This window comes from Ipomoea nil, unplaced genomic scaffold, assembly GCF_001879475.1.
Source record: "Ipomoea nil cultivar Tokyo-kokei standard unplaced genomic scaffold, Asagao_1.1 scaffold1576, whole genome shotgun sequence".
In the NCBI taxonomy this organism is placed as follows: domain Eukaryota; kingdom Viridiplantae; phylum Streptophyta; class Magnoliopsida; order Solanales; family Convolvulaceae; genus Ipomoea; species Ipomoea nil.
In genome coordinates, this window is record NW_017618004.1 from 3,156,016 (window position 1) to 3,298,636 (window position 142,621).

Sequence of the window (142,621 nt, forward strand, 5' to 3'; positions counted from 1 at the left end):
AGCAATATAAAGAAACTGACTTTTGGCTTTACGATCTCCAACCTTTGGTTATCCGATTGTTTACCATTATTTATTTTTTACTTATTCACACCGATTACAGAGGTATCTCTTTGATATCCGAAAAATTAGCATTTACTACCATATCGGTTCAATGGCTCCAAAGCCAGGTATAAAAACACTTCAATCTATATCAATTCAAATACAATACAAACACTGAATATTACAGAGATTGTTTACAATACAAATTTATTCGGCTAACATGCATCATGGCACCTCTCTACATTATTCTAGCCAATGAGATATCCCCTTTAAAAACCAGCAGTGCTATCAAAATAAGATGTGTGTGTACTATAAAATCTGAGATAGAAAGGAAAACAATAAAATGTAAAAAGTATGTGTTCCATGATCAAGATGTATGCAATATGCATATATGATGAAGTTCAAATTTCAAGTTCTTTTGTATCTCGTTTCAATCCATGATTTATAATACTATTGGGAACTTGGCCCATGATATAAATTGCCCTAACACATGGACCACGGCAAATTATTGTATGGACCATGGTCCACACAATGTTATGTGGACCTTGTGTGGACCATAACAAAAAATACATTTTTAATATATTAAATGTACATTATTTTTGTACTGAATGTACATTATATAATATAATGTACACTCAGAAAAAAAAATAATGTACATTCCCTGAATATAATGTACATCATTTTTGTACCGAATGTACATTATTTTTGTATTGAATATACATTATTTTACAGTAGACAAAATATGGTCCAGACAATTTGTGTGGACCACGATGGCATGGACCACGGTTTGGAGAAATAAATTTAGAAATAAGGATGCTTACTCCCAACAAAAAGAAAGCCCAATATCTGTAGGATAAGACGGCCTGTGTCTTCAACAACACTATTAATTTTTATGGCTCTAAAATTTTTAGAGAGGCCCAATAGTCTAGTAAGATGGCTCACTATCCTATTTTTAAATATATATTTTTCACTATCCTTAAAATGTTTACCGTGAATTTTGATTTAATAAAGTGGAAGTTGATGCCTCTCTACCACCTGGTGGCACAGATGGTTTCTATGACATAATAGTTCGAGATAGCAATGGTGGTTTCATTGCAGCGAGAAATGGACCAATTCGTTGTCTTAAAGACCCTCATCTTGCAGAGACTTTGGTTATTAAGGAAGCTCTTTCCTGGACTCTTGAACAAGGCTGGCATAACATTCTTCTAAAATCAGACTGTCAATTGGTATGCAAGTTTCTGAATAATGGCTTACCAGATCATTCTTATGCATGTTGCGTTCTCAAGTATTGCCGTCTCTTAAACGACACTTTGAATCAGTGTCCATTCAATATATCAATCGATCAGTGAATATGCTCACGTGTTGGCTAGAGCTGCTAGTTCTCATACTGGTCATCTTAATTGGTTTTTTAATATCCCTTCTTGTATTGAACATTTAATTACTTGATTTTATTGAAATATTTTCCTTTCAAAAAAAAAAAAATGTTATATACTCTTCATATTTTTTTTCTTCCAATTTATCTCTCATAGCTGGCAAATTATTGTATGGACCATGGTGCACATAATGTTGGATGAACCATTACAAAAAGTACATTCTTAATATACTAAATGTACATTATTTTTGTACTGAATGTACATTATATAATATAATGTACACTCAGTATACAAATAATGTACATCCCCTGAATATAATGTACATTATTTTTATATTGAATGTACATTATTTTTGTACTGAATGTACATTATTTTATAGTATACAAAATATGGTCCATACAACTTGTGTGGACCATTGGTCCACACAATAATGATTGCTCATTGTTTCCTGCTAAACAATTATGTTGAAACTTCTTCTTCTTCTTCTTCTTCTTCTTATTATTATTATTATTATTATTATTATTATTATTATTATTATTATTATTATTATTGTTATTATTATTGTTATTATTATTATTATTATTATTATTATTATTATTATTATTATTATTATTATTATTATTAGCAATATGGCTTCAATTTCAAATTGAACAAGAGCCGCCAACTAATGCTCAAGAAGCATTTAAGGGGAGACGCTCGTTTTTAATAAAACGACGTCGTTTTTGCATCCGTATGCACCATGCATGGTGCATACGGATGCACGATATAATTTGTAAATGATGTAAAAATATATGACAATATATATATATATATATATATATATATATATATATATATATATATATATATATATATATATATATATATATATATATATATATATATATATATATATATAGGGACGCACTCAGGTGCGAATACGTGCCCAGGAAGGAAATGCGAATGAATCAGCGCGTGACACGTGTCCAGATCTAATAACTTAAAAAAAACGCGGTGGCATTTTCGTAAATAATTGAACATCTAAGTGCAAGTAAAATCTCTTATAAGTGCACCTATTTTCACCTATAAGTGCATGTAATTTTGCCTTGTTAGCATTCACTTTCCGCAACCATTCATGCACCTGGGTGTGCTTATAACTATATGTGCAATTATTTATAACTATGTGTGCAACTACTTATAACTATATGTGCACCTACTTTCACCTATAAGTGCATGTAATTTTGTCTTGTTAACATTCATTGATCTGAGTTCAGCGGGTAGTAATACTCCTGAAAACCACTCGCAAACATTCATACACCTAGATGCAACTACTTATACCTATGTGTGCAACTACTTAGAATTATAGGTGCAACTACTTAGAACTATAAGTGCAACTAAGTATTGATGCTCAGTGTAAATTTTTACTTGCACCTATAATACATTTTACATGCACTTGTAATACATTTTACTTGCAATTCGATGTTCAATTATTTACGAAAATGCCACCGCATTTTTTTAAAAAATCAGTGTTTCTCATCCATTAGATCGGGACACGTGGACGAACAGAATCCATTCCTATTTCGCGCCTGGGCGAGCCGTTCGCACCCGAGTGCAACTCTATATATATATATATATATATATATATATATATATATATAGGCGTGTTCATGCGCGAACTGCTCGCCCAGGAAAGAAATGAGAACGCATGTCATCCGTCCACGTATCCAGATCTAACAGATGAAAAAAAATTATTATTAAAAAAATCCTGTGACATTTTCGTAAACAATTGAACATCGAAATGCAAATAAAATGTATTACAAGTGCAAGTAGCAGTTTAATATAGTGTACTTCAGTGCAAGTAAAATGTATTACAAGTGCATGTCAAATGTAATACAGGTACAAGTAAATTGACACTGAGCATCAATACTAAGTGCACCTAACATTATAACTAGGTGCACCTAACGTTATAATTAGTTGCACCTAAGGTTCACGAATGTTAACAAGGTAAATTACTTGCACTTTTTACTTACAAAGGCGCATCAGCTACCGCAAATTATGCAGTGCAACCGAATGCACCTTGCAAGGTGCATACGGTTGCAAAACGACGCCGTTTTGGTTAAAAAAACGCGCGTCCCACTTAAAGAAGAAATCAGGTTCGATTCCCGGCAATAACATTTTTATATATCCAGAAATTCGTAACTATATATCCAGAAATTCATAACTATATATCCACAGTGAATGAATGAAGTAAAAATCCACAATGAATGAATGAATGAAGTAAAAATCCATAATGAATGAATGAATGAAGTAAAAATCCACAATGAATGAACTAAATATCCACAATGAATGAACTAAATATCCGCAATGATTGAACTAAATATCCATAAATTCATAACTATATATCCAGAAATTCATAACTATATATCCACAGTGAATGAATGAAGTAAATATCTACAATGAATGAACTAAATATCCACAATGAATGAACTAAATATCCATAAATTCATAACTATATATCCACAAATTTATAACTATATATCCAGAAATTCATAACTATATATCTACAATAATGCTATTGTCGAGAATCGAACCTGAATTTTTTTTTAAGTGGGACGCGCGTTTTTAGTCAAAACGGCGTCGTTTTGCGTCGTATGCACCATGCGCATGGTACATTCGGTTGCACGGCATAACTATTGATCAGCTACCTGCACTTATAACACATTTACTTGTACCACAGTTTGAGTTATTTACAAAATTGTCACCGCGTTGTTTTTTTAAAATTACATCTGATTCGTTGACATGGACACGTGGACGGATGCGAGTGGTTCTTATTTCTCTCTTGGGCGACCGTTCGATTAGAGTGTGCCCATATATGTGTGTTTGTGTTATTCTTTAAGATTATATTTGTTATACAGATGAATTTTTTTGTATTTTTAAAAATCATAAAGGGAGTGTTTGGTATATAGCTATTAGCTGATTAGGTTGGTGAGTTTTATTAGTTGATAGCATTAGCTGATTGTAGAAAGATATTTGGTAAATTAGCGGTTAGCTGATAGCTAATTGCATGCAAAATAATTTTTCTAAAAAATGCTGATTGAAAAAGTTGTTTTGAACATCTTTTTGAATTTTAACATTTTAGAGTAATAAACTTTTACAAAAAGTTAATTATCAAATATTTATATTGAATATTTAATTAAGACAAATCGCAAATTATGATCAAATAAATCGAAATCGAAATTAAATGATAAAGTAACTATATTACTAAACAAGGTCAAAATATTTTTTTTTTAAAAGAAGCTTTTTTGGCGGCCTTGGGAACTGGGTAGGTGGTCCCTGCGTGCCGCACGCGCACTGCGAGTGGTTTCCAGTCGTTGACTTTGTCATTATCTCAAAATTTAATTCCAAATTTCAAACCCAAAGAAAAGGGTCAAAAATCAAAATATCAAGCAAAGGATAACATAAGGATTCCACCAACCCTTTCCTCCACTCTCCCACCGACTCTTTCACCTTTTTACATACATATATAATTATATACATACATTTTCTTTGTTAATTAATTCCATTTAAAAAAATAATAATAATTTGTTGGTGGGAACTGAATTGACTGATTGAAATTAATTGTTTTCTGAATGCTCCTCCAGTTCCGTATAAAAATGGTTTTTCTTGTATTGTCAGTATTAGGAGACTTATTTCACTTGATTAGGACTTCCCCTTCCAAAAACAAATCATTTTTCTTTTTTAGGTAGAGGATTAATTAAATCATGCCACCATTATTTTTGGTCGGTTTTATATTTAAAGGATATCCCTCACTAAAGGTATTTATAGCTCATGCATACACTTCATTTACTCAAAAGAATGACTTGAATTGATGAATAAAAAATTGTTAGATATTAATGACTTATTGGATATGACGTATTACGTGGGTGTTTGCTTCATCCCACTCATTCCACTTTGATTAGTGGTCAGTAATATCGAAGGTCTTTTTTTAAATTTATAAAGTAGTCGGTAAGTTAGTCGAAACTTTATTTTCGACTAGATAAAAATAATAGTTTTTTTGTGTAGGTCTAGACAAAGGTCTTCAATTCATCCTTTCTTCGTCTAGTGCTTCTATGGGGTTCTCTAGTGATAGTAGCTTCATTCATTCCCATACCTTTTTCTCATTTATCTTCCATTGGCGCTTTCTTCAGGGTCTTTTTTTTTTTGGATTTTACACAAAATTTGTCAACTATGTCTAATAAAATCATTAAACATAAAATATGTGCAATTAAAACATCAAACGTTTAAAAGTTAATATTTTTCCAATTAATTACTGGCTAAACCAGTAACATTACTTAGGTGTCATATTATTTGACATATTTTATAATATTCGGCACCTACATGGAGAGTACAGGCACCTCATTATGACTTGAATATTGTATTAATATTAATTAGACTAATTAAATAAAACCCTAAATCCCAACCTTTTTTTCTTTCACGGCAATGGTAACTAATGAAGCTGTTGGAAGGCATGAAGGCTTTTCTTTTTCTTCTCAAAGTTTTCTTTTTTGAAGTTGAAAGGTTTATTCTTCTTCTTAAAGTTTCCTTCTCAATATGCTATATCAATTGGATAAGATTATTGTTATGCTGCGGTAGAAAATTTACTGTGATTCTTGAATACCATAAGTATTGCACTTTATGTATACTTAGAGAACCGCTACAATTACCAGGACTATGTGGTCTAATGGTACCCGGGTTGGACTTCCATTTGGAAGATTATGAGTTCGAGCCTCAGCGGAGGCGTTATTGGTTCTTTGTGTTTCAGTAGGTTGAGAAAGTATATGAACAGATACTACAATGTAATAGAACCAGTAACTTTTCAAAAAAAAAAAAAAAAAAAAGAGAACCGCTACAATTATTAAAAATACAAAATATAATAATAAAAAAAACCTTACACATATATACACGTACAAATCATAACCCTTTGCAAAAATTAATTACTGACCAGTTGAAAATAAGGTAGAAATGGATAGGAGATTAAATCATTTGACGAACCATTGTAAAACATTCTTAATTACTTTACAGGCACACTTACTTTATACTCCGTAGTATGCATTCACCAATGACCTTGGCAATTCTAACAAAACTTTTAAAACTTTAGCAAAACTAAGCAAGCAAATTAAAACACTTGTGCTTTAATTTTTCAAATATTAAAATGATTTAAATATCTAACTTGTTTGGGGCTAACAAATAGTTGAGTACCAAAGCTAATCAAATTTGAAGTAGTGAATCAAAAGTACGTACTTTAAAAAAAAAAAAAAAAAACGTCCTACTCATCATGGAGGAAGAAATGGAATTTATTTTATATGATAACTAATTAACTATATTGGATTCCAATTAATTCTAAATCAAGCCATCTTTATGTCCTATTTAGGTGAGTTTTTAAAAATTTGTAGTTTTTTTTTTTTTGAAGAGAAAATTTAATTCATTAAATCAGTAGAAAGACAATCAACAAGAAAAAGAGGATTGTCAAACCACTCCCCGTAACCTGACATAGAAATGACTTCCTTAGCAATAATAATACGTGTGGGCAACACAATTCGTATATCGCTTAATAAAACAGAAGTGTACATCATTTATCGGGGAGATTTATTTACAACATTGTACTCAAATTAAGATAAATTTTATTCTAAAAGAAATAAGTAAAGTTTTTGAATAATATTGTATTAGATCAGAGTTATACAACCGACTACTTTTTACTTCATTTTTAATGCTCTAGTAACGTGAAATGTTATTGATTTAGAGAGAAAAAAAAAAAAGGAGGGGGGGGGGGGGGGTTAATTATAATTTTTATTATTTAATTTGTTCCTATTCCAATAAAATTGAGACCATTACGAAATATTTGGAAGCACACTTGTCATTTTACATAGGTTATGATCTCATCTAAGGATTGTTAGATGAAAAGTTCAGTGTAAGTATAGCAAGTTGAGTCGATCGCACTAAAAGAAATGCCTAATCATAACGCAATGCCGATGTTTGACTTCACTTATTGTGTGAGCTAAAAATACAAATTGACAATTACCAGGAATTGAGTCTTACCATTCTCTCAAAATGATTGACTCTTCGTGCACAGTAAGTAAATATTTAGTCTCCATATTCAGCTGAGTTACCATAATTTATATCTTCTGAGATGCTCTGTCGAGTTGGGACGGGGTCTTTGGATTGGGGATTCGAACAACAAAAATACAAAGGAATAAGGGTCAAATAGGCCATCGAACTGCACCCGGTAAAACAATTAGGCCACTGAACTTAAAAAACCAACAATTAGGTCCCTAAACTAATCAATTTCAAACAATTTTTCCAATTTAAAGGTTTCAAACAGGTCAACAGGTCATCCTTCCAAATTAATTATTTTTTAAATTTTAAATTTTAAAAATTAATTAGTTTTAAATTAAACTAAAAAAAAAAAAAAAAAAAAAAAAAAAAAACTGGTTCCGGCTGGATTCCAGTTTTTTTTTTTAGTTTAATTTAAAACTAATTAATTTTTTAAAAAAATAATTAATTTGGGAGATGACCTGTTGACCTGTTGGAAACCTTCCAATTGGAAGAATTGTTTGAAATTGATTAGTTTAAGGACCTAATTGTTGGTTTTTTAGGTTCAGTGGCCTAATTGTTTTATCGTGTGCAGTTTGATGACTTATTTGACCCTTATTCCAAATACAAATTAAAACGATTTCCAAAATGACTTTTCATTGTGCTATGAAAACCCTAATGTGAAATGAAAAGTCAAATCAGGCCAATTCACGAATTTCTTCAACTTAGCGTTACTATAAATACTCTCATCCAGCGCTTTGATTTCATTTTACAAAGCCAAATCCCCAAGATTGATCGACAAGATAATAAGAATCCTTCACCCACACCACATAAAATAAAAAAGGAGAACAAAAAGTATAAAATACTATATATTATTATCAGCTTGGAATTGAAGAATTAAAGATTATCAGAGAAGAATCCATGGCAGAAGAATTTCAACTTGGGAGTGGAAATTGGTGGGAATCATCATCATCATCATCATCAAGATTAAATCACCGGTTTGAGAGCAGTAGTGGATCGTCTTCATCATCAACGGCAGCAATATCATCAACCCAGAATGATGTTAGCATGGAAAGCAGCGGCTTTATTGGGTGCTGGCCGACACACCTTATAGTGGACTCCAAACCTAAATCTTCCTTGGATTCCGTGTCGGCTGCCGGCGGCGGCGGCGACGCTGCTCTTTTGTCTCATCACGGTTTCCACAACATCATGGGTTTAGGTCTTTCTCCCCAACAAATACCCTGCTGGAATAATAATAATATTCCTTCTTTATTGTAAGCCAGGCCACTTATCTTATCTTCTACTCATCGATCATCATCGGATTTTTTTTTTTTTTTTTTTTTTTTTTGTTGATTTTGTTTTTTTTTGGGTTTTAGTAGCTCGAACGCGAACGCGAGTTTTCAGCAGGATTGTTCGTCCTCGTACGATTACGACAAGCAAATGAACCGGCTTTCGCTAGATCAACCTCAACCAACGCCGCCGCTGTCGTCTCTCGAGGGTTCAACCGCCAGCTCCGACTTGGATAGAACCGCTTCCGCGGTTCTGCAACCTGAATCGTCGCCAATGAATTTTTCTTATGATGTTTCACAAAATTATGGGATGAAACCAGGCGGCGGCGGCGGCGCCGTCATCGGCGACATCACGTCTCCCACGTGGTCCAAGTTTCCTCAGTTTCTCCGACCTAGGCAGCCGCAGTTCTCCAACAACACAACCTTCTGGAACGCCGCTATGAACGACGACGACGCACAGTTCAGCCTCTTCCCCGTCGATGAAAAACCAAAGGTTATTAGAACTTGCATGACACTATACAACATCTCATTTGATCTGTTTCCTCTATAATTGTTGGACAGTGACTCAGAGGGTCGAGTCTAGCATCTGCTAAAAAATAAAATAATGTATTAATTATTGACTTATTAAATGTTTGATTTGATAATTGGTATCAGAGCAGTTTATAATTACTGTAATTTCTGGGAACAGAATATATCAGCAGGCCAGCGAGATTCAAGTACGGCAACGAAGACGGCGGGCTGTACGGAAACGTCAAGCAAAAGGCCGCGCGATCAGAACGACACGGCGACACCCATGCCAGCTTTTAAGGTATGTAGGTTAATTGTCGGAGAGCTAGCTTTTAGACAGATAATCTATCAAGATTAATTGGGTGATTAAGTTGATGGAATAATTGAGTTTAATCGATGGCAATTAGGTACGGAAAGAGAAGATGGGGGACAGAATCACAGCACTCCAACAATTAATTTCTCCTTTTGGAAAGGTAAAACAATACACATCCATTTTTAAGTTTTAACTTTGTGAGTAATATGGCAATAAGGTGATCGAGAGGTGATTAACTTTATTAATTATGTTTTAGTGTCAGGCTAATTAAAGTTTTTTTTTTTTTTTTTTTTTTTTTATAAGACTGACACAGCTTCTGTGCTCTCCGAGGCCATTGAATACATCAAGTTCCTCCATGATCAAGTCAATGTAAATTTGACACTACTTATAATTATTATTTTGAAAATTTTCTGTTAGAGTTCATATATTAAAACAACCTATGAGTAATTGAATTCTCATGAATTTGGTGTTCCTGTGGAAAATTGCAGGTCTTGAGCACACCATACTTGAAGAGTGGAGCTTCCATGCGGCATCAACTGGTAAGGAAATGTTCTAGTTCCATTCTACTATACATCTTTTTGGGCGGAGGCCGGTGAAAGGCCACCCAAGTTCAATATCAGGTGGCCGGAAAGGGCGAAGGTCTAGCCTGAAAGGTCAAATTCAGCATCTTACCTCTAAAAAATGTGGCAGTATAAGAAAATAAAATTACACATGCGTTACTAATTATTACTTTAGGCGTAGTGATACACATTTGATCCTAACACATTTCAATCTACTCTAATTCACTTTTTTCATAACTCCATTTTAGTTACAAGCATAATTTAATTAGTCCATGGACTTTGCAAATTACTCTGTGAATCCGGGTCCAAATGTTTCACAATTTAGCTTTTAAAAATTCACAATTTGTATACTATGAACACATAATGTTAACATATATGTAATTGATCGATTACATTATTTTGTATTCATAAGTTCTTTTCAAATAATGCAGTCACACAATATTAACAGATTATGATTTGATGACCCTGTATTGTATTCACAGATTTCATTCTACAGTTGTTATGGGTTTTGACTTAGAAACACAATTTATATCGATGCAGAATTTCGAGAAATCCAAGAATCCAGAAACAGCAAGCGGGCAAGATCTTAGGAGTCGGGGATTGTGTTTGGTGCCGATATCCAGCACGATGACCTTCCCTCTCACACCAACGTTTGGTGGATGTTTTAGATAAGAGGGACGACAACAACACTACAATTCTTGTTATATTATATGAGTTCTCAATCTCACTAACTATGATTACTGATCGTTACATGATTATTACACTGTAAATGCAATGTATACTCTATATTATAACGATAATTAGATACTGATATGATATCTAAACATCATTATAATAAAGAGTATACAAGTGAGTACAAAACACAAAATTAATATGTGTTAATTCTAGCATGTGCTCTGACTCGTGTAATAAATTTTTTTTGGTTATAAGTGGAGGTAGGAATGATGAGGATGATAAGAAAGGAAAAAGGTGATCGGGCCGGGGCACCGTACAATCAGCAGTGCTGGTAGTACTAGTCCATACAGGTCCAGATGATGATGAGAAGGGGAAAGTAAAAAAGAAAGAAAGGGAAAGGGAAAGGAAATGTGGCTTTAGAGGACAGGTGATTGTAGTGCCAGCTACAGGCAAAATCATACAACTTTGGCAAATATTAGGGACCATATATATATATATATATATATATATATATATATATATATATCTCGTAGTTGCAAATGTAGCCATGTATGTAATACTTCAAGAATTATATGATTAAAGCTGCAGGTGTGTTAAGGATATAGAGCAATTAATTGATTTCATTATATCAGTTACATACATACTATGGATGATAAATCTTAGATAAGACTTGTTTTTAGCGATAGGATGAGAGTTTGATTGTTGTCACGAACCTTTTTATGAGTTTGAAAACAGATTCATAAGGTTTAGAATATAGTCCGGTGAAGTGAAAAAAACAAAAAAAAAAAAAAACAAAAAAGTAATGGAATTCAAGAACAAGGGTGTTGGGGGGAAATGATTTGATTATAAGAAATATGACTTTTTGATATGTTTATGTGTTTGGAATAAGTTAGTGGAAGTCGGAGGTGAGGTCGGGGTGGCCCATGCCACAGGCCACCATCTTTTTAGGGTGTATATATTATTGTATTAATTTTATTTTTTATAATTTCCTGTTTAATATTCTTTAAAATTATCATGAATAAGAAATGGAAGGGTGTAGGTGAAGGAGCTATCAACCATGCTTTTTGTGCTTTTTATCGAGTGGTCACGTTGAACTGCTTCCATTGGAAGGCATCTTTTTAATACTTTGTTGCATACATTTCCCAAATTAAACTAGCACAAATTTATTCCACATTTTTGCACCTTTCCATTGTTTTTATTTCCATATTATAATCATACAATTGCGTTCTTAAATCTTAACTCATTAACTAAGCATTATTTTATATTATCAAGTCACGAGATTTGAAAATATCTTAATATGAATACAAAGTTAAGTGTAGATATTAACTTATAAGTAGTAACACATTTACTTAGCTTCAATTTATTATCATATTTTGTTTGTGTAGTATATTTGTACATTTGAAAATCTTAACGTACTTAGACAGAAAATCTTTTTTTTTTTTTTTTTTTTACCTCTTCTCCATAGGTTTTCGCTCTAATACGTAATGGTATGAACAAAGACCTAACTATTCGATCTAGTTCATGTACTTAACTCGAATATTATATATTGTCTAAATTTTCATCAATAGTCTATGTGAGACACATCACTATTTATATTAAAAATGATCATTAGAAATGGTCTGCTCTGCACGAGTAACTCAATTGGTTCATAAGTAACAAATTGTAAGTAAAAACGTAAAATAGAATCCTGAGGATCGCAATGTGGGTGTTACACAGAATGTAGTGGGTTCTAGTCAGTAAGTCACTGTGATTACCAACTTCACAAATCTTATCGGGTCCCAAGACGACTGATCTCGTCTTTTGTGGGCAAGATAGGAAGGGTGTAAGTCCGATATGATGTATGCCAAATCTAATAGCATCTAAAGATGTGGGGTAATCATCGTTAGGATTGTGAAGAGCCTAATCTAATGTTGCAAATGCCTGATACCAAGTGTTTTCTTAGATATTGTTTGGTTATTCTGTTTGTGCATGCATGAAAGAGAATAATTCTTGAAATCAAATTTACTGTTCAATTACCATTAGAGAGTTGTCAAGAGCTTTCAAAGAAGACAAATCTTGGACACAAGATATATGCTTGTTGTCTTGGAAAAAAAATCATAAGCTCTTTTTTTCTTCCTCATTTTTATTTCATTGTTCAAAAGTAGGAGAAGAAAAGAGTAATGAGTTTTATAATTACTTAAAGATTTGAATCCTACTCTATGATAACAAAAATATGCAAACAAATACAATAATAGATTATTGATAGTATGGTCTTCAGAATGGTACAGTCTCACGCCATATGGTCTCCTTCTTCAGGATATTAATTAGCTAGTTTTTACTTGTCTTCTTTTGCAAATGTGTACTTTCATTTTGTTAAGCGCTCAACTAATGTTGTTGCTCACTTATTGGCTCGAGATGCTAGTTTGTCTTCAGGTAGTCGGGTTTGGTTAGATATCGCCCCCTCGTTTGTTTCTAATAATACGGTGTGTAATGACTTGATGCTTATATAATAATTTTGGTGTGTTTTGTTAAAAAAAAAAAAAAAAGTATCAAGTTTCATAATACGATATAAAAGTCTCCAATCAAACATAATCTAAATAATCTAAATATATATTGCACCCCAATTTCAAAAGCAGCTATTACTCTAAACAGTTGATAAATAAAATTAATCGCAGTTAAACATTGCTCCAATAGAAAATTAAAATATTTTTAGTGATGAAACAAATAAACAAAGAAAAAAAAAGTTTTCGTTGATGTGAAAACAAAATTAAAAAGAGATCCCAAAACACTCACACGCTTCATTCTTCATATGACATAATGTGTGTATAATGTGGATGTTTAGGTTTTTAAATTGAGCAAATTTCATTTTTAGTCCATTAACATTGTAGTATTATTAAATTTAATTATAATTTTTAAATTTTAACTTTTGATTTTCATTTGTTTGTCACAATTATTTTTTTATTTAAAATTTTGTCATTCCATTTTTCTCCTAACATATAATTTTCTCCTTTTTTCGTAAACTATATATTTTAATTAAATGATTGAGTGATAAAAATTTAAGTGCAAAACTAATTGTGGTAAATAAATAAAAATTAAGAATGTAATGAAACAAAATAAAAATAGTAAAATTAAAGGTGACAATACCATAATAGTTGATGACTAAAATTAAAATTTCCTCTTTTTAATTTGTCCTGAACTATTTATAAATTAATGTATAAAATAATAATAATAATAATAATAATAATAATAATAATAATAATATAATAATAATAATAATAATAATAAGATAAAAATTTATTTATATGAAAATTTTGCTTGCATTTAATTTTTAAATTAAATCGAACCATAATTTCATTGTTTTGTTATTGTTATTGTATATATACATAAAGGCTTTAATTTCTTGTGTCATCAAAATGGCCTCCCAATCTGTGAATTGAAGTTCTTCCTTCATATAATACTGGAAATGGCAACTTACTCCCTAACAATGTTCTAACATCTAGACTCTCTTTCTTTTCCAACAAATTACATAAAATGATTATTATGAATCTAAAGGTTTTTCTTTTAAAAAAAAATTTAAAAAACATATTTATTGCAAACATAAAGAATATAATAAAACAAAGATAGAAAGTGACAAAGACATGACCTTCCAAAAAAAAGGCATAAACATGTAACAAAACCAACTAAGAATAAGATTTTCTTTTGTATTTTTTCTTTTCTTAACTAAAGGAAAAGAAGAATTATAGTAATATTGGGAAGATAATCTCATCCGCTCTCCAACGTCATCATACACGTCTTCAAAAACTACATCAATTGTCCACTCCCAAGATGATCGAGGAATAATGTGAATTATCATTCAAATGACTTGAACTAATCTAAAAACATAATAAGTTCCAATCCAGGTTATACCCCTGATTTTTGTCCCTTTTTTCTGTTAAATTTTTTTTTGTACCTTATGCTATAAAAGTTGTACTACATAATTTTTTGGACAAAAATATCCCTGCCGTTATAACTTCTGTTATCTTTCCACACTATTATTACTATGTACATGCATACACAATAATTTTTTTCTTACATCCTTCAATGGTAAGTTTTAATTCATTTATGTTACCATAGTTATATATAGTAATTTATCATACAATTATATATACAATTCATACAATTATATATATATATATATATATATATATATATATATATATATATATATATATATACACACACACACACACACACTATTATTTAAAAAAAAAAAAGATATATAACTAAGATTTTAATATTTAATTTTAATATTGGGCATATATTTTTTACGCATCGCGCATATAAAATACTAGTAATATCAATATATTCCAACTAATCGCTACAAGCCTGGCCTTATCCCTAACTGTGACATTGTTCACTAGAAGCTAAGGTTAGGGAAAGAATTTAAAGTAAAAGTATTATCACCAACAAGGACGGATCAAGAAAATCATCTGAGTGAGCGAAGTTTAAATAACATTAAAAATGGTAATGACAGAATATCAAACAACCATAATATGGTTAAAATACAAAATACATTATAAATTACAATAGAATATTTTTGATAAATTACATGATAGTTAAGGTCGGAGCAAAAAATATACTTGAGTGGAGTGAAAATGTGAAAATGTGAAAATATTTATGACAAAATATGAAACATAATCAATTAAAAAAAATAATTTAAATAACACTATATTCAGATGACATGTAGTGACCTCTCCTATATGGGAGGTCATGAGATCGAGCCTCAGTGGATGCGTTGTTGACTTTTTGTGCTTCAATAGGTTGAGAAAGCATGTTTGAACAGATATTTGTTGTGCTTCAATAGGTTGAGAAAGTATGTTTGAACAGATACTACAATGTAACAGAGTCAGTAGCATTAAAAAAAAAATATTCATAAATACTTTTTAATTTTAATTCTTTTAGTTAGATCAACTTTAAGTTTTTCTAAATTAATTCGAATACAATGAAGTATAATATAATAGTATATACTACATTAGTTAACTGATTCATAAAAAGTATACTAAAAGACCATTATTTAATTTGTTAATTAAATGATTCATAAAAAGTAAACTAAAAAATATTTAATTTATCTTGTGAAGGAATGAAAGAGATAAAATAAACGAGAGAAGATAAGTACAAGTACGTAATATTGCAAATGAGATTTGGACGTGTGATGACATAAGCTTTTTAACATCAAGTTTGGAGTTCAACCAATTAATCTACTCAAACTATTAGTAATTTAAACATAAATATAGGTTTTATATAAAATTTAATGTTATATATGTTATATACATATATATATAAAGAGGTGGGGTGGGGTGGGACGACTGCCCACAGTGACTTCGTCTCTGATCACCAATATTCTAAACAATTTCACAACTATGTTGGTGTGTCATCATCTGCAGCTGCTTGGTGCCACCATTTTTCGAAACTAAGCTACCATTAGTTTTTTTGTTGAGCTTTACACGCTTCATACTCCTCTTAAATCTTGAATGAACACCTAATTTAACCTTACAACGACTTTGCCTACTAGGATGAGAACCTAAGAAAAAGATTTGTTTCTCAAATCCCCCTCCTCAAACTACATACTTCAATTCTATAGACTGCAACACACATTCAGAACTTAACTCTCTGAACTACACTCAACACCATTCAAGGTTTTCTAATCACCAATTATAAAGTCAACACACAATGCTCCACGTCTACCACTAAAAGTTGTTTCTAACAACTAGATTTCATTATTTTCATTGTTGTCTTATTCAAGAAAATCTATTAACCAAATCATACTCCTCACTCCCTACATATAATTGTGACAATATAATTCTCAAGTTTAGTCAATATAAGTAAATCAAACATCACATCTTTTATTTTCAACACATTTTTTCAATTGATGCGACTATTACTAAAGGTAGGTTTAATATCCGGAAACAATAATTTTCATTAAAAAAAAAAAAACATGTTTCTTATCCTTGTTTTCAATTTAGAATTGAAAATAATTTTTTTTTTTTTTTCATTTTTCTCAACTTGACAAAGAATTTGATTGGGAAATTAAACACGTTTTTTTTTTTTTTTTTGTTATTTTTCAAATGTAAAAATAATCGTAACTCCACTTATGATTGATTACCTCTTACATGAATTTTCTTTTTCCTCTACCAAGACTCGATCATGTGTCCTTGCACACAATTTACCACTCAAGAACAAACTGACTTACTTGTGTGAACAGGGGCGGATCTACAGTGGGGGCAGCTGCCCCCACTCACCCCACCCCCACCCCTACCCCTACCCCTATATAACTCTTGTATATATATATATATATATATATATATATATATATATATATATATATATATATAGTACAATATTTAGTATAAGTAAATAAAACAGGTAATATTAACAAATTGTTAGTTAGCTTAGATGGCAGAGCATGTTCCTTTACTTGGGGAAGGTCAAGGGTTCAAATCTTATATTGTATTTACACCACATTAGGCTTTCAAAATATATGTATATACTTTTATATTAATAATAAGATGTGTAATTTATAATGTGTTTTTCATTAATAATAAGATGTATAATTTATAATGTGTTTTCTATTAAAATTATTTTATCAAATTAATTATGTTTTATATTTTATTATAAATATATATTTTTTATTTTTCGCTCATATCTAACCATATTTATGACCAACTTCAGATGTGTAATTTATAATGTGTTTTTTATTAATAATAAAATATGTAATTTATAATGTGTTTTATATTAGAATTATTGTATCAAATTAATTACGTTTCATATTTTGTTTATTTTTCACTCATATCTAACAATATTAATGGCTAACTTTTTAATTGTTTTATTCTTTTTTAAGTTATACATTTTATTTTAATGTTTCGCCCCCACTGAACAAAATTTTTGTATCCGCCACTGCGTGCGAACTTCAATATAACTTACTTGTATTTAGGATTAGATGTTATTATTTGCACCCATCCCGAACTTGTTTGAATATATTTTAAAAGATTTAATACCCAAAATCGTCCTCGACTATAGTGGTTTTTTTCAATTTCGTCCTAAACGACTTTGGTGACCTAATATCGTCCTAGACTTTTGTGTTTCGCTCAATTTAGTCCTCCATTTGTTATTCAGTCAAATTGGTGTTAAATAAAGGGACAATTCAGTAATGTCAATATTGATATCTCTTTACTTTCAACTTGTGAAGTGCGAAATTCCTCTTTCTTGTACGAATTACACCCAGAATTACTCCCAGACCTGCAAATTAAATTTTATATTCGCAGTTTTAGGAGTAATTCTGGAAGTAATTCTTAAAAAAAAAAAAAAAGATTTCGCAGTTCACATGTCTATGAGTAAAGAGATGCCAATATTAAAATTACTGAATTGTCTATTTATTTAATACCAAATGGACAAAGTAACAAATGAGGGACTAAATTGAGCAAAAATACAAAAGTCTGGGACTAAATTGAGCGAAACACAAAAGTCTAGGACGATATTAGGTCACCAAAGTCGTTTAGGACGAAATTGAGAAAAATCACTATAGTCGAGGACGATTTTGGGTATTAACTCTATTTTAAAATATACACATAAGAATTTCCTACTACTCAAATACGTGAAAAGTATTATTTTTTCTACTTGAATTGAACCCATCTCACATCCGATTATCAATCACCCGAAACTGTCCGATTAGGATTCCCAAGGGCCAATTACTTGGTCTTACCTAACAAACTGTAATCCCTATATGTTATTCATATCATACAAATTAGACTTGAAAAGTATCACTCAAATATATATAAATATTCAGAATAAAGTTTAGATATCATAGATACCATATGACGCACACACATGGAAAATAAACACGTTTTCTGATTTTTCATCATTTCCCTGATAGAAAAAAAAAAAAAAATTTTAAAAACACTAAACAGGCTGCAATACATTCTTATAAAATTATATTATGCTAAAAATATACTTGAACCAATTGTTATACCAATTGATGCAGATGGAGATATAGTCCTCAATAGCATATAATACACAAAGTGTACACAAGAAAGATTTCACAATCACTGAATCAAAGATATAAGTTGTAGACGACCTTCGGGAGTTAAAAGATTATAATTAAAAAAGAATGCGACTAGGAATAATGTATGAGAGAAGTAATTAGGCAGCACTCTTGAGCTTCTTGGCGATGGCGGCAATGTATTTCCCCTGGTGTAAAGCCTGCTGTAGTTCGAGTTCAGATGGCTGTCTGGAGCCGTCCCCTGCGTAAGTTCCAGCACCGTAAGGACTTCCACCTTTGACACTCTCCATTTCGAACATGCCAGCACCAAATGTGTATCCAATGGGCACAAAGATCATCCCATGGTGAACGAGCTGAGTGATGGCAGTCAAGCTATATAGTATTTAATGAGGAAAAGAAAGATAGTTCAATGGTCCTGTTATACCCAGTATTTCAAATAGTGAAATATCATTGGTTACTTTAGAAATCTGCAAGCAATAACTTACGGTGTTGTCTCCTGCCCACCACCTTGGGATCCAGTGCTGTAGAATATGCCAGCAGGCTTGCCAGCCAGCTGTTGTGTTCTCCATAGACCTCCAGTTGCATCAAGAAATGCTTTAAACTGAGCAGCCATCATGCCGAACCTTGTAGGGAAGCCAAAAACAAAGCCATCAGCCTCAGCCAGGTCATTAGGTGTAATAATAGGTACATCACTCTTTGGAGGCGCACTCATTTTTGCTAGAACCTCATCTGACAGAGTTTCAGGCACCTGTCATGTGAAATGTTGTTCTTTTAGAATTAGAAGGCATAATAAGTTCATGCTAAACCAATTTTCTTAGTAAATCTAGAATGTCTCTGTAAAGGAACTCTATGTAGGAAAACAGAAAGAAAATGAGACAATCAAAATATTATCATCATTATTATTATTTCAGTTTTTTTTTTTTATTAAGTAGGTATCTGAATGATCTAGCAAGTTAATTCTTGTAATCCAGAGAACGAGATGAACTAACTAAGATGGCACCCCTAAAGTATCCAGGAATGGATGAATAGACCAGTAACAAATACTAATTATCCAGAGAGAGAAATACTTACTTTCATGACAGAATAGGTGGAAAAGTATCAGAACAGAGGTTATGTCATATCAATTAACTGAAATAGTAAGGATCAAGGTTCCCAATTCCAATGAAATATACAAATTCATTGTTGCAACTGCTGATGTCAAAGCTACTCTACTCAATGGAAGTATTATAATTCTAAATCTGTGACATAATTCACTATTTTTCTTTTTAATTTACTCTGTTACTCTAATTTAGGTTTACTAATTCTTCAATTTATATTATACAAGGCCATCAGTGGCTCATCTACTTTGTGATAACTTGAAGTTTTACCCAGAAGAGATGTGAGGAACACAGTTTAGTTTACAGGAAAGAAACAGTTTAAAGGAAATACTCATACAGCCATAAAGATATTAGATATCTATCTATAATCTTGTAGCCCAACAATTTTCATTGTCGAACAACATATGAAGGTCCTTACTCAAGCATATAATTTATATTACAATGCATTTAAAGAACGAAATGGCAAGGAAAGGAAAACCTACTTGCCACAGTTTGGCTTCAACACCTTCAACAGATGAAGCCCCTTTCTTTATCTCTTCTGCTAGTTTCTCCACATGTCCATACATAGAGTAATATCTATTGAACAAATAGAAATTTAATAGCCATATCTGATAAAAATACATGCAATTGAACACCAATCGCAGATCACACAATTAAAATCAATTTATTTTTAATCAAATATTGTATACTATAACGTATTGTCGTGACAAATTGTCATTCATATTCATTGGCTGCTACTCGTAAATAACCTGCCATAGATAAATCATAAATACCACATAATATAGAACAGAGATTTGCTAAAAAGAAATCAATAAAAGTCGCACTACCTAATACTAATCAATTACATTTTTTTTTTTTTAAATTTTGGCTCGAAGAGGTCCTGTACACAAGGCTCTTCGTCTCCTCTAAATTCTCTAATTGGTCAAGATCCTTCAATGACCAAGGTTTCTAGCGAGATTCCAACTGCGGTCAAACCAATTGAACTAGCCTGATCATAACTATTATATTTGTATTATTATTATTTCTAGTGAGATTCCAACTGCGGTCAAACCAATTTACAGCACAAAATTAACACAACTAGCCTGATCATAACTAAACGGAACCAGAAAATTATGCTGAAAAAAAAATCAATCACAAATCACAATCATTTCCAAATAGAAAATCAAAATAATTTCCAATTCACAAATCGCGATAATCGGCAACCACATATAGAAACCATGCAATCAGGACCTCATCAGGAAATTTAAAAAATCGGAGGAAAAAAAAAAAAAAAAAAGAGGAGCGTTAAAAATAGACAGATAAATCTAGAGATTGTGACGAAGAAGAATCGACTTACACGATGTAAACTTTGGCAGCCATTATCAATCTGATTAGAGCGGAGAGAATTTCGAGTTTCGGTGTGGCTAGAGAGCGTTGACGACTGAGCGCCAGATGGCTAAGCCTCCCTATTTATAGTAGCTCGCCTTTGAGTGATGAATGTTTTAAACAAAACTGCGGATAAGTAATTCAGTAGGCGATCCTGCAATAATTAACGGAGAGCTTCAGGGTGAAACGACGACGTTTATCTGCGGCCATTTTTGGTAATTTAATTTTTTTTTTTTATTTCCGAGAAATCTCGAATTTAATGATGAGATATGTTGGACGTAATCATCATTTTTACCGGCGCTCTACGCCTATTTTATTTTATATTTTTATCCCCTTTTCTTTTTGGTCTGTTTCTCTTGAAAGTCAAGCAAGGGAAATAATTTTATCTTTTTCTCTTATCAGCATAATAAAATAAAATATTTCTGAACCCAACAATTTATGATAGTTAATTATTAGGAGAAAAATATATTTAGTTTCTTAATTGTTTAAGATGTAGATTTAGTGTTATAATTGTAATTAAAGTGTCGATTTGGGGTCCTTATGAACTAAATTTATCACTTAACAAAATAAATGATTTAATTTTTTAGTGATTAAATTCATCACCTTAATAATTATTGAGATTAAATTCACATCGTGAATAATTAAGAGATTAGATTATATAGGTTGTAAAGGTATCGAGTGTGGAGCGTTGAAGTTTGGTAGAATAATGGAGTGGGGAATGGTGGGAGGTGAGTGGAATAGTTTGACTGGCATGATGAAAATGGGGAGATGATGCACGACCATATATGGAAAACCAAACAAACACATAAAGTCAAGAAAAATGATTGCTTTGTTGGATCAAATTATTTGAAATTGGAGTCCTACTTGATTATTGTTATTATTGACTATGAAACATTGTTTATGGGGTTATATATATATATATATATATATATATATATATATATATATATATATATAATAATGCTCATATGCGGCAGTGGCTTTAGGTGCGGCGGTGCGGCCATATCAGCATCGTCCATTCTGCTCAATCTAACGGTAGCGACTAATTTCTGAAGATTTAAAGATTTAAGCACGTCCTGGTAAGTGGGGGGGTGTTATGGTAATTGTAGTGGTCATTTATATCGGTCGCTTGTCAGTATACACCAACAGTGTTAACAAAAGAAACCAATAGTGTTAGGAAAAAGCACCACAATGAACTGCATAAATACACCAAAAAACACACAACACACACAAAAAGTACACCATATAACTCACCACCCCAATGGTGTATTTCTGAACACTGTGTGATGCTTTTATTCATACCTAGTGGTGCGTTCTGGTGATGCGTAACTAATTTGTGCATGTCTTTTTGGTGTGCATTTTCTAACATGGATGGTGTATATTTGTATAACTATTAGTGCGGTCGCACTGACCGCTCGGGAATGCACCAACACGAATTCTCAAATACACCACAGTAAGGTTAATAATGCACCAATAACGAACATAAAACACACAACACTATGATTTGATCTATTCTGGTGCCCAATGACGACTTTAACCTTACAGTTCGCGTAGTGTGAGAACGCGCGCGAAAATATCGGAAAAGCCTTGATGAATGTGATTCGTTGAATTTATCTAATCTAATGGCCTACAATTAACCGCACCGTCGCACCTAAGTGTACTGCCGCACTTGAACATTCCCCTCTCTCTCTCTCTCTCTCTCTCTCTCTATATATATATATATATATATATATATATATATATATATATATATATATATATTGTTTGGTATGGATGGCAAATTATTGTGTGGATGGTTCACATAGTGTTGTGTGGACCATAATAAAAAGTACATTTTAATATGTTAAAAGTACAGTATTCGTGTACTGAATGTACATTATACAAAATAATTTACTTTTAATACTTAAATAATGTACTTTTCCTGAATATAATATATATTTTTAATATACTGAAAGTATATTATTTGTATACCGAATGTACATTATTTGATAATATGGTCCACATAATAATGACTGGATATGGATGAACCAAGCTGCTAAAAGTTTTACAAGTTATGATGATGTGACTTTTACATATATATATATATATATATATATATATATATATATATATATATATATATATATATATATATATTTTTGTATATATGGATGGCATATCGAATATTTTTATTCTTGAATATTTTTCTTAAATATATATATATATATATATATATATATATATATATATATATATATATATATATATATATATATATTGAAAGGTTCCTGTGCGGTTGGGTGCTTCCCGTGTGGTTGTGCGGTTAATTAATGTGCGTGAGCTTTGTACTTAACGTGCGTGAGTTTTGTACTTAATGTGCATGAGTCTTGTGCTTAATGTGTCTGAACTTTGTACTTAATGTGCGTGAATTTTGTACGTAATGTGCCTTGAGTCTTGTGTTTAATGTGCCTGAGATTTGTATTTAATGTGTGTGAGTGTGTAATGTTAATGTGCTCATGTTGCTCCTGTACATATACGTCTTCGTCTTCTCTTCATCTCTTTTCCCTTAATCCTCTCCTCCTCTCTCTATGTTCTTCTTCATATACGTCTTCGTCTTCTCTTCCTATTCCCTTAATCCTCTCTTCCCCTCTCTCTGTTCTTCATCATATACGTTTTCATCTTCTCTTCCTATTCCCTTAATCCTCTCTTTCCCTCTCTCTGTTCTTCATCATATACGTCTCCGTCTTCGTCTGACTTTTGTGTTTAACGTGTGTGAGTTTGTGGTCTGAATGTATTTTGTTTATAGCTTCCTGTGCGATTGTGTTAAAAGTCACGCATATTAAGCACAAACCTCCCGCACATTAAGCACAATACTCAAGCACATTAAGTACAAAACTCACGCACATTAACATTACACACCCACGCACATTAAGTACAAATCTCAGGCACATTAAGCACAAGACTCACGCACATTAAGTATAAAACTCACGCACATTTATCTACCGCACAACCGCACGGGAAGCCACAAATGCACCCGATCCCTTCCCTATATATATATATATATATATATATATATATATATATATATATATATATATATATATATATATATATATATATATATAAGTGTAGAGATTTATAGAATCATATAAAACATTATAGAACTCATATGGTTATAGAGAATTTAAGGAAGATTTTAGAAATATAATCATAGTAATACAATCAAGTAGATCTCCACCGTCCATTGAAGAGGTAGAATAAGTATAAATAACCTCGAGCTCATTTTGTAACAATCAAGTGATCCCAATTATTCGAATGAAGATAGAGGGTCATTAGTAGCTTAAAATAAGCTATATACACCTAAATAAATTATGCCAAACAAATTCATTAGTAGCTTAAAATAAGCAAATACTCATTTACGCTCATGGGCACAACTTCATAGAGAATTCATGAATGAATTATTTCCTTTTACGAAGACAATAAAAGTCCGGAAATAAGTTCAATAGTTCAAACAATGATTAATTGGGGGAAGCGTAAGGAAGATTTAAGAGGTTGAAAAGGCAATTCACACACGGAAACATGTTCAAGAGTTCAAATAATGCTCAATTGGGGGAAGCATTGAGGGAAGGTGGGCTCTTATAGCATCAATATCAGTGGTGGGCTCTTATAGCATCAATATCAGTGGAGTTTTTTCAATCGTTATGCTATGGACCTGTGTCCAGCATGCATGTTGGACACGGTAACTGTAACACCCCTGATTTTTACCACATTTTTAGAACTTAAATGCACAGGCAAACATCTAATCATCAAGACATAAAGCAACAGAAACTATATAAAATCGGGACATGTTATGCCACACCTATCGCATGTACAGGAGAGAAAAACTATCAATTCAACAAAAACATAAAGTGTCAAGGCACACCGGCCACTAAACTAGGCTCACAGACCAACAAAGATAACATCTACACAGGACAGCTAATCTATCTAGCAATACACGTCTAGCGCTCTCAGGCATCTACTCAAAACCTATAGAACAAGGGAATAAACATGGAGATAACACCCGGTCAGCGAATATTGCTGGTAACCCATCAATACGCGTTAAATAACATATATAGATAAGTATAAGTCAAAATCATTTTGAAACGGAATACAGTATATATCATTTCAAAATCAAGGAGAGAAGTCAACTTCAAAGACTCATCAAACACCCTCAAAAGAAATAGGAATCACCCTCCTCACAACAACAACAAGATAACAAACATGAAAGACAACACAACTCAGGATGCATTCTACTGATCACAAAGTAGAATACATCAAGACATACTAATAAGCAAAGAATTCACATTCACACAGTGGCAACTACATGCCACTGACAACTATATGTCACAAGTATCATAGTTCCACGTTCCAACCTTATGCCCTGTTTCAACCTTATGGCTACCCCCGACCTTATAACAGTTCCAACCTTTACCTCCTAGTGTCATCCTGTACTTCTGAGTCCAACCTTGTACCGCCAGGGACCGTCGTCCCCCCTCTAACAACCTCCAACATCCCGCTGAACTCTCAGTACACGAGAGTACCATTAACTTCATTCACATAGCCTCCAACATGTGAGCCAAGCTCATATAACACACCACCAATTTCAATCATAGTCACACAATATCATCATCATTACCAAGAAGATTAAGGCTCAACAATAACCTTAATCAAGTATCAAAGGGTACAACGATTTACATACGTTCATATCATTGGAATCAATCAATAGATCACAACAAAGACATGAAATCATACTCAACAACGAAGGATCACGATCCAACACCAAACGATTGTCAACACAAGTTGCCAATCCCAACAAGAAAGAACAAACCGCACATACTAGCATTTCAACATCAAACTAGCATGTTTATCAAATGGGTAAACCAAAAGTAGTTCCATAGAACATTCAAGACTCACAATAGCCCAACGAATCACAAAGTCGGACCCTTAGCACGATTCAAGACACCAAATCCTACATGGATTCCTAGCATACCGTTCTAGACATACGAAACGTCAAGAAGACTCACAAATAGCCCAATAAAACAACATCGGATGGTCAAAACATCAATACCGAGGCAAAAGAATCACTGGGAACAAATCCCCGCCCATCACCAACAATGTACCCCGCGGGGTGGGGCCACGGGTACACACCCACGAGGTCACCTGTTCCCCGCGGGTGGGGCGGCGAGTAGGCCTCTGCCCGCCGTTCCGCCCGCGGGTACTCCCCTGTACACCAAAATTATCCCTTCGGCGATTTTCAACAATAAGGCCAAGTTCAAGTCCAAAACACCTAAAATCTCACACACAACAATAATATGACTTGAACCCAAGAAATAGCCAAACAACAGCATTCAAGAACCCTAAGAACAAGCTCTAAACATGCATCACCACTAGACAATGTATCAAATTAATTTCGTTTAATTAAATATCTTCTTCTTCTTCTTCTTCTTTTTTTTTTTTTTTTTTTTTTTTGAGAAAAATGAAGAGAATTAAATATCTTTAAATAGTGATTGTCGCTATTAACAAGTTTCTCCCTAGTCTCACCGTCATGTCCATTCATTCATGTTCTTTTAGTTGGTTTCTATTACTGTAGGCACAAAATAAATCTTACTTCGTGGTCCTAATCGACAAAAGATCACAAAAAAGGATAAATCAATCTATATTGTATATAATTGACACCTCAAATCAAGAAAGCTAATAGGACGTTGTTACTAAAAGTTGAACATGGAACCATGTGATTCAAGTATACAACATTTTCTTTAAAACTTAAATACCAAAACCAAAAAAATAAAATAAAAAATTCTGGGCCACATACAAATGAGCACATTTGCCATCTCCACAAGCAAAATCAATCTGGTAGTTCATGGAGAAACAGTGGACAAAAGAAATGACCTTTTTCTCATACAAGCAACTGAAAACTTCACAAACAATTCTTGTATCCTTATTTTGCTACTAATCTAGAAAGCTTGCTAAAATGGTCATTCTATAATGTTCTATATTTCAGTGGCATCAAGAAGAGAGACCAACCCCTACAAAGATCACCACCACATAGAACAAAATATGGCTTTTTGCTTCAAGAGTTCATCCCAAACCTCATCATAATCACATAGTTAGGCTAAGATTTTTGTTTGCTACGATCACAATGTCCACGTGAGCTATCGACCCATGCACTAACGGGCATCCAAGAGCGTGAAAGTGATTTCATTTACTGAACATGTTTCCCGCTGGCTGGATGAAGGATACACTTCGGTTGGCATCACGTCTATCAGAAAACCCGGCTGTTTTGGCTCCGGCAGTGTACTCTCCCCATTCAACATTAGAACCACAGATGACATATTCGGCCTGTTATCGGGGCTCTGCTGGATGCACAAGAGAGCTACATGCACGCATCGCAGCATTTCAGGGAGAGAGCAAGAGTCATCCAACGAGGAATCGATCAGTTCGAGTGGTCTGCCTTCCGTCCAAACTTGCCAAGCCTAAAAAACAAAATGAAATGTGTTATAAACTAAGATTGGGCTAGGGTCACTCAACTGGATTATAATGCACATGGGTCAAACCACACTAAAAGATCAAATCCAACCAATTAACTAATCTAACCCATGACCTTATAAACTCATGTTCTCTCTTATTTTATCAATGAATGTGGGACTTTAACACTCCCCTCAAGTGGACAACTGGGCCATTTTGAATCTAACCAATTGACCAATTAAAATTGGACTAGACCCTCCCCTGAAACGAAAGCTCTGGACGCCACCACAGTAAACCGAACAAGCGGACTTACGAAAGCTTGGACGCCACCAATACCCATAACCGGGTGAACCCAATGAAATATCACCTAACTGAGACAACAAGAACTTCATGACAAAGGATTTCAATGCTTACATATCCTATAAGATTATGGTGGAATTCTGAATGATTAAAGGAACCGTTTTTCTTTCCACTTATTATCTCCAATAATAGAATGCCAAAACTAAACACGTCGGATTTCACTGAGAATAGACCATAAAGTGCATACTCTGGAGCCATATACCCGCTGCAAAGAACAAAGTATCAGTAAAACAAATTACTTAAATGAAAAGAGACAAAAAGCGTAGAAAAGTCGCATGTTTAACCATACTATGTTCCGACAACTCTTCTAGTACTGTCTTCATTCTGATCTCCTCCAAAGGTTCTTGCCATTCCAAAGTCTGAAATCTTCGGATTCAATTCCTCATCAAGCAAAACATTGCTTGCTTTGAGATCTCTATGAATAATTCTCAACCTCGAGTCCTGATGAAGATAAAGAAGACCTCGAGCAATTCCACATATAATCTGGAAACGCTTAGACCAATTTAAATCTCTCTTCCTTCTATTATCTGTCAAGTTAATCCAGTCCCCAATGTAAATTCAGTAAATATATTAACTAGAAACAAATAATAACTTCAATGTGAGTATGACAGGGTAAAGCACCAAAAAGAAAGAAGTTCAAGCTTTTATTCGCCATGTATTCATAGATTAGCATCTTTTCTTCCCCGTCGATGCAGCTACCGATAAGCCTTACGAGATTTCTGTGCTGAAGCTTTGCAATCAGCCGCACTTCATTTTTGAACTCGTTCAATCCCTGTCCAGAACTTTTTGAAAGCCTCTTCACGGCAATATCCCGTCCATCTGTTAGAGTGCCCTGAAAGTTACCAGCTATTAGAAAGTCCATGGATTGTGCCAATGCAAGTGGCAGTCAATCCAGTTTTTACTTGGAAAATTTCAAGCTTTTTTAAAAATGGCAAAAGTCATTAACAACAACTACAAAGATGAATCAGAAAACAAACATGATGGCTGAATTCAATAACTCCAAACAAGTATAACTTTTGCAAGGATGAGAACCCTCCCACACACATCCGAAAAGACTTGTCGTTTTTCCTCGCTCTAAAATTAATCACATTCCAAACAACCACCCCCCCCCCCCCACCCCCCATATATATAAGGTCAGATTCCCGTGCAGACAGTGCTTCCCGTGTGGTCACTCACCATTAGGTACGTATAAATACACCACAAAGTGTTCGAAAATGCACCATTAGGCGTGGCGCGGTGTGGTGCATTAGTGCATTTCATTGTGGTGCATTTCCAAACACTGTGAGGTGCATTCTTGCATACCTAATGGTAAATCCGCACCGGCCGCACAGAAAACACTGTCCGCATTTGAACCAGTATATGTATGTATATATATATATATATATATATATATATATATATATTGCCTGAGCTTACCTTGTAAACAGGTCCAAAACCACCTTCACCAAGCTTATTGTTCAGTGAGAAGTCATCGGTGGCCTGTGATATTGTTGCCAAATCAAAGAATGGGATGTCTGGATCTTCTGTTGGGCGTAAATCCTGGCAATTATTTTGACTCTCTTCACCTGCTATCCAACCAGTAAAAGTTGGTAAAAATGGCATCTTTGTATTTATGGTAAGACCTGATTTAGTATTAACCAGGATATTGTTCGAGCATATCTACCTTTTCCTTTCTTTCTCCTGAATAAGCAGTAGCAGGCAAGACACATACCAGAAAATACAGCAACAGTGATTACCACAATAATAATTACTTTCACAGCAGGGAACCCTGATGGAAACAAAGCTCGAGTTAGAAAGATTCAGTCGACTACTCGACTTAACTGAACATAAAACTAATTAAATGCAATATAAGTACCTTCATTAGAAGCTTCGATTCGTATATAGAGGTCCTGGCCACTGTCTGGAAACTGCCTAATATCAATCAAGTTACCGAACCAGAGGGCACACCCGCTACCTTTTCCTCTAATATCTAAGTTTGTGTAAGCCATACAGGAGCAATTTTTTAAGCAAGTTGCCCTGCACTCTGCCAGGTTCATAGTAGCGTTCACCCAAGAACTGGTTGTATCTGGTAATTTCAGGCCAGTAAATTTGACAAACACTTTTCGATTCAAGCAGTTTAAAGGCTCAGTAAGAATGCATCCTTGAGACCAGTCCATTGAGTTCCAGCTTTCGGGTGATTTTGGTTTAAAACCTTCCAGGCACTGGCAAACAGGAGAGTCGCTGATAACACAGACTCCATTTGCACCACAAAGATCGTAAGTGTCACAATAATCTCTCGGGACTTCTCCATAAAGTCTCCAAGATTGATCAGCTTCCACCCATACATAACGCTGTCTTGTAGAGGTGGTATCATTAAAGACTAGCCTCGTGATCACGGATTTATTCTTGAGCTGGTACATATAGTACACCTCATCCTGATTAGAAACAAACTTGAAATCGAAAACTGGGTTGGGCTTTAGTTCAGGAGCACCACTGAACCGTATTCCATTCCACGGACCACCTCGAAAGTATTTCCGGGAATTCTTCCACATGGCTGATTCAGGATATCCATGAAGGTCTATTCCACCACTCAGTGCTCCTGGGGAAGGGTCATCGGAGTTCTTCCATGAAGTGAGGCGCCTATTAAGACCAGTCCGTAAATCCCATCCATACTTCATACCAGGTAACAGTGTGTCAGATGGATAATCAAAGCTTTGCCACAAGAAGACATCAGAATTTCCACCTTTCTCATCTACAAGAACAAGATTTCCAGAATCCAAAAGTTTCGCTACAGGACTTCTAGCTTCTCTAAATGAATTTGTCGACCAAATATCATTGCTTTTCCCACTCAACAGCACAAGACTTCCTGTGTTGTTAACCGTCAAGACACCTGACAAATCTTTAATCGGGATCTTTCGATTTGCAACCCACACTACAGTCCTGACAGCAATATTCCTATACCAAATACCCAAGTAACGATACTTGGAGCTGCCCGGACTAAAGAAACCAAGTTCAAAACTTCCCTCCTCTGAAACTAAGCTTTCACCATCACTTAAAGATTGAGACGGAGTAATCCTGTACTGTAGAGCATCAGCTTCCCTGAGTAAACAGCATAAAGAAAAAGAAGCATACCAAACTATAAGCCAAAGACTGTTCATTGGCGCATAAGATTTTACTCCAGAATATATTGAAAGGTGAAAAGAATTCTTCGAAGATATTATAACATGAGGCAAACTTCCAGAGCAGTTTCAAGATATAGAAGACATACTATTCCAAAACTTGTCATATCATATGATACTTCTCCGAAACAAATAAATTTCTATGCTTGAAAAGTCTGCCAAGTTTGGCTTCACATACTCTGACAATGAAGATGATCGTTTTGTCACCACTATGAGTATTTAAATTTCAAAGACCAAAGAAATCATCAGGGCTTTTTAAGCATCATTCATGAATGTAATTCTTAATACCTAAAGTTTCAACATATGTGTCCCTGACACTGCTTTCACCCTACCTCTCTGAGAGCTACAAGAAATAAAAAGAAATGATTAACAGTGGACCATTGTATTGATTTAGTAATTTCATTTGCAAAAGGAATTACCTTAGTCAATATTTCACAACAACAAGTCCAACAAAGAGACTCCTAGGTCACCAACATCACTATCATTTTGAGTAAATTTAGTACCAAGTAGTTTGATGTCTATGTCTATGTCTTTACACGTTACAACTGGCTAGCCTAGTTCACATTAGCGGCTCATAAATCAGGTGAAAACAACAGGATAAAGAAAGACAAAACAAAAAAACAAAAACTAAAACAAAAAAAATGAAAGGAAAACCTCTTGATTTAATGTCTGTATATTTCAGAATCAAACATTATTGGTAAATTACAGAAAAGAATGAAACTTGTATAGGTTAATTGTCATGGGAATTCAGTAAAACGGTAAGAAGTTAAAAAGAAAAGTTACAATCTCTGAAGAGATCATGAAGGGCCTGGTCTAACAAAAACTCGGACTGCTCCATCAAATCAGGGCTCAATCTAAACATTAGCACACAAAACTCCATCTGATTCAGGGCACCATCTCCATCGGAATCTCCTTCTCGGAGCATGCTCCGGAGATCATCGTCGGTGAAGTCTTGCAAGCCCAGCAAAGCAGAGTTATTCTTGAGGCTCTCGAAGGTGATGACCCCTCGGTCTTTATCCATGAGTAGCTGAAACCCATTGCAGAGCTCGCCTATTAAGGCGTCCCCGCCAAGCTTTTCGGCCATGAGAGGCAATAAATCTTGGAAATTTGACTGGGCTCTTGATTCCATTATGAACGAAAGGAAATGTGATGTTGTTTGCGTTTTTGGTTGGTGATTGCGATGGCATTGGGGCTTCAGGGGGAGTAAATATATACGGATTGTGGAGGAGATTGGATGGAGGTTTCGGAGAAGCCATGGGAATGGGCATTCAAGGATACAACTAAGGTACAGATGGTTAACGCGAAGTTCACTTTGCTTTCCCTCGTTCAGGAAGAAATTGCTTTCCGGTTTCGAGGGCGGTGGTCCGGGTCAACAGTATGGAATGGATTTCAGTTCAGCCCAATTAAGCCCATATCTCTAGAAGCCCAGCAATTATACTATGGACCACGGTCCAAAAACGGCGCGCCGTTACAATTAATAGTGCGCATATTTGGTGTATTAATTACCAACTGAAACTAGTGTATATTTAAACTGACATCGTCTCACGTATTATTTTTATATTATCAAATGAAACTGCAATTGAATTGAAATGAAACTGTAGTTGTGTTAAAATGAAACTGCAGTGTATATAAAATGAAACTGAATAACATTTCACATATTTGAGTGTATATTGTGGAATGAAACTTTAGTTATATCGAAATGATAATGTAGTTGTGTTTTAATGAAACTATATATAGTGCATATAAAATAAAATTAAATAACATTGTCAGATATTTGAGTGTATAAATATCAAATGAAACTGTAGTTATATCGAAATGAAATTGTAGTTGTGTTGACATGTATTTCTCTTTCAAGTGTTTTCTTTTATAATTACTAGTTAGATATCACAATTTACGCTAGACTAATTTTATACCTTCAGAACCTATATTCTATTGGGGCTATGTATTTCTCTTTCACTCCATTTAAGACATCTTCATTCTTTCTTGACATTGTTCTTTTCGTGAAAAACAACATAAGAATAACAAGAAACGAGTCATAGGTGCACTTGGGCTCCTTAGATTAGAGATTGGGCTCTCTAAATTGATAGAAGTATAGAGATACATTCTATGTGTGCGAATTAACCGAAAGATTTCTTAGGCGACTTGCAATTTAGTTCCTCTAGCGATTCTTTGGTAGGAAGTATAGGGACCTAGAATTAGTCTAGCGTATGCTGGAAAACTTAATATATATATATATATATATATATATATATATATATATAAAATCATAAGAAAATAACGAGTAATTATATTATTCGTCAAACGACCAATTTCTTAGAAGATGTCCTTACATCTTACTAATGCAAGTCAAATAAAAATTACATACTTATAAAGTGATAGGTAATAAGTTATTGTAATATGAGAATACCATTATATATTGTGATATGATGGACTTTACTACTATAACAGTATAACCTAATCATATCATACCCCCCCCCCCCCCCCCACCAAATTTAACAAAAAAAAAAAAAAAAAAATATTGATGTGTTGTAAACATATCATTACTATTATTTGATTTTCTCAATGAATAAATTGAGATTGCAATTTGTTTTATATGCACAAATCAATATTATTTGGTCTTACAAGTTACAAATAAATAATGAATTTAGTTATAAATTAACTAATCAAATGAAATTATGTAAATTTAAACATACAAATTTCTTTCGATTTAATATATATTAATGTAATTGAATTGGCACTGAGACTATTCTAGAATGTGATGTCGATAAATTCAAAGTAAGATTCAAATGCCTTACAGTCGAAGCAAGACCTAACGGGAAGGAAATTAAAATGGAAAATGATGTTTGTGAATACACGAACACGAGTATTAGTTGATGGGCACTTCCACGTTTACTATTAAATTGAATGGACCCAACATATATATACCTTAGCCTCCAAATAAGAAGAAATTTTTTTTTCCATCAAATTTATCAAGAGTGTTAACATATTAAGGTTGTTGGTCCTTGGTACTTGGTAGAATGCCTGTTGGTGGTGGCTTGGTGTTGGGGTAATCTCAACCGTCAAATGAAGAGTAACAAATCATAATGGCCATATTTGGTAACATAGTAAATTTATTCGTTAATTTTATTTTATTTGACCACTATTAGCACTTTGATTTTTTTTGAGTACTACTTAGCAGTTTGACTTAGTTAAACAATCAATACGAATGTTTGATTAATTACCTTTTTGTAACAATTTATTACTACAAAATGTTAAAATTCAAAAAGTTGTTCAAATCAACTTTTCCGATTAGCTTTTTGAGAAAATCATTTTGCATGTAATCAACTATCAGCTAACAACTAATTTACCAAACACTTTAATTTTCTACAATCAGCTAACGATATCAACTAGCCAAACCCACTAACCCAATTAGCTAACAACTATTTACCAAACACCCCCAATACAAGGAAAGCTCAAATTATATAGCAACCCAATTTATTGATATATAGACAAAATAAGTTTGATATAATATGATAATCATGTTTTAGTATGAGAAATTTAAGCAGTGTCAAATTGATCATATTCTTTTTATTTTATTTTCTTAAAATGTTGAATCCTTAACTCTGACACGACAAAGTATTTGAAAGAATGTAAACAACAATAATAACTTAGTGACTAATTAGTCTTTTTCTCTAAATATTGTCTACTGAACTAATGAGCTAAACTCGTACGGGACCGTACCCTTTTTATCCAATCATAAACCTATTTTGTATATATGTGAATACTTATTTGAATTATTGTTTTATTTATGAAGTACTAATAAGCTTAGTATTAACCTAACCTATACTATAACTTCAATTCCCATAACCTCAATGTCTAAAGGTGAATTAAATATCATCATTAATATTGCTTTTGGTGTGCAGTATAAGTCTAAAAAATTTTAAGACAAATTCCTATCATTTTCTTTCCTTACTGAATCATTTCATAGCAACTTGACTGCCGTATTTTTCCAAGACGTACAGGACAATTGACTTGGGATGGGAACGCCACATTGCAACAATAAATTAAAGAATTCAAACACATCTTTATAAGCTATCGTATTGGCAAGGGCAGGGACTAGTACATGAATTCCATGGTTGACACGGTGAATTGAAGGGCTGAAGCCTTCCAATTTCCAACTAAAATTTTAAACATTTTTTCTGTTAACTAGAATGAATATTTTTCTTTGATTTTATTTTCTTTAAATACCCAACACATAAAAATATGGAAAATAACTTCTAGATTTCCAATCAGATCCTAAGTCTATCTTTTCACTAAACCAAAAAATGAAACAGAATATCTATTATATTCCTTTCCAAAAGTAATAAAACTTTTTTTTTTGAAGAAAAGTAATAAAACTTTTATTAACTCAAAATTCATTTCATAAACCGTGTTGTATGTATTTAAACTAAAATAGAAACAAAAGCTATTAAAAAGAACTGAGAAACAAATATCTCCAGCCCTCCAGGAAATAACAAGTGGCTAGAGAGTAGAGATAAGTTGACAATGACGTGGCCTCTATTTTCAAAAGATGGCAACAAACTTGTAGACTTATTTAGTGTTTAAAGATTTTTTTAAACCAATGAATGCATCACTGTGTTGGTAAGTTTTGCTATCCGGGGATTCGGATGAAAAGTTGACCAACTATTTGTGGTAGAGACGATTTGTTTTCCCCAAATCTCACTTTATGTTATTTTGTTTGACATTTTAATTTGTTCCTATGTTTTAACTAATCCATCGTTCACATTAATCCTGCCCGATATACTAGTCATGGTATATTGGTATTTGTTCACCGACACTTGATATATAGCACGAGTTGAAAGCTCGACCTAACTTATTATCACCTCCAATAATAATGTAGTTATGCTTAGCGGATTTATTATTTGTAGCCATTTGAATATTCTAGATCTAGAATAGTAACTATAAATATTATTTTTTTTATGACGATGGAAATTCGAAGTCACTACTGGATGGTGTGCATTGGGTAAATCTCACTTCTGTGTAATAACCTACAAATCATACCAGAGAGGTCAATAAAACTATGAAAACCCTATGTGACGGATTTAACCGAGATGAACTATAAATATTCTTTTTTTTTTTTTTGTAACTTATTGCAATTGTAATTAGAAAAATTAAATAAAATTGCATACTTGAAAATGAATAGAATCCGTGAAAAATATTTTAAATTATTTTAACTATACTAAAGATAAATTAAGTATATTCCAAGTGGATGGTCAAAGGTTCGAACTCCGATGGTGGATGCTTAGATTCTTTGGGTTGAAAATGTATGAGAAAGTATAGAACAGGTACTACATTGTAAAGAATCAAGTATTTCAAAAAAAAAAAAGTATATTCCTTTCCCCGGTCTAGCTTTTGTTGGAAAAAATAGCTTAAAATGACATGTTAAGTGGCTATTTTGTGGTACAATTATCAGTGGGGTCCACTTCCGATTTGGGTCAGGTCAAAGTGGATCGGATTCTTCGTGGTGAGACGAAGAGATTAATATACTGTACGCTCAAAACGGATAATGGGTGAATGAGATATTGATTCTCAAAGTAGACCCATTGAGTTGGAAAAATGAAGGGAAAAAGTGAACTTTTGTCTCACATTAATTTGGAAAGAGGATTTGCCCCCCTTTTTATACAAGAGCTCTTTTGGAGCTTGTAGAATTATATAGTATAAAGACTCTTTCGTTAGGGGGGGTGCAAATCAAATTGGCCTGGCCTAGGCCACAAAGCTCCTAGCATTTTTGAGAGGTGGCAAATAAGGTTTTAAGGAAAAAGTGAGATAAGGTTGGCCATTGTATTTGAGCAAGTGTTAGGTATAATGAGAGTGGGAAGGAATTAATTAAAGAGCTAGATTAACAGAAAACTTTAATTTTAGGTAGAAGTGAGAAAGTAGAAAACATGTAGAACGTCAAAACACCAAATGAGATAAGATGTTTAACGAAGCTTGGAACATGGCTGCTAAAAGGTTGGGAATTGACTTATTTAAAAAAAAAAAAAAAAAAAAAAAAAAAAAAAAAAAAAAAAACCTCAAAATTGTAAAAATGGAAGCATCTGTAACATTTGGAGGACAAAAAAAAATGTCATGTCAGACATTACATGATACAATCATTAGGTGGTATGAAAATATTATTTTTTGAGTTAAGAGCTAAACTCAAAAATAAAAGAGAAAAAAGACATGAGTATATTTTGAGTAGCAGCTTAACTTCAGAAAAAGAGATAAAAGAGAAGAATGTAACCATACAAATTCAATATATATTCTCACGTCATTTCCCCAAATACACATATAATTATTTATACATGATCATAAAACTATTCATTACACAATTATGTGTTATAACTACCTATGAATCTCACTATCCATAGAACATGGGTGTATCATAACATTCCCACTTACGCAGTGGATGGGCACAATTGGATCTTGCTATATGCTTCTAAGGACAAGATTTGGTGAGTATTGGTAGCAAGGTTGTTCAACTTACTCTGTTAAACCAAGTATAAGAATTATGTTGATGAAGTTTCTTGTGGTTTTATATTAGCATACCATATAAGGATGTTATTTGGTAATTGTTTTTAACATGTTAGTTATATGATTATAATGCTAATTTTGTAAAATAGAATGGGCTAAATGGGCTAAATAATTTTATTATTATTATTATTATTATTATTATTATTATTATTTTACTTAGATAATGTAATTGCACTTTTACTGTGTAGATACTCTATTTGATTTTTATACCCATTTTTTAGTGTTTCAACTATGCCTAGTTCAACTACCCATGATGTTAAGTTCACGCCCAACTAAAATCTAATAATTAGAGGACTAGTTTGAGTTTAATTAAAAGTCACAGCATCAATTTGAGAAATGATTATAATTGAATGACTATTTTGAGAAAAAAATTTAACTTTTTTTTTTTGGAAATAAAAAAAAGTATAACTAAGAAACGATAAAATAGTTAATCCTATTATAATGATATATATATGCTCTATGTTTAATTTTAAAATAATATCCATTTAAATATAGGATTTACAAATCATAAAATGAATATCAATAAATATTGTTTGTACCAGCTCAGTTGATTCTCAAGTGGTAGATTGTGGGTAAAGAAAAAAGATCGAGACTTGACAATTATAGTGTGGAAGGTACACTTAATGTGGTGGGCTTTTTGTGGTCACCAGATATTGGTCCTCCCACCTAAGAGATCGTTGGGTCACCATGATTTATCATTCCACTATCCTGTCCGATCAGGGTGTGAATATCAATAAATATTGTTTGTACCAACTCAATTGATTCTCAAGTGATAGATTGTGGGTAAAGAAAAAAGACCGAGCCTTGACAATTGTACTGTGGGAGTACAGTTACATCTAATGTGGTGCCCGTGGTGGGCTCTTTTTGGCCACCAGACATTGGTCCTCCCACCTAAGAGATCGTGAGTCACCGTGATTTATCATTCCACTATCATGTCCGATCAGGGTGTGGCAGTCCTTGTAACAAGAGAATTTTGTTTTTTTTGTAGGCAAGATCAATAAATACTATTACAACTCGTTTGGTTTGTGCAAGAGAACGTTTGAGGAATGAAATCTTATCTTATCTTATCTTACTCTATATAATAGCAAAATGTTTTTTGCCAATCAATTTCCCGCCTAAATAAAATTGCATCATTTTAAGGTATTAAATACCAATTAAATGAAATTGCATCATTTTAAGGTATATAATGCAGCATACTTATCTATTTTCAATACATGTTAATCTACAATTATTGTTATTTAATGATAAGCAGGTAATACATTCCAGTATTTTTAAGTTAACATTTTATTATATAAATTAATTTATTGTTTACTGAAAAAAAATTAGAGTATCCGATTTTAAAAAATAAGATTAACCTGTTTTTTTATTCTTACAATTTTGTTGATCGACAACAATTTAATTGTTCATTCTAATATAGTTTTGAGAGGGTTTTTTTAAAAAAGTTACTAAATCAATTACTAAATTGAAAAAAAAAAGTTTTTTAAAATTTAAATCAGTTGCATGAACAATAATATTGGAGAGACGAATAAGTTTAAACAAATAATTATTGAACTGATATTAAGTAATTAGAAAATATGATGTATTTCTTAATTTCATTTTAAACAATAAGTTTTACCTGATGATACTGTATTTATTAGTTTGTTTTAGATCTGTTCCGGTCACCCGATTTTTCAGATCGGCATTTGGGAAAGAAAGCAATTCCACAACGGCCGAAAGCTACGGTCAGATTATTTGAAAAGTTTTTTAGCAGTGAATTATTTGGACGTGCGATGATTTAAAATCGAGTATGTCAAGACGTCGGAAACAGAGAAGGTTCGCGTAAGTCAGTGAACATTTTAGAGAGAATGAAGAACGCAACAGAGTAGACGGAAGCGCAATCGTCAAAAAATATGGATTAGCGTTTGGTAATCAGGTTTTACAATTGGGTTAATGGGCTCGGGTATTGGGCTGAAATGCAATGTAACTGGATTATATGGATAGATAATTAAATGTTTATTGGGCTTAGCATTGCAGGTTTTATTTTTTCTTTCATGTCATGAAATATTTCATATTTAGTTTAGATTTATATATGTTGTACGTATATAATTATTATTATTAAGCAATGTTTAAGAAAAGATTTTCGTAGTTAGTTTCAATGTATGATGATGATACTGTATTTTTTATTTATATATTGTCAAGTATATGTACTATAGGCTTTAATTGCAAATCATATTAATAAATGTTTTTATATATAAGAAAATTTAATTTCATAATTTTTTATTGTATATTGTTCGATTTCCTAATTAAAAAATATATATATAAAAATGTGTGTGTGTGTGTGTGTGTCTATATATATATATATATATATATATATATATATATATATATATATATATATATATATATATATATATATATATATATTTTAATGTACACTTTTTAAATCTCATGTGGTATGTTATAACACAATTCTTTATAATATATGCTAACAGTATGTGATGTTCGATATAACAACCAATTTAGTATTGTTAAAGAAAAATACATTTCAGAATAAGTTTTAATTTCATGATTAATATTTTATTTTATTGTTTTTAAAATATTGTCAATAATAAATTTACTTAAATTTTATGCCGTGCATCGCACAGGGCAAAAACTAGTTTAATTAAAATCTATGAAAATGAATTAATGCATATTTTATTCCATTGTTTGGTTGATGAGAATGAAATTATTGAGAATAATTAGTATAACAATTTAAATGTCCTACACAATTGATGATTTTATCATTTTTACTACACAATGTTATGTGGACCAGAATAAAAAGTACATTTTTAATATATTAAATGTACCTTTTTGTATTGTATGTACATTATACAATATAATGTACACTCAGTACAAAAATAATGTACATCTCCTGAATACAATGTACATTATTTTTGTTATGAATGTACATTATTTTACACTATACAAAATATGGTCCATATAACTTGTGTGGATCATGGTCCACACAATAATGATTGTGTCCAAAGTGGGAAGATCTCTTGTGCGCACCCGCATTTGACTATGTCTACTAAGTCATTGAGTTACCGTGATTTTTATCTTCTCAAATGCTTTATCAGGTCGGGGTGGTCAACCCTTGGGATTGAGTAAAAGAAAGTACAAATTTAAGGGTGTGTTTGGTTGGTGGGTTTTGCACATAGGAATGGGTATGAAAGTGATTGTTATTATTTGGTTGATAGATTTTTAGAACACTACTATGAGTTTCGAATACCCCATCAATTGAAAAACTCATACCCAAATAAAATAAGGGTTTCATTCCCTTATTCATTCTCAAACACTACTATTATTAATCATTCACATTCCACCCTACTACCAATAATTTTAAATACTTTCACCAAAACTCATTACCATTACCAAGTATTTGATACCCATTCCGATTCCGATTCCTATGTGCGAACCAAACACACGCCTAACTTATAATTTGTGTGTTATTTTTCTCTCTGACCTTTTCATTCTTCCCAAATCCCAATCTCTCTCACCTTTTCATGTCACAGTAAGTAGTTACTACTTACTAGTCTATTGTGTTTTGATAATAAAAACAAGTTGAGTTACAGCTTTCCAACTAACCTATAATTGGACATAGATTTGAGTAATGGCAAGAGCGACTAACGAGGACAGTACGTAAGAGTAAATTCTGTACCACAATTTCATTAATGTGAAACCTACTTTCCGACAAGGAAGTTGACTCAGTCCGTCTACACCTTTTGTCTGCTCCGGCGTCGGCGATACTTCTTTGAACTCTCCATTTTTTTTTTCTCTAATTTCCATTTTCTAGTCCCAAACATAAACCATGAAATCAGGCTAATGGAGAAAAAATCCATGGAGAATTCCCCCTTCTTCCTTCTCCTCTTCATCTCCTTGCTTTTCCTCAACATCTCCGGCCAAACAGACACCATAACATCCACCCAATCCATCAGAGACGGCGACACCATTGTCTCCTCGGACGGAACCTTCGAGCTAGGATTCTTCACTCCGGCCAACTCCCAGAACCGATACGTGGGAATCTGGTACAAAGTCACCGACGGAACTCCGGTGTGGGTTGCCAATAGAGAAGCGCCATTGAAGAACAAGTCAGGGGTATTGAAGATCACTCAACCCGCCGGAGTTCTTGCCCTCCTCGACGCTTCTAACCAAACCATATGGTCCACCAACTCCTCCGGCCCGGCCCCGAAAAACCCGGTCGCGCAATTGCTGGGAACAGGGAATCTTGTCGTCCGAGAAGCGGATGATGACAGCCCGGAGAATTTCATCTGGCAGAGCTTCGATTACCCGAGTAATACGTTGCTGGCCGGGATGAAGCTCGGGAAAAACTTGGTCACCGGCCTGGAAATGTTCCTTTCGTCGTGGAAAACCCCCGACGATCCTTCCCCGGGGGAGTATACATATCACTGTGACATCACAGGGTACCCGCAGGACCTCCTGAGAAAAGGGTCAAAAGTGGTTTACAGAGCCGGGCCGTGGAACGGCCTCCATTGGAGCGGCGCACCGAACATGGTAAACAACACCATGACAACGTTCGGGCTGGTTATGAACCCGGACGAGGTTTACTACAGATACGATCTGGTGAACAAATCGGTCATTTCAACTTTGGTCGTGAATTCCGACGGCGACACAGGTCGGAAAACATGGGTGGACAAGATTCACGCTTGGACTAATTACCACTCCACCAAAGCAGACGATTGCGATACCTACGGAATCTGCGGCCCTTATGGTACCTGCAATATTCTTGACGCTCCGGTTTGTCAGTGTTTCGGGAAATTTGTGCCGAAACATCAAGGCGATTGGGACAGCGCGGATTGGTCGGCGGGTTGTGTCCGAGAGGTGGGTCTGAATTGCAGCAGCGATGGGTTTATCAAGTACAGTGGTGTCAAACTGCCCGACACGAATGTTTCCTGGTACAATCGAACCATGTCGTTGGAGGAATGTAAGGATGTTTGCAAGAGAAACTGTTCGTGTATGGCTTACACGAGTTTGGACGTTAGGAATGGAGGAAGTGGGTGTTTGCTCTGGATTGGAGACCTGGTCGACACCAGACAACTTTCTGAAAATGGACAAGATATCTACGTTAGAATGGCCTATTCCGCCTTAGGTAAGTAACCTCAATTACGTCAAAAACTATAGCTCATAGCAGAATCAAACGTTTACTATTACGCCAGCTTCTGCCCAACAATCCCCTAGACATCTGATACTGGAATTGAACCTTCAAGCCTCTGCCCGGCAATCCCTAGGCACCTGGTGCTGGATTTGGTCCATCGGGCCTCGAGCCACTAGAGTACAAGTATTTGGTAGGAGATGAGTATTAATTTTGTTGGATGCAATTTTTTTGGCAGATTCTGAAGATGGGTCTTCTGGGAAAAGAAGAGAGATTCTTACAGTGGGTTTGCCATTAATAATCGCAGGAGTTTTTATAGTCCTGGGATTAGGCACAGTGCTTTATTTCAGGAAAAGGAAGGAGGAGGATCTCCCAGAGCACACAAATAATGGTATGTCAGAAGAAGCATGTTTTCATATCTGTATGTATCTAATGATATTATGAATGCTTATTCGAAATGGTGTCGATCATATTGCAGTTATTCCTGTCCACAACAACAAGAGGGATCCCAGTGGTCCGACGACAAACACTGATGATCTCGAGCTGCCTCAATTCGAGCTGTTTAGAATAACTCAAGCTACAGACAGTTTTTCATTGAACAACAAGATAGGAGAGGGCGGGTTTGGACCTGTTTATAAGGTAGGGATGGATAAAATGAAGGTTCTATTATATATCTTAAGGACATTGTTTGGTAAGCAAATTTTGGGTTGCGAAATCTTATAGGGGGTGCTCGAAGGGGGGCAAGAAATAGCAGTGAAGCGACTCTCGGAAACATCAAAACAAGGGCTCGGTGAGTTCAAGAATGAAGTGATCTGCATTGCGAAATTGCAACACCGAAATCTTGTGAAGTTGTTGGGATGCTGCATTCAAGGACAAGAAGCAATGCTGGTGTATGAATACATGCCTAATAAGAGCCTGGATTTATACATTTTTGGTAAGCATTTTCCACCAGTGTTCTTTCAATTGCACAGAAGATAGTACTAAAATGATGTAGCAGAGAACTAGCTTCAATTTCATTATAGATACTCCAGAAAACTTATATGAAAGGCTTTGACAGATGAAGAGCGGAGTGGATTGCTCGATTGGCCAAAACGCTTCAATATTATCAATGGGATTGCTCGGGGACTTATGTATCTTCATCAAGACTCCAGGTTGAGAATCATCCATAGAGACTTGAAAGCCAGCAACGTTTTGCTTGACATTGACATGAACCCAAAGATATCAGATTTTGGAATGGCTAGAAGTTTTGGAGGGGATGAGACTGGAGCCAACACTCGTCGGGTAGTTGGAACATAGTAAGAACAATTACACCCTCTCCCGACCTCATCCTATATATGTTACATTTACAACACTATCTAAACCTTTAATATAATGCAGCGGATATATGTCACCAGAGTATGCAGTTGACGGGATATTCTCAGTAAAGTCAGACGTGTTCAGTTTCGGTGTCTTGGTATTAGAGATCATAAGTGGAAAAAAGAACAGGAAATTCGTTCATCCCGACCATCACCTAAACCTCCTTGGACATGTAAGTAACATGCGTGCATTGCACTCACTATATATCCTATTCATTCATTAGATCTAACACGATCGACACCATATATTTCTATAGGCATGGATACTCCATAAAGAAAACAGGTCACTGGAACTGGTGGATCCAAAGCTCGTGGATTCATGCCATCTAGGAGAAGTGATTAGATCGATCCACGTAGGATTGTTGTGTGTGCAACAATCTCCAGAAGATAGACCGAACATGTCTTCTGTGGTGTGGATGTTGAGCAATGAAGGTGTTCTTCCAGAAGTGAAGCAGCCTGGATTTTTTACAGAGAGAAGTGTGGTTATTTCTGGTAATCAATCCAGTTGGAGCACACACACACCAAGTACTGTAAATGACATGACCATTACATTGTTAGATGCTAGATAGAACATATGTATGTGTTCTGTTCTGCATGTTATGAACCAGTATCTCGAGTTTTGTACGTATTCTTTCGGGTCTAGCGCCCCAGACAATAATATTACTACTTTTTTATCATTTTTTGTACTTCAATAGTTTAATACCTAATTTATGGTGGACCTGATTCCAACAAAATCATTAAAGCAATCAATAATCATTGAGAATATAAACTATGTACTCTCTACAAAAACCTATGCCTACTAAAATTTAATAAAATAGACTTTTGCTCGATCATCTATGGAATTGAAGAAGAATTGAAACAGGTTTAAACTATTACAAGTATTTTAATTGAAATACATATATTTTAACCATCTGTCCTGTATGACCTAGTATTAGGAGCCAGATCAAATGGACAATGAAATGATTATTATATAATCCGAGAAAAAAATGGCAGATCAGACCAACTTTATATGATGGCGACACGTGCAATATTTAAAGATTGCAGTTCAGATAATCAGATGTAGTTAGGTTTTCATTTTTCATTTTTCTTTTTGGCTGTAAATAGTTTTGCAGTCACCAACACGTCAGGCCACGTATGATCCTGTAAAGTGGTAACGCTTGGCAGAGGATTAAAAAATACCCGCACGGACTTAATTTAATGATTAAATACTGGAAGAAGAGATCAAGATTTAAATTTCGACAGCGATAGTGTGAGAATTATGTCTAAAATGAGCAGATCTCTTGTGCACATCGACATTTAACTCAGTGTCTTCTGAGTTAATGAGTTACCGTGATTTACATCTTCTCAAATATTTTGTCGGGTCAGTGTGTAGGGATCATTGGGGTCGGAGATTCAACCTTTTGGGGAGGAGAAGAGAGTAAAAGAACAATGAGATAACGTCTTAGTCATTTTCACATATATGTTTGAAACGATTTCTTTTGAGTTTAGAATGTGAAAACGAATTCTCTTTTCTGATTAATTGAAACCTAACGTTATCTGTTGATGGGAGCATATAGGCCAATTCAATTTATTTTCATTAATTATAACCTAACGTAGTACCAACTCAATATAGATTACACATTTCAACTTTGACTATATGCAACACCTTTTTAATTGTTTATGTTAATCATCAATAGAGTTAATTCCACACTATCGTTTTTGTTTCTTGTGACAATTCTAAATTTAGTTCCAAACTATCGTTTTTGTCATTTAACATCCCAGACTATTATTTTTTAGACACTTTTAGCCATTTTCATGACTTTTCCTATTTTTAGTAAGGACATTTTTATCCCTTCATATTTTTCTTTTGTTATTTTTTGGGTTTCAATCAGTTTAGGACTTTAGGTAACCTTTGATTTTTAATAACCATATTTTTAACCAGTTTTTAGTAAAGTCCTAAACCAATTAAACCGGTTAAAACTGAAAAAAATGTCCTTACTAACAAAAGAAAAATATGAAGGGACAAAAATGCCCTTACTAAAAATAGAAAAAGTCATAAGAATGACTAAAAGTGTCCAAAAAACAATAGTTTGGGATGTTAAATGACATAAATGATAGCCTGAGACTAAATTTGGAATTGCCACAAAAAACAAGGGACAACTGGTGGAATTAACTCTCATCAATATCATCAAAGACTCTTTGTCAGTGCCTAATCGAAATTAAAAAAAAAAAAAAAAAAAAAAAGAATAAGGGTCAAATAGGCCATCGAACTGCACACAATAATACAATTAGGTCACTGAACTTAAAAAATTACAATTAGATCCCTGAACTAACCAATTTTATGCAATTAGTCTTATTTGTAGGTTTTTCAAGTTGTTAGTAGGTCACCCATTTTCAAAATATTTTTTTAAAAAAAATTATTATTTAAAATAAAAAAAAAAAAAAAAAAAAAAAAAAACCAAATTCACTCCGAACTCTTCGTCTCCCGCCATGGAGACGGAGATAACTTCTTCGTCTCTGGCCGTAGACGAAGGAACCTTCTTCGTCTCCGGCCATAGACAAAGAAGTTATTTCCGTCTCCATGGCCGGAGACGGTATTTTTTTTTTAATTTTAAATAATTATTTTAAATAATAATTTTTAAAAATATTTTAAATTAGAGGTGACCTGCTAATTACCTGAAAAACCTATAAAATGAATTAATTGAATATAATTGGTTAGTTTAGAGACCCAATTGTAACTTTTTTAAGTTTGGTGGTCTAATTGCATTATTGGGTGCAGTTCAATGGCCTATTTGACCCTTATTCCAAAAAATAATGATGAACTCCAACAATTCAATAAAGTCCCAGCTCATCCCATCCTTGAAATTCAAACGTGTTTATTACGTTTTTTCAATGAACTCCTCATCTTATTGAGTGTTATTTTAAAAAAATATAATCGAGTTATTTGAAAATATGAATTAATTGTCTGAAAATTTTAAGATTGAAAAATAACCCCGAGAATTAATTTATCATCTCACTCTTTATGCTTTATTTGGTTTTTGAACATTGAGGGCAATGTATCTATTTAAGTGTGGGGTTGTGTAATTAATTTACTCTCTCTCTTTTATTTCATAATGTAACAAATAAAAATATATTATTTTTAAAAAATTTAGGAGTGAGTAGAAGTTGAGGTTAGAAAATGAGAGTATGCATAGTATTTTTTTTTCTTTTTTCTATTCATGGCCAACAAAAGACAAATTTCGCGCCTCAAGAGTCTTTATACTCCAACTTATTGTAAATAGATAACTCACAGTAATTCAGTGACTCATTCAATGGAAAGGCAAAGTGCCCGGTACTTTTGAAAGATTATACAACATCTACCATTTCTTTAATTTTTCAAATTCTAAAGGAGAGTGAAACAATGGAAGTGTGAATACAAGAATTCCTTCACTGCGGATCTACCTAGCATCTAACAATGTGATGGTCATGTCATTTACACTACTTGGTGTGTTTACATTCCCAGAGTATTGCTCAGAAATAGCCACATTTCTCTCCGTAAAAAATCCAGGTTGCTTGGCTTCTGGCAGAACACCTTCATTGCTCAACATCCATACCACAGAAGACATGTTCGGCCTATCCTCTGGAGATTGTTGCACACACAACAAACCAACATGGATCGACCGAGCCACCTCGGCTAGGTGGCATGAACCAACCAGTATTGGATCCACCAGTTCCATTGACCTGTTATCTTTATAAAGCGTCCATGCCTATTGAAATATATGGTATAATGTTAGGCCTACTCGTTAGGCGAACAAATGAGTAGAATAGTGAGTAGAGGGCTTGTTACTTACATGTCCAATGAGGTTTAGTTGATGGTCGGGATGAACGAATTTTCTGTTCTTTTTCCCGCTTATAATCTCTAATACTAGCACACCGAAACTGAATACATCTGACTTTATTGAGAATATCCCGTCAACTGCGTATTCTGGTGGCATATACCCACTGCACCAAAGTGTGGATGAGGGATTAGATACAGTTGTAAAGACAACATAGGATATGAGAGGAGGTAGCTAGGGTGTGATCGTTCTTACAATGTTCCAACCACACGATTAGTGTTGGCTCCTGTCTCGTTCCCTCCAAAACTTCTAGCCATTCCAAAATCTGATATCTTCGGGTTCATGTCAGTGTCAAGTAAAATGTTGCTTACTTTCAGGTCTCTGTGGATGATTCTTAGCCTAGAGTCTTGATGAAGATACAGGAGTCCTCGAGCAATTCCATTGATAATATTGAAGCGTTTTGGCCAATCAAGCAATCCACTCTGCTCTTGATCTGTCAAAACCTTCATATAAGTTCTGGTGATAAAGAAACTAAGCTAGGTGCTAGTTCTGTGCATCTAAAACAACACCATTTGATGGCAAATGCTTACCAAAAATGAATGAATCCAGACTCTTATTAGGCATGTATTCATACACAAGCATTGCTTCTTGTCCTTGAATGCAGCATCCCAACAGCTTCACAAGATTCCGATGCTGCAGTTTTGCAATGCAGATTACTTCGTTCTTGAACTCAACAAGCCCTTGATTCGAAGTTTCTGAGAGCCGCTTCACTGCTATTTCTTGCTCCCCTTCTAACACCCCCTATAAGATTTCACAACCCAAAATCTGATAAGTCTTTGTAGCATTTTTCTAGCAGCAATGCCCTTAAGTTATATGATAGAATCTTCATTTTATGCATACCTTATAAACAGGTCCAAAGCCACCCTCTCCTATCTTGTTGTTGAATGAAAAATTGTCTGTAGCTTGAGTTATTGTAAACAGATCAAACTGAGGTAGCTCCAGATCATCAGTGTGTGTCGGAACACTGGAATCCTTCTTGTTCTTGTAGCCAGGAATAACTGCAATATGATCAACATCATTTTGAATAAAAGTCCATATTATCACATTCATACAAATATCAAAATGCTTCTTCTGCCATACCATAATTCTTGTGCTCCGGATGATCCTTCTTCCATTTCCTGAAATAGAACACTGTGCCTAACCCCAGGACTACAAGAACTGCAGCAATTATTAATGGCAAACCCACTGTAACAATCTCTCTTCTTTTTCCAGAAGATCCATCTTCAGCATCTGCCCAAAAAAAAATTGGATCCAACAAATTTGATACTTGTCTCCTACCAATAGTAATAAAAAGTGTAATTTGTGGGTATATATAACTCCAACCAAGTTGGCCGGACTGTTAGCTTAGTAACTACATGGTTGCAAGTTTGACTCTTAGTGGAGCAATCTATTGGCTTTCCTAGTTTAAGCCGATCGGCTATGTCCAAACTAGGATGATTTATCTCTTATGATCCTTTAACGAGATTTACACCCTTAGTAATGACTACGATTTTCCGGTGACTAAAACAAAGGCCCTGGCGCCCTGCTTAGTAGCATATTTAACTTATCAGCCAATTTTGACCACTATTAGCTGTTTGACTTGGTTAAACAATCAATATGAATGTTTGATTAATTAGCTTTTTGTAACAACTTATTGCTCCAAAATGCTAAAATTTTAAAAACTGTTCAATGTAGTTTTTTGAGAAAGTCATTTTGCATGTAATCAGCTATCAGCTAACAGCTAATTTACCAAATATTTTTCTACAATCAGCTAATTCTATCAATTAGTTAAACCCACTAACCCAATCAGCTAACGGCTATTGTAATTTGTTGCATTCTATGGAGAAGTTGAGGTTTCTTAGTTCTTACCCAATGCAGAGTAGGCCATTCTAATGTAGATATCTTGTCCATGATCAGAAAGTTGTCTAATGTCAACCAGGTCTCCAAGCCAGAGCAAGCACCCACTTCCTCCATTCCTAATGTCCAAACTAGTATAAGCCATACACGAACAGTTTGTTGCGCAAACATCCTCACATTCACCGAGCGACATGGTCTGGTTGTACCAGGAAACATTTGTGTCGGGCAGTTTGACACCACTGTACTTGAGAAACCCATCGCTGCTGCAATTCAGACCCACCTCCCGAACACAACCCGCCGACCAATCCGCCCTGTCCCAATCGTCTCGATGCTTGGCCACAAATTTGTCGAAACACCCACACACCGGAGCGGCCGCCGTGTTACAGGTGCCATAAGGCCCACACAATCCATACGAATCGCAATCATCTATTTTGGTTGAGTGGTAGTTAGTCCAACCGTGGGTTCTATCCACCCATGTCCGCCGCCGTGTATCGCCGTCAGGATTCACCACCAGAGTTGAAATCACCGACTTGTTCACCAGCTCGTATTTGTAGTAAATCTCGTCCTTGCTTATAACCACCCCGTATGTGGTCATGGTGTTGTTTACCATGCTGGGTGCGCCGCTCCAACGAACACCATTCCACGGCCCCGCTCTGTAAACCACTTTCGACCCTCTTCTCAGAAGGTCCTGCGGGTACCCTGTGATGTCACAGTGATATGTATACTCCCCCGGCGCAGGATCCTCGGGGCTCTTCCACGACGAAAGATACACTTCCAGACCGGTAACCAAGTTTTTCCCGAACTTCATGCCGGCTAACAATGTATTACTCGGGTAATCGAAGCTCTGCCAGATGAAATTTTCCGGGCTATCATCATCCGCTTCTCTCACGACAAGATTCCCTGTTTCCAGCAATTGCGCGACCGGGTTTTTCGGGGACGGGCCGGAGGAGTTGGTGGACCATATGGTTTGGTTAGAAGCATCGAGGAGAGAAAGAACTCCGGCGGGTTGACTGATCGTCAACACTCCTGACTTGTTCTTGAGCGGCGCTTGTCTATTGGCAACCCAGACAGGGGTTCTGTCAGTGAGTTTGTACCAGATTCCCACGTATCGGTTCTGGGAATTGGCGGGAGTGAAGAATCCTAGCTCGAAAGTTCCGTCCGAGGAGACAATGGTGTCGCCGTCTTTGATGGATTGGGTAGATGTTATAGTGTCTGTTTCAGAGGAGATGTTAAGGAAAAGCAAGGAGATGAAGAGGAGAAGGAAGAAAGGGGAATTCTCCATGGATTTCTCCATTACCCTCTCATCCTGTTTGTTTGGAACTGGAAATTAGAGAGGGTAGACACATTGAATCTTCGAAGTTCAAAGAAATATCTTAGGAGCAGATCGACTAAGGAGGTAAACTGACCGAGTCAACGACTTCCCACCCCTAAACTAACGTTTTGGTGATAAAATTAATGAGCAAATACCAATTTTAGTCTCACGACTATTAGCAAAACAACAGTTCAATTTTTATCCATCATTATTGTTTTAGGACCAATTTTTTTCAACACCTATTATTTTAGTACCAAAATTTATTAGTCACTCTTTTGTTTAAGACATGCTGAAATATGAAATTATTAAAGGTATCTTCGTCATTTACAAATTAAGATCTCAATTTGAGTATAAATAAAAAAATTTAAGCTCTAAGATCGATCGCAATTCGCAGTTCTCCTTCTCAAATTAAGATAGGATGAGGAGGAGAACTGCGAATTGAGGTCGATCTTATGACTTAAATCCATTTATTAATGCTCAAATTACGGTTTTAAGTTGGAAAAGAATGAAAATACCCTTAAAATTTTTAGATTTCGGCATGTTTTAAAAGGAGGAGTGACCGGCATGATGAATTTTAACACTAAAGCAATAATCGTGGATGAAAAGTGATACTAAAACAATAATTGTAAATAAAAATTTGTATGAATTAAACATGTAGACCAAAATTATCATTTTACTAATACTAATGGGACTACAAATTTGTATTTGCTCTAAAATTTACTATTATTGTCTGGGCTACACTGCATGTCATGCTCTTGTCATTAATCAAGATATTTATATTTTCTCACATCTATACTTCCATTGTCTTAATATAGCATGTGAGAAGAGCTAAATCAGATACTGGCCGAGTTTTTAACTTTAGTTTTTTTTTTTTTTTTTTTTTTCAAATACTGACTATTAAACCAATAAACTAAATATGTACGGACTATGTTCTCATTTTTTTTTACTGATGTGACATGCTTTGATTGCTTAATATAATAAGGGTCATGATTTTTATTCATTTTTTTTTCTTCCAACAAAATTTGAACACTTAGTGGGAGTAAAAGTTATAAGTAGGTTTTTGGAGTCCAAGTACTCCTATTTATATTTTACGACTGAAAACTCGAGTCATAAACCGGTAAAATCAAATGTGATACAAATTACAAAGTCATGTACCTAATTTAAAAATATTAATAGTCAAGAACCAAATGTGATATAAATTACATAGTCATGCACCTAATTTGAAAATATTAAAATTTATTTTTAAAAAAAAGACAAATAAGCCCCTAAACTTTACTTAAAAAGTCAATTAGTCTCACCACCACCCCACCCCCCCCCCCCCCCCAAACTTTGAAAAAGTTCAATTACACTCTTTAACATGGTATATTGAAGCAGTCCAAAATCCAATAAATGACATGCTATTACAAGTCAATAGGATTCCAACATCAATTTTATTTATCTCCTGCGACAATCGTGTGGCCTGTGACCGACGACGGGCGGCGGCCGAACTGTCACCGGTCACCGTCTACTAGAAAAGGAAACCAATTGGTCGCTTTCTCTGGCGGAATACGACCAACTGGCTACATTCCTGACAGAGCAACTGGTAGACGACGACGGGTGACAGTTCGGTCATCGCTAATCGCTGAATTTTTGTTAACGATGAATAAAATTGATGTCAGAAATTTAATGACCTGTAATAGTAAGTTATTTATAAATTGTTAGACATCATTACTTCAATGAGTTAATACCCAAAATTGTCCTCGACTATAGTGATTTTCTCAATTTCGTCCTAAATGACTTTGGTGACCTAATATTGTCCCAGACTTTTGTGTTTCGCTCAATTTAGTCCTCCGTTTGTTATTCCGTCAAATTGGTGTTAAATAAAGGGACAATTCAATAATATCAATATTGACATCTCTTTACTTTCAACATGCGAAGTGAGAAATCCTTCTTTCTTGCACGAATTACACCCAGAATTACTTCCAGACCTACGAATCAAGTTTTATATTCGCAGGTTTAAGAGTGATTTTGGGAGTAATTCGTAAAAAAAGATGTTCGCACTTCACATGTCTATGAGTAAAGAGATGTCAATATTAAAATTACTGAATTGTCTATTTATTTAACAACAAATGGACGGAATAACAAATAGGGGACTAAATTGAGCAAAAACACAAAAGTTTAAGACTAAATTGAATAAAAACACAGAACTCTAGGACTATATTAAGTCATTAAAGTCGTTTAGGACAAAATTGAGAAAAACTATTATAGTCAAGGACCATTTTGAGTATTAACTCTTACTTTAATATAACATGTTAAATAATATAATTATGGAGTACAATTTTTTAAAAAGTTTAGGGAGCTAATTTAACTTTTCGGGTAAAATTAACGAGGTTATTGAACCCTTTTTCCAAATTCATTCTTACTAATTCCTAATTTCTCTATTTGCAACGCTTTTTCCGGCTCGTCTGCCCCTCTCCCATTCTCTGTATTCTCTGTCGACTGCTCGCGACAACTTAATCTCTCAGTCAATAGCTCTCTCTCTCTGGTGGCGTTGTGGGAATTGACGCCGGTTGTACTGTGCGAAAGTTCGTTCTCTCTCGCCGATGCTCTTTCTCGCTTGGTTCAAATTTTAGATGTTAGAGCAATAGAGTTTGCTTCAAGGTAATAATGTTGCTTGATTTGTTTGCCATGTGTTAATAAATAACAATTTATAGTGACATTGGATTTGCTCGATCTCTTAGATGTTAGAATTGACACCAAAGGCAAGTTTTGAAAGTTGTGATTCTTGTGAGGATTCATGCCTGGCTGTTAAAATAGTTAGTATTAACTATCTTATTATGTTGATGTATATGAACTTGATGCTGCTGTTTTTCAAGTACTCTTTTTCATTGTTAATCCACTTGCACAGTTGCACTGCTTTAGAACTATCTGTCTGCAGAAGAGTTAATAACCAAAATTCTCCCTTGACTATGATATAATTGACAAATTAGTCATCCACTATCAATTTTACCAAATTAAGACCGGACCTTATTGAGTAAGAATTGAATAAATTAAGTACCCTAAGAACTGAATAGTTGAAGACTTAATTTGGTAAAATTGATAGTAGGACTAATTTGTAAATTATGACATAGTCCAGGACGATTTTGGTTAGTAACTCTCTGCAGAATGATATGCAAAGAAGCTTGTCTTCTTGATTATGCTATTGCACATGTAATATTTTACATGTAAAATGACAATATCTAGTTCATAATTCATACAGAGATGATTATTATTGTCTCTGGCATTACTTTTGTTTTGTACCTAATCTGTGAAATATATGAGCTAACTTTCTAGCTGCTATGTGCTTTTGTAAATAATATGTTTATATTTTAGATGGAATTTAAGAATATCTCGAGATTTTGGTATTGTGGTTTGGTTTTATGTGTGTGGTAACAAGAATAGGATGCATATATGGGAATTAAAGTTAATTCTCCACATATTATGGTAAATTTATTGCAGTAATCAATCTCTCACTCTGAAAATGTTTTTATGGCAAATGGTATTTGATTTGTATTTCGAGAATTATGTCTATTAATCTGTGGAGGATTAAAATCTTAGTTTTAATATCTGGATCTTAACAGAACGGTTGTGTGCTCATTTATTAGGGAAAATGATTTTACTCAAGTTTTGGTGCGTTCCCAGGGATATACTTTGAGATGTTTTCTTAGAATTGTCTAACCACATATGGAAGATGCTTATTTGCAGAACTTGGACTATTCACTTGAGAAGGAACCTCTATTGCTCCTAAAGAAACCATAGCGAATAAGAATCTTTAAGCTCACTAATATTCTTGCTCTGAAACTCTTCTGTGTTTAGAATTTCAGATGGCATTTAGAGGGAGAGGACGAGGACGTGGTGGATTTGGCGGTGGATTCAGAATAGCCAAGCAGGAATCATACGAACTATTTCCAAAAATCAACGATCAGGACTTGGGTAATGCATCAACTGTGACTGAAAGGGTATCTTTAGCAAGATGGTATTTAAAGTTGCAGAACTACTGGAATTCCTCTCCTTATTATCTTGGAGGTGAAAGTGATACTTCGAAGAAAACAAAAAGTATGGATATAGAAAGGTTTTCAGATAGGAACTCTGATACAGCCAAGGCAAAGCGTCCACTTTCGCATTTCATTACAGTGGACCCTGCCTATTTTCCTGGTGAATTAGCTAGAGGTGGGACGACAGGGAGGCGTGCTGCAAAAAGAGTTCGCTGGAATGAAGACAAAGATTTGCAAAAACTGGATCTCTTTGAGAAGCTCGAACAGAAGTCCAAGGGCCAGGATGAAAAGAAAACAAATGAAGGTGAAGATGATGAGGAAGAAGAGGAGAATATCGAAGAGGAAGAGCAAGAGGATGATGAAGATGGTGACTATATGCGGCCATTTGATTTCGATGATGATGAAGATGACTTCAACATTGTTGATGACAATGATGATGAGGGAGGTACCTTCTGAAAGATACTGCTTCAATGATTTTGCTAGCTAGGCTTACATCTCGGTAACAATGTTCAGACTGACTCCTAGTTGAAAGTTAAAAATTAGTACCCGGAGTACATTTTATTAGCACTTTTAATGAGGATATACATTATTATTATTATTTTTTAAATCTATAGGGTATTTTATACTTACACAATTTATTGTAGATTAGCATGACATTTGTGTTGGGTTTTGAATGGGTCTTCCGTCTAGAGTTGATTGGAGACATTTTTAGTCTCCTAAGAGTGTTTTATTCTTTTAGCAAATTGACATGTGAAGATGTCTTTAGTATATCTTTATCTTTACGGTTGGCCTTTTAAAACTTGGAAGTCAAGTACTGCTAAGAATGTTTATATATTTTCCTTCAACTATGCCAAATTGTACTGTGTTATTTAATTTAATTATGTTGTTTTAAGGCTAAAGCTTATTCTATTATATATATATTTTTTAGAATGTTTGACATAGTTGATTTAGCTTGTAGTTGTGTGTGACAAGATGCCTTTTTTGTTGTGTATAACTGAATATGTTTTCCTTGAAGTGTGCTAAAAGCTATTTCAAATAGAATACTCTATGGTACTACGTATTAAATTTAGATTGTGCGGGCATGTTATAGTTTTGTTCAATACTCTTAATATTTTAAAAAGTAATTTAATATATGAAAAAGGACTCAAGCTAACTAACAACACTTTGTGTGTGGATAAAAGGAAATTATCGGAACTTAATCAAGGAGAGACAAAATACAATACAATATTATGAGGACAATAGATTCTGTAATTAAGAGAAAATATTTTTCAATTTTTACCGTCTAAAAGGTAGTGATAGTGTTAATTGATCCAGCATATATATGAATTGATCAACAACTGTATGAAATAATAGAAAAATGTATAAACTGTATAGAGTGTGTATATAAAAATGTATGAGATGAGGAAAATATTGACTTTGGTTAGCCATTAAATAATCATTATGACAAAGAAACATACTTAGAGAAGACTTTGAATCTTTATTGCAGAGAAGAAGAAAAAGGAATTGCTTCCCTTGTGCTGAAGGGTTAGGTTCCTTATATAGGGTCGGGTTAGGGTCCTTATATAAGTGGAGACTCTGATCCTTCAAAAATAAAATATTTCTTAAAAAATACTCGATTTTGATCCAAATATTAAATAGATGCAAAAAAAAAATATACTCGAAAAATAATCCTTATCGGATACAAATACACCGACAAAGTCATCCTAAGATTTAAATAAAAAGCAAGTTGCAATGCTCCATGGCCATCATTGGCCGCTGTCTATGTCTGCTGGGAAATATTTGTTGACTGTTAAACTCATTTTATGATTATTAAAAGGCCGCCACACATTTCCATAATTCCACGCCACCCAAAATAAATCAATTCAAAAGTCAATACTGGCAATTCCAAATTATGTTTTCTTTTCAATTTTTTTCCAAAATAAAGTAATTTGAAATTTAATTTAAGAATACTTTTAAATTTATTTTTCAAAGTAGGAAGAATTGTTACGTTCAATATTGTCATATTTAAAAACTACATTAAAAATACTATCAAACACAAAAAAAATAATTAAAAATATTAAAGAAAATAAGCAAAGTAAAAAACAAAACTTATTTGACCAATGAATAATATTAAACAAAACAGATAAAATAAGACATGGAGAGTATTAGATAATAAAATTTTTAAAATGTTAATAATATAATCTCTAGGAAATTCTTCAATGCCGACCATCCCTGATACCATCATGTATTTCATGCATGCTTATACCGTGTATTATTAGTAAAAGTTTCTATCATACCTGTTAGTCTTCTTGATTTGAGCCGGTACCTAGATCGATTTACATTTTTGTGATCTTTTGTGGACTAGGATCACAAGACGGGATTTATTCAATGAACACTTTCGAGTAATGGCTGCAAGCTTCCTTCATCACCAAATTAAAAAAAAAAAAAAAAAAAAAAAAAAAAGAGTTTCATACTACTTGAGGAAAGAGTAGTCATTGGCCCTGTTTGGTAAAATGGCTATTGATAGTTGTTAGTTGTTAGCTGATTGTGTTAATTAGAGGGTATAAATAGTTGATAATATTAGCTGATTGTAGAAAAGTGTTTGGTAAATTAGCTGTTAGCTGATAGCTGTTTGGTATAATTTCTTTTCTCAAAAAGCTAATTGAAAAAGTTGCTTGGAGTAGCTTTTTGAATTTTAGCCTTTTGGAGTTGCAAAAAGTTAATTAATCAAACATTTATATTGATATTTTAACTAAATCAAACAATTAATAGTGGTCAAATAAGTCAAAATTGGTCTATAGGCCAATTTTTTACCAAATAGGGCCATTGACAAATCCATAGCCATTTACCTCATAAACATGATGTGTTGATTCAAAGCTCACGTAACTATATCAATTAATAAAAAAGGCATCATATTATATTCATATTCAGTGGCCTCAGAAAAAGGAAGGCATAGAGGTGTAAGAATGAGTGCATCAAGGAATGGCTGCTTATTCCTATTCTTCCTACTATCCTTACTCCTTCCCATTAAAAGGAGTTTCAGTGCAACAGACACCATAACTACAGCTCTGTCTCTACATGATGGTGGTGATGAGACCATTGTTTCATCGCCTAATGGAACCTTCGAACTCGGGTTCTTCAGTCCTGACAAAACGAAAAACCGATATGTAGGCATATGGTACAAGAACATATCTGTCAGAACATATGTCTGGGTTGCCAACAGAGAAGCCCCTCTATATAATACAACAGGGATCCTTAAGGTCATCAAACCTGGGATTCTAGTTCTTGTCAATGGTAGTAATGGTGTTGTATGGTCAACTAATACCTCAAGGTCAGTGAAGGATCCAATAGCACAGTTACTGGATTCTGGGAATCTTGTAGTAAGAGATGCAGATGATGGGAATCCAGAGGATTCCCTCTGGCAGAGTTTTGAATATCTCACGGATACATACTTACCGGGGATGAATTTAGGGTGGGATTTTGTGACGGGGCATGAAACATACCTGTCATCTTGGAAGAACCATGAAGATCCAGCTCCTGGGGAGTTCACCTATCGGGTTGATCGAGATGGCTATCCACAGAATGTCTTGGAAAAGAGGTCAGTCCTGCAGTACAGATCAGGGCTGTGGAATGGTTTGCGTTTTACTGGATCACCAAACTCGAGACACAGTCCCTTCTACAGAATCGGGTTCGTGTTTAACCAGAAAGAAGCATACTTCACTAATCACCTCCTCAGTCCAGTTCTCACAAGGGCTGTTCTGAATCAGAACGGCGTTCTAGAACGCTGGATTTGGATTGACCGGACCCAGGAATGGATTCTTTACCTCGAGTCACCAACAGACAACTGCGATACTTACAAGCTGTGCGGTGCATATGGCAGCTGCGACATACAAACTTCCCCAGTATGTGGATGTCTGGACAAGTTTGAGCCCAGACATCCCGAGGATTGGCTTAGGGCAGATTGGTCAGGCGGTTGTGTTCGCAGGATAGCTCTTAACTGCACTGAAGGAGACAAGTTTCTCAAGTACTCCAGTATCAAATTGCCAGACACACAGAAATCTTGGTTCAATCAGACTATGACACTCGAAGAATGCAAGGCAGTTTGCACGAAAGATTGCTCTTGTATGGCTTACTCAAACATTGATATACGCAATGGAGGATCGGGGTGTTTAATATGGTCTGAAGATCTACTAGACATTAGAGTGATACCCATGGGAGGGCAAGACATTTATATTAAAGTGGCAGCCTCTGAAATAGGTATGATCTTGGACTCAATAGCTAACAGTTTTCTTATGTTGGCAAATGTTAAACAACCTCAGAAATAGAAAGCATATGCCAAGGACCTTGTGGTCTAGTGGCACCAAGTTGCTCTCCCATATCAGAGGTTGTGGGTTCGAGCCTCAGTGGAGGTGGTATTGACTCTTTGTGCTTCAGTAGGTTGAGAAAGTAGTTATGAACAGATACTGCATTGTAACAGAGTCAATAGTACTCAAAAAAGAAAGCATATACCTGAAAATATAATTTCTTCCAAGTCATGGTAGCACTAGTTTCAGTAGGTGCAACCTGTAACACAGAGAGGGAGGAGTTGAATGTGTTAATGTTCTTAGCATAGTTTCAGAGTACAAATATTAAAACAAGAAGCAACGTATAGATGAATTTAGAATGAAACAACATAAGAATATTAATGATTGTTTGCTCACATAAGAAAAGTTCTTGAATCCAGAATTCAATTTTCTTTTACTGATTTTTTGCAGTCACCCAAGAAGGATCAAATGGAAAGAAAGGAAAGATAATCATCATTATCCTGCCATTATTAATTGGAATAGTTCTGCTAAGCCTGATTCTGGTGGTTTATTGTAGAAGAAGGAAGAAGGGTTCAGATGTCAGAAGTACAGGTAAGCAGAGCAATTCATACGTGTTCTGAATTCCAAAAAAGAGATCAAATAATTGTCTAGATTCCTTAGTTTAAACAAAAGCCACACCATCATTCATATTGTAGGAACTTCAAGGTGGCCTAGTTACAACTATGAAGGTAGCAATGAAAACCAAAATGAGGAGTTTGAGCTAACAGTATTTGACTTAGCTTCAATAAGTAAAGCTACCAACAACTTTGAGCTCAAGAGCAAACTCGGAGAAGGAGGCTTTGGACCTGTTTACAAGGTAACCATTATACAGCCTTTGGCATTTCTCTATACAAAAACTCTTTGGTGTGTTAGCAGAATGCTTTTATTGGTTTCTTCAATAACACCTTGAGTCTCAATTGTTGTATAGTATACGTGCAAACTTTGACTCACTAAACATGTAATCTTTAGGGTGTCCTAGGAGGACAGGAAATAGCAGTGAAGCGCCTCTCACAAACATCTACACAAGGACCCATGGAGTTCAAGAATGAAGTAGAGTACATTGCAAAACTTCAGCATCGTAATCTAGTGAAGATGTTAGGCTGCTGCATTGATGGAGAGGAAAAATTGTTGATCTATGAGTACATGCCAAATGGAAGTCTTGATACATTCATATTTGGTATGCCCTTCCCTAAACTATAGCCATCATTCATTCATTTGAACCAATAGTAGATGCACACAAAGCCATAAAGTACGAAAGACCTTAGCAAATAAGAGCTTCGAAATATTAGTATTTCAAATTGGCCATTTATTGCTGTAAGATAGTGAAAAAACAGATGGCAGATGATAACGCTATATGAGAATTACTGCAGATGAGTCAAAAAGCAGGTTGCTAGATTGGCCTAAACGCTTTCAAATTATCAATGGGATTGCTAGGGGGCTCATGTATCTTCATCAAGATTCTCGATTGAGGATCATTCACAGAGATCTCAAAGCTAGCAACATTTTGTTAGATGACAATATGGAGCCCAAGATATCAGACTTTGGCATAGCAAGGTGTCTTTTGGGGAACGAGATAGAAGCCAAGACAAACCGAATAGTTGGAACATAGTAAGATTATATTCTTAACAACATTTCATTGTAAACCACCTTCATCACTTCTAACATGATTTTCTTTCATGCAGTGGCTACATTTCACCGGAATATGCAGTACATGGGCTCTACTCAGTAAAGTCGGATGTATTTAGCTTCGGGGTCTTGGTTTTAGAGATTATAAAAGGGGAGAGGAATACAAAATTCTTTCTTCACGATCAAGGCATCAATCTTCTCGGACATGTATGCACTACAACTCCTATAACTAATTTATGTTTCAATTCATTCAAGGTAAATCATGCCAGAAGGGTCTAATTTCTACAGGCATGGAAACTCTATAAAGAAGGAAGATCATTGGAACTACTCGAGCCACATCTAAGTGCCACAGACACTATGTCAACATCCGAAGTTCTACGGGCAATTCACGTGGGACTATTGTGTGTGCAACAACGTCCAGAAGACAGGCCATGCATGTCTTCTGTGATTCTAATGCTGAATAATGAAGGCGTGTTGCCTCAAGCTAAACAGCCGGGTTTTTTCACAGAAGACAACGGTGCCTATTGTTCTAACTCCAGTGCATCAACAACTGGGATCACCATTACAACATTAGACCCACGCTAGAAAGTGCACAAATCCTACTCTTCAAAATGTAAATGCCTTATCCTTGCAAAGGTGAGTCTTTGGTATCATGCTTCATTCATAGAGTAATTTTATCAAACAGTTGGCAGGCAGCCAGGCACAGAGCTTTAAACGTTTGGATTAAAATTTTCATTTTTATCCAAACATTTACAAATCAAGCATATTGCTAACATGTAAACCTAACCAGAAATATTCACGTGATGAAGTATAAAAGAAGCTTACGCTGAAGCAACTATTTCCAGCATTAGCCGTACAATTCCACGTCTCCATGCTTTTATTTATTTATTTTTCGTGTAAGAAAATAAATTTTTGTCTTATTTTACGTATGAGTTAATACCCAAAATCGTCCTCGACTATAGTGATTTTTCTCAATTTCGTCCTAAACGACTTTGGTGACCTAATATCGTCCCAGACTTTTATGTTTCACTCAATTTAGTCTCAGACTTTTGTGTTTTTGCTCAATTTAGTCCCTCATTTGTTATTCTGTCCATTTGGTGTTAAATAAATAAACAATTTAGTAATTTTAATATTGACATCTCTTTACTCATAGACATGTGAACTGCGAAATCCTTTTTTTTTTACGAATTACCCCCAAAATTACTCCTAAAACTGCGAATATAAAATTTGATTTGCAGGTTCGGGAGTAATTCTGGGTGTAATTCGTACAAGAAAGAGGAATTTCGCACTTCACAAGTTGAACGTAAAGAGAGATCAATATTGACATTACTGAATTGTCCCTTTATTTAACACCAATTTGACGGAATAACAAATGGAGGACTAAATTGAGCGAAACACAAAAGTCATGGACGATATTAGGTCACCAAAGTCGTTTAGGACGAAATTGAGAAAAACCACTATACTCGAGGACGATTTTGGGTATTAACTCTTTTACGTATTCAGTCAAATATTATTTATTCGTTTATTCCCTTTATTTTTAAAATTTTAAATTTAATATTTTTTTGTGCTTAATAAAATTTTTAAAATACTTTTTAAATATATAAATTAAATTTAATAATATTATAAAATTGAATTACAAATAATTTGAGTCAAGTTTAGTTAGCCAAATCAAATCATTAAAATTGGAGGGAGAAATAGTATACAACATGAAATTGAAATCTTATTAAAAATAAAAAAAATACTAAATATAAAGTTTGGACTATGAAATATGTAAGAAGAGATTTTTTGTATAAATCTTAATACAAACTTTAGTAGAAATATAGAAATACAATCAAACTAATGTTATATCTTAATACCAAACCCGGAAAAAGAAATGCAATCAAACTAATACAAATAATATTCTTAATGCTTCCTTCAAGAGGAGGCCAAAGCTTTAGTGAAAATATCAGATGAAGTAAACTTGTAACTACTTGAAAGCAATTGTCTCAAACAAAGTAATAGTCAATCTCAACATGTTTGATTCGTGCATGAAAAATGGGATTAACACACACATAAGTAGCTTTCAAGTTATCACACCACAACACTGGAGCAGCAATTGAAGGAACAACCAGTTCATTCAAAAGAGAGACTAACCACATTACCTCAACTACACCATTCAAACGAGAGACTAACCACATTATTACCTCAACTACACCATCATCTACACAACTTTGTACTCTGCTTCAGTTGATGACCTAACAACGGTCTTTTGCTTCCTATAAGCCCATGAGACGGGATTGGAGCCAAGAAATATAGCAATGCCACTCGTGAATTTACGTTCATCAAGACAACCAACCTAGTCAACAGGAGTATATATATGAATATCCATGGAAACAAATCTAGTAAAATGAAGACCACAATTAAGAGTATCTTTAACATATCGAAACAATCTCTTCATTGAAAGCAAATGATCTTCAATAGGAGCATGCATATGTTGACATAGTTTATTAACTGCAAAACAAATATCAGGTCAAGTCAAAGTAAGATATTGCAAGGCACATGTCATTCAATGATAAATGGTAAGATTTTCAAACAAGGCACCAATGCCTGAAACATATGTTGAAACTAAAATAGGTTTTTTCATAGATTTATAATAATGCAAACATGCGTTGTGCATAATGTCATCCTTCATCCTTGTACTTTTTCTAAGATAGAATCAAGTCTCCATGATCGCATAAGACCTCAATGACCAAAAATTAGTTAAGGACTCCAAAATCTCAGATCTTAGAGGTGCTTGGAGATAATAGAATTAAAGAACACATGATTTATTACCAATAATTAAAATATCATCTACATACACAAACAGATATATAAAGTTACAATTGGTCAAATAGATGAACAAAGAAACATTCAAGATGAAAATCAATGGCAAAGAGATGGTCATGCAAATAGTTGAACCAAACACGAGCTGAGGTGCTTACTTAATAAGGAACATTGCAACTAGCACACATAATAATGGAAGGATTTATAAACATAGCCAGGGGTTGTTTCATGTAGACAACCTCATCAAAATTACCATTCAAGAAGGCATTATAAACATCTAATTATCGAATTGACTTGCAACTATGAGTTACAACAAGAGCAATCATTAGCTAAATAGTAGTGGACTTCACAACAAGATTGAAAGTGTCAGCGTAGTCCTCCGCTTAATTGATTGAATCTTTTGGCTACAAGTCGTGCCTTATTGTGCTCAATGGTCTCATTTGCCTTACGTTTCACATGAAACACCCACTTGCAACTAATGACGTTCTTGAGATGGAGCTTGATAATGAATCGCCCTGATCGATGATGTTGATCTTCGAAGAGGTGTTATGCTGATGTGTCGCCATGAATGTGTTAGAAAATGAAGTAAAAAAGAGCGATGAATGATGATGATGGCAAAAAAAAAAAAAAAAGGTTCAGGATGTGTAATCTGATACCATATTAAAGTATGTATAAAGAGACTTTCTTATATTGTATTGTGCAATCGTATTAAGAATGTACCATATATCAAGTGATTGAGTTTGATTGTATTTTCTTTAGGGTTTGTATTAGGATTTGTACATGTCTCCTATATATACATGCATTAGGATTTGGACAGCCTATTTGTATATTTAATTATTTATACATTGTGACAATTATATCCAAATCTTTAAAACTTAGACTCTGTTTGGTAAACATAGCTGAAAAGCTATAAGCTAGGAGCTGAAAGCTGAAAAAGAGCTGAAAGCTGAAAAGTTATAAGCTCGGAGTTGAAAACGGAAGAGCGGTTAAGCTAGCCGTTATGATTGAAAGTGTTTGGTAAATTTAGTTTTTTGATAAGCTGATAAATGTAAAAAGACTAAAAAGGACATCTTCATAAAATTTAAATTAGTTTATTTACATATTAAAATTTAATATTATGTCTTTTAAAAAATTAACATTTTAAAATAAAACTATTAGCATAATCATGATCTAACATCTCATAATGAAGTAGCAATATTGAAGCAAATGTAATAATAATAATAATAATAATAATAATAATAATAATAATAATAATAATAATAATAATAATAATTATTATTATTATTATTATTATTATTATTATTATTATTATTATTATTATTATTATTATTATTATTATTATTATTATTATTATTATTATCTACATCTACAATTATAATAAGAGCCAATAATGTTAGGCCCTTAACTGGAATAAAAAAATGTCAATAGTACTTGTTTCTTAAAATGAATGGTTCATAGTATTTTGATTTTAGTATTTTTAATGATTTTCCTTATTTACCCTTTATTATATTATTTTCTTTCCTTAAATAACCTTAAATTCCGTTAGTATAAACTTTATTAACGGAATATTCCGTTAACTATTTATTATTCTTAACTTACTCATTAATTTCTATAAGAAAGGTCTTAGGTTCGAACATCATTCCAATTAGAGTTAGCATAATTGTTAAACATATACTACGAATATGTTAAAATCATGGTTGCAATAGGCGCTAGGCACTAGTCGGGCGGTAGAGTAGCGCCTAGCGCCTAGACGGCCTAGGCGGGGTCTAAGCGGCTAGGCGGTCGCCTATGCGGCTAACTGAAAAAATGAAAAACAGTGCACGTGTGTAGGTGCATATATGTCATATCACACACACACACACACACACACACATATATATATATATATATATATGTATATATATATATATGTATATATATATATATATATATGAATGAAAAAAAATAACCAAGGTCGAGTCGGCGGGTTAACTCGGCTAACTCGACAGAAATTGACGAGTTAACTCGGCGTAATCGGTCGAGTTAGGCGCTAGATGGCCGAATTAGGCGCCTAGGCGGCCGGTCTCCTAGGCGGGAGCCTAGGGGGGAAATCGCCACGGCCTAGGGGCGCCTAGCGCCTAGGCGTCGATTACTCGGTGCCTAGGCGGGATTTTTGCAACCCTGGTTAAAATGTATTAAAAAATAAAATATAAAATTTAACATAAACTTTGGTCAAATAATTAGCCCGACTAAATACATAGCATTCAATGATTATAAATCAGGAACTTTGATAATCATTTGATTTTCTTTCATTAAAAAAATAATAAATTTAAGTTCAATTTTTTTTTTTCGTTTAATTAATCTTCTTTTGATTATTGAGAACAAAACTTAATATTTCAATTATGCTTTTATCAATGCATGAAAACTTCTAAAGAAATTTGTAAGTTAATTTTTACTATACTATTATAACAATATCTATTGTAACCTTATATTTTGAATTATTTATTATTATCATCTATTGACAGCAATTGTCATTGACAAACTCTCAAAACAATTTGTCTCAACAACGAATGGAAATTTAAAAAAAAAAAATCAATGATTTCATTATTGTGGATGAAAAGTATGTACGCCACTTTATTCAATCGTTATGCCGTGGAACTGTGTCCACCTTGCAATGTGGACATAGTTCTATGTTCATAATTACTGAACTATATGTTCATAATTATAAAGCTATATATTCATAATTTTTTAATTTCATATTCATAATTATTGAACTCTATATTCACAATTACGGAACCCTATGTTCATAATTATTGAACTATATGTTCATAATTATATAGCTATATATTCATAATTTTTTAATTTCATATTCGCAATTATTGAATCTCTATATTCATAATTACAGAACTATATGTTCATAATTATGTTCACAACTTTATGTTCATAATTTTTGAACTATATATTCATAATTATGAACAATTTTGGAACCGTGTCCACCTTTGTCCACCTTGCAAGGTGGACACGGTTCCACATCATAATTTTCCCACTTTATTGCTCTTATTACTTAAATTAAAAAATAAATTAGTAGCTACAACAAAAAATAATATATATGCATTTAATTAATTTAGAATTAGATGTCTCACAACACATGAAACATGTAGGGAAAACTACCACTACCAAATATCAACATGTGCTTGTAAGATAAAGAGTTCATAGCACAACTAAGATCTTAGTCATATACACAACAAGACAAATCTAAAACTTCATACACCATAATCTCATTGCATGATGAATCCCTCCATGATACTACCAATAAACCAATTGCATATGACACACTACCAATAACAAACAAAAAAAAAAAAAAAAACATGTACTGAAAATTGAAACAATAACAATGCTACCTAAAAGAGAATTAGAAACATTTAAACCAAAAATAGTATTTATTTAGACTATCGTTTTTAGACTTAGTACTTAGATTAACGTTATTACAAAGTTGAAAACATTTATTAATCAATCTCTCATATATTATCTTGCATTTATATACTTTAAATTATCGATTTAAATAAACAAATTCAACATTTATTTACCTATGCATGAACATCTTCTATATAATATTGCGCTGATATACTTTGAAATACTTATTTAAAAGTGAGTATTGGGCATTATCCTATTCGCGCAAAGCGCGTAGAAAAACTAGTAATACTAATAATTGCGGTGAAAGTTGCGGATAAAGGAGAAGAGAAAATGGTTTTAATTGGGAATGATAAATTATGTCATTTCTTTAAAATAATAAGGATAAAAATGGAAAAAAAAAAGTTAGGAAGGTAGGAGCTTATTTTGAAACGCTACCTAAGGTAGCGTTCCAAAATAAACTCTTATTTTAAACTAGGAGCTTATTTTGGAAATATTAACAAACAGAGCTTATAGCTTATTAGTAGTTTAAAATAAGCGATAAGCTCTACCAAACAGAGCTTTAGTGAGAAAAATTCAAACTTTTGTGTTTAGTAAGAATTATACTCAATTATAGTAACTCTAAAATAATTCAATTTTCTTGATTTATGTATTTTTGGTAGTTATAATATTTGAACATGTTTTTATATATGTAAAATTTTTTTTAATACTTTAATTTTTAATTTTTAGTTGTATAAGTAGACTTTTTTGATACATTAAGTTCTTTAAAAAATAATGTCATGTTGTAATTTTTAAATAATTGTTGGGCAAACTAAATAAAATCGAGTTAATTTTTCTTAAATTGAAAATTATAAATGTTACAAAATATAAATATTTGATATAAATTTCTCAATTTTAAAGGTATTAATATAATTGTTATACATGATTCAATATAATTGTCACAAAATACAAAAGTTAAAATTTTTTTTTATTAAGTTTTAAAAGTTTAGATAAAATTGTCATACGACATAAAAGTTGAGATTTTTTAGAATTTACGTAAGCATCAAAACGCTATGTGTTAATCTAATCAGCATTACCTTAGCGGAAAATCCAATCAACGGAAAACATTTTTCGTTGATTGGAAAAAATGTAAGCATTTTGGCGGAAAATGACTTCTGTCAAGTTGCCAAAAAACATGATTTCATCTGGTAACTGTGGAAATCAGAGAGTTCCTCTTGTAACCAGTCTGGTTTTCGGCTGCAGAAACCAGAGAGTTCCTATGGTTTTTGTTTTATATTTTTTAAATATAAAAAAATATTTGTTTTTTATATTTTTATATAAAAAAAACAGTGTGTTTTATATATATTTAAATTTTATTTGTTTTTATAGATAGATAGAAAAAAAATGATTTTTTTTGAATAATATAATACTTAAAATGTTGAAATATACAATTCTACTTATTTTCTTGTTCATTTTAAAAAAAAAAACGAACCAATCACCCAAAAACAATTTTTCGTTATACATCCAAACAATAGAAAGAAACATATTTTCTGAACAACGACTCATTTTCTAGAAGTCATTTACAAGTGTTTAAACAGTTCCTAAGAAACGTAATTTTATTATTCGAATTTGACTCTTTTTTCTCCGTCCATTTCTGACCTTCCATGCATGCTTCTCCGCTGGCGGGCGCATAGATGACTTAGATGTGGATGTAGCTTTCAAAGAGTAATGCGAGCATGCGAGCCTTCTAGAATTATTGAATGGAAGAAAATAACACACAAACTATGAGAATGGAAGAAAATAACACAAACTATGAGAATGGAAGAAAATAACACACAATACCACATTTTTAAGAGACTAACTAGCAATTTTCATAAAATTGAAAAACATTTATTATTATTACTCCTATCTCATTTTACCTATCATGTATACTAGTCAAACAAACTCTTTATTCTTTACTTTTTTTTTTTTAATATTTTTAAATTTAATTTTTTGTGTTTTAGAGTACTTTTAATGTAATTTCTAAATATATAAATTTTATATACTAACATTAAACTCAATATTATGAAAATTGAATTCAAAATAACTTCAGTTAAACATCGTTAACCGAACTATACATATAAAATATAATAAATGAAATATTATTTTTCCTATGAAATTAAAAATAGAACTCCTCCCTACCCTTACTACCACGGCACACCTACCTACCTCACAATTATATTTATTTTTTTCATACAAAAGAAAGAACTTATAAATATCTAGGCCATTTTGAGCCAATAAGGTTATCATAAAGAGATGCAATTATAAATCATTCAGAAGAACATTACGGAAATAAGGGGAAGAGAAAAGAATAATAGTTACCTATTATCCAATCTCCACATTTATGGATTTCCATGTGAATATGATTAATCAAAGTCATTCTTCATTGAGATATTGGATATTAAAATTTCACAAATACTAACTTCAAAGTAAAAAAGTTATATATTCCGCTCAATATCTAAAAATATTTTATATATTTGGTCTAAAAAAATTACTCCGTATTTATATTATCTAAATTAAATCTTGAAATCACCCCACCAAAAAAAAAAATAAAAAATTAAAACTTGAAATCTAAATTGATTTTTAGATCTTGGATGAACTTAGTACATTATAAATTCAAATATTTTTAGTTATGCTATATTTGGATATAAATTTAATCCAGATATCAAATGTTAGGCAAAAACTTGTGTGAGACTGTCTCACGGATCTCAATCCGTGAGACGGGTCGGATCTTTGATTGATATTGTTAAAGATTTGACCCATTAATCAAATATTCGACTCGTCTTCATGAGACGGTCTCACACAAGTGTTACCCCGTTAAAATTTTACATATGCTACACTTGAAAGTAAAAAATTATTGTATATATTTCACTCAAACTAAACATATTCAAAAATATTTTAAATTTAGATATTTAAAAATCACTCAAATTTTAAAATTATGTTATTTTTATTACGTTATAGCCACCCATGGCCCCATAGATCTTTAAAAATCACCATAGTTTCAGCAGGTGGCATCTTTGAACTTGGATTTTTCAGCCCAGGAAATTCCAAGAATCGATATGTTGGCATTTGGTACAGCAATATACCAACCAAGGATGCAGTATGGGTTGCTAACAGAGAAACTCCACTAAACAACACTTCTGGCAAGCTAATGATCAAAGACAATGGAATCCTAGCTAGTACTCCTAGATGGTAGCAACCAAGAAATCTGGTCATCAATTTCATCAAAATCTTTGAAAAATCAGTGGCTACATGTCACCCGAGTACGCGGTTAATGGCAACTTCTCGGTAAAATCTGATGTTTTTAATCTTGGAGTGATTTTACTAGTACTCATTAGTGGAAGAAAGAACAAGACATTTCATCATTTAGATCATCACCATAATCTTCTAGGCCATAATCTTCTACAAATGAGGAAATATGCAGCTTTGAAATTGCAAACATGACATTTAGCACTCTTGAAGCTAGATGAAAACAACATAACTTATTGTCTCTCTCTACAACATATGACATGGCATCTTTGCCCAATATAGTGCAACTTTTTTCAATTAGTCTCTACTCACCCCCCTCTACCCTAGTATTTAAATGATTTTTCAAACCAAACTTAAGATTTCTCCTTATCTCATCATTCAAACAAAACAATATTAGGTAAACCCCAAAGTGCATAATATATTTTGCTTGAGAATAAAAGGCAAATTTTCAATCATTATTCTATGGACCATGGTCCACAAAAAAAAAAAAAATATATGTTATTTGTGTACATAATTGTATGCCAAGTTCAGCTGACACCTCAAACCCTCTCTTTTAGGGAGAAGATCTCAGGGAAAGAAAAATCAATGAAAATGAATCTAACATCTCATTTTTGAGAGGAAAAAAAAAAACATAATTATTCATGTACACACAAGAAATATAATAATGTTGATTTTCTATCTAGCTTGAAGAATGCTGCAGAACGTCATGGTCGCAATTTCAGAGCAGCATATTTCCTCATTTATCGGAGATGCTGGAATTGAATTCGTTTCTAAGAAGAAGCCTGGCTCTTTAGGCTGAGGTAAACCAACTTCCTCGTTCTCTAACATGAAAACTACCGACGCCATTGTTGGTCTGTCTTCTGGTAATTTGGAAACACAGAGAAGAGCTACTTGAATGCACTTTAGTACTTCACATTCCACATACGATGATTCTGTTAGACAATTATCCATTATATCTAGTGGGTTGCCTTCTTTCCACATAACCCATGCCTGCATAAATATATATATATATATATATATATATATATATATATATATATATATATATATATATATATATATATATATATATATATATATATATATAATCATCAAACTAGTTACTTAATTGTGTTTTATTTAACACAGGTAGGTAGGTTAGTGAAAATGATATATACTTACATGACCAAGAAGATTGTGATGATGCTCTAAATGATGAAACGCCCTGTTCTTTCTTCCGCTAATCAGTTCTAATAAAACCACTCCCAAGCTGAAAACATCAGATTTTACTGAAAATTTGCCATCGATAGCATACTCGGGTGACATGTAACCGCTGCATCCGAATTAAAAATCTATCAGCTCCAACTAAAGTTATTGATTTGAGTTAATTAATGTTTTGGTGGGTGATAAAACTTACTATGTCCCGATGACTCGCTTTGTTTTTGCTAGAGCATCATCTTCTCCAACAATTCTAGCAAGGCCAAAGTCGGAAATCTTGGGATTCAATTCCGCGTCCAGTAATATGTTGCTTGCCTTTAGATCTCGATGTATTATTTTGAACCTCGAGTCCTGGTGTAGATAAAGAAGTCCACGTGATATTCCCACAGCAATTTCGAAGCGCTTTTGCCATGTAAGCATTCTTTTTCTGCTGTCATCTGCATGCATGGATATTGTTGGGTCATGAGTTGAGTATGAGAGATTTTAGTATCCTATCCTGATATTTCAGTGTAAGTAAGATTGAAGAAAATCAAACCAAATATGAAATAGTCCAAGCTATTATTTGGCATAAATTCATATATTAGCATCCTTTGTCCTCCCTCTGCACAGCAACCAACAAGTGTGACAAGGTTTCTATGGTGAAGTTTGGCAATTGTCATCACTTCATTCTCCCACTCTTCAGCACCTTGCCCTGAATTTTCTGAAAGCTTCTTAACTGCTACTTCTGTGCCACTTATTAGCATGCCCTGCAATAGTTTTACCCAACCATATATATGTAATAATCTTTGATTTCGATCTCACAATGGGTAATGAGCCACAGTTTTGTACCTTGTAAACCGGTCCAAATCCACCCTCTCCAATAAGGTTAGCAGAAGAGAAGTTGTTTGTTGCAGAAACCACAGTTTCCAAAGAAAACAGTGGTAAATCAAAGTCTTCTTTGATATGAACTTTAGCTGCTGTAAAACAAGAATTTGAAGGATATTTAGAAACCATAATTCTAAAGATGAAAATGAGTGACAAATCTGACCTCTTTTCCTCCTTGTATGTATTATTGCACAGCAAACCAAAAAGCTGAGAATAAGTAATCCAGAAATTGCTGGTATGACTATCTTCATCACCTCATGTTTCTTCCCTCCATTTTGATACAGATCTGTCAAAATTTTAATTCACCCTATTAATAGATAATCAGCTATCGGCTGATAGATAATTTATCAAACACTTTTCTACAATCAGCTAATGCTATTAACTAGTCAAACCCACTAACCCAATCAGCTAACAACTATCAGTTAACAGTTATTTACCAAGAATTTATTAGCACAATGAAATTCTTACCAAAATCTGATGCAGCCACCTTGACATACACATCTTGCTCAATTTCACCATTCTCCTTAATATCAGTGAGGTCTCCAAACCAGAGCAAACATCCACTTCCACCATCTCTGACATCTAAGTTAGAAAACGCGGAGCAATTGCAATTTTTCAAGCACCACCTTTTACATTCCTCAAGGCTAATGTTCCTGTCGTACCAGGAATCGCGTGTGTCTGGCAGTTTTAGCCCTGTGTATACCAAAAACCTATCATCATTCCCACAATCCAATGGAGTTTTACGGGCACACCCGTTTGACCAATCTGTGGCATCCCATTGTTGAGGATACTTAGGGATGAATCCTTTAAGACAGTCACAAGAAGGGGAGTTGTTGATATTGCACTTGCCAAATGCTCCACACATGGCATAGTGGTCACACATATCTGCCTGTGCTGTGGAGTAAAGGAACCAGCTTTTGGTGCGTTCGATCCAAGTTAAGCGTTGAATCAGGCCAGTTGGAGTTATTACAACCCTGAAAGGAACTGAGCTGTTTATAAGCTCATATTTGTAGTATATCTCTGTGTCATCCATAATATACTCGAACGTGAAGAAGGGGTTGATTTTAATGTAAGGCACGCCTGTAAACGTCTTTCCATTCCATGGCCCGTGTCTGAAAGTTGCAGATTTGTTTGCACCTTTGAACTGAAAAATTTGAGGGAATCCATTAAGATCCAGCATTTCTGTGTATTCACCTAAACCAGGATCATCAGAGCTCTTCCATGAGTTCAGGCTCCAAGCATGGCCTGTGGCTAAGTTCCGACCTACCTTCATGCCTGGTAGAAAAGTATTGCCAGGATAATCAAAACTCTGCCAGGCGGAATTTTTGGAACTGTGATCATTTCCCTCTCGCACAACAAGATTTCCGGTGTCTGAAAGCTGAGCCACTGGATTTTTCAAGGATATTGATGAATTCGATGACCAGATTTCTTCATTGCTACCATCTAGGAGTACTAGGTTGCCATTGTCTTTGAGCATTAGCTTGCCAGACGTGTTGTTTAGCGGAGTATCTCTGTTAGCAACCCAGACCACATCCTTAGTTGGGATCTTGCTGTACCGAATGCCAACATATCGATTCTTGGAATTTCCAGGGCTGAAGAATCCAAGTTCAAAGTTGCCACCAGCTGAAACTATGGTAGTGCCATCTGTGATGGGGTGATCTGGGGTTATGGTGTCTACTGAGGTGCAAAATGTGAGTAGAGATAGTAAAATGGAGAAAAAGAAGTAGAGCCTGAGCTCTTCCATTGATTCCATTTTCTGTTCACTGAGGATTTTCGCATGAAGTTTATAAATCCTTTACAGGATAAACAAGAAAATTGATTTAGAAATTGAGTTTTGGAATGGCCTGGTGACAAAAAGGGCACGCACACGGCACATGTGACTTGTTGTTTCCAGAAAGGGCTCTGTTTTTTAATTGGACAAAGAAGACATGCTAACGATGCTATGCATGTTCCTTAATTTAAAAAAAGAATGGGCATACCTCCATTGAATTCCATATTCTGCCATCATAAAGTCAATTGATAAAAAAAAAAAGAGTTGACTTTTTTTGTTTTCTGTTTTTTGGTTGGCATCATTAATTATTTAACGGCGTCTGGTGCATCTAATTAGTGATATAATATATGATAAACGCCCTCAACATAATTAATTTATCAATTAATTTTGACTTATTTGACTATTATTAGCTGTTTAATTTGATTAAACAATCAATATGAGTATTTTATTAATTAGCTTTTTGTAATAACTTATTATTTCAAAATGTTAAAATTCTTTTTACTCAAAGTAACTTTTTTAATTAACTTTTTGAGAAAGTCATTTTACATGTAATCACTAACAGTTAATTTACCAAACATTTTTCTACAATTAGCTAATGCTATCAACTAGTCAAACTCACTAACCTAATCATAAGCTAACATCTATTTACCATCAAGTAATGATTGCAGATTTCTCTCGTCACTCAAAAAGAAAAAATTGTGAAGTACACTTTTAAGAAGTAAGGAAACAAGCAAATATGGGCAAGGAGGAAGGTTGTCGAGTTGTCGTCCATGGTGCGCTACTATAGACGATGAAGGTATGGGCATATGGGCTATTGCTGTCATGACAGTTTCTCTTTTTTGTTGGGTCAATATTTTCTAAAATTGGAAATGCTAGCAAATCAATAAAAGTACTTAAACAAATATCAAGCACACCAAACTCAACAAATTTCTTCGGTCTGATACTTAGCTGTAACTTTTAACCCGAGTTGACTCAGTCCTGATTGCGCCATCTTGAGTACTGGATTCAAGGAACGAACTACTATCTGCCATGCTTGATTGTCAAGTTGTGTTTGCTTTTTACTGACAACAAAATTTCAAAGTTCCCTCTTTTCAAAATCTACTCTATTATTTTCTAATTTTGGATGGCAGAAGGTGGAATTCAATCCGGGTTTGTCCGACAGTAAGGAACCTACGACAGCTAGCGCAGCGCATGTCAAAATGAGAAAACACTACACCTAATTCTAAGGAAAAAAAAAAAGAGGTTTGATAATGCAACAATATAAGGCTTTTAAAAACTTCATACAAAAGACCTCAGATAGAAAACATAAAATGAAATCAATGGAGGTCAGGGCCTCAGGTTCTACTTCTTTTGCTCAGGTAAAAGACAGAAATAGGAATAAGTTAGGAATGAGTGACAAAAATGGAAAGGTTTTAAAAATTAGATAATTTTAGAAAAAATTCACTTAAAATATGTGTTTTTATTAAAAATATTGCAAGTCTCAAATGAATTTCTTGAAATTTTTACAAATATCTTTTTATTTTTTATTTTTTTATGATTAGTTAGAAGGTTGAATGGAAACGGTGAGGAGGAGAGGTTTATGTAGAGCTAAGGAGACAGGTGTAAGCCATGCATGATTTGCAAGCTATGCTGGCACTTTCTAGTGGTAGACACACACACAAATCACCTTCACTTCAATTCTGATCCGTACTTGGACGAAATGCCACTTGCGTTTCTTGTATGTAAAAATTTAAAAACTAATAAAAAACGCATGTTTCAAGTAAATTTTTCTATCATCTATAGGATTTATAGACGTCATGAGAAAGAGAAAAACCTAAGAAAACACATAATGAAATCAATGGAAGGGCTGAGGCTCTACTTCTTTTCCTCCACTTTACTATCTCTATTCACATTTTGCACCTCATCAGTAGACACCATAACCACGGATCATCCCATCACAGATGGCACTACCATACTTTCAGCCGGTGGCAACTTTGAACTTGGGTTCTTCAGCCCTGGAAAATCCAAGAACCGATATGTTGGTATTTGGTACAGCAAGATCCCAACTAAGGATGTCGTCTGGGTTGCTAACAGAGAAACTCCACTAAACAACACTTCTGGCAAGCTAATGCTCAAACATAATGGGATCCTAGTACTCCTAGATGGTAGCAATCAAGAAATCTGGTCATCAAATTCATCAACATCCTTGAAAAATCCAGTGGCCAGGCTTTTGGACACTGGGAATCTTGTTGCGAGAGAGGGAAATGGCCATAGTTCCAACAATTCCGCCTGGCAGAGTTTTGATTATCCTGGTAATACTTTACTACCAGGCATGAAGATAGGCCGGAACTTAGCCACGGGCCATGCTTGGAGCCTGAACTCATGGAAGAGCCCTGATGATCCTGGTTTAGGTGAATACACTGAAATGCTGGACCTCAATGGATTCCCTCAAATATTTGAGTTCAAAGGTGAAACCAAATCTCCAACTTTCAGACACGGCCCATGGAATGGAAAGACGTTTACTGGCCTGCCAAGCATTAGAATCAATCCCTACTTCACGTTTGAGTATATTATAGATGACACAGAGATATACTACAAATATGAGCTCATAAATAGCTCAGTTCCTTTCAGGGTTGTAATAACTCCAACTGGCACGATTCAACGCTTAACTTGGATCGAACGCACCAAAAGCTGGTTCCTTTACTCCACAGCACAGGCAGATATGTGTGACCACTATGCCATGTGTGGAGCTTTTGGCAAGTGCAATATCAACAACTCCCCTCCCTGTGACTGTCTTAAAGGATTCATCCCAAAATATCCTCAACAATGGGATGCCACAGATTGGTCAAACGGGTGTGCCCGTAAAACTCCATTGGATTGTGGGGATGATGACAGGTTTTTGGTATACACAGGACTAAAATTGCCAGACACACGCGATTCCTGGTACGACAGGAACATTAGCCTTGACGAATGTAAAAGGTTGTGCTTGAAAAATTGCAATTGCTCCGCCTATTCTAATTTAGATGTTAGAGACGGTGGAAGTGGATGTTTTCTCTGGTTTGGAGACCTCACTGATATTAAGGAGAATGGTGAAATTGAGCAAGATGTATATGTCAAGGTGGCTGCACCAGATTTTGGTAAGAATTTCATTGTGCTACTAAATTCTTGGTAAATAATTGTTAACTGATAGTTGTTAGCTGATTGGGTTAGTGGGTTTGACTAGTTAATAACATTAGCTGGTTGCAGAAAAGTATTTTTATAAATTATGTGTTAGCTGATAATTGGTTATCTATCAATATGAATACTATTAATTGGGTGAATTAAAATTTTGACAGATCTATATCAAAATGGACAGAAGAAACATGAGGTGATGAAGATAGTCATACCAGCAATTTCTGGATTACTTATTCTCAGCTTTTTGGTTTGCTGTGCAATAATACATACAAGGAGGAAAAGAGGTCAGATTTGTCACTCCCTTTTCATTTTTAGAATTATGGTTTCTAAATATCCTTTAAATTCCTGTTTTACAGCAACTAAAGTAAATATTAAAGAAGACCTTGATTTACCATTGTTTTCTTTGGAAACTGTTGTTTCTGCAACAAACAACTTCTCTTCTGCTAATCTTATTGGAAAGGGTGGATTTGGACCGGTTTACAAGGTACTTAAACTGTGGCTCATTAGCCATTGTGAGAAATCAAAGACTATATGTTTATTAGACATGGTGGGTAAAACTATTGCAGGGCATTCTATTAAGTGGCACAGAAGTAGCAGTAAAGAAGCTTTCAGAAAATTCAGGGCAAGGTGCTGAAGAGTGGGAGAATGAAGTGATGACAATTGCCAAACTTCACCATAGAAACCTTGTCACACTTGTTGGTTGCTGCGCAGAGGGAGGACAAAGGATGCTAATATATGAATTTATGCCAAATAATAGTTTGGACTATTTCATATTTGGTTTGATTTTCTTAACTTCAATCTTACTTACACTGAAATATCAGGATAGGATACTAAAATCTCTCATACTCAACTCATGGCCCGACAATATGCATGCATGCAGATGACACCAGAAAAAGAATGCTTACATGGCAGAAGCGCTTCGAAATTGCTGTGGGAATATCACGTGGACTTCTTTATCTACACCAGGACTCGAGGTTCAAAATAATACATCAAGATCTAAAGGCAAGCAACATATTACTGGACGCGGAATTGAATCCCAAGATTTCCGACTTTGGCCTTGCTAGAATTGTTGGAGAAGATGATGCTCTAGCAAAAACAAAGCGAGTCATCGGGACATAGTAAGTTTAATTTTATCAGCCACCAATTCAAAACATTAACTCAAATCAGTAACTTTAGTTGGAGCTGATAGATTTTTAATTTGGATATATATGCAGCGGTTACATGTCACCCGAGTATGCTATCGATGGAAAATTTTCAGTAAAATCTGACGTTTTCAGCCTCGGAGTGGTTTTATTAGAACTGATTAGCGGAAGAAAGAACAGGGCGTTTCATCATTTAGAGCATCATCACAATCTTCTTGGTCATGTAAGTGTTAAATAAGACACAATTAAGACACAATTAAGTAACTAATTTGATGAATATTTATGTAGGCATGGGTTCTGTGGAAAGACGGCAACCCACTAGATATAATGGATAATTGTCTGATAGAATCATCGTATGTGGAATATGAAGTACTGAAGTGCATTCAAGTAGCTCTTCTCTGTGTTTCCAAATTACCAGAAGACAGACCAACAATGGCGTCGGTAGTTTTCATGTTAGAGAACGAGAAAGTTGGTTTACCTCAACCTAAAGAGCCAGGCTTCTTCATAGAAACGAATTCAATTACAGCATCTCCGATAAATGAGGAAAGATGTTGTTCTGAAATTGGGACAATGACGTTCTGCAGCATTCTTCAAGCTAGATAGATAGAAAATCAACATAATTATATTTCTTGTGCGCAGATGAATGATTATGGCCCTGTTTGGTAAAAAATTGGCCTATAGGCTAATTTTGACTTATTTGACCACTATTAATTGTTTGATTTAGTTAAAATATCAATATAAATGTTCGGTTAATTAGCTTTTTGCAACTCCAAAAGGCTAAAATTTAAAATGCTACTCCAAGCAACTTTTTCAATTAGCTTTTTAAGAAAAGAAATTATACTAAACAGCTATCAGCTAACAGCTAATTTACCAAACACTTTTCTACAATCAGCTAATGTTATCAACTATTTATACCATCTAATTAACACAATCAGCTAAAAACTAACAGCCATTTTACCAAACAGGACCTATGGCTTTTTTTCCTCTCAAAAATGAGATGTTAGATTCATTTTCATAGCTTTTTCTTATTATTAGATTACTAGTATTTGCGCCCGTGCGATGCACGGAATGAATTTGTTATAATATATTAAGAATATTTGGATTGATATTATAATTATTTAAATTAGAATATCAAATATTATATAGTGTAATTGAAAATATGGTTTGGATCGTTTATATGTTTTGATGTTATCATTGCTTGAATTTGAGCAAATAATTGCTCAAATTAATAGCTAATGTGTAGATGTACGCATGTGGTGCTGTAACTTTGAAGATTTTATTTACCATTGTTTAGTATTTTTATAAATTAGGCAAACATGCTAATTCTTTAGCAACTCAATTATAGGAATGAATTGCTATCCTAATTCATTTGTATGAAAAATATATTTTTTGTCTAGATATATAGCAATTTTGTCATTTAAAAAACATAATATCACCAATTGTATTTACACATTATTGAAACCTCATTGTATACGACATTGGTAGTAGCAACACAATCTTGTCAATCGTCGTCTATAATTAACATCTTTAGTCCATTAGGATGGGTGACTCGGGTGAAAATATATAATCGTAGAATATCAGTCAATTAGTAAATCTTTTATATTTTCAGTTAATTAGTAATATCATATTCATTTTCAGCCAATTATTCTTTTTTATTTTATGTCAATTAGTCAATTAGAATATCAGATGTAGTAATATTTTTACCTAATTTTCGTTCTATTTTTAATTGATGTAGAATATTATTATTAAAATATTTCTGTTCCATTTTTAATTTACCTTCACTATTGTTTAAAATATGCATTTACTATTGATGATGTAGAATATTATTATTGAAATATTTCCTTCCAATTTTTAATTAAAATGCAATGATCTGGCCATTTTTTTCACTTTATTCAATTATGAATCATTTTTTATTTGTAGTCAATCCTTTTATATTTTCAGTCAATTAGTAATATCATATTCATTTTCAGCATTTTTTTTAGTCACTAAGTCAATTAGAAATTAGATGCACTGATATTTTTACATAATTTTCATTCCATTTTTAACTGATGATGTAGATATTATTATTGAAATATTTATGTTATGGAGGCCTAAGTTTTTGGGGGGGGGGGGGGGGGAGATTTTGGCTAGGAGAATTTTACTTTTAATTATATATAAATTAATAAATAAATTAATTAGTTAATTATTAATAACAGCTTTTTTTTTTATATTTCCACTAAATTTACATTTTATAAAATATATAATCGAGATTAATATTTCTTTCTATCTCAGCTAAACGTTAAGATGCAAACTTCATTTTACATATTTATTAATATATTTTGTACCAGTAATTATTATATTTTTTGTAACTTATTAATATTCAAGTATTAATATTCATTTCATTTTTCAATTAGTAGCCTAATTTCAATGAAAATTTTTATATTTTCAGTAATTTATTAATATTCAAGCATTAATATTCATTTCATTTTTATTTTTTAATCAAGTATTAATATTCATTTCATTTTTTGCATTTGAGTCAATTTCGAAGAATTTTTAATTTTTAGTCAATTATTAATAGTCATTTTTTATTTTAATTGGCCTAAATTTTGTGCCATTTTTATTCTCAGTTAATAATTATTTTTCAAATATTCTTTTAACTACTATAATTTCACCTATGAACACGGTGTGGATAAACGAATAAAACAAATGAATATTCAAAGTAATGTAAAACCATTAAATCTTTCAATTTAAACAAAAGACAAAAATTTAAATATATAAATATAAAATCTATACGCTTATTCGTGTAGTTGACTAAATATGTTTATTACCAATTAATTATAAAATACCATACATATTATTACCCATTATGCTATTATGTTATTACCTAATTAATATATGTTCTACACGGTATTACCAATAGAATATTTAATTAATTGTCTACAAAAGTTTGAGCGAAAAAAATTAAATTGAAATTATTTAAAATATATAGATCCACATCAAGAAAAATCTTATTAATTTCGGATATTAAAACTATATATTTATATTAAATGTGAAATTATAAATAATTAAGTTTCAATAAGATTAGTTGTTTCCTAACTTTATATTTTATAAAATATATAATCGAGATTAATATTCTTTCTATATACTGGGTCAATTTGGAAGTATTTTTCATTTTTAGTCAATTATTAATAGTCATTTCTTTTTTTCTTTTTTTTAAAAACATTTATAGTCATTTCTTATTTCAATTGGCCTAAATTTCTTGTCATATTTATTCTCAGTCAATTATTCCTTTTTAATACATATTAATAATTGAATCGAACAAATAATCCATACTCTAAAAAAAACGCACAATATATTTAAAAAAAATGAATCGAACAAATAATCCATACAAAAGTTTGAGCAGAAAAATGAAATAGGATATATATATATATATATATATATATATATATATATATATATATATATATATATATATATATATATATATATATATATATATATAGAGAGAGAGAGAGAGAGAGAGAGAGAGAGAGAGAGGTGATCACATGTGGTCATATTGTTAGGTGTGGTCATGTGGCAGAATTTCAGAATACACCAATGGTTAAGTAAGATATACACCATCAACGTCAGGAAATGCACCACAAAAAACGCACACAAATTAGGTAAGCATTACGAACAACACACCATTAGGTGTGAGTAAAAACACCATACAGTGTTCGGAAATACACCATTGGGGTTGGTGAGTTATATGGTGTATTTTTTGGTATTTTTTTTCGCATTTCATTGTGGTGTGTTTCTCTTACACTGTTGGTGCATGTTGTTAACATTGTTAGTGTATTCTGAAATTCCGCCACACGACCACACCTAACAACATGACCACATATGAGCATTTTTCTATATATATATATATATATATATATATATATATATATATATATATATATATATATATATATATATATATATATATATATATATATATATATATATATATATATTATGTATTATTTTTATAATTAAGGTATAATATTGTTAAGTCAAAATTATTTAAAATGTATAGATCCACATTAAGAAAAATCTTATTAATTTCGGATATTAAAACCACATATTTATATTAAAGGTGAAATTACAAATAATTAAGTTTCAATAAGTTTAGTTATTTCTTAAGTTATATATGGTTAGTAATGAATATTTTTCTATATTAGATTATGCTTATATATGGTTTGCCCGTATTAGATTAATATATATATATATATATATATATATATATATATATATATATATATATATATATATATAATATTAATTAAATCTAAATATATGGATAATATTTATTCAATATTATTATGAAAGTATTACAATTATAGCTTTGTATATGAAAAACATAGAAACTTGAGTAGCTTAAATAAAAAATATTAAAAATAATGCATCTATAACATAAAAAAAATTATACTTGCTTTAATAATTAATTATTAATATAATTGCCCAATGTAAATTTACAATTATTAATAATTATTTTTGGTAATTATTTGACAGTAAAAAAAGATAAATAAAAGTAATAAGAAAAACAGAAGAGGAAAGAATATATAGATGCCATATGATATCTTACATAAGATAAATTGATATCAAATTTAATTTAGAATTAGAGTAGGAATAAGAAAGTATGAAAGAATATTTGTAATAGGGATTGTATTACCATATTTGTACAATTGTAGTACGAATAATTGGAATTGTATTACCACATATATTTTACAATATTACACAAACTTTAATAATGTAGAAGTTTTTTGGTGGGAATTAAAACATAGGATTTTGTTTGTATATATAGTATAGAGTACTCATTGTTTTAATAAGCTTATTATTATTATTATTATTATTAAATTTGGGCGATTAAATATTAATATTCAATTTGGTTTTATTATTTTCACACAATCTTCCTTTTAAATTCTTGATACTACCGATTGTTTTCCATTTTCACTTTTTAAGAGAAATAACCATATTATTAATAAAAGTTTGTCTAGAAATTACGCAGGAGAATTTTATTTGTATTAATAGTATAGAAAATTTTAATTTCATTAGATTTTAGATAAATGTTAACATAATTATATGCAGTAATTTGTCATATATAAATTTTTTACTTTAGTAATATTAATCATATGATAATCTATTCTATTAATAAAAAATAAAATCCTCCCTGCATAACACAAAGAGAACAATAAAAAACATCATCAGATACTCAATACATAAAACACAACCCACAATATATTTTTTAAAAAAATTGAATCGAACAAATAATCCATACTCTAAAAACAAAAAAATATAAGAATATTGGTTTTTTTATAAGAATTTAATTACAGGAAATCAAGTTTAGGTCAATAAAAAAAAAATACTAAAATGGTACTTTCAAGCATGCACATACATGGATATTTTAATCTACTGGCCTTCAATTCTTTCTCAAAATCAGAAGAAGTGTCTTCATCAGATGAAGAGGAACCCGCTTTCCACCACATTCTTCTGAATCTTGCCTTCGACATTTTTTTACTCTATAACTTGTTTTAAAGCTGAATCCTTTTTCTTTCTTTTTTTTTTCTTTTTTTTTTTTTTTTTTTTTTTTTTTTGCGTTGGCCTTCTCGACCGCAGCTTTCGTTTCTCTCTTAATTACAAAGTCACCAAAAAACAGTGAACTCCGGTAGCATCCCCTACTGACTCTGTAACCATTCCATCACACAAATAACAAAAACAGTGCCTGGAAATAAAATATATAAACAATATTGCAAAATTATTGTTTTAAACAAAGCAATAATACAAAAAAATACTTTTCTAAAAAAATTTGCATATTAGGTTTTCTAAAAAAATTTGCAAAATAATACGAAAAAATACTTTTCTAAAAAAATTTGACTTGTTTGCATCGGCTTAGTCGGAGCAACTACAGCTGGTCTGGAGTGGCATCAACCCGGACAAATCTATAATAAAGAATGTAAATGAAAAAGTTAATAACTTTTTTCACAAAGATACAAATAGCTAGAAAGAGAAATTGTACCTTGAATGCTATGAAATATGCATATTAGGTTGAGTGGCTATTGAACCACAATGATTAAATTGATAAATGGGTGATGAGAAAGTCATCTGCAAGGGAAAAGAGGGATGCAAGGTAAAATGAAGACTCATAATTTTTTTAGTTATTAACTCATTGTATTTATAGGTGACAAATATTAGAATTATAAATTTGTAAGATTTTTCAAAAGGAAATTGTATTTATTTATTTAAGGTATTGCCATAATCAATTCATTATATTGATATTTCTAATCAAGTCATTATATTAATATTAATATTCCTAATTAATTTTATTCCTATTTAATTCATAACATTGATATTACTAAATTGTCTTTAAGTTTGAGCGAGAAAATGAAATTGGAGGATTTTATATATATATATATATATATATATATATATATATATATATATATATATATATATATATATATATATATATATATATATATATATATATATATATATATATAGATTAATTATCATTTCCTTTTCAAATTGATCTACTTTTCATGTCATTTTTATTCTCAGTCAATGATTCTTTTAAATACATATTAATTAGTTAATTATTAATAACAATTTTTTTAATATTTCTATGTTGAAGTGATTTTATGATACTAACAATTATTATTGTAAATAAGTTTCATGTGTAAATACGATATGTAACATTTATTCATTTTAAAGTTTTGTTGTGTAATAACTATATAGGAAACATTGCGATATTACAATTGAAAAAAAATACTATTATTTTATTGATTTTCAAAAACATACTATCAATTAAATAAGATTTGATATTTAAAATGGGTAATTAGCTAAAATAATAAACTTTTAATACACTGTTTTAAAATAACAAATTATTACAAACATCTTAGTAAACAACAAAAGAAAATCTATATTCTCATTTATCAGTAATTCTGATTACACCAAGACTAATTAATCTATATATTAATTGTGCAAGTTAGGTGTTGCCACATCCTTTACTAACATCCATGTTAATTTGTCCAATGTCTAAACTCATGACTCATCTGTATAATTTTCATCACAATTAAACTAAAAAGAATATGATAGTTGTTAATCCATCCCATGTCTAAACTCATAAATACAATCTTCATCACAATAAAATAAAAAAGAATATTATGATAAAGAATTGGATATGATACATCTACAATTCAATTTTCATGCATGAAATATATTCACAAAATAAAAAAAATAAAGTAATTAATAAATATAATATACAAACAACTTGCTAAAGTGCTTACCTGAAATAGTTGCGAAATATTGCATTTTTTAAAAATAAAACTACCAATAAAATACACTTTATTAAATTTATATACTATTTTTTCAATATATGCAATTGCATGTATATTAATAAGAACTAAATATGAAACTTTTAATTTTCATTTACATGATTGTATAGTAAATTCTGTATGGTACTACACAACAAAGGAATAATCCTTATTCACAGAGATTGAACAATGTTATTGATATATCGACAAACTAAACCTAAAATTATTCAGGAAAAAAAATACAGTATTACTACAGTATATATATATATATATATATATATATATATATATATATATATATATATATATATATATATATATATATATATATATATATATATATATATCTTAAAAATATAATGGTAGTGAATATAAACATGAAAAAAAAATTAATACACATATATTTACGATCCGCACTCTTTTGAGTTGTCATCCCCACAATTAAAATTAGGCATGTCTAATTATGCCTGATATATTGAATGTTAATGGTCATAATTAAAATTAAATATTCACCATAATTAAATTTAACCAATATAATAATATATTCTGCACGGTAAATGTTATTAGGCATGTCTAATTATGTCTAATATATTGAAGTCCTATAATACACGAAAATAGGAATAGTGGAATACTATTAGGATGTAAATGGAGATGAATATAAAATTACTATAATTTGATTTGATTTGAGTCTAATTATGCCTAATATATTGAAGTCCTATAATACACGGAAATAGGAATATATCTAATATAAATGGAGATGAATATAAAATTACTATAATTTGATTTGAATATAATGGCATATAATAATATCTATATATAAATAATGGATGATATTACATAAATGCCTCTAAGTTTTGAGGGAAAAATTTATAGATTAGGATTATTGTTATGCGTGTACATACATATATTTGATTTGGACTTGTGTACCAAGGCTCAATATAATAAAATGGGCTACGAAGATATCATGTCAAAATTGTAGCTTAAAGAATATAATATAAATTAGGCAAAATAATTTATTTATTTAAAGTAGAAAATACTAATTTATATTTATAGGTAGAAAATACTAATTTAAATGGAAAGAATAATAATTTATTTATTTATTTAAGTTAATAACATCATTATTATTATTATTATATCATTATTATATATATATATATATATATATATATATATATATATATATATATATATTATAAAAAATGCTGTAAAATGAACTATGCTTGTTAAAAAAAACATAGAAACTTGAATGGCATGTACAAATCTCAAAATTAACATACTAACTCTAAGTTTCAGAAAATCTTACAAAATCATCAAAATTACCGTCTTTATCATCCTCGATCGCATCTCTACAATCTTCCATAAAAACTAAACCAATATGGTTCTGTTACAAATGCTCTTCCTCCTCAATTTCCTTTTGTTGAAGCAGAGCCTCCTTAAATATCTTCAAACTCATACCAGACGATATAAACTGCAAAACATATTGAAGTACGTGAGAATATAGTTAGAAAAATGTAAAAAAATTCATACAAAAAGAAAGCAGTGAGATGAGTCTGAGATTCTTTGATTGAAGAAGCCCTTGCATTTATAGGTAGAAAATACTAATTCAAAAGGAAAGTATAATAATTTATTTATTTAAAGTAATAAAATTATTATTATTATTATTATTTTATTTAATTTCCATTTGACATTTACTTACCAAATAAGTTTTACTACAAAATTTTTGGGGGGAAAATTTGTTAGGAGGATTTTACTTTTATATATATATATAGATATATATATAGATTGCTTGTTAATCTTATTCTAATACAATCTTGAAGTTGTATGGGTTGCGTTTCTTCGAGTCAAGAGCTAAACTCCATGGTTGTGCTTCGAGTAGCAGCCCAACTCCAAACTCAGCCTACGTCCACTATTCCCTTTTCATTCCAAGGAGGAATTTCCTTGACATAGTGATCAAATTACAATGATGCACTATCCTTCATTGCCTGATTGGAGCTTGCCAATGATATATTACCAAGTTCCCTTGCAAATTGCAATTGCTATTGGGGAATTTTTTTTATTTTTATTTTTGTCAAAAAGACAAAAAATTAAAATGTGTGTTATAATGAATTAGAATTAATTTCACTTTTGGTACCACGACTATTGAATATTATTACTTCATTTTTAAATCATTTTTGGTCATTCCGGTCAAATTGATCATTTTACCCAAATTAAAGAATATAAACCTAGCTAGTTGAGATTTTCTTTTGGGGAAAATCTTTTCACTAATTTGGAGAAGTAATCGGCAGGTCAAAGCTCTAAACAACAAATAATATAAAATGTCCTTTTTACCCTTCATTTTGACACACACTTATCACCAAATCTAACTGGGGACTATTCTGACTTAGATTTCAGTAGTTGGAGGATCACTTTAGGTGCAATTAAAAGTCAAAGAATCAATTTGAGAAAAGGCTATAATCGGATGACCATTTTGAAAATTATATCATTTGAAATATTACTGAAGAATAAATGATTGATACGTACACCTGATCTGGCAATTAGATCAGCAGCAACTAATCTGCTCTTTAATTTATAATTTTTATCCTTTTATTCTTCAATTATGATTATGATATGTACCATGAAGTTGGACGGATTATCTTTATTCATTTTTAATTATTTGTTTCCAGATCTGAAAACAACATAAATATCCATTATATTGACTTAACCAACAAACACAACTCATCACCTAACAAATTAATGTAAACAGGTTTTTCTTTATACATGAGTATACAACTTTGACCGATTACTGATATAACTTATCCACTACTTGCACCTAGCAGCCATTAAAAACAATAAATGATGCGAAGTGTGAGCCAAACAAACAATAAATAAATAATACGAGAAAATAGCATTCTTTTGTCATTATATCTAATATTAAATAGCAATTTCATTTTACAAATTGTTGACATAATGAATATTGTTAATATTCTAAGGTTTTACATGGTTGCGATTTTGGTTTCTCTTTTGATGAGATGGTGATTTTGACGGTTTTGGTATATATTAACTTAATAACGGAGACTTTAATAATTTAGAATTGTAAATTACAATTTTATTCATATATTGACTAGTAGGCTCCATACATGCCATAACAATTTTTAACCGTTATCATTAACCAATGATAAAAATCGTTAGTTTATGAAAAATTGAAGGGTCAATAATACTTGCATAGACAATTGAAGAATTGAAACTAATATTTCATATAAATGTACGAACAAAAAACACTCATCTTTCTAATAAAAAACATATAACAATATTGCAGCAGGATGGGGTCATTTGCAATTAACATTTTCACTAGGTTTTCTCGTGTGATTTATATTTATTAGATACTCATGAATTGAGTGACTATATCTACTTGTAATCAATTAACCTAGGTTGGTTTACTTCCTGTAATTCTTTGTAGGATAGAGTCACAATGCGGAGTTTACCTACACCCGAAAGGGTTGTAAAGTTTTCCTCATTATTTAAAAAAAAAAAAAAATACTAAAGAATCCAATAAGATAATGTCATGATCAAGAAGAAAAATTTAGGGGTCGTGTAGCATTAATCTTAAACACAAATTTGCATTGGGGAAAAGAAAAAGTGCATTACAATTTAATTTTTTATATATATAAATTAGAACGTATGAAAAGAATAATATTGACTGGAACAATATTTATAACAGAAAGTCCCCAATTTCAGAATTTAACCCGAGTTGACTCAGCCTCGGGTACGCCATCTAGAGTCAAATGTTATACCATGAACCAAGGTTCGTATTGCATTGTAAACCTAATACAAAAATACTATCCCTTCAGTTAACATATTTTGTACCTTCAGTTAACACATTTTGTACCTACAGTTAATAGTATCTATACATGTAAACAAATAACTTGATAATTGGTGACACATAATATGATAGCTATAAATACAGAAACTATCAACTGCGAGTACAAAATGTGTCAACTATAGATACAGAATCTGACTTGATAATTGCTCACACATAATATGATAGCTACATGTATAGAAACTATCAACTGCAAATATGTCAACTATAGACACAGAATCTGAAGTTATTTTTGAAAGGGTCTACAATGCAAGGTAGAACCTGGTCCATGGTATAATTTGCCATCTAGAGTACTGACTACTGCAACGCCTGATATTCAAGGGAGTTGTTTTTAACTCTTTACTTTTTACAGACACCAAAATTTCAAAGTTCTTTCTACTCTTCTGTTCATTAAGGCAGAAGCTGGAATTCAATTGGGATTTCCCCTAAATGTCTTATTTTGGTTGTCAAAATTAGAAAACAGAGCCATTTCTATGGGAGAAAGAGGTTTCATTAAGCAAGAATCTCTTCTTCCATGAAACAATGCTTGTCCTTTTTGTCAAAACAGATTCTACAACATTTTTCAGTTTTTATCCTGCATAGGATATATAAACTTCATGCAGAAAAATGGAGTCAGTGGAAGGGCTCAGGCACTACTTCTTTTGCTCCATTTTACTATCCCTATTAACATTTTGCACCTCAGCAGACACCATAACCACAGATCAACCCATCACAGATGGCAGAACCATAGTTTCAGCTGGTGGAAACTTTGAACTTGGATTTTTCAGCCCTGGAAAATCCAAGAATCGATATGTTGGCATTTGGTACAGCAAGATACCAACTAAGGATGTGGTCTGGGTTGCTAACAGAGATACTCCGCTAAACAACACTTCTGGCAAGCTAATGCTCAAAGACAATGGGATCCTAGTACTCCTAGATGGTAGCAATCAAGAAATCTGGTCATCAAATTCATCAACATCCTTGAAAAATCCAGTGGCCAGGCTTTTGGACACTGGAAATCTTGTTGTGAGAGAGGGAAATGGCCAAAGTTCCAACAATTCTGCCTGGCAGAGTTTTGATTATCCTGGTAATACTTTGCTACCAGGCATGAAGCTAGGCCGGAACTTAGCCACTGGTCATGCCTGGTCCCTGACCTCGTGGAAGAGCGCTGATGATCCTGCTGTAGGTGAATACACAGAAATGGTAGACATTAATGGATTCCCCGAAATTTCTCAGTTCAGAGGTGCAAACAAATCTCCTATTTCTAGATCTGGGCCTTGGAACGGAGAGATGTTTACTGGTGTGCCTAACATTAAAGATAATCCCTACTATACGTTTGAGTTTATTATGAATGACAGAGAGATTTACTACACATATGAGCTTATAGATAGCTCGGTTCCTAGCAGGGTTGTAATCAATCCAACTGGCATGATTGACCGCTTAATATGGATTGAGCGCACCAAAAGCTGGATTGTTTACTTGACAGCACAGACAGATAACTGTGAGCGTTATGGGACGTGCGGAGCTTTTGGCAAGTGCAATATCAACAGCTCCCCTCCCTGTGACTGTCTGAAAGGATTTATCCCAAAATATCCACAAGATTGGGATGCAACAGATTGGTCAAATGGGTGTGTCCGGAGAACTCAATTGGATTGTGGGGATGCTGACAGGTTTTATACATACAGAGGTCTAAAATTGCCAGATACATCGCATTCCTGGTATGATAGGAGCATTGGCCTTGAGGAATGTAAGGGATTGTGCTTGAAAAATTGCAGCTGTACAGCTTATTCTAATGTAGATGTAAGATATGGTGGAAGTGGGTGCTTGCTCTGGTTTGGAGACCTAACTAATATTAGGGAGTTCGATCAAGTTGATCAAGATCTGTACGTGAGAATTGCTGCATCAGATTCTGGTAAGAGTATTTTCAAGAGCATTTTACACTTATTCAGATCATATTCTTGATCAATCTACTTATGTGGCATCACATTTGAAGTTCTATGACTGATAGATAGGCTGGGAAATAAATCATGACAGATATCTCTCAAAATGGACAGAAGAAACAAGAGGTGACGAAGATAGTTATACCAACAATTTCAGGGATACTTATTCTAAGCTTTTTGGTTTGGTTTGCACTATATAAAAGGAAAAAAGGTCAGATTTTTTACCACCTTTAATATGCAAGGTTGAGTGTCAAATATTTTCAGGCATTACTACTAACCCGAAGCAAAATTCCTATCTAGCTTGACTACCTGTTTTGCGAAATGATTATGCTACAGTAATAAGAGAAATTCTTCATTCACAGCAATGATTTCTAAAAATTCTTCTATTTCCAATTTTACAGGAGCTAAGGTTGACAAGGAAGACTGTGATTTACCATTATTTACTTTGGAAACTGTAGTCTCCGCAACAAACAACTTTTCTTCTGATAATCTTATTGGAGAGGGTGGATTTGGACCTGTTTACAAGGTATTGAATTGCACAAAACTTGGGCTCTTTAGTCATGCTGAGGAATCAAAGACAGTATTACATGCTTTGGTAAAACTATTGCAGGGTAAGCTACCGACTGGAACAGAAATAGCGGTCAAGAAGCTTTCTGAATATTCTGGCCAAGGTGCTCAGGAGTGGGAGAATGAAGTGTGCATAATTGCAAAACTTCAACATAGAAACCTCGTTACGCTTCAAGGTTGCTGTGCCGAGGGAGGACAAAGGATTCTAATATATGAATATATGCCAAATAATAGCTTGGACTACTTCATATTTGGTTAGATTTTCTTGACTTCTATATCAAAAAAACCAGCAGTGTGACAATATAGCTACTAAATTTCTAAAAAAAAACGAATCAACAATAATATGTATGCAGATGAGAGCAGAAAAGGAATACTTACATGGCAAAAACGCTTTGAAATTGCTGTGGGAATATCACGTGGACTCCTTTATCTTCACCAGGACGCCAGATTAAGAATTATACATAGAGATCTGAAGGTAAGTAACATATTACTGGATGCTGAATTGAACGCCAAGATTTCAGACTTTGGCCTTGCTAGAATTGTAGGAGAAGACGATGCTCTGGCAAGAACAAAGCGAATTGTAGGAACATAGTAAGTTTCATCAGCATCAAAACATTAATGCACTGTGCTAATCAATTAATAACAGTTAGGTTGGTGTTGATGTTTGGATGCAGTGGTTATATGTCACCTGAGTATGTTCTTGATGGCAACTTTTCAGTAAAATCAGACGTTTTCAGCCTTGGAGTGATTCTATTAGAACTCGTTAGTGGAAGGAAGAACAGGAGGTTTCATCATTTAGAGCATCATCACAATCTTCTAGGTCATGTAAGTATATATGATTTTGTTGTACCTTTTTACTAATTTGTTGAATAAGATGAATAACTAGTTTGGTTATACTATACTGTAGGCATGGCTATTGTGGAATGATGGTGACCCTATAGAACTAATGGATAATTGTGTGAGAGACTCTTATGTGGAATCTCAAGTGCTAAGATGCATTCATGTAGCTCTTCTTTGTGTGTCGAAACTACCAGAAGACAGGCCAACAATGACCTCAGTGGTTTTAATGTTGGAGAATGAGGAAGTGGCTTTACCTCAACCTAAAGAGCCAGGCTTCTTTGTGGAAAGGAATTCAACTGAAGCATCTTCTTCAAATGAGGAAACATCCTACTCTGAAGCTGCAAACATGACATTCAGCATTCTTGAAGGTAGATAAAAACAACATTTAAGTTTTTGAGTGGATAGATAACCATAATGGACACTATGATTAATATTAAGATTGTATCTCTCCATATCATTTCATTGTTCCCAAAATGTTGAATCCCCAACCCGAAAGGCCCTCTACGCCCCCGGCCCAACAGAGCTGGGAGGCTAGACCTTTGCTTACTGCGTACAAAGAGCTCCCCTCACTTTGAGAGGTTGCTTCTACCTGGTGAGACTTGATCCCGGGTCATTGTTCCCAAACTTCACCCTTGACCAACTGAGTTGCCCATGCGGGTCTTTTCATCAACAGGGTGCAATTATTTCAATTTGTCTCTACTCCTCAGGCCCCTATAAATGAAGACACCTGATCTGGCAATTTGATCAACAGCAACTCATTTGCTTTTTAATTTATAATTTTTATCCTTTTATTCTTCAATTATGCTATGTACCATGAAGCTGGACGGATTATCTTTATTCATTTTAATTATTTGTTTCAAGATATGAAAAACAACATAAATGTCCATTGACTATTAACTAACAAACACAACCAACAAATTAATGTCACGCAGTGCAAATTTGACCGATATCCACTACTTGCACCCAATAGCCACTGACAACGATCAATGATGCGAAGTGCGAGCCAAACAATAAATTAATAAGAGAAAATAGCATTTTTGGGGTCATTATATTTATATCAAATAGCAATTTCATTTTACAAATTATTGATATAATTTAACATTCTAAAAGTTTTCACAAGATCACGATTTTAGTCTCTCTTTTTATGAGATGGAGGTTTTGACAATTTTGGTTCATTAACCAATTCATGGAGACTTTAATAATCCAAAATTGGAAATTATAATTTTGTTTCCATATTGACTTATAGGCTCCATATGTGCGATAACAATTTTTAACGGTTATCATTAACTAATGACAAAATTTACTGCCTCATGAAAAATTTTGAAGTATCAATGATACTTACATAAACAATTGAGGAATTGAACCTATTATTTTGCATAAATATATGGGCAAAAAACACTAATTTTTCTAATAAAAAACATATAACATTATTGCAACGTAATAGGGTCATTTGCAATAAATAAATAAGAGAAAAATATCATTTTCCTAATAAGTGACTCCACTCACTTGTAATCAAATAACATTATTGCAACGTAATAGGGTCATTTGCAATAAATAAATAAGAGAAAAATATCATTTTCCTAATAAGTGACTCCACTCACTTGTAATCAAATATTAAAGAATCCAATCAGATAGTATTATACTCAGAAAAGAAATTTAAGAGGGTCGTGTAGTACTAAGTTCTACTACATGTCCTCCTAAATTCTACCCCATCACTTTTACTCTATGACATGACAAATAAAGATAGACTATTTTCATCATGTAGGTCCTAAAGAAAGAGTCAATATGAGGAATTTGTAAGAGGGAATAAAAGTTGGAATGTAGTATTTTCGTAATACTACTCTTTAAACATAAATTCACATTTAGAGAGAGAGAAAAAAAAAAAAAAAAAAAGTGCATCACAATTTAGTCAACAGGTATAAAAAGGTTCCTATTCTTGGAGTGTTCCCCTTCCCTATGATATAAAAAAACAGGTATAAAAAGAATAATACCCAACTATATTGACTCAGCACCGACTACGACATCCTGAGTACTGAACAGACTACTGCCACGCCGGATCTTTTACCGACACCAAAAATTCAAAGTTCTACTCTGATCATTAAGGCAGAAGGTGGAATTCAATTGGGATTTCTCCGACATGTCTGTTTTCGGTTGTCGGAATTAGAAAACAGAGCCATTTCTATGGGAGAAAGAGGTTTCATTAAGCAAAAATCTCTTCTTTCATGAAACAATTCAGTTTTTATGAATATAGGATTTATAAGCTTGATCAAGAAAATCCCAGAAAACTGGAAATGAAATCATTGCAAGGGCTGAGGCTCTACTTCTTTTGCTCCAGTTTACTATCTCTATTCACATTTTGCACCTCAGCAGACACCATAACCCCAGATCACCCCATCACAGATGGTACTACCATAGTTTCAGCTGGTGGAAACTTTGAACTTGGATTTTTCAGCCCTGGAAAATCCAAGAAGCGATATGTTGGCATTTGGTACAGCAACATACCAACTAAGGATGTGGTCTGGGTTGCTAACAGAGATACTCCGCTAAACAACACTTCTGGCAAGCTAATCCTCAAGGACAATGGGATCCTAGTACTCCTAAATGGTAGCAAAGAAGAAATCTGGTCATCAAATTCATCAAAATCCTTGAAAAATCCAGTGGCTCAGCTTTCAGACACAGGAAATCTTGTTGTGAGAGCGGGAAATGACCATAGTTCCAAAAATTCCGCCTGGCAGAGTTTTGATTATCCTGGCAATACTTTGCTACCAGGCATGAAGCTTGGCCGGAACTTAGTCACTGGCCATGTCTGGTACCAGAACTCGTGGAAGAGCGCTGATGATCCTGCTGTAGGTGAATACACAGAAATGATAGACATTAATGGATTCCCCGAAATTTTTCAGTTCAGAGGTGCAAACAAATCTCCTTTTTCTAGATCTGGGCCTTGGAATGGAGAGATGTTTACTGGCGTGCCTAGCATTAAAAATAATCCCTACTATACGTTTGAGTTTATTATGAATGACAGAGAGATATACTACACATATGAGCCTACAGATAGCTCAGTTCCTAGCAGGGTTGTAATCAATCCAACTGGCATCATTGAACGCTTAACATGGATTGAACGCACCAAAAGCTGGATTGTTTACTTGACAGCACAGACAGATAACTGTGATCGTTATGGGATGTGTGGAGCTTTTGGCAAGTGCAATATCAACAGCTCCCCACCCTGTGACTGTCTGAAAGGATTTATCCCAAAATATCTACAAGACTGGGAGGCAACAGATTGGTCAAATGGGTGTGTCCGCAGAACTCAATTGGATTGTGGGGAAGCTGACAGATTTTTTATATACAGAGGTGTAAAATTGCCAGACACACGCCATTCCTGGTATGACAGGAGCATTGGCCTCGAGGAATGTAAGAGATTGTGCTTGAAAAATTGCAGCTGTACAGCTTATTCTAATATAGATGTAAGAGATGGTGGAAGTGGATGCTTGCTCTGGTTTGGAGACCTAACTGATATTAGGGTTTTGGATGAAGTTGATCAAGATCTGTACATAAGGATTGCTGCATCAGATTTTGGTAAGAGTATTTATTTCCTTGTGGTACTGCAATTAATTTCTGCTATGGTGCAAAATTCTTTATAACATAGTACTAGTGCATAGCAAGTTGAACTGGCTAAGGATAAAGTTTCTTTCAAGCTTGCTTGATTTTCAAGAGCATTTAAACTTATTCAGATCATATTCTTGATCAATCTACTTATGTGGCACCACATTTGAAGTTCTATGACTGATAGGCTGGGATATAATTCATGGCAGATATCTCTCAAAATGGACAGAAGAAACAAGAGGTGACGAAGATAGTTATACCCACAATTTCAGGGATACTTATTCTAAGCTTTTTGGTTTGGTTTGCACTATATAAAAGGAAAAAAGGTCAGATTTTTTACCACCTTTAATATGCAATGTTGAGTGTCAAATATTTTCAGGCATTACTACTAACCTGAAGCAAAATTCATATCTAGCTTGACTACCTGTTTTGAGAAATGATTATGCTACAGTAATAAGAGAAACTCTTCATTCACAGCAATGATTTCTAAAAATTCTTCTATTTCCTATTTTACAGGAGCTAAGGTTGACAAGGAAGACTGTGATTTACCATTATTTACTTTGAAAACTGTAGTCTCCGCAACAAACAACTTTTCTTCTGATAATCTTATTGGAGAGGGTGGATTTGGACCTGTTTACAAGGTATTGAATTGCACAAAACTTGGGCTCTTTAGTCATGCTGAGGAATCAAAGACAATATTACATGCTTTGGTAAAACTATTGCAGGGTAAGATACCAACTGGAACAGAAATAGCGGTAAAGAAGCTTTCTGAAAATTCTGGCCAAGGTGTTACGGAGTGGGAGAATGAAGTGAGCATAATTGCAAAACTTCAACATAGAAACCTCGTCACGCTTCAAGGTTGCTGCGCCGAGGGAGGACAAAGGATACTAATATATGAATATATGCCAAACAATAGCTTGGACTACTTCATATTTGGTTAGATTTTCTTGACTTCTAAATCGAAAAAACCAGCAGTGTGACAATAGCTACTAAATTTCTCATACAAAACTGAATCAACAATAATATGTATGCAGATGAGAGCAGAAAAGGAATACTTACCTGGCAAAAACGCTTTGAAATTGCTGTGGGAATATCACGTGGACTCCTTTATCTTCATCAGGACTCCAGATTCAAAATTATACATAGAGATCTGAAGGCGAGTAACATATTACTGGATGCTGAATTGAACGCCAAGATTTCTGACTTTGGCCTTGCTAGAATTGTAGGTGAAGATGATGCTCTGGCAAGAACAAAGCGAATTATAGGAACATAGTAAGTTTCATTAGCATCAAAACATTAATGCAATGTGCTAATCAATTAATAACTTAAGTTGGTCTGTTGGTGTTGATGTTTGATACAGTGGTTACATGTCACCCGAGTATGCTGTTGATGGCAACTTCTCTGTAAAATCAGACGTTTTCAGCCTTGGAGTGATTCTATTAGAACTCATTAGTGGAAGAAAGAACAGGAAGTTTCAGCATTTAGACCATCATCACAATCTTCTAGGTCATGTAAGTATATATGATTTTGTTGTACCTTTTTACTAATTTGTTGAATAAGATGAATAACTAATTTGGTTATACTATACTGTAGGCATGGCTATTGTGGAATGATGGTGACCCTCTAGAACTAATGGATAATTGTGTGAGAGACTCTTATGTGGAATCTCAAGTGATAAGATGCATTCATGTAGCTCTTCTTTGTGTTTCGAAACTACCAGAAGACAGACCAACAATGGCATCAGTAGTTTTCATGTTGGAGAATGAGGAAGTCGCTATACCTCAACCTAAAGAGCCAGGCTTCTTTGTGGAAAGGAATTCAACTGAAGCATCTTCTTCAAATGAGGAAACATCCCACTCTGAAGCTGCAAACATGACATTCAGCATTCTTGAACCTAGATAAAAACAACATATAATTTTTTGAGTGGGTACATAACCAAAATGGACACTAAGATTAAGATTAAGATTGTATCTCTCCATATCATTTCATCTTATCCAACGGAGTGCAATTTTTCCAAAATATATATATATATATATATATATATATATATATATATATATATATATATATATATATATATATATATATATATATTGCTTCAAACTTAAATATTTGTATGTTAATATATTCAATAATACGGAGTAGTTCTTCTTAACTAAATTTTCAAGCTAAACCTAATTTTATTAGTACTATATTTATTTTAAAGAATTAAGTATAAAACTAAGAATTAAGTCTAATCTAATCAATATATTAATTACCGAGAAAAATGCATTTTGAAGAAAATACACTGAATGTTTTTTTTGTCAAAATTGCATTAATGGAGGAGGTTTAATTTAATTAAGTAAGAATCTCTTCTTTCAAGAAACAAGAGTGCCATTGACCACTTGCTTTTCCTTTTTGTCAAAGTGGCTGATTTCTTAACATCATTAGCTTTTCTACCCTGTACAAGATTTATAAATTTCAAGCATAAAATCTGAGAAAAAAAAACAGAAAATGAAATCAATGGAAGGGCAAGGGCTCTACTTCTTTTGCTCCATTTTACTATCTCTATTCACATTTTGCACATCAGTAGACACCATAACAATAGATCATCCCATCACAGATGGCACTACCATAGTTTCAGCTGGTCGCAACTTCAAACTTGGATTTTTCAGCCCAGGAAAATCCAAGAATCGATATGTTGGCATTTGGTACAGCAAGATACCAACTAAGGATGTGGTCTGGGTTGCTAACAGAGAAACTCCGCTAAACAACACTTCTGGCAAGCTAATGCTCAAAGTCAATGGGATCCTAGTACTCCTAGATGGTTGCAATAAAGAAATCTGGTCATCGAATTCATCAATATCCTTGAAAAATCCAGTGGCTCAGCTTTCAGACACAGGAAATCTTGTTGTGAGAGAGGGAAATGACCATAATTCCAAAAATTCCGCTTGGCAGAGTTTTGATTATCCTGGTAATACTTTGCTTGCATGAAGCTTGGCCAGAACTTAGCCACCGGTCATGTCTGGAGCCTGACATCATGGAAGAGCAATGATGATCCTGCTCTAGGTGAATACTCAGAAATGCTGGATGTTGATGGATTCCCTCAACTTTTTCTTTACAGGGGTGTAAATAAATCTATTAGATTTAGACATGGGCCATGGAATGGACAGATCTTTACTGGTACACCTAATTTTAAGAACAATTCACATTATACGATTTGCTTTTTATCGATCAGAAGGAGATATACTACAAATATGAGCTTGTTAATAGTTCAGCTCAAAGCAGGGTCGTATTAAATTCAGCTAGAACTATTTAGAGCTTAATTTGGATTGAACGAACCCAAAGTTGGTCTGTTCACATGACAGGTCAAACAGATAACTGCGCAAGATATTCATTTTATGGAGCTTTCGGTAAGTGCAATATCAACAACTCCCCTCCCTGTGACTGTCTGAAAGGATTTATACCAAAATATCCACAAGACTGGGAGGCAACAGATTGGTCAAATGGGTGTGTCCGCAGAACTCCATTGGATTGTGGGGATGCTGACAGATTTTTTATATACAGAGGTGTAAAATTGCCAGACACGCCATTCCTAGTATGACAGGAGCATTGGCCTTGAGGAATGTAAGAGATTGTGCTTGAAAAATTGCAGCTGTACAGCTTATTCTAATATAGATGTAAGAGATGGTGGAAGTGGATGCTTGCTCTGGTTTGGAGACCTAACTGATATTAGTTATTTGGATGAAGATGATCAAGATCTGTACATAAGGATTGCTGCATCAGATTTTGGTAAGAGTATTTATTTCCTTGTGGTAGTGCAATTAATTTCTGCTATGGTGCAAAATTCTTGAAAACATAGTACTAGTGCAGAGCAAGTTAAACTGGCTAAGGATAAAGTTTCTTTCAAGCTTGCTTGATTTTCAAGAGCATTTTACACTTATTCAGATCATATTCTTGATCAATCTACTTATGTGGCACCACATTTGAAGTTCTATGACTGATAGGCTGGGATATAATTCATGGCAGATATCTCTCAAAATGGACAGAAGAAACAAGAGGTGACGAAGATAGTTATACCCACAATTTCAGGGATACTTATTCTAAGCTTTTTGGTTTGGTTTGCACTATATAAAAGGAAAAAAGGTCAGATTTTTTACCACCTTTAATATGCAATGTTGAGTGTCAAATATTTTCAGGCATTACTACTAACCTGAAGCAAAATTCCTATCTAGCTTGACTAACTGTTTTGAGAAATGATTATGCTACAGTAATAAGAGAAACTCTTCATTCACAGCAATGATTTCGAAAATTCTTCTATTTCCAATTTTACAGGAGCTAAGATAGACAAGGAAGACTGTGATTTACCTAGAGCCGTCAAAATGGGTTTAGCCCGCCGGGCTTTCCCGCCCTGCCCACCAAAAGGGCGGGGTGGGCTTATGTTTTTGAAGCCCATTTTAAAAACGGGCTTTTTTGCCCGCCCCGCCTAGCCCGCCAGCCCGCCTTTTTTTTTTTTTTTTAGTTATATATATAACTAATATATATATTAGGTACTGTATATATACAGTAACTAATATATATATATTACTAATATATATATATATATATTAGTTACTGTATATATAGAGTAACTAATATATATATTAGTTATATATATATATAGTTACTGTAAGTAACTAATATATATATATATATATATATATATATATATATATATATATATATATATATATATATATAATTAATATATATAATATGTATAATAGTATCGGTTATTCGGTGATCGCGGTTATTACACCTTCATAATCGAATAGTCGAATAACTGATTTTTTTTTCCTTATAACCGTTAATCGAAATTATCCGTCGGTTCGGTTATCGATTATCGGTTTTTCGGTAATTATACTTACCCCTATTGGTGTCATTGTTGTCATGTTGTGATGAACGAATTTATGTTATTTTCTTGTGAATAAGTATTTTAAGTAGATAGCAATTAAGTTATTTACATAGTCACATTAGAGTTTAGATTTTAGGGACACTTCACACATGATTTAAAAAAAAAAAAAAAAAAAAAAAAAAAAAAAAAAGAGGCGGGCTTTGGCGGGGCCCGCGGGCCTAAGGGGGCCGGGGCGGGCTGCCTCTATCTAGGCCCGTATTCTTGGCGGGCTTTGGCGGGCCCCGCCCCGCAAGCCCGCATTGACAGCTCTAGATTTACCATTATTTACTTTGGAAACTGTAGTCTCCGCAACAAACAACTTTTCTTCTGATAATCTTATTGGAGAGGGTGGATTTGGATTTGTTTACAAGGTATTGAATTGCACAAAACTTGGGCTCTTTAGTCATTCTGAGGAATCAAAGTCAATATTACATGCTTTGGTAAAACTATTGCAGGGTAAGCTACCAACTGGAACAGAAATAGCAGTCAAGAAGATTTCTGAAAATTCTGGCCAAGGTGCTCAGGAGTGGGAAAATGAAGTGATCATAATTGCAAAACTTCAACATAGAAACCTTGTCACACTTCAAGGTTGCTGTGCCGAGGGAGGACAAAGGATTCTAATATATGAATATATGCCAAATAATAGCTTGGACTACTTCATATTTGGTTAGATTTTCTTTACTTCTAAATCGAAAAAACCAGCAGTAATGACAATAGCTACTAAATTTCTCATACAAAACTCAATCAACAATAATATGTATGCAGATGAGAGCAGAAAAAGAATACTTACCTGGCAAAAACGCTTTGAAATTGCTGTGGGAATATCACATGGAATCCTTTATCTTCATCAGGACTCCAGATTCAAAATTATACATAGAGATCTGAAGGCGAGTAACATATTACTGGATGCTGAATTGAACGCCAAGATTTCTGACTTTGGCCTTGCTAGAATTGTAGGAGAAGATGATGCTCTGGCAAGAACAAAACGAATTATAGGAACATAGTAAGTTTCATTAGCATCAAAACATTAATGCACTGTGCTAACAATTACTCCGTAATAACTTATGTTGGTCTGTTGGTGTTGATGTTTGATACAGTGGTTATATGTCACCCGAGTATGCTGTTGATGGCAACTTCTCTGTAAAATCAGATGTTTTCAGCCTTGGAGTGATTTTATTGGAACTCATTAGTGGAAGGAAGAACAGGACATTTCATCATTCAGATCATCACCACAATCTTCTGGGTCATGTAAGTATATGTGATTTTGTACCTTTTTACTAATTTATTGAATCAGATGAATAACGAGTTTGGTTATACTATATACTGTAGGCATGGCTCTTGTGGAATGATGGTGACCCTATAGAACTAATGGATAATTGTGTGAGAGACTCTTATGTGGAATCTCAAGTGCTAAGATGCATTCATGTAGCTCTTCTTTGTGTTTCGAAACTACCAGAAGACAGACCAACAATGGCCTCAGTAGTTTTCATGTTGGAGAATGAGGAAGTGGCTTTACCTCAACCAAAAGAGCCAGGCTTCTTTGTGGAAAGGAATTCAACTGAAGCATCTTCCAAAAATGTGGACATATGCCACTCTGAAGTTGCAAAGATGACATTCAGCATTCTTGAGCCTAGATAAAAACAACATATAATTTTTTGAATGGGTACATAACCAAAATGGACACTAAGATTAGTATAATTCCTCCTACTCCTAATAAACCCCCACCATACAGATGAGGAAAGAAGTTGCTATGAAATTGCAATGAAAACATTTCATCTCCCTCTATTGCTTCTAACTCAATCAAACCCTCTTCTAATTTACTCCCACCATTTGGAATGAATACTGCTGTAAAATGTACTGTATTTATTTTGGATAGCATAGAACCTTAATTTTTTAGGGCAACTGAGGAAATGAGCCGTCTGGGAAATGTGGTTGCCGATAAAGCTGATGAAATTGCCGGCGACTTCTTATACGTCAGCCGACATCGACGTTAGCGTTGGTGTTTTCATTTTCCATTATTATGTCATTGCTAATGTAGTGTGTAACCTTGACATCGATCGTCTTCCACCCTGTATTCCCCATAGTTCAGATTGATGACAGTCAATTGAACAAATCTGTGATGGAGATGACGGCGGTGGTTGTCTCTCTCCTCGCCAAGATCGACGAAGGGGGAGATAGTTGATCGGCGACGATGGAGGTGGTTGCCTATCCCTCCAACAAAATCGATGACGGGGAAGCAACTGTCACGATCCTGCGACGTCGTTTTTGTATTGAGCTCAGTAACATCATCCGAGGACGAGATAGCACGTGGCTTGTGATCAGGAAGTGAAGTTAGTTATTTTTTTTTATTTTTTTTTTTTGGAAAAACAGAAGAACATTCATTAATTCAAATCGAAGTACAATTCATTGACAATAAAGGACCGAGGGTTAAAGGACCACTCATGACGCACAGACATAGAACAGACTTCCCTGGTAAGGTTATGGGCAACACTATTCGCAATACGACTAACATAAAAGATGGCTACATGCCTAAGTGAGCTGTGAGCGTAGCAAATTTTTTATATCTGAGATAACAAGATCAAAAGAGGACTCCTCTCCATTAAGATTCAAGCTTTGGACAATTTGGAGAGCATCAGTTTCAACCCACCTATAACCCATACGATATGAGTTTGGATTAACAGCGGCAAAGTTAGTTGTTATTATATTTTGTTATTTTACTACTTTCCTTTAAATTTTCAGAGGATGTTGAGAAAAAGATATAGATGGAATCATGGAATGAATCCTTTAAATTTCCAGAGGATGTTGAGAAAAAGATATAGATGGAATCATGGAATGAATGAGAATTTGGGAGGCTACATTTGCTCACTGCGCACAAAGAACCCCCCTCACTGAGACTCAATCCCTGGTCATTTTTCCAAAGTTTCACCTCTATGACCAGTTGAGCTACCTACGGTATTCTTTTCTTTTAATTATGGATGGCAATGGAGAATATTGTGTGTGTGTATTTATTTATTTATAATAATTATTCGGGGACGGGACGGGGAGGGATATCGCCGTCTCCGAAAATTTTTCTTATCCCCGTGTTTGTCAGGATGGGGATCGGAGATCCCTGTTAGGAACGAGACAAATTGTCATCCCTACTTTTAATTTATCTAGGCTATTACATTTGATATCAAAGCTTGTAGCTCGCACTGTCATGTTGGGCTCAATTACTGGAGATGATAAACACTGTCATGTTGGGCTCAATTACTGGAGATGATAAACGTCAACGGATGAAAGATAGACAAGTGCAGATCGAAGGCCAAATGGAAGCCGTGAGGCAAGAAATGCAGGATCTCTTTGATCGTGTTTGCTAAGGTTATTGAATCGTCCAACTCCACCTGTGTTTGAGACTACTCACAGAACCTCTTTAGTCCGAGGGAGAGATAATGTACCTAATCTTTGCAACTGGGAACCTGGGGAAAACAACTATGCTCCAAGTAGAAGGATCAATGTTCTTGATGTTGTTGAGAATATGAACCTGAATCCCCCTAATGAAATACAAAACCTACCTAGAGTTGAATTCCCATAATTTGATTATGCTTATACAATCCTAGGTTATGGGTTAGAAGATGTGAAAGATTTTTTATGATTTCCCAAACCCTTGTGTATTCTTATTTGGATTACTTGACTTTGTATCTGAATGGTAAGGTAGGAATATGGTTTGAGGGCTATGTGAGTAACCTAAGGGGTGAATTTGTTTGGATGGATTTTGCCCAAGCAGTTTATAGGAGATTTGGCAATAATTCAGTATCAATAGAAGAAGAATTCATTGTCCTTAAAACATATAGGTAAGGGGTATGAGTTTACAAAGAAGTATGAGGAATTAAAGAGCTCATTCAGAATATGAAGCTCAAAGTCTACAATGTACCGTCTTTAATTGTGACATAAGTTATGTTGTGATGAAATCTGTGACAAAGTAACATGGACTATCCATGGAGAAACATTTCAGAAGGATATTGAGGTTAAGGGAGTGCGATGTGGTCCTGCTCAAATTATTCCGTGGAGTCGAGTCTACCTTCATAATTTATTCATAATTTATCTTTTAAAAGTTCACAATTTGTATACTTCAAACATACAATGTTAACATATATGTAATTGATTACCTTTTTTATTCACAAGTTCCATTCAAATACTGCATTCACACAATATTAACATATTAGGATTTGATGACCCTGTATTGTATTCACAAATTCCCTTCTAAAACTGTTATAGTGTTATGTACACAATTTATATTCTAGAAGTTCACAATTCTAATACTAAAAATACACAATTTATACAACGTTTAAGACCAGGGTTTACCTTACAAAGTGAACCCCGGTTCATGGTATAACGTAACAACTCATGATCCTAAGTATGAACTGGATTGATCAGTATGGACTCATAGAACTGCACACTGCCACTTTAAACACGATTAAAGCAACACCAATCTAAAAATGACCAATTAATGCATAAAAAAAGTAAAACAATTAAGCACTTATCACTAATATTATTGAAGAATAAATAAAAAGATGTAATGAAATTATAATGTATAGATTCATAGATTTTCCTATGTATATGATTGAGATTTAATTGTAATCATATGGAACTCTTTCTCTTACAAACTCTACTTGATATTTTGAAATATTAATTTTTTTTCCAAAAATATTGATTAGATAATAAATTTTTTTTCATTTAAATTCCTATAGTGAAGTAAAAAATTTTCCAAGACAGAAAATAAAATGTGTTACAATGAAGAATGTTTAATTTAAGCAAAGAGAATACTACACATATCTTTCACATTTTTTAATGACCAAATTAAAAGAAACAAATCAACTAAGTAATTATTATTATTTTATTTTCAGATGAAAAAATATTTGCGAAAAGAATTTTAAAAATAATAATACTAAAAATAAAAATAAATGTAACGAGTTCTTTTTGTATGCACTAATTTGACTGTTATAATAATAAATAAACAACAACAGCTACTACAACAAAATGTCCATCATCATCATAATTCATTAAAAAAACAAAAATAAAATTGCATTTTGGTATATATTTATCCTATCCATTGTCCACATAAGAAGATAACCATCTTCTTCAATATTATTTAAAAAATAATAATTGAACTGATTTTACAAGCTTAAAAGTTTAGTTAGAGTTTTTTTTTTAGTTGAGAATCTATTCCATCTTAATATACATTTATAATTTATGCTTTCGAACGAACAACTAGTTCATCTGAAATATTATTGAAGAATAAATGATGGATGAAGACACCTGATATGGCAATTAGATCGACGGCAACTAATATGTTTTTTAATTTATAATTTTTTATCCTTTTATTCTTCAATTATGCTATGTACCATGGAGCTGGACGGATTATCTTTATTCGTTTTTAATTATTTGTTTCAAGATCTTTAAAACAACATAAATGTCTATTGAATTCTAACTTCTAACTAACTAATTAACACAACTCATCACCTAACAAATTAATGTAAACGAGTTTTTTTTTTTCTTATTTTATGACTATACAAATATAGAAAGGATGTCAAGCAGTGCAACTTTGACCGACGACGGATATAACTTATCCCCTACTTGCACCCCCACCCACCAGCAAACAATCAATGATGCGAAGTGGACAAATTTTACTGTAAACCATGATCCAAAACGGGCGTCGTTTCTGTTGATGAAAAGAAACGGTACTGTTTTATATAATTAATTATGTTTGTATAACATATTCAGTTTCATTATATATATATATATATATATATATATATATATATTGTAATTTCATTTCAGCACAACTAAAATTTTATTTTAATTTACTTCAACTACAGTTTCATTTGACATTATACATACAATAGTCTTATTACAGTGACACGTGTTATTGAATTTCATTTTATATACACTGTAGCCTTATTACAACACAACTAAATTCTAATTCTAATTGAACTACGATTTCATTGGATAATATACACTCAAATATGTGAAATTATTATTCAGTTTCTTTTTATATACACTGTAGTTTCAATACAACACAACTAAAGTATCATTTTGATATAACTACAGTTTCATTTGACAATATACACTCAATATTTGAGACATGTTATTCAGTTTATTTTTATACATACTGTAGTTTCATTTTAGCAAAATTAAAGTATAATTTCAATTCAACTACAACTTTATGACAATATACACTCAATATGTGAGACATGTTATTCAGTTTCATTTTATATATACTGAAATTTCATTTCAACACAACTAAAGTATCATCAATTGAATTACAATTTCATTTGATAATATAAACACAATATATGAGACAAATTATTTAGTTTCATTTACATATATACATTGTAGTTTCATTTTGTTCTAAACACATAAAAAAATACGGAATTTATTAAAATTTAACGGCTATCATTTCTTTGCTTAAAGAAATGCCGCCGTTTACAAACCATGGCCCACCGTATAATAACCGTGCGAAGTGCGAGCCAAACAATAAATTGATAAGAGAAAATAGCATTTTTCCCTTATATCTAGTCTAGATTAAATAGCAATTTTATTTTACAAATTATTAACATAATAAGTATTATTAACATTCTAAGTTAAATTTTTTTTATTTTTTTTAAACATTCTAAGTTTTCATGAGATTGCGATTTTTATTTTTTATTTTTTTGTCATGAGATTGCGATTTTAGTCTCCCTTTTTATGAGATTGTGATTTTGATTCATTAAGCAGTTTGCGAAGACTTTAATGACTTAAAATCATAAATTACAATTTTGTTCCTATATTCAATAATAGGCTACATAGTACATACAATAACAATCTTTAACGCTTAGCGTTAACCAATGAAAAAAATCACTACCTTATGAAAAATTGAAGGTACACAATTAAGGAATTAAAACTATTATTTCGTATAAATATATGAGCAAAACACACTATTTTTTCTAATAAAAAACAGATAACATTATTGCAACGTTATGGGGCCATATGCAATTAACATCTTTATTAATGTTCCTCAGATGTGACTTATATTTATTAGGTATTATTGGGTATGCTCATGAATTGAGTTACTTCACTATTTGTAATCAAATACTAAAGAATTCAATTAGAAAGAATTCAATTAGATTGTGACATTGTCAAAGAGAAAATTTAGGAGGGATGTGTAACATTACTCTTAAACACAAATTTGCATTGAGAAAAAAAGGTTCATCACAATTTTTTTTTTTTATAAATAAAAGTAGACCGTATAAAAAGAATAATATCCAACGATATGACAATTTATATCGTGGACTAAGGTCAACATAGCATTGTGGATCCTAGATCAAAACGATGCCGTTTTGATAATTAAACTTTAACAGATTCTGTAGGTTCACGTTTCTCATGTTTCAACACAAATTTTATTTTATTCTATGTATATAATCAATATTCTTAAGGTACATAATTTCATAACACGAGACATAAAACCTCACAACACAAGACACATACAAATGTTATATGTTTACTTATTCTCAAATTTGATTTATGTAGATAATATGTTCTATAGGCACATAATTTTATAATACAAGACTGATACTGCTAATTCTACGTAAGCAATATAAAATAACACGAGACCAATTAAAGCAAGTACAATCTTTATTGATCCCGGTAAAGGCCCTAAGTACAATCTACTTGGCTGCTCTGAGTACCGACTGACTGCGGTCGGGATTCTCTAACAACAACCTATCGATTGTCCAAAAGTCCCTTACACTGTAGCTACTGTGGGTATTTATAGTTGCTAGGCCGGGGACAGGATTCCAGCCGTTCGGCATGTCCTCCACGTAGCCACCACGTGTCATCCTCCCGGGTGCCCTGCCTGTCGATGTAAAGAGCCGCCACGTGTCCTTCGTCAGCTCTTTCGCCGAAGGGCTACCGCTCGGTGGTCGACAACGTCGCTCGGGCAACTCCGGTCGGTCTACGACCGGGTTCTTCTTGTGGAGCCCGACCTGTTACCTGCAAAGACAAGGAGAAAGAGACAAAGGCTCCTCGGTCGTGGTGAAGCTATGTCGGTCGGGATATTCCCTACCAAGAGCCCCCCAGCCCGGGCCTTTTTGATCAGTCGGGAAAAAACGGGACGGGATGAGAGAAGCCCAACCGTCAGCCACCAAGCCGACCTGCCAGCTGTCATTCCCTCCTACGCCACGTGTCGGCCTCTGCCGGCCTCGGCGATCCCATCCGTCGCCTCGGATTCAGCGCGGGTCGTGTCAGGCAAGTTGGCCCATTTCCCGCCTAAATGCCCTCCTATAAATAGGCCCTTGAGGCCCTCATTTGAACTTTCCTCACTCTTTGGCTTCAGTCGGTATCCTCTAAGAATCCCGAGCAGAGCATCTCAGCAAGGCGATCAAGCAAAGCAAAACTTCAGACCTTCTTCAAAGTTTCCTCACTCGGTAAGCTCTTAGTTCTTTACTCTTTGTTTACTCTTTACTTAACGCAGAAGTAGGATAGCACTAACTTCGAGCTAACTCCCCGAACCCTGTACTAACTCCCGACCGACCTTTAGGTAGAAATATGTCGGATTCGGATAGTCAAAACGCCTCGATCGCGGATTACGATGAGGAGGTCGAGCGTATCAGCGACGAGGAAGTGGACATTATGTCCTACACTCCCGAAGCCAGCCCCCGAGCAACGCCAGCCCCCGATCGAGCTGTCGAGCATCACAGCGCATCAAGCTCCTCCGGGACATCGAGCTCTAGCTCCAGCGGATCGGGGAGCTCCAGCGAAGAAGAGGAAGGGAGAACCACGCTAAGCGGGCGGGGCTCTCCGATTGAGGGCGTTAGGGAAACGCCTACCCGGGTGGTTGGGGACCACCCGGAAGCTGCTCCTCGCGGGGGCGATCGAGAAAATACCCCCGAGCAGACCGAAGAAGACCCGGCCGGGCCGGCCACACCAGCCGTCGAGCTCGAATTCTTGAACAGCGAGAGTGTCGAGCAGGAGATGAGCCTGCTGACCAAAGGCGAAGCGGCTCGGATTGCTGAAATACTGCGGGGTCGGGCAGAATTCGACACGAGCCGGCAGCTGGGAAACGTGATTGACAGGCATCGGGGCAAGTGGATCGGGATGCACTACGACTCCCTGATGGCCCCGATCGCCATTCCCTTCACCCCCCTCCTGAACGCCTTCTTGGCCTATTACCGGGTCGTCCCGGCCCAGATCTGCCCGAACGCACATCGGATCCTCGCCTGCTTCCCGCAGATATGCACTCGGCACGAGGCCGAGTGCACGATGGAGTTGTTCAACTTCATCTACCAGATCAAGGTTCTCCCGGGCCGCTACGGGGGTGGGTTCCTGATGCTGCAATCCCGAGCAGATATGTGCTCCATCAAAGGCCTGCCCGGGAACAACAAGGGGTGGAAGAACAGAATTTTCTCCATCAAATACGACCCCTGGATCCTCCCGGTCGATCGCACTTGGAGCAGCCACTTCAGAAAGCAAGTGGTGCCGGTCGAGACGCAAATGCTGAGGGACACGGTCAGCCGGATTTCGAGCGAGGTGCACGAATAAACCATCTTCCGGACGGCTGAAAGTCTCGAGGCGGCTCAACTCCCGCCCCCCACATACGAGCTGCCGGAGAAGTACCTGCCCGTGCCGATGGGCGTGACGGTCGCGAAGCCGTCGAAACGAAAGAAGAAAGGTTCAACTCGAGCCGTTCCTCCCGACCTAGCTTCATTTCTTGATCAAACTAACTTTGCTCTTTTATTGCAGCCATGGCAGAATTCGGCGATGAAGACACCGCCCTTCCCCCGCCCACGAAGATCTCCCTCGGCGGGAAGAAGAAGGCCAAGACCAAAGCGGCTGGGGAAAAGGAGATTCCCACTGCCCGACCCCTGAGTGCCTCGACCGTGTCGACGGGCGAGGGCTTCATCGTCGAGCAGCCTGATGTCTTGGTTACCCGGGTGGAGGTCGCCCGGGGCAAGGAGAAGGTCGCCGACCAGGGCGCGACCGAGGTGGGCAGCCTGAAGCGCCGCCGCGAGCAGCACAGCCCGAGCCCTTCGGTCGGGCGAGAGAGGGAGTCTACGTCCGTGCTGGCACGGATCGGCAACACCGCGCCAGCCCGGGTGGATCTGGGGAAGATGACCCCGACCCAGGTGGCTGAACGGATCGGCCACGACCTGGCTGAGGTGAGCTTTTCTTAACTAACAGCTTTCTTGCAAACATACTTTGATCGGGCTAACCCTGGTTATCCTTCTGTACTGCAGATCTCCCGGGCGACCCAGCTCCTTCAAGGTCAGGCTATGCTGGCCGAGGAAGCTGATCATCATAAGAAGACGGCTGCTCGTCGTCTGAAAGAGATCAAGGAGCTCCAGGCCGAGCTGGAGAAGGCGCAAAAGGCCCTGAAGAAGGGCGACGAGGAGCGGGTCCTCGCCGAGAAGGTCGCCAGTCGGGCGATTGGAGAGGCCAAAGAGCTGAAGGCTCAGCTCGAGAATCCGAGCGAGCTGGCGCGGGCAGCCTTCAAAGACAAGGACTCGGGCTCGGCCTTCCTTACAGCAGCCCGGGGAACAGAGATCGGGGAAGAGCTGATCGTCTCATTCGGTCGTTGGGGCTTTACGGCCGGGAAACGGAAAATGCTCGAGCGAGTCCGTTCCCGGTTGGAGCAGGCCCTAGACGGGGAAGACCTTCAGCTGGTCCTCTCGGTATTACCCCCGGACCTAGCCGATCCCGGTCCTTCTCCCTTCGCCCCAAAAGCCAAGGCGGCCGAGCCTGGAGCGTCGTCGGCGGCCCCTTCAAGCGGGAAGGAAGCGGCTGCTGGAGCTCGGGAGACGAAGAAGTAGAATAGGCTCCTTTCTTCTTCTTCTTTTTGTAAGAAACACCGATCGGGAGCCCGGTCCCGAATTGTACCGGGCACCTTTTTGTTTGTTAATAAAATTTATTTTTTGTTCTATCTTGCATCGCTCGTATCTTGCATCGCTCGTATCTTGCATCGCTCGTTCTTTCTTTTCGCAGTTTTATCTTTAATCGTGTAAGTGCTGATCCTTAACGCGTGCTGATCCTTAACGCTCGACCTCGCGGCCTTGTGGCCCGATCTTGCACTGGTTCGACCCACTCGACGCCCGACCTTACGACCTTATGGCCTGGTCGTGCGTTTGATATTACGACGTCAAATCTGGCCAACCGATCGGGTGTACCCGATCCCCAGGCCTTTGTCGAAAAATAATTTTTGGAAACAAGCCTCTACGGTCGGGATGTAACCGAGCGACGGGCCTGCGAATACTTCCTTATCCCAGCCCCCACACTATTGTGCGCTCGAGGCACGAGTGGGTGCAATAGTGGACAGAAGTTGGACGGATCGGGGAATAATGCTGAGAGCTCCTAGCTTCCCCGATCAGTGGCGTGAGTTGGGTGTCCGCCAATGTGGAGCGCTTTTGACCGGTCGATAGATTTCGCCCGGTTGATGAATGTTGAACAGATCTGCATGTAACGAAGGTGAAAGAAAATAACCGATCGGGCCGCCGCATACAGACGGTCGGGCAATCATCGATCGTATATACATTAAACTTTCCCGCTCGCAGGCGGTTGAATTAACTTTACAACCATAAATTTACATAGAAATGACGACCGGGACTAACTCGCAGGTCAAGCCCCCACTTCGTCTAAAAATACAAAAAATAGGCTAATGCCTAAAAAGAACGAGGTGCTCGGAATTCCAAGTCCCCTCGATTAGTCGACCAGTCGTTGTCTCTAGTCGGTATGTACCCGGCCGTATGACAGCGTTGATGATGTACGGCCCTTCCCAATTCTGAGCTAGCTTTCCGCCCTCTAGAGGTTGGCTGGCCTCCCTTCGTCGTAGAACGTAGTCTCCGACTTGAAAATAACGAGGGTTGACCCGAACATCTTTAGAACTCTTGACGCGCTTTTGATACTCGGCTATGCGTCGAGCGGCTAGCTCCCTTTTTTCGTCGATCCCATCAAGGTCCACGGCCATCGCGTGCTCGTTCTCTTCCGCATTATAGGTTCTCTCTCGATCGGTCGGAATCCAGGCCTCAATCGGAAGTCGGGCCTCGGCTCCGTAAACCAGGGCGAACGGGGTCTCCAAAGTGGCTTCCCTCGGGGTCGTCCGATAAGTCCACAAAACATATGGCAACTCATCGGCCCAACTACGACCGGCCGAGTGTAACTTCTTTTTCAGACCTTCCAATATCGTCCGGTTAGCATTCTCCACTTGTCCATTTCCCTGTGGGTAAGCGACCGACGACCGGACGTGAGTCGTCCCGATCGTGGCCAAGAAATTCTGGAAGTATTGGCTCACAAACTGGCGACCGTTGTCGCTAATGAGATGCACGGGTGCGCCAAAACGGGAAATGACATTGCGCCAAAGGAAGCGAGCACATTGCTGAGATGTGATCGTGGCTAAAGGCTCGGCTTCTATCCACTTGGAGAAGTAATCTATGGCGACGATCACGAACTTTCTCCGACCGGAGAGCTGAGGAAAGGGGCCCAAGATGTCTACCCCCCACCTTGCGAAAGGAATTGCGGTCGTGACTGGCTGGTAGAACGTTGCCGGTCGTCCAGGCATCCGGGCGTACAGTTGGCACGTCTTACATTCCCGAGCTAACTTTTCACAGTCTAGCTGGAGGGACGGCCAATAGTACCCGATCAACATGATACGACGGGCCATGGATCGACCTCCTTGATGTGAAGAGCAAATTCCCGAGTGTAGCTCCTTCATGACCAACTCAGCCTCAAATGCGGTCAAGCAACGCATGAGGGGGCCTCCATACGATCGCCTATACAGACGACCGTCCAAGACTTGGAACCTTGGGGCTCTTAGCTTGGCCTTTCGAGCACGCTGTGGGTCGTCGGGGAGGCGATCGTGCTCGAGATACTCCTTCAGATCGGTGATCCAATTGTCATCTACCGGTTGGATGGGATTGACCGGCAGACGGTGAATACTGTGTCTTGGGATCACCAAGATCCGAGCTATCTTCGAAATGTGCTCCGGGGCGTCTTGGGCCAGTTTAGACAAGATATCCGCATCGGCGTTATCCAACCGGGGTATGTGTCGGACGGTATACCCCCGGAACTGAGCGAGCTTTTCCATGGCAAGGTCTCGATACAACTGCAAACGCTCACCATTGACTTCATAGTCCCCGAGGACTTGCCCGACCACGAGCGCGGAATCTGTCTGAGCTCGAATGTATTCAGCCCCCAAGTCCCGAGCGCACTGCAAGCCATTAACGAATGCTTCGTACTCGGCTTCGTTGTTGGTAGGGTGGAACTGGTACATAAGAGCAAAATAGATCTTGAATCCTTCCGGGCTCGTGACCACCACTCCTCCTCCTGCCCCTTTTTTGCTACTCGACCCATCTGTAGCCAGCGACCACCACTCAGCCTCGGGATCCGCAACCTCAGGGGGCCGGGTATCCCGGGCGGTGCACTCAACCAAGAAATCCGCAAGAGCTTGACCTTTAATAGCCGGTCTTGGTCGGTATTCGATCGCGTACTGGGTCAACATTAACGCCCATTTGACTAGGCGACCTGATGATGAAGCAGTTCGGAGGACTGGCCCGATCGGCTGGTCGGTCAACACGCGAATTGCTCGACCTTGGAAGTAGGGAGCCAACTTCTTCGCGGCAATGTAAAGGGCATAGACGACCTTCTCGAGTCGGGAGTACCGGAGCTCGGGACCATGTAGCGCGTGGCTTACATAGTACACCGGTCGCTGGACCCCTTCCGGATCGGTTCGGCACAGAACTGCGCTTACTGCACGATCGGAGACGGCGAGGTACACGTCTAGCTCTTCTCCGAGCTCGGGCTTTGAGAGCACGATCGGTGACATGAGATACTCTTTCAGCTCGTCAAAAGCCGCTCGGCATTCTTCGTCCCAGACGAATCCATTAACCTTCCGCAATACCTTGAAGAAAGGTAAAGCGCGCTCGGCTAGCTTGGAGAGGAACCGGCTGAGGGCTGCCAACCGGCCGGTCAATTGCTGGACCTCCCGAACGGTGGAAGGTGGCTGCATGTCCAGAATCGCTTTTACTTTGGCCGGGTTAGGCTCGATTCCCCTCTTGGTCATCATATAGCCGAGGAACTTGCCGGTCTGAACCGCGAATGTACACTTGGTCGGGTTCAGCCGCAACTGGTACTTCCTCATGATCTGGAAGCACTCCCGAAGGTCCTGAGTGTGGTCAGATCGGTCCCGACTCTTGACCAACATATCATCGATGTAAGCTTCCATTGTTCGGCCCAGCAGATCAGCAAAGAGCATGTTGACCATCCTTTGGTAGGTCGCTCCTGCGTTTCGGAGGCCGAACGGCATCACTCGGTAACAATACAGCCCATCCGGGGTCACGAAGGCTGTCTTGCTTTCGTCTTCATGGTGCATCATGATCTGATGGTATCCCTTAAAGGCATCCATGAAGCTCATTAACTCGGCCCCAGCCGTCTCGTCGACCATCTGATGAATGCTCGGTAGAGGATACGGGTCGAGCGGACAGGCTTTGTTGAGGTCGGTAAAGTCGATGCACATCCTCCATGCTGGGGGCTTAGGAACAAGAACAATATTTGCCACCCACTCAGGATAGACCACCGGACGGATGTGCTCCATCGCCGCCATCTTTTTGACTTCTTCTCTTACAAACTCGCGGCGATCGGAGGAGAGGTGTCGTGTCTTTTGCACGACCGGCTTAGCTGCGGGATCAACGGCCAATTTGTGACAAATGACCGACCGATCGATCCCGGGCATGTGTTCAGGCCCCCATGCAAAAATATCGGCGTACTCCCGGAGCACGGCCAGAACTTCCGCTCGGAGCTCGGGAGTGAGGGCCCGGCCAATCTTAATCTTCCTGTCCGGGCGGTCCTCGGACAGGGGAACTTCGTCAATTTCTTCGGAAGGCTCAGGCTGCTCCTTCCGTTCCTTAGCCTCCTCCTTGGCTATAGTGTTCACCCGGGAAGACGGACCGGAATCACGTCGATTAACCGCTCGGGTGTAACACTTCCGGGCGGATTGGACATCGCCACGGACCACGCCGACTCCGTTGGGGGTGGGGAATTTCATGCATAAGTGAGGCATAGAAATTATCCCACCGATCTTCATAATGGCGGGTCGGCCCAAAATAATGTTGTGGACGCAATGGAGGTTGACCACAACAAATTCCAGCTCCGTTTAGATCGACTTTGGAGGCGTGCCGATCTCGACCGGGAGCGTTATTTTTCCCTCAGGGTAGATAAGAGCCCCGGTAAATCCTGACAGTGGTACACCGACCGGAGTCAGCTCCTTCCTGTCAAGGCCAAGCTTCTCAAACACGACCAAGTATAGGACGTTCACGCTACTGCCCGTGTCAACCATAACCCTTTGGACATCCGTCCCCTTGACGTCAATCGTGACCACGAGCGCCTCCATGCCGTGATCACTGCTGGTGGGTTGGTCCTCGAGGGTGAAGGTTATGGGCTCCATCTTCTGCCTCTTCCCGGTCTCCCGGGAATCCACTACTGCGACCGGGCAATTTGTCCGCGGTCGGGAAGCATCTTCCAGCCCACCAAAAATGACATGGATGGTTGGTTTTCCGGACGGGCGGCTACCGGACGGAGGGTCAGGGTCCCGTCGGTCATCATGACGATCGTCCCTTCGATCGTCTCTTCGGTCCTGGCCCGACCGATCAGAGCGGTGACGAGATCGTCTGTGATCCTCCGATCGGTATTTCTCTTGCTGTCTTCTCTCTTTCCCACACACTTGTCCAATTTTCCCAAATTGAGCAAATCTTCCAATAATTGGCGCAAGTGGGTACACTCCTCGGTGTCATGCCCGGCGCATCGATGGTAAGCACAGTGCTTACTCTTGTCAGGGCCGTCTCGATCGGGATGGGGGAGTTTGATGAGATTGCAGGACTGAGCGTACTGCATGGCCTCCGCCGCGGATCGGTTTAAGGCCGTAAACTCGCCAGGCCTGGTGCGGGATCGGGGATGGTCATCTCCCGACCGATGTTCCGCCCGGCCGGCCGGTTTACGGGACGAAGAGCCGACCTCCTGCAAGCGCTTGACGGCATTCGCCTCACCTGCGTTGGCGTAGTCAGTGACCCTTCGGAGGGCCTCCTCATATGTGGTCGGGGGGTGGAGGATAAAATCCTGGTACAGATACCCCGCCCGGAGGGAGATGTGAAGCATGTGAGTGGCGGTCGCGTCATCCATGGGCTCGACCTCCCCGACTGCTGCCTTCCACTTGATGAGGAAGTCGGTCAAGCTTTCCCCTTCGAGCTGCTTGGCCTTTTCGAGGTACATATAGGACTTCCTCACCACTTTGGAAGTAATGAACTTCCGTACAAACTTGATCGCCAGGGTCTCAAATTTGTCGATTGACCCCGGCTGCAGGGTTCGGAACCATTCTGCCGCCCGACCGGTGAGGGTTGAGTAGAAGGCCCTGCACATCACGGCGTCCGAAACGCCCTTCAGCATCATATTGCTGAAAAAATCGTTCACGTGAGCCTCAGGATCTGTCCGACCGTCGTAACTCTTCTCTCCCGAGACCTTTAAGTCGAGCGGGTAAGGCTGAGCCATTACCGCTGCTGTGAAAGGCGTCTGGTGTAGGGTCGATCGGTCGGCCGGGGGTGCTGTGGGATACGCACTCCTGAGCTGCGCAACTTCAGCCTGGAGGTTGTAGAGCAAACCTCGGGTTTCGTTGAGCTCGGCGGCTTGTGCGGCTTGGGCTGTATCCCGAGCGCGTCGCCGTCGGTGAGATCTCGACTCGCTATACCCGGATGAAGCCTCATGGTTAGCTTCCTGCATTTGTACGTCCTCTTGCCCGCGATTCGGGTCTTGGGGTCCCAGACGCTGGCGCATCTCTGGTCGGAGACGATCGAAAGCTACCGCTCGGGCAGCCTCTTCAGGGTCCTCCGCTTGAACGGCCTGAACTGGTGCCTCCATCGCATCAGCACCCCCCGACCCCAACCGCGAATGAGCCGAGCGTCGAGCCCGGGAAGTGGACTGACGCTGCGGCTCTACTCGTGCGGTCGGCTGTACTGGAGGGGCGGCGGCTGGAGCTGTATAAGCTGGCGTATATGGTGGATAACCAACCGGGGAAGTGTAGCACATCGGTTGGCCTGGCCAGTACCCATACGGTGGAGGTGGGACCGGGTATGAATACTGGGCGGGATACATCATCGGCGGCTGCTGGTATGGCAGACCGGGTGGTGGGTATCCCGGTTGTATGTAATTCACCGGCTGCTGGGCGGCCGGGTATGTATTCGACGGATGTGGTGGTGAGAGATTGAGGTTGAGGTCCATTGTTTGACCCTGCTGTTGGGTAGCGTAGTGGTCGGAGGAGCTCGCCACATCCGCCTGGTCGTCGGCGAAGTTGTTGTGCGCCCACGGATACATGTCGATATGGTGATCGGGTGCTCGTCAAGACGTTGGTTTCTTGCACGGGTCCCCACAGCCGGCGCCAAAATGATACTGCTAATTCTACGTAAGCAATATAAAATAACACGAGACCAATTAAAGCAAGTACAATCTTTATTGATCCCGGTAAAGGCCCTAAGTACAATCTACTTGGCTGCTCTGAGTACCGACTGACTGCGGTCGGGATTCTCTAACAACAACCTATCGATCGTCCAAAAGTCCCTTACACTGTAGCTACTGTGGGTATTTATAGTTGCTAGGCCGGGGACAGGATTCCAGCCGTTCGGCATGTCCTCCACGTAGCCACCACGTGTCATCCTCCCGGGTGCCCTGCCTGTCGATGTAAAGAGCCGCCACGTGTCCTTCGTCAGCTCTTTCGCCGAAGGGCTACCGCTCGGTGGTCGACAACGTCGCTCGGGCAACTCCGGTCGGTCTACGACCGGGTTCTTCTTGTGGAGCCCGACCTGTTACCTGCAAAGACAAGGAGAAAGAGACAAAGGCTCCTCGGTCGTGGTGAAGCTATGTCGGTCGGGATATTCCCTACCAAAGACATAAATTCGTAAAATAAGACACACAATATGTTATGTGTTTCACAACTACTAATCTATTTCAGGTACAGAATCCATACGCTTAAGGTACAAGAAAAACATAACACATGTTTTATATTTACTTTAATTCAGGTACATAATCAATATTCTTTAGGTACAAAATCGCATAACATAAGACACAAAAAACGCATAACATAAGACACAAAAATCACATGTTATATTTACTTTATTTCAAGTACAGAATCTATACGCTTAAGGTACATAATTACATAACATGAGACAAAAAAATGCATAACACAAGACACATACACATACTTTACAATAAATAAATAAAAAGAAAAAACAAAACTTATAACGTTAACTGAACAACAAATGATCACTGTCAAAATTAAAATTCAAAATGATGTTATATAGAACCAGCGTCCACAATTCAATGTGTACTCTAGTCCACGGTATAACGATTGCAACCGATATAATATGGTCAAAATCTCGAACGATATTCATAAACAGAAAAGCCCAATTTCACAATTTCGATCAAATCGGAGCATTCTTCTATCTGATGCTTAAGCTGTAACTTTTAATCCGAGTTGACTCAGCCATGACTACACCATCTTGAGTACTGAACCGACTACTGCCACGCCTGATTTTCAAGTGAGTTGTTTTTACTTTTTACCGAAATTTCGAAGTTCTACTCTGTTTATTATGGCAGAAAGTGGAATTCGATTAGGATTTCTCCTACATGTCTTTCTCTCTCCTTTTTTTTTTTTTTTTTTGGTCGAAATTAGAAAACAATTCAGTTTTTATCCTACAACTTAATGCAGAAAATACCAGAAAACTAGAAATGAAATCATTGGAAGGGCTGAGGCTCTACTTTTTTTGCTCCACTTTACTATCTCTATTCACACTTTGCACCTCAGCAGACACCATAACACCAGATCACCTCATCACAGATGGTACTACTATAGTTTCAGCTGGTGGCAACTTTGAACTTGGATTTTTCAGCCCTGGGAAATCCAAGAATCGATATGTTGGCATTTGGTACAGCAAGATACCAACTAAGGATGTGGTCTGGGTTGCTAACAGAGATACTCCGCTAAACAACACTTCTGGCAAGCTATTGCTCAGAGACAATGGGATCCTAGTACTCCTAGATGGTAGCAAAGAAGAACTCTGGTCATCAAATTCATCAATATCCTTGAAAAATCCAGTGGCTCAGCTTTCAGACACAGGAAATCTTGTTGTGAGAGAGGGAAATGACCATACTTCCAAAAATTCCGCCTGGCAGAGCTTTGATTATCCTGGTAATACTTTGCTACCAGGCATGAAGCTAGGCCGGAACTTAGCCACTGGTCATGTCTGGTACCAGACCTCGTGGAAGAGCGCTGATGATCCTGCTGTAGGTGAATACACAGAAATGATAAACATTAATGGATTCCCTGAAATTTTTGAGATCAGAGGTGCAAACAAGTCTCCTCTTTATAGGTCCGGGCCTTGGAATGGAGAGATGTTTACTGGCGTGCCTAAAATTAAAGATAATCCCTACTATACGTTTGAGTTTATTATGAATGACACAGAGATTTACTACACATATGAGCTTATAGATAGCTCAGTTCCTAGCAGGGTTGTAATGAATCCAACTGGCATCATTGAACGCTTAACATGGATTGAACGCACCAAAAGCTGGATTGTTTACTTGACAGCACAGACAGATAACTGTGATCGTTATGGGATGTGTGGAGCTTTTGGCAAGTGCAATATCAACAGCTCCCCACCCTGTGACTGTCTGAAAGGATTTATCCCAAAATATCCACAAGATTGGGAGGCAACAGATTGGTCAAATGGGTGTGTCCGGAGAACTCCTTTGGATTGTGGGGATGCTGACAGATTTCTTATATACAGAGGTGTAAAATTGCCAGACACACGCCATTCCTGGTATGACAGGAGCATTGGCCTTGAGGAATGTAAGGGATTGTGCTTGAAAAATTGCAGCTGTACGGCTTATTCTAATGTAGATATAAGAGATGGTGGAAGTGGATGCTTGCTCTGGTTTGAAAACCTAACTGATATTAAGGAGTTGGATAAAGTTGAACAAGATCTGTACGTGAGGATTGCTGCATCAGATTTTGGTAAGAGTATTTATTAATGTTGCAGAAGGTGCTAGGCGCTAGCGGCCTATATCGTCTCCACTTTTCGCACTTAGGGTTGTGAGTTGTTAGACTGTTATAATCCTCCAAACTAGTCAACTACATATGTTAGACGATTAGTGGAGTACATGGTTGGAGGAATACAGAAGAGGAGCAGCCGAGCAGACAAAAAATACTACTCGTCCAAGTTGAGTGTCGACTCGGCCAAGTTAGGCACCCAACTTAGTGTGGCGCCTAGTCGGCCGGCTGACTACAAGCCGCCTAGAGCTGAAATCATCTCAGCCTAGGGGCGCCTAGGCTGATTTTTACAACACTAGTATTTATTTCCTTGTGGTACTACAGTTAATTTCTGCTATGGTGCAAAATTCTTTATAACATAGTACTAGTGCAGAGCAAGCTAAACCAGCTAAGGATAGAGTTTCTTTCAACCTTGCTTGATTTTCAAGAGCATTTTACACTTACACAGATCATATTCTTGATCAATCTACTTATGTGGCACCACATTTGAAGTTCTATGGCTAACAGGATGGGAAATAATTCATGGCAGATATCTCTCAAAATGGACAGAAGAAACAAGAGGTGATGAAGATAGTTATACCGACAATTTCAGGGATACTTACTCTAAGCTTTTTGGTTTGGTTTGCACTATATAAAAGGAAAAGAGGTCAGATTTTTTACCACCTTAAATATGCAATGTTGAGTGTCAAATATTTTCAGGCATTACTACTAGCTGAAGCACAACTTCTGGCTTGACTAGCTGTTTTTAGAAATGATTATGCTACAGTATTAAGTGTCAAATATTTTCACGCCAAACTCTTCATTCACTGCAATGATTTCTAAAAAATCTTCTATTTCCTATTTTATAGGAGCTGAGATTGGCAAGGAAGACTATGATTTACCATTATTCACTTTGGAAACTGTAGTCTCTGCAACAAACAACTTTTCTTCTGATAATCTTATTGGAGAGGGTGGATTTGGACCTGTTTACAAGGTATTGAATTGCACAAAACTTGGGCTCTTTTAGTCATGCTGAGGAATCAAAGACAATATTACATGCTATGGTAAAACTATTGCAGGGTAAGCTACCAACTGGAACAGAAATAGCGGTCAAGAAGCTTTCTGAAAATTCTGGCCAAGGTGTTAAGGAGTGGGAGAATGAAGTGAGCATAATTGCCAAACTTCAACATAGAAACCTTGTCACGCTTCAAGGTTGCTGCGCCGATGAAGGACAAAGGATACTAATATATGAATATATGCCAAACAATAGCTTGGACTACTTCATATTTGGTTAGAATTTCTTGACTTCTAAATCGAAAAAACCAGCAATATGACAATAGCTACTAAATTTCTCAAAAAAACTGAATCAACAATAATATGTATGCAGATGAGAGCAGAAAAAGAATACTTACCTGGCAAAAACGCTTTGAAATTGCTGTGGGAATATCCCGTGGACTCCTTTATCTTCATCAGGACTCCAGATTCAAAATTATACATAGAGATCTGAAGGCGAGTAACATATTACTGGATGCTGAATTGAACGCCAAGATTTCTGACTTTGGCCTTGCTAGAATTGTAGGAGAAGATGATGCTCTGGCAAGAACAAAGAGAATTATAGGAACATAGTAAGTTTCATTAGCATCAAAACATTAATGCACTGTGCTAATCAATTAATAACTTAAGTTGGTCTGTTGGTGTTGATGTTTGACACAGTGGTTACATGTCACCAGAGTATGCTATAGATGGCAACTTCTCTGTAAAATCAGATGTTTTTAGTCTTGGAGTGATTTTTTTGGAACTCATTAGTGGAAGGAAGAACCGGACATTTCATCATTCAGATCATCACCACAACCTTCTGGGTCATGTAAGTATATGTGATTTTGTACCTTTTTTACAAATTTGTTGAATCAGATGAATAACGAGTTTGGTTATACTATACTGTAGACATGGCTATTGTGGAATGATGGTGACCCTATAGAACTAATGGATAATTGTGTGAAAGACTCTTATGTGGAATCTCAAGTGCTAAGATGCATTCATGTAGCTCTTCTTTGTGTTTCGAAACTACCAGAAGACAGACCAACAATGGCATCAGTAGTTTTCATGTTGGAGAATGAGGAAGTGGCTTTACCTCAACCTAAAGAGCCAGGTTTCTTTGTGGAAAGGAATTCAACTGAAGCATCTTCCAAAAATGTGGAAATATACCACTCTGAAGTTGCAAAGATGACATTCAGCATTCTTGAACCTAGATAAAAACAACATATAATTTTTTGAGTGGGTACATAACCAAAATGGACACTTTAAGATTAAGATTAAGATTGTATCTCTCCATATCATTTCATCTTATCCAACAGAGTGCAATTTTTCCACTTTATCTCCACTATATATATATATATATATATATATATATATATATATATATATATATATATATATATATATATATATATATATATATATATATATATATATATATATATATATATATATATATATATATATATATATATATATATTGCATCAAACTTAAATATTTGTATGTTAGTATATTCAATAATAGTGCTTTACTAAATTTTCAAGCTAAACTTAATTTTATTAGTCCTATATTTATTTCATTGAATTAAGTATAGAACAACCAATTAAGTCTAATCTAATCAAAATATTAATTATTGAGAAAAATGCATTTTGAAGCAAATACACTGCATGTTCTTTTTGTCAAAATTGCATTAATGGAGGAGGTTTCATTTCATTAATTAAGAATCTCTTCATTCAAGAAACAAGAGTGCCATTGGCCACTTGCTTTTCCTTTTTTGTCAAAGTCGCTGATTTCTGAACATCATTAGCTTTTCTACCCTGTACAAGATTTATAAACTTCAATCATAAAATCTGAGAAGAAAACAGAAAATGAAATTAATGGGGCAAAGGCTCTACTTCTTTTGCTCCATTTTACTCTCTCTATTCACATTTTGCACCTCAGTAGACACCATAACAACAGATCACCCCATCACAGATGGCACTACCATAGTTTCAGCTGGTGGCAACTTTGAACTTGGATTTTTCAGCCCTGGAAAATCCAAGAATCGATATGTTGGCATTTGGTACAGCAAGATACCAACTAAGGATGTGGTCTGGGTTGCTAACAGAGATACTCCGCTAAACAATACTTCTGGCAAGCTATTGCTCAGAGACAATGGAATCCTAGTACTCCTAGATGGTAACAAAGAAGAACTCTGGTCATCAAATTCATCAATATCCTTGAAAAATCCAGTAGCTCAGCTTTCAGACACAGGAAATCTTGTTGTGAGAGCGGAAAATGACCATAGCTCCAAAATTTCTGCCTGGCAGAGTTTTGATTATCCTGGTAATACTTTGCTACCAGGCATGAAGCTAGGCCGGAACTTAGCCACTGGTCATGCCTGGTACCAGACCTCGTGGAAGAGCACTGATGATCCTGCTGTAGGTGAATACATAGAAATGATAGACATTAACGGATTCCCTGAAATTTTTCAGTTCAGAGGTGCAAACAAATCTCCTATTTCTAGATCTGGGCCTTGGAACGGAGAGATGTTTACTGGCGTGCCTAGCATTAAAGATAACCCCTACTATACGTTTGAGTTTATTATGAACGACAGAGAGATATACTACACATATGAGCCTATAGATAGCTCAGTTCCTAGCAGGGTTGTAATCAATCCAACTGGCACGGTTGACCGCTTAATATGGATTGAGCGCACCAAAAGCTGGATAGTTTACCTGACAGCACAGACAGATAACTGTGATCGTTATGGGATGTGTGGAGCTTTTGGCAAGTGCAATATCAATACCTCCCCTCCCTGTGACTGTCTGAAAGGATTTATCCCAAAATATCCACAAGACTGGGAGGCAACAGATTGGTCAAACGGGTGTGTCCACAGAACTCCACTGGATTGTGAGGATGCTGACAGATTTTTTATATACAGAGGTGTAAAATTGCCAGACACACGCCATTCCTGGTATGACAGGAGCATTGGGCTTGAGGAATGTAAGAGATTGTGCTTGAAAAATTGCAGCTGTACGGCTTATTCTAATGTAGATGTAAGAGATGGTGGAAGTGGATGCTTGCTATGGTTTGGAGACCTAACTGATATTAGGGTTTTGGATGAAGTTGATCAAGATCTGTACGTAAGGATTGCTGTATCAGATTTTGGTAAGAGTATTTATTTCCTTGTTGTACTGCAATTAATTTCTAATATGGTGCAAAATCCTTTAAAACATAGTACTAGTGCATACAAGTTAAACTAGCTAAGGATAAAGTTTCTTTCAACCTTGCTTCATTTTCAAGAGCATTTTACACTTATTCAGATCATATTCTTGATCAATCTACTTGTGGCACCACATTTGAAGTTCTATGACTGATAGGCTGGGAAATAATTCATGACAGATATCTCTCAAAATGGACAGAAGAAACAAGAGGTGACGAAGATAGTTATACCAACAATTTCAGGAATACTTATTCTAAGCTTTTTGGTTTGCTTTGCACTATATAAAAGGAAAAAAGGTCAGATTTTTTACCACCTTAAATATGCAATGTTGAGTGTCAAATATTTTAAGGCATTACTACTAGCTGAAGCACAACTCCTATCTGGCTTGACTAGCTGTTTTTAGAAATGATTATGCTACAGTATTAAGTGTCAAATATTTTCACGCCAAACTCTTCATTCACTGCAATGATTTCTAAAAAATCTTCTATTTACTATTTTACAGGAGCTAAGATTGGCAAGGAAGACTATGATTTACCATTATTCACTTTGGAAACTGTAGTCTATGCAACAAACAACTTTTCTTCTGATAATCTTATTGGAGAGGGTGGTTTTGGACCTGTTTACAAGGTATTGAATTGCACAAAACTTGGGCTCTTTTAGTCATGCTGAGGAATCAAAGACAATATTACATGCTATGGTAAAACTATTGCAGGGTAAGCTACCAACTGGAACAGAAATAGCGGTCAAGAAGCTTTCTGAAAATTCTGGCCAAGGTGTTAAGGAGTGGGAGAATGAAGTGAGCATAATTGCCAAACTTCAACATAGAAACCTTGTCACGCTTCAAGGTTGCTGCGCCGAGGGAGGACAAAGGATACTAATCTATGAATATATGCCAAACAATAGTTTGGACTACTTCATATTTGGTTAGATTTTCTTGACTTCTAAATCGAAAAAACCAGCAGTGTGACAATAGCTACTAAATTTCTCCTACAAAACTGAATCAACAATAATATGTATGCAGATGAGAGCAGAAAAGGAATACTTACCTGGCAAAAACGCTTTGAAATTGCTGCGGGAATATCACGTGGACTCCTTTATCTTCATCAGGACTCCAGATTCAAAATTATACATAGAGATCTGAAGGCGAGTAACATATTACTGGATGCTGAATTGAATGCCAAGATTTCTGACTTTGGCCTTGCTAGAATTGTAGGAGAAGATGATGCTCTGGCAAGAACAAAGAGAATTATAGGAACATAGTAAGTTTCATTAGCATCAAAACATTAATGCACTGTGCTAATCAATTAATAACTTAAGTTGGTCTGTTGGTGTTGATGTTTGATGCAGTGGGTACATGTCACCCGAGTATGTCGTTGATGGCAACTTTTCTGTAAAATCAGATGTTTTCAGCCTTGGAGTGATTTTATTGGAACTCATTAGTGGAAGGAAGAACAGGACATTTCATCATTCAGATCATCACCACAATCTTCTGGGTCATGTAAGTATATGTGATTTTGTACCTTTTTACTAATTTGTTGAATCAGATGAATAACGAGTTTGGTTATACTATACTGTAGGCATGGCTATTGTGGAATGATGGTGACCCTACAGAACTAATGGATAATTGTGTGAGAGACTCTTATGTGGAATCTCAAGTGCTAAGATGCATTCATGTAGCTCTTCTTTGTGTTTCGAAACTACCAGAAGACAGACCAACAATGGCATCAGTAGTTTTCATGTTGGAGAATGAGGAAGTGGCTTTACCTAAACCTAAAGAGCCAGGTTTCTTTGTGGAAAGGAATTCAACTGAAGCATCTTCCAGAAATGTGGAAATATACCACTCTGAAGTTGCAAAGATGACATTCAGCATTCTTGAACCTAGATAAAAACAACATACAATTTTTTGAGTGGGTACATAACCAAAATGAACACTAAGATTAAGATTAAGATTAAGATTGTACCTCTCCGTATCATTTATCTTATCCAACAGAGTGCAATTTTTCCACATTGTCTCCACTATATATATATAGTGTTGAGAAAGAAGATGTAGAAGAAGTTTTTATTACTTGCTTGCCTCAATGAGGAGACAATAGATAAATATATATACAGACTAAGAGACACAATCCTAATAGACACAACCCTACACAACTTCAACAGCTATATCTCTACAGACACAACTTTTGTGTTTCAACACTCCCCCTCAAGCTGGAGCATGTATATCATATGCACCAAGCTTGTTACAAATGTATTCAATCCTATGACTTCTTAAAGCTTTAGTAAATATATCAGCTAATTGATTATTTGAGCCTATAAAAGATGTAGTAATATCTCCAGAAGTAACTTTGTCTCGAACAAAATGGCAATCAATTTCAATGTGTTTCGTCCTTTCATGAAAAACTGGATTTGATGCAATATGCAAAGCTGCTTGGTTATCACAAATGAGCTTCATGGACTCCTTTGTACAAATCTGCAGTTCGGTAAGGAGGTTTTTCAACCACACAAGTTCACATGTTCCAACGGCCATAGATCGATATTCGGCTTCTGCACTTGATCGAGCAACAACATTTTGCTTTTTACTTTTCCAAGAGATTAAGTTGCCACCAAGAAAGATACAATATCCAGATGTTGATTTTCTATCCAATGCACCTGCCCAATCTGCATCTGTGTACCCAATAATTTCAAGGTTTCCATGGTCTTTGTATAACAAACCAGTGCCTGGAGATTTTTTAATATATCGTAAAATCCGAATGGCAGCTTCCCAATGACTTTCACGTGGAGATGCCAAGAACTGACTAACAACACTTACCGCAAAAGAGATATCAGGTCGAGTTACAGTTAAATAAAGTAATCTTCCAACCAATCGTCTATATTTTCCCGGATCTTGGATAAGCTCCCCCTGGTCTGGTAGGAGTTTGATATTTGGATCCATAGGAGTGTCAAGAGGTTTGCAATTCATCATACCTGTGTCTTCTAGTATATCCAATGCATACTTTCTTTGTGATATGCAAATTCCTTGCTTGGATTGTGCTACTTCAATTCCCAAAAAGTATTTTAACTTCCCCAGATCTTTTGTTTCAAAATGTTGGAATAGATGTTGTTTCAACAATTGTATTCCTTCAACATCATCTCCTGTAATGACAATATCATCAACATATACAACAAGATAAATGATCTTACCATGTTGATGTCTATAAAAGACGGAATAGTCAACTTTGCTTCGATCTAAACCAAAATTTTGCACTACTATGCTGAACCGTCCAAACCAGGCACGAGGAGATTGTTTTAGACCATAGAGAGAACGTTTGAGCTTACAAACCAAGTTACTCCCCCCCTGAGCAACAAACCCAGGAGGTTGCTCCATGTAGACTTCTTCCTCTAAATCTCCATGCAGAAAGGCATTTTTAATATCTAACTGATGCAAGGGCCAATGATGAACGACAGCCATAGAAAGAAAGATTCTGACCGAAGCAATTTTAGCTACTGGTGAAAAGGTGTCAGTGTAATCAATCCCAAAAACCTGTGTATATCCTTTAGCTACCAGTCGAGCTTTAAGTCTATCAACTTGTCCATTGGGCCCAACTTTCACAGTATAGATCCATCGGCAACCAACAGTTGTTTTACCTTCGGGTAATGAAACTAACTCCCAAGTTCCCGATGAATGAAGAGCAGCCATTTCATCAATCATAGCCTGACGCCAACCAGGGTGGGAAAGGGCTTCTTTAACAGATTTAGGGACAGAAACAGAAGATAAACATGTGATAAAAGCATTATATGAAGGTGAGAGATTATCATATGAAATAAAGTTGTATATGGGAAAGGGATTTCGTGATGACCTGTTACCTACACGACTTGCAATAGGAGAGCTTGTTGCCGGAACCGGGTTCGAGGGCATAGATAGCTCGAGAGATGAATCAGTTGGGATTTCATCGATTTGAACTGTCGCGGGTGGTCGAGAGCGGCGATGATAAGTGTAAGGAAAGGGGGTAACACCGTTGTTTTGTAAAGGAGGTTCAGTAGGTGAGGGACTAGGATTTCTAGGTGATGACGGATCTTGAGGTAAATGTACCTCGGTCCCTCCTTGAAAAGTAGGAACAGGAAGAACATCAAGAAAATGAGAGATGGAGGTCGGTAAACTAGACGAAAAGAAAGGTGTTGATTCAAAGAAAGTAACATCAGAAGATACATAAAATCGATGCTTATCAGGAGAATAACATCTGAAACCCTTTTGCAACCTAGAGTACCCAACAAACATGCATTTTAAGGATTTTGGAGAAAATTTATCACGCCCTGGGGTAGTGTCCCGGACAAAACAGGTGCACCCAAAAATTTTTAAAGGAAGAGTATGAAGAGACTTATCGGGAAATAAAATATTATAAGGTATCTTACCATGTAAAACAGATGAAGGCATACGATTTATTAAATAACAGGAATGAAGGATAGCATCTGCCCAGAATTCTGGAGGGACTTTATAGTGGAGAATTATGGTGCGGGCTGTTTCAACGAGATGCCGGTTTTTACGTTCAGATACCCCATTTTGTTGTGGAGTATCGGGACAAGATGACTCATGGAGGATGCCCGCTGAATCAAGAAAGTTAGATAAAGGAGTTGTAAAGTATTCTCCAGCATTATCACTTCGTAAAGTTTTAATAGACACCCCAAACTGATTTTTTATCTCATTAACAAATTTTTGAAGAACATTAAGTACTTCAGAACGGTTTTGCATTAAAAAGACCCATGTACAACGAGAAAAATCATCAGTGAAGGTAACAAAATATTTAAAACCAAGAATTGAATTATAACGAAAAGGTCCCCAAACATCAGTATGAACTAAGGAAAAAGGGAAAGTAGCTCTTTTATTAACACGATTAGGAAACGATGTTCTAGAATGTTTGCCAAGCTGACAGGCTTCACACTCTAGGGTAGATAAGTGAGACAAACTAGGGACAAGTCGCCGTAATTTTTTAAGGCTAGGATGTCCTAGTCGGTCATGGGCAAGGGAAAGAGGAATGGTAGCAGTGCAAACTGTAGAAGGGTTTGGGGTAGATAATCGATAAAGTCTTTCTGATTCATACCCCGAGCCAATCATCTTCCCCGAACGACGGTCCTGCATAATGACAGAATCAGAAGAAAAAGTGACCGTGCAGTCCAAAAATTTTGTAAGTTGATGAATAGAAATTAAATTGAAAGGACAGTTAGGTATATAAAGAATTGAAGAGAGAGGCAAAGTAGGAAGGGGGAAAGCCTTTCCAATTGCAGTAGCCGTACTCTTGGACCCATTACCGAAAACAATAGATGGAAGGGACTTAGACTTGGTGAAATGAGAAAATAAAGATGAGTTACCAGAGATATGCTCAGAGGCACCTGAATCGATAACCCATGGTCCGCTCAGGCCAGATTGTGATACAAGGGCAGTATGAGTTCCATCAGTGTAGGCTGCAGGAGTTAAACCAGAAGCTTTGGGAGTGGCTTTAAATCGAACAAACTCTTCATACTCAGCAGCGGAAATGGTTCGAGAATTTGGTTCCCCAGGTTGAGATTGAGCAACACTTGCTTGCGTACGTACCGGTCTCCCATGAAGTTTCCAACACTGATCTCGTGTGTGCCCAGTTCTATTACAATAATCACACACTCTAGTGTTTTTCTGTCCACCACGATTGTTAGTTCGTCCACGACCACCTTGTGTGACTAGAGCAGATTGTTCGGTAGTGGATGTGTGAGTACCCGGAATGGAGGTGACCTGCAAGAGCCGTTTGAACAACTCGGTGGTCCCCGGGACAATGTTGCTTCCAAGAACTTGATTCCGGATGCTTTCAAATTCTGGACCTAATTTGGTTAAGAGAAGTATGACAAAGAATTTCTCTCGTTGGGTAAGTTGCTCTGCGGGTGTACCACCAATAGGCATGAGTGTACCAAACTCAGCAATCAAACTTTGGGCTTTGCCAAGAAAAGTTTCCATATCAATACCATCTTTCTTCAAGTTAACCAAATTGTCAACAACATTATAGAATTGAGAGACATCATTAGTGTACAGAGATTGAGCTTGACTCCACACCCCGACACATGTCTTAAAGGGCCGGAATAAAGGCAACAATTGTGGAGAAAGAGACTGCCAAAGGAGACTACAAAGTTGAGCATCTAACCTTTGCCAAACTGTCTTTTCTTTTTCCGGTATCATATCCACTTCTTTTTGCAAGTGGTCAACAACACCTTGGCCCATAAACCATAATTCTACGGCATCCGACCAAGAGTGGTAATTTTGAGAACCACATAATCTTTCAGAAGTGATTACCGGGTTTCCAGACAGATTAGGCACATAAACAGAGCTCGAAGAAGTAGATAAATTATTGGCAGGAGAAATAGTACCCGAATTATCAGAATTTCCGTCGGAAGACATAGTGACCAAAAATAAATCTGATTGCACGGAAGGAAAGGAGGAGAGCCGACGATACGATCTGGAAAATCTCGCCGGAAAAGGCCGCCGGAGATGGCCTCACACGCCGGCGCGTGGTGTCGGAGCGCCGGCGACGCGGTGGCGCGTGGAGGCGCGTGGAGGAGATTCCGGCGACCGGAATTGATGGGTAATGGTCGCCGGAGGATGGGTAAGGCGGCTGTAGTACTAATTTGATAAAATATCTCACCAATAGCAAGTAATTTGAAAAATTAATTTCGAATGAACAGTAAATGTACTGTTCACCGGAAAAAAAAATTCAAATTTTGACTTTTGGCTCTTGATACCATGTTGAGAAAGAAGATGTAGAAGAAGTTTTTATTACTTGCTTGTCTCAATGAGGAGACAATAGATAAATATATATACAGACTAAGAGACACAATCCTAATAGACACAACCCTACACAACTTCAACAGCTATATTTCTACAGACACAACTTTTGTGTTTCAACATATAGGACATTGTTCAAGTGAGTCTACCCATTCCCACGAGTCCGTGTGGACAATTCTCATCCATTGATCTTGACATCACTAATGGCTAAGATTTGATAGCATTATTTTTGAATTTCCTTATCAGTTGTATGGGCAAGGGTAGTCCCGTAATTAGTCTGTGCAATTAAAAGTGGTAATATATTATTTTTTGAGATTTTGCATGATTTTAGAGAGTGTTTATGTATTTACCGTAAAGTTGTTCTAGTTGTGTGTGCATCCTTCTGTGTTTGACCGTGCACATTTTGATCAACATCTGTGCATCCTTGTGTGTTTTTGATGTGCAACTACATGATATTTACGTGCACTGTCATAGTCTACGTGTTTTGTAGTGGACTGTGTTGTGTTTGTGACTTACAATGTATAGGGAGTCAATTTTGGGATGTTACTGTTTTTTATTGTGCAGCTTTTGGAATTGTAGTGTGCAATCGCAGCAGTGGTTCTGGTTGCGAATTGTGCATCCTTCTGTGTTCGACTACGCACATTTTGCTGAAAAATCAATTGTGCAAGCTATAGTATAACCTATCTAAGGAATCAAATCCTTAATTAATCCCCTAAAATCCGGACGGAATTTACTACCCAAATCCCTAAAATACCCCTACCTTAATTAATCTACCCAATTCGCCGGTCAAAAAAATTAAAAAAAAAAATAAAAAAAAAAAAAACCCACCTTTTTATATATACAATTGATCTCAAGATTCCAAATGCCCAGATTTGTCCACACGAATTCATGGAAAATGATGGACTCATTTGATCATATATATATATATATAGACTTGCGTTCAAATGAGGACAAGTATATTATAGAGGACTGTGAGGACAGATGTACTGTTTGCCATTAGCCTGTATGTTGTGTGCATGGCCGTATGTAGTCGTGTGCCACAGTTTGTATGTCGCCTGCATACATTTGTTAATTAATAGAGCCTGGGTTCGAAACCTGATGCTTACATGTATTCTTGTGTGCCATTATGAATTAAATTGTGTGCCTGATAGTAATTTGTTGTGTGCCCATTATTTGTCCTCACAGTCCTCTATATATTGTTGTCCTCATTTGAACTCAACCCTATATATATATATATAGGGATGAGTTCTGGTGCGGGGTTGCTCCCAGGTAAAAAATGGAATTAGATTTGAGTCATTGATCAAATCTAGATCAATGACTAAAATCAATGAATTTTTTTTTTTTAAATGCGCGTCCTCCATTAATGCTCTCATCTGAGCACCTGGATGGCAGACAACCTAAAGGAATTCATGAAATTGTTTATGAAATTAATAAAAATTCATTTTATTTTATTTTTTTTTTAAGATGAAAAAACAAAGCACCTTAAGAAGGAAAACAATGCACCTTAACAAGGAAACTCACGCACCTAAAACTTTAGACCGACGCACCTTAAGACACAAACCACGCACCTTAAGAAGGAAAACCACGAACCTTAAATTTGACCTAGATGCAAAATTATCAAATTTCACCGCAATTTTTTTTTATTTTGTTAATCCTGGACGTTGATCTTGACAAGATCAATGGCTCTCATCTCACCCGGCAACCGCACCTGACACACACAACCGCACAGGAACCCATATATATATATATATATATATATATATATATATATATATATAACTTAAATGTTTGTATGTTAATATATTCAATAATAGTTCTTTACTAAATTTTCAAGCTAAACCTAATTTTGTTATCCTATATTTATTTCATTGAATTAAGTATAGAACTAACAACTAAGTCTAATCTAATCAATATATCAATTATTGAGAAAAATGCATTTTGAAGCAAATACACTGAATGTTCTTTTTTTGTCAAAATTGCATTAAATGAGGAGGTTTAATTTCATTAAGTAAGAATCTCTTCTTTCAAGAAACAAGAGTGCCATTGCCCATTGACCACTTGCTTTTCCTTTTTGTCAAAGTCGCTGATTTCTGAACATCATTAGCTTTTTTACCCTGTACAAGATTTATAAACTTCAAGCATAAAATCTGGGAAAACAGAAAATGAAATCAATGGAAGGGCAAGGGCTCTATTTCTTTTGCTCCATTTTACTATCTCTATTCACACTTTGCACCTCAGTAGACACCATAACAACAGATCATCCCATCACAGATGGCACTACCATAGTTTCAGCTGGTGGAAACTTTGAACTTGGATTTTTCAGCCCTGGAAAGTCCAAGAATCGATATGTTGGCATTTGGTACAGCAAGATACCAACTAAGGATGTGGTCTGGGTTGCAAACAGAGAAACTCCGCTAAACAACACTTTTGGCAAGCTAATGCTCAAAGACAATGGGATCCTAGTACTCCTAGATGGTAGCAATGAAGAAATCTGGTCATCGAATTCATCAATATCCATGAAAAATCCAGTGGCTCAGCTTTCAGACACAGGAAATCTTATTGTGAGAGAGGGAAATGACCATAGTTCCAAAAATTCCGCCTGGCAGAGTTTTGATTATCCTGGTAATACTTTGCTACCAGGCATGAAGCTTGGCAAGAACCTAGCCACCGGTCACGCCTGGAGCCTGACATCATGGAAGAGCAATGATGATCCTGCTCTAGGTGAATACACAGAAATGCTGGATGTTGATGGATTCCCTCAACTTTTTCTTTACAGGGGTGTAAATAAATATATTACTTTTAGACATGGGCCATGGAATGGACAGATCTTTACTGGTACACCTAATCTTAAGAACAATTCATATTATACGATTGGGTTTTTTATGGATCAAAGGGAGATATACTACAAATATGAGCTTGTTAATAGTTCAGCTCCAAGCAGGGTCGTATTAAATTCAGCTAGCACTATTCAGCGCTTAATTTGGATTGAAAGAACCCAAAGTTGGTCTGTTTACTTGACAGGTCAAACAGATAACTGCGACAGTTATTCATTGTGTGGAGCTTTTGGTAAGTGCAATATCAACAACTCCCCTCCCTGTGACTGTCTTAAAGGATTTATGCCAAAATACCCACAAGACTGGGAGGCAACAGATTGGTCAAATGGGTGTGTCCGCAGAACTCCATTGGATTGTGGGGATGCTGACAGATTTTTCATATACAGAGGTGTAAAATTGCCAGACACACGCCATTCCTGGCATGACAGGAGCATTGGCCTTGAGGAATGTAAGAGGTTGTGCTTGAAAAATTGCAGCTGTACAGCTTATTCTAATGTAGATGTAAGAGATGGTGGAAGTGGATGCTTGCTCTGGTTTGGAGACCTAACTGATATTAAGGAGTTTGATCAAGTTGACCAATATCTCCAAGATCTATATGTGAGGATAGATGCATCAGATCTTGGTAAGAGCAATTTCCTTGTGGCACTATAATTAATTTCTACTCTGGTGCAAAATTCTTGATAATATAGTACTAGCAGTCTAGCACAGAGCAAGATAAACCAGCTAAGGATAAAGAAAGATTTTCTGTCAACATTGTTTGATCTTTAAGAACATTTAACACTTATTCAGGTTGTATTCTTGCTCAGTCATAAACTGCATTCTCTCTATGTTAAAAATTGTTCTCATAGATTTAGTTACTTCAGCTATCCATGATGAGCATACAAGGTACATTGTATCGGACTAACATTCAAGTGGTTATATTGTTCAAAAATTAATGCATTAGCATCTGAATGCTAGTGTGTTAGTACAACCATTTATTTAATAGGCTGCACACAGTTAAATGCACCCAAGGTACAGAATTGAATGCTTTGGGTAAATAGTTAAATTATTCAAAAATCTACTTATTGATTGCACAAGTTGCACACATTTGAAGTTTGAGATATGACTGACAGAGAAATTGTTGACAGATAATTCCCAAAATGGACAGAAGAAACAAGAGGCAATGAAGATAGTCATACCAACAATTTCAGGGATACTTATTTTAAGTTCTTTCGTTTGGTTTGCACTATATGAAAGGAAAAAAGGTTAGATTTCTCACTCCAGTCCAATATGTGAATGTGTAGAGTCAAGTATTTTTCAGGCATTTGAATCGAAACTCCTACCTAGCTTGACTACCTAATTTGTGAAATGATTTTACTACAGAATTAAGATAAATCCATCATTTACAACAACAATTTCTAGAACTTCTTATAGTCTCCTATTTTACAGGAGCTGAAATAGACAAAGAAGTCCATGATTTACCATTGTTCACTTTGGAAACAGTTGTTTCTGCAACAAACAACTTTTCTTCTGATAATCTTATTGGAAAGGGTGGATTTGGACATGTTTACAAGGTACTGAACTTGCATAAAACTTGGGCTCTTTAGTCATGCTAAGAAATCAAAAACAGTACTACATGATTTGGTAAAACAATTGCAGGGTAAGCTATTTGTTGGAACAGAAATAGCAGTTAAAAAGCTTTCAGAAAATTCACGCCAAGGAGCTCAGGAGTGGGAGAATGAAGTGAGGATAATTGCAAAACTTCAACATAGAAACCTTGTCACGCTTCAAGGTTGCTGTGCCGAGGGAGGACAAAGGATTCTAATATATGAATACATGCCAAATAATAGCTTGGACTACTTCGTATTTGGTCAGATTTTCTTGACTTCTAAATCGAAAAAACCAGCAGTGTGACAATAGCTACTAAATTTCTCATAAAAAACTGAATCAACAATAATATGTATGCAGATGAGAGCAGAAAAGGAATACTTACATGGCAAACACGTTTTGTAATTGCGACGGGAATATCACGTGGACTCCTTTATCTTCACCAAGACTCCAGATTGAAAATTATACATAGAGATCTGAAGACGAGCAACATATTACTGGATGCTGAATTGAACCCCAAGATTTCTGACTTTGGCCTTGCTAGAATTGTAGAAGAAGATGATGGCCTAGCAAAAACGAAGAGAGTTATAGGGACATAGTAAGTTTATCAGCATCAAAACACTAAAGCACTGTGCTAATCAATTAGTAACTTTATTGGAGCAATTGTTTGATGCAGTGGTTACATGTCACCCGAGTACGTCGTTGATGGAAACTTCTCTGTAAAATCAGATGTTTTCAGCCTTGGAGTGATTTTATTGGAACTCATTAGTGGAAGAAAGAACAGGGCATTTCATGATTCAGATCATCACCACAATCTTCTGGGTCATGTAAGCATATATGATTCTCAACCTTATATTTTACTAACCTGTTGAATCAGATGAGTAACTAGTTTGGTTGATTGGTTCTACTGCAGGCATGGCTATTGTGGAATGATGGCAACCCTTTAGAACTAATGGATAATTGTGTGAGAGACTCTTATGTGGAATCTCAAGTACTACGATGCATTCATGTAGCTCTTCTTTGCGTTTCGAAACTACCAGAAGATAGACCAACAATGGCATCAGTAGTTTTCATGTTGGAGAACGAGGAAGTAGCTTTACCTAAACCAAAAGAGCCAGGCTTCTTTGTGGAAAGGAATTCAACCGAAGCATCTTCTACAGATAAGGAAAGATGCTGCTATGAAATCGCAATGATAACATTCAGCACTCTTGAAGGTAGATGAAAACAACATAATTTCGATTGTATCTCTCTATGTATCACATTGCATCTCCCTCTATTGCTTCTAACTCAATCGTACTCCCACCATTTGGAATGAACACTGCTGTAAAATGAAATTGATTACTGAATCCATTATGGCATTGCTAAATTAGTGCGTAATCTATACATCAATCGTATTCCCCGTAGTCCAGATTGATGGGAGGGGAGGCAGCCATTTGAACAAATCTATGAGGGAGATGACAGCGATGGTTGTCTCCCTCCTCGCCAAGATCAACGAAGGGGGAGGTAGTTGATCGGCGACGATGGAGGTAGTTGCCAATCCCTTCAACAAATCGATGACGGGGGAAGCAGCAATGGTTGCAATACCCCTCGTCCTGATCGGTGCATTATCTTCATCTTTGCTCAAATTGAATTTGTGTCAAGATTTTTTTTCCCATCTTCATGGAATACAGTATGGAAGATAGTCTTACGGGGAACAGGAAGTACCATTTTAGTGTAGAATTAGATATAACCCGTTCAGGTTCCAGTAACAATTCTGGGAAATTTTGGTTCCGATTCTAGATTTAAAATATAGTAATATCAAATATTTAAACTTTAAAGTTTAATTTTAAAAATAAAAATAATTTTAAGCTTGCAATTAATTTTTTTTTTCTGGTTCTTTATTTTAATAAATTGAAACCGAAAATTTTTGGACTGGAACCCTAGGGCAATGTTCCAGTTTTAGTAAGTCTTATGTAGGTTTTTTGTTAGGTCTAAACATTAACCTACAATATGTTTGACCTAGCCTAAATTTTTTTTAAAAGGTCTATTTAATATGTAGATCATTGGAGAGACTCTATTGTAGGCTTTAAAAGACTTTGAGCCTATTTAAGATCTACACATTATACACTTTATCAGGCTTATATATTTGTAAAAAAAATAATTAAGCATAATATAACAATAATAGACAAACAGTTGCAGTCGTAATTCAGTCATAATAAGTGTGCAAGTAGTAATAACAACAAGCATCCTCAACCTCAATTGAATTTTTAAAAAATTTAGGGCATGTTTACTAATTGTTACCTTGGATGACATTGTTGGCTGCTTGCATAAAGTGGTGACCCCGTCCGCGCAGATGGCTAACTTGTGCCCGCCCATGAAAGTGGTTAACTCGTACACCATTGGCCACTTTGCGTTAGTGGTGACCCCGTCCTCGCATATGGCTAACTTTTACCTGTTCGTGAGAGCAGTTAACTCGTACACTGTTGGCCACTTGCCGAAAGTGGTGACCCCGTATACGCAAATGACTAACTTATGTCCATTCGTTCGAATAGTTATCTTAGACATTGCTAGTTATTGGTTGGTTGTTGATGTTGCTTCCGGGCTGCACTCAGTTTTGCCCTCCGATCCCGCCTTAGTTTAAATTTGGATTTAGTTTTGTATTGCCCTATTTAATTCATTAGTGGCATGCATAAATGATGCTCGTTTTGGCCTGCGTACAACTTGGATTTATCAGTTTAATCCATGCGTTTTATCGTTACTATATTGTTGACCTGTGTGTCATTATGTTGTGCGGCTTGTGAGCCATCCTTTTTGGCAACCTATGTGCCGTTATGAGTCGTTTGTTGTTGGCAACCTATGTGCCGTTATGAGTCGTTTGTTTTTGGCAACTTGTGTGTCATATTGTGTTTTGAGTGGCCTGTGGTCCTTCTAGTTTGTTGTATTTTTGCTGGTTGACATGCTGCTGATTTTCAGTTCAGGTGTGTTGTTTTGGGGTCTCTTAGTATGCACTTGGGTGATCGGCTAGGACATGAGAGCTAGCCTAGACTGGGGTAGCGTCTGGCGCCTTCTTTGGGTTTGTGGTTTGGCGGTTAGCAGTCGATTGTTTGGTTTTATGTTAGTTGGCTTTGTTACTACTGTCTTCTTAGTGATTTTTTTTTATTGCTCAAGTTATTTGTACTTGGTGCCTAGAGGGCTCTATTTGCTTAGGTAATTTGTATAGACTTAGGTATTTTTGTAAAAGAGGGTTTTCCTCTTGGTTCTACATGGCTGAGGGGAATGTTTTCTTTGCTGCTTCTATTTATTTGTTTATTTAATGAATAAAATGATTTTTTATTTTATTTTTTTTAAAAAAAACCCTTAACCATAAATAATACTTAAATCCTATTTTGATTGGAAGACTCAAACATTAAACCTCCCACATAAAAAGACAATCAGATATCAATGGACCACAAGCCACTTAGTATTTATTACTTCCTTATTGCATAGAAATTTTTAAAACCCATTAAAAATATTTTTAATGTTCTAAAATTAGTGTTACTTTTTCTTGTAGGATCAGAATTGATATTAATATTAAATCAAAATTTTGAATAGAAATATCTATCATTTATATGTCACTATATTTGTGTATCGTCAATAATATAAATTTGACATTTTATTTAAAATTAAATTAAACTTTTATATACCAGGACTATGTGGTCTAATGGTATCCGGGTTGGACTTCCATTTGGAAGATTATGAGTTCAAGCCTCAGTGGAGGCGTTATTGGTTCTTTGTGTTTCAGTAGATTGAGAAAGTATATGAACAGATACTATAATGTAATAGAGCCAGTAGCTTTCAAAAAAAGAAAATTAAACTTTTATATCGTATTTTAAAATAGTATGACATTTTAATTTGGACAATATAATCTTAATTTTCATATCACGATCAATAATACTTTTAAAAAAATAATTTTTAACAAAATTTTAACTAATAATAAAGATATATTTCAATTAATTTTACAAAAAAAAAAAACAATTAGAACATTAAAATTATTATTTTTTAAATCAAAATATTAATTATAAAATATAAGTATTACTCAAGAATTACACTAATTTTTCTTCTACAATGGAAGCTGCAGTTTAGAGACTTTTTTCCTCAAAATCTTTGAAAGAATACATTGGAGATGAAGGGAGTTTGCTCCTTTGTATGGTAATCGCAAAGTTAACGAAGCACCCTAGCTTTTTAGATTTTTATTTTCTAATTATGATACATAAATAAATAATAAAATTATACTATATTCAATTAAATGAAAAATAAATATATTTCCATATATTTGTTCAAACTTTTAAATAAAAATAAATTTATTCATATAAAATTATTATGCATTTTCATCTAAATATCTTTAATAATCACTTATCATCCTTATATATGTATCCAATAATGGTCAAATTAGCCACTAAATTAGATGTGACAATACTATTAGGCATTTAAACTCAAAAACAAAAATGCAATTAGACCATTAAACATGATGAGATTATAAGGCAGTTTTAATTACTCTACAATATTGCCTACTTCATGTCCTCCATATTAGTAGACTTCCCAACCTTGCCACTAGATAGGTCCACTTTGTTGTAATTTCATCAACTGTCACATCAATAGCTCATATGCTTTGTGAATTGTGACCAACCTGAATGCACAATCAATGAGTGCCAAGTTAGCTCTATTATAACTTGTCATCATTATGCTTCCTTACAACTTAGTATAAATAGAGCATCCTAACTAGTGTGAGCATCTCCATTAGGAGCTTTTGGACCATATTTTGAGGAGAAAATAATGAGTTGGAGGAGAGAGAGTGAAGAGAGAGAGAGAGAGTAAAGGAATTCCTCTTGCAAATTGGAAGTTTTTATGGGCCCCATTATGAGAGAGAAAAGTCAAAGACCACATATATGCTGCCAGCGCGTTTAAAGTCTTTTTTTTTTCAGATTATTTTTGCTTTGTTTTTTTTTTTTTCTTATTTTATTTTTCTTCTTTCTCCCTCATCTCTATCCCACATGGTTTCTTAATTCTTATGCAAAAAACCAATCTATTTAGAGCATCCACATTAGTTGAGGAGAATTGGGGGATAATGTAAGAGTGATTAGGAAAGAGAAGATGGGAGGGGAGAGAAAAAAAAGGAAAAAAAAAAAAAGAAAATTAATTTAAAAAAAAAAAAACAAAAAATGACTGTCAGGCGCGCCTAACGACTGCACGCGCCCGCTGTGCGCTATGGTGACA

At 35.4% G+C, this 142,621-nt stretch overlaps 15 protein-coding genes and 4 long non-coding RNA genes across 26 annotated transcripts; 11 read left to right on the forward strand and 8 right to left on the reverse strand.

The window, feature by feature from the left end:
• Positions 1–8,217: 8,217 nt before the first annotated feature.
• Positions 8,218–11,404, forward strand: LOC109190794 (transcription factor bHLH123-like). Of its 3 annotated transcripts, XM_019341406.1 has the most exons (8): positions 8,218–8,734; positions 8,837–8,931; positions 8,962–9,242; positions 9,438–9,557; positions 9,664–9,729; positions 9,873–9,938; positions 10,058–10,108; positions 10,670–11,404. In XM_019341406.1, the coding sequence occupies exons 1-8, from the start codon at positions 8,382–8,384 to the stop codon at positions 10,799–10,801; spliced, it is 1,164 nt and encodes a 387-aa protein (XP_019196951.1). In that variant the 5' UTR covers positions 8,218–8,381; the 3' UTR covers positions 10,802–11,404. The 3 variants fall into 3 exon arrangements, with proteins under 3 accessions (XP_019196951.1, XP_019196949.1, XP_019196950.1); XM_019341404.1 differs by having other exon boundaries at positions 8,837–9,242; XM_019341405.1 differs by having other exon boundaries at positions 8,840–9,242.
• A 7,363-nt stretch (positions 11,405–18,767) lies between these two features.
• LOC109190795 (probable NAD(P)H dehydrogenase (quinone) FQR1-like 1) lies at positions 18,768–21,409 on the reverse strand. Its single transcript, XM_019341407.1, has 4 exons — positions 21,252–21,409; positions 20,398–20,491; positions 19,304–19,566; positions 18,768–19,190 (listed from the first exon to the last, which is right to left on the reverse strand). The coding sequence occupies exons 1-4, from the start codon at positions 21,272–21,274 to the stop codon at positions 18,959–18,961; spliced, it is 612 nt and encodes a 203-aa protein (XP_019196952.1). The 5' UTR covers positions 21,275–21,409; the 3' UTR covers positions 18,768–18,958.
• A 5,695-nt stretch (positions 21,410–27,104) lies between these two features.
• LOC109190614 (G-type lectin S-receptor-like serine/threonine-protein kinase At4g27290) lies at positions 27,105–31,892 on the reverse strand. 4 transcript variants are annotated; one of them, XM_019341137.1, is made up of 8 exons: positions 31,570–31,892; positions 29,979–31,460; positions 29,787–29,891; positions 29,540–29,691; positions 28,745–28,955; positions 28,413–28,650; positions 28,178–28,328; positions 27,108–27,771 (listed from the first exon to the last, which is right to left on the reverse strand). In XM_019341137.1, the coding sequence occupies exons 2-8, from the start codon at positions 31,258–31,260 to the stop codon at positions 27,466–27,468; spliced, it is 2,445 nt and encodes an 814-aa protein (XP_019196682.1). In that variant the 5' UTR covers positions 31,261–31,460; positions 31,570–31,892; the 3' UTR covers positions 27,108–27,465. The 4 variants fall into 4 exon arrangements, with proteins under 4 accessions (XP_019196683.1, XP_019196681.1, XP_019196682.1 ...); XM_019341138.1 differs by lacking the exon at positions 31,570–31,892 and having other exon boundaries at positions 27,105–27,771; positions 29,540–29,688; positions 29,979–31,550; XM_019341136.1 differs by lacking the exon at positions 31,570–31,892 and having other exon boundaries at positions 27,105–27,771; positions 29,979–31,550.
• A 31-nt stretch (positions 31,893–31,923) lies between these two features.
• Positions 31,924–32,585, reverse strand: LOC109190615 (calcium-binding protein PBP1-like). Its single transcript, XM_019341141.1, has one exon. The coding sequence runs from the start codon at positions 32,408–32,410 to the stop codon at positions 32,048–32,050; it is 363 nt and encodes a 120-aa protein (XP_019196686.1). The 5' UTR covers positions 32,411–32,585; the 3' UTR covers positions 31,924–32,047.
• An 8,914-nt stretch (positions 32,586–41,499) lies between these two features.
• On the forward strand, positions 41,500–44,990 carry LOC109190612 (G-type lectin S-receptor-like serine/threonine-protein kinase At4g27290). 2 transcript variants are annotated; one of them, XM_019341134.1, is made up of 8 exons: positions 41,500–42,958; positions 43,026–43,154; positions 43,269–43,352; positions 43,440–43,600; positions 43,685–43,895; positions 44,019–44,256; positions 44,339–44,489; positions 44,574–44,990. In XM_019341134.1, the coding sequence occupies exons 1-8, from the start codon at positions 41,674–41,676 to the stop codon at positions 44,883–44,885; spliced, it is 2,571 nt and encodes an 856-aa protein (XP_019196679.1). In that variant the 5' UTR covers positions 41,500–41,673; the 3' UTR covers positions 44,886–44,990. The 2 variants fall into 2 exon arrangements, with proteins under 2 accessions (XP_019196679.1, XP_019196680.1); XM_019341135.1 differs by lacking the exon at positions 43,026–43,154 and having other exon boundaries at positions 43,200–43,352.
• Positions 44,991–47,602: 2,612 nt separating this feature from the next.
• LOC109190455 (G-type lectin S-receptor-like serine/threonine-protein kinase At4g27290) lies at positions 47,603–67,336 on the reverse strand. Its single transcript, XM_019340940.1, has 9 exons — positions 67,332–67,336; positions 52,875–52,877; positions 50,019–51,306; positions 49,251–49,400; positions 49,011–49,168; positions 48,701–48,911; positions 48,366–48,603; positions 48,126–48,276; positions 47,603–48,041 (listed from the first exon to the last, which is right to left on the reverse strand). Exons 1-9 carry the CDS (start codon positions 67,332–67,334, stop codon positions 47,733–47,735), a joined length of 2,511 nt encoding a protein of 836 aa, XP_019196485.1. The 5' UTR covers positions 67,335–67,336; the 3' UTR covers positions 47,603–47,732.
• On the forward strand, positions 53,726–55,956 carry LOC109190464 (secreted acidic protein 1A-like). 2 transcript variants are annotated; one of them, XM_019340948.1, is made up of 2 exons: positions 53,726–53,958; positions 55,161–55,956. In XM_019340948.1, the coding sequence occupies exon 2, from the start codon at positions 55,161–55,163 to the stop codon at positions 55,785–55,787; it is 627 nt and encodes a 208-aa protein (XP_019196493.1). In that variant the 5' UTR covers positions 53,726–53,958; the 3' UTR covers positions 55,788–55,956. The 2 variants fall into 2 exon arrangements, with proteins under 2 accessions (XP_019196493.1, XP_019196492.1); XM_019340947.1 differs by having other exon boundaries at positions 53,727–53,958; positions 55,153–55,956.
• Positions 57,641–58,896, reverse strand: LOC109190468. Its single transcript, XR_002055708.1, has 3 exons — positions 58,814–58,896; positions 58,160–58,196; positions 57,641–57,730 (listed from the first exon to the last, which is right to left on the reverse strand). It is a non-coding gene; the product is annotated as an uncharacterized LOC109190468 (long non-coding RNA).
• Positions 58,207–62,117, forward strand: LOC109190456 (G-type lectin S-receptor-like serine/threonine-protein kinase At4g27290). Its single transcript, XM_019340941.1, has 7 exons — positions 58,207–59,567; positions 60,065–60,205; positions 60,310–60,470; positions 60,623–60,830; positions 61,024–61,261; positions 61,336–61,486; positions 61,568–62,117. The coding sequence occupies exons 1-7, from the start codon at positions 58,277–58,279 to the stop codon at positions 61,862–61,864; spliced, it is 2,487 nt and encodes an 828-aa protein (XP_019196486.1). The 5' UTR covers positions 58,207–58,276; the 3' UTR covers positions 61,865–62,117.
• LOC109190467 lies at positions 58,907–62,155 on the reverse strand. The gene is made up of 4 exons (XR_002055707.1): positions 62,105–62,155; positions 59,820–59,873; positions 59,168–59,307; positions 58,907–58,986 (listed from the first exon to the last, which is right to left on the reverse strand). It is a non-coding gene; the product is annotated as an uncharacterized LOC109190467 (long non-coding RNA).
• A 3,999-nt stretch (positions 67,337–71,335) lies between the features above and the next one.
• LOC109190459 (G-type lectin S-receptor-like serine/threonine-protein kinase At4g27290) lies at positions 71,336–74,687 on the reverse strand. The gene is made up of 7 exons (XM_019340943.1): positions 73,268–74,687; positions 72,963–73,085; positions 72,764–72,891; positions 72,471–72,681; positions 72,135–72,372; positions 71,900–72,050; positions 71,336–71,728 (listed from the first exon to the last, which is right to left on the reverse strand). The coding sequence occupies exons 1-7, from the start codon at positions 74,550–74,552 to the stop codon at positions 71,414–71,416; spliced, it is 2,451 nt and encodes an 816-aa protein (XP_019196488.1). The 5' UTR covers positions 74,553–74,687; the 3' UTR covers positions 71,336–71,413.
• A 1,688-nt stretch (positions 74,688–76,375) lies between these two features.
• Positions 76,376–79,552, forward strand: LOC109190458 (G-type lectin S-receptor-like serine/threonine-protein kinase At4g27290). The gene is made up of 7 exons (XM_019340942.1): positions 76,376–77,686; positions 77,885–78,007; positions 78,080–78,207; positions 78,290–78,500; positions 78,604–78,841; positions 78,938–79,088; positions 79,154–79,552. The coding sequence occupies exons 1-7, from the start codon at positions 76,399–76,401 to the stop codon at positions 79,466–79,468; spliced, it is 2,454 nt and encodes an 817-aa protein (XP_019196487.1). The 5' UTR covers positions 76,376–76,398; the 3' UTR covers positions 79,469–79,552.
• A 10,910-nt stretch (positions 79,553–90,462) lies between these two features.
• On the forward strand, positions 90,463–98,974 carry LOC109190332. The gene is made up of 14 exons (XM_019340799.1): positions 90,463–91,928; positions 92,051–92,167; positions 92,358–92,482; positions 92,567–92,777; positions 92,877–93,114; positions 93,198–93,348; positions 93,431–93,731; positions 95,566–96,939; positions 97,176–97,292; positions 97,483–97,607; positions 97,692–97,902; positions 98,001–98,238; positions 98,327–98,477; positions 98,560–98,974. Exons 1-14 carry the CDS (start codon positions 90,644–90,646, stop codon positions 98,866–98,868), a joined length of 4,953 nt encoding a protein of 1,650 aa, XP_019196344.1. The 5' UTR covers positions 90,463–90,643; the 3' UTR covers positions 98,869–98,974.
• A 466-nt stretch (positions 98,975–99,440) lies between these two features.
• Positions 99,441–105,874, forward strand: LOC109190334 (G-type lectin S-receptor-like serine/threonine-protein kinase At4g27290). Its single transcript, XM_019340800.1, has 11 exons — positions 99,441–99,919; positions 100,015–100,128; positions 100,314–100,455; positions 100,601–100,737; positions 100,975–101,091; positions 102,182–102,249; positions 102,334–102,544; positions 102,644–102,881; positions 102,976–103,126; positions 103,208–103,533; positions 105,532–105,874. Exons 1-10 carry the CDS (start codon positions 99,460–99,462, stop codon positions 103,514–103,516), a joined length of 1,947 nt encoding a protein of 648 aa, XP_019196345.1. The 5' UTR covers positions 99,441–99,459; the 3' UTR covers positions 103,517–103,533; positions 105,532–105,874.
• Positions 100,526–101,310, forward strand: LOC109190465. The gene is made up of 3 exons (XR_002055703.1): positions 100,526–100,737; positions 100,975–101,091; positions 101,281–101,310. It is a non-coding gene; the product is annotated as an uncharacterized LOC109190465 (long non-coding RNA).
• A 14,606-nt stretch (positions 105,875–120,480) lies between the features above and the next one.
• LOC109190454 (G-type lectin S-receptor-like serine/threonine-protein kinase At4g27290) lies at positions 120,481–124,316 on the forward strand. The gene is made up of 7 exons (XM_019340939.1): positions 120,481–121,934; positions 122,500–122,616; positions 122,819–122,943; positions 123,029–123,239; positions 123,337–123,574; positions 123,663–123,813; positions 123,894–124,316. Exons 1-7 carry the CDS (start codon positions 120,548–120,550, stop codon positions 124,200–124,202), a joined length of 2,538 nt encoding a protein of 845 aa, XP_019196484.1. The 5' UTR covers positions 120,481–120,547; the 3' UTR covers positions 124,203–124,316.
• On the reverse strand, positions 123,455–127,323 carry LOC109190466. Its single transcript, XR_002055704.1, has 3 exons — positions 127,237–127,323; positions 124,081–124,194; positions 123,455–123,542 (listed from the first exon to the last, which is right to left on the reverse strand). It is a non-coding gene; the product is annotated as an uncharacterized LOC109190466 (long non-coding RNA).
• Positions 124,848–128,157, forward strand: LOC109190461 (G-type lectin S-receptor-like serine/threonine-protein kinase At4g27290). The gene is made up of 7 exons (XM_019340945.1): positions 124,848–126,135; positions 126,370–126,486; positions 126,693–126,817; positions 126,903–127,113; positions 127,212–127,449; positions 127,538–127,688; positions 127,768–128,157. The coding sequence occupies exons 1-7, from the start codon at positions 124,854–124,856 to the stop codon at positions 128,074–128,076; spliced, it is 2,433 nt and encodes an 810-aa protein (XP_019196490.1). The 5' UTR covers positions 124,848–124,853; the 3' UTR covers positions 128,077–128,157.
• A 6,827-nt stretch (positions 128,158–134,984) lies between these two features.
• On the forward strand, positions 134,985–138,711 carry LOC109190460 (G-type lectin S-receptor-like serine/threonine-protein kinase At4g27290). Its single transcript, XM_019340944.1, has 7 exons — positions 134,985–136,424; positions 136,930–137,046; positions 137,231–137,355; positions 137,441–137,651; positions 137,750–137,987; positions 138,066–138,216; positions 138,303–138,711. Exons 1-7 carry the CDS (start codon positions 135,131–135,133, stop codon positions 138,609–138,611), a joined length of 2,445 nt encoding a protein of 814 aa, XP_019196489.1. The 5' UTR covers positions 134,985–135,130; the 3' UTR covers positions 138,612–138,711.
• The last annotated feature ends 3,910 nt before the right edge of the window (positions 138,712–142,621 follow it).

Bases quoted from the DNA above. Each gene is read 5' to 3' on its own strand.
- LOC109190794 (XM_019341404.1), top strand. From the start codon at position 8,382: ATGGCAGAAGAATTTCAACTTGGGAGTGGAAATTGGTGGGAATCATCA. The intron at 9,558-9,663 runs GTATGTAGGTTA...GATGGCAATTAG, and splicing joins CACCCATGCCAGCTTTTAAG to GTACGGAAAGAGAAGATGGG. The intron at 10,109-10,669 runs GTAAGGAAATGT...ATATCGATGCAG, and splicing joins CTTCCATGCGGCATCAACTG to AATTTCGAGAAATCCAAGAA.
- LOC109190795 (XM_019341407.1), bottom strand. From the start codon at position 21,274: ATGGCTGCCAAAGTTTACATCGT. The intron at 20,492-21,251 runs GTAAGTCGATTC...TTTGTTCAATAG, and splicing joins GCTGCCAAAGTTTACATCGT to ATATTACTCTATGTATGGAC. The intron at 19,567-20,397 runs GTAGGTTTTCCT...TTCACATGACAG, and splicing joins TTGAAGCCAAACTGTGGCAA to GTGCCTGAAACTCTGTCAGA.
- LOC109190614 (XM_019341136.1), bottom strand. From the start codon at position 31,260: ATGAACAGTCTTTGGCTTATAGTTTGGTATGCTTCTTTTTCTTTATGC. The intron at 28,956-29,539 runs GTAAGCTCAGGC...GGTAACTTTCAG, and splicing joins GTTTTGGACCTGTTTACAAG to GGCACTCTAACAGATGGACG. The intron at 28,651-28,744 runs GTGCTTTACCCT...TTAACTTGACAG, and splicing joins CTTGAACTTCTTTCTTTTTG to ATAATAGAAGGAAGAGAGAT.
- LOC109190615 (XM_019341141.1), bottom strand. From the start codon at position 32,410: ATGGAATCAAGAGCCCAGTCAAATTTCCAAGATTTATTGCCTCTCATG.
- LOC109190612 (XM_019341134.1), top strand. From the start codon at position 41,674: ATGGAGAAAAAATCCATGGAGAATTCCCCCTTCTTCCTTCTCCTCTTC. The intron at 43,353-43,439 runs GTATGTCAGAAG...ATCATATTGCAG, and splicing joins CCCAGAGCACACAAATAATG to TTATTCCTGTCCACAACAAC. The intron at 43,601-43,684 runs GTAGGGATGGAT...GAAATCTTATAG, and splicing joins GGTTTGGACCTGTTTATAAG to GGGGTGCTCGAAGGGGGGCA.
- LOC109190464 (XM_019340948.1), top strand. From the start codon at position 55,161: ATGGCATTTAGAGGGAGAGGACGAGGACGTGGTGGATTTGGCGGTGGA.
- LOC109190456 (XM_019340941.1), top strand. From the start codon at position 58,277: ATGAGTGCATCAAGGAATGGCTGCTTATTCCTATTCTTCCTACTATCC. The intron at 60,831-61,023 runs GTATGCCCTTCC...GAATTACTGCAG, and splicing joins TCTTGATACATTCATATTTG to ATGAGTCAAAAAGCAGGTTG. The intron at 61,262-61,335 runs GTAAGATTATAT...TCTTTCATGCAG, and splicing joins AACCGAATAGTTGGAACATA to TGGCTACATTTCACCGGAAT.
- LOC109190455 (XM_019340940.1), bottom strand. The intron at 48,912-49,010 runs GTATGCATAAAA...GAAATCTTATAG, and splicing joins GCTTTGGACCTGTTTATAAG to GGGGTGTTAGAAGGGGAGCA. The intron at 48,042-48,125 runs GTAAGTAACAAG...ATATTTCAATAG, and splicing joins AACTAAACCTCATTGGACAT to GCATGGACGCTTTATAAAGA.
- LOC109190459 (XM_019340943.1), bottom strand. From the start codon at position 74,552: ATGGAATCAATGGAAGAGCTCAGGCTCTACTTCTTTTTCTCCATTTTA. The intron at 72,682-72,763 runs GTACAAAACTGT...AAACTATTGCAG, and splicing joins GATTTGGACCGGTTTACAAG to GGCATGCTAATAAGTGGCAC. The intron at 72,051-72,134 runs GTAAGTTTTATC...ATTCGGATGCAG, and splicing joins AAGCGAGTCATCGGGACATA to CGGTTACATGTCACCCGAGT.
- LOC109190458 (XM_019340942.1), top strand. From the start codon at position 76,399: ATGAAATCAATGGAAGGGCTGAGGCTCTACTTCTTTTCCTCCACTTTA. The intron at 78,008-78,079 runs GTCAGATTTGTC...CCTGTTTTACAG, and splicing joins ACATACAAGGAGGAAAAGAG to CAACTAAAGTAAATATTAAA. The intron at 78,208-78,289 runs GTACTTAAACTG...AAACTATTGCAG, and splicing joins GATTTGGACCGGTTTACAAG to GGCATTCTATTAAGTGGCAC.
- LOC109190332 (XM_019340799.1), top strand. From the start codon at position 90,644: ATGGAGTCAGTGGAAGGGCTCAGGCACTACTTCTTTTGCTCCATTTTA. The intron at 92,168-92,357 runs GTCAGATTTTTT...CCAATTTTACAG, and splicing joins ACTATATAAAAGGAAAAAAG to GAGCTAAGGTTGACAAGGAA. The intron at 98,239-98,326 runs GTAAGTTTCATT...TGTTTGATACAG, and splicing joins AAGCGAATTATAGGAACATA to TGGTTACATGTCACCCGAGT.
- LOC109190334 (XM_019340800.1), top strand. From the start codon at position 99,460: ATGAAATCAATGGAAGGGCAAGGGCTCTACTTCTTTTGCTCCATTTTA. The intron at 102,250-102,333 runs GTATTGAATTGC...AAACTATTGCAG, and splicing joins GATTTGGATTTGTTTACAAG to GGTAAGCTACCAACTGGAAC. The intron at 102,882-102,975 runs GTAAGTTTCATT...TGTTTGATACAG, and splicing joins AAACGAATTATAGGAACATA to TGGTTATATGTCACCCGAGT.
- LOC109190454 (XM_019340939.1), top strand. From the start codon at position 120,548: ATGTCTTTCTCTCTCCTTTTTTTTTTTTTTTTTTGGTCGAAATTAGAA. The intron at 122,617-122,818 runs GTCAGATTTTTT...CCTATTTTATAG, and splicing joins ACTATATAAAAGGAAAAGAG to GAGCTGAGATTGGCAAGGAA. The intron at 122,944-123,028 runs GTATTGAATTGC...AAACTATTGCAG, and splicing joins GATTTGGACCTGTTTACAAG to GGTAAGCTACCAACTGGAAC.
- LOC109190461 (XM_019340945.1), top strand. From the start codon at position 124,854: ATGAAATTAATGGGGCAAAGGCTCTACTTCTTTTGCTCCATTTTACTC. The intron at 126,136-126,369 runs GTAAGAGTATTT...AATTCATGACAG, and splicing joins GATTGCTGTATCAGATTTTG to ATATCTCTCAAAATGGACAG. The intron at 126,818-126,902 runs GTATTGAATTGC...AAACTATTGCAG, and splicing joins GTTTTGGACCTGTTTACAAG to GGTAAGCTACCAACTGGAAC.
- LOC109190460 (XM_019340944.1), top strand. From the start codon at position 135,131: ATGAAATCAATGGAAGGGCAAGGGCTCTATTTCTTTTGCTCCATTTTA. The intron at 137,652-137,749 runs GTCAGATTTTCT...ATATGTATGCAG, and splicing joins CTTGGACTACTTCGTATTTG to ATGAGAGCAGAAAAGGAATA. The intron at 137,988-138,065 runs GTAAGTTTATCA...TGTTTGATGCAG, and splicing joins AAGAGAGTTATAGGGACATA to TGGTTACATGTCACCCGAGT.